General features: G+C 44.7%; 2 protein-coding genes and 1 pseudogene across 2 annotated transcripts; 1 reads left to right on the top strand and 2 right to left on the bottom strand.

Moving 5' to 3' along the window:
- The first annotated feature begins 45,326 nt into the window (after nucleotides 1–45,326).
- Nucleotides 45,327–46,036, top strand: LOC123450324 (uncharacterized protein ycf45-like). The gene is made up of 3 exons (XM_045127640.1): nucleotides 45,327–45,333; nucleotides 45,448–45,655; nucleotides 45,775–46,036. The coding sequence occupies exons 1-3, from the start codon at nucleotides 45,327–45,329 to the stop codon at nucleotides 46,034–46,036; spliced, it is 477 nt and encodes a 158-aa protein (XP_044983575.1).
- Nucleotides 46,037–81,327: 35,291 nt separating this feature from the next.
- LOC123450323 lies at nucleotides 81,328–125,508 on the bottom strand (annotated as a pseudogene).
- A 1,163-nt stretch (nucleotides 125,509–126,671) lies between these two features.
- LOC123450322 (DIBOA-glucoside dioxygenase BX6-like) lies at nucleotides 126,672–128,396 on the bottom strand. Its single transcript, XM_045127638.1, has 3 exons — nucleotides 128,258–128,396; nucleotides 127,531–127,682; nucleotides 126,672–127,271 (listed from the first exon to the last, which is right to left on the bottom strand). The coding sequence occupies exons 1-3, from the start codon at nucleotides 128,394–128,396 to the stop codon at nucleotides 126,672–126,674; spliced, it is 891 nt and encodes a 296-aa protein (XP_044983573.1).
- Nucleotides 128,397–144,179: the final 15,783 nt, after the last annotated feature.

The raw sequence follows: 144,179 nt of genomic DNA, 5'->3' as shown, positions 1-144,179 counted from the left end.
TAGTGTGGGAGCAATCGGAGTACTAATAAAATAATTATTATTAGTATTCGAGAAGTCACACAATTTGGTGTTTTCAGTCATGGTGACTCAGCAAGCAGACAAGCACACAAGCGAACATAAAGCAAGCGACAGAAAAGGGTGAACGAAAAAGGCAAATATTTTTGTAATTTTTGTTTTTCAGAAGTGGCGGAGAGGAAAACGAGAGGCGAAGGCAAAAAAAGTATATGCAAGAGATGAGTTTGCGACAGTTACTTGGATAAGATTCACTTAGAATAGTCCCCACGCGCCAAAAATTGACACGTTGAAGGGAGACTATTCTTGACTTGATACTCGCCGGCAACGGCGCCAGAAATTCTTCTTGCTACATATTGAGCTTGCGTTGGTTTTTCCCTTGAAGAGGAAAGGGTGATGCAGCATAGTAGCAGTAAGTATTTCCCTCAGTTTGAGAACCAAGGTATCAATCCAGTAGGAGTATCAAGACAAGTCTCCAAAGTACCTGCGCATAAACAAACAAACTAGCACCCAACGTTATAAAGGGGTTGTCAATCCATTCACGATTAATTGCAAGGTGAGATCTGAAGGTGGAAAGTGCAACAAAGTAAAAGTGTAAAGCTGAAAATATGATGTGAAGTAGACCCGGGGGCTATAGTGTTCACTAGAGGCTTCTCTCATGATAGCAAGTATTACGGTGGGTGAACGAATTAATGTCGAGCAATTGATAGAACCGCGCCTAGGGGGTTGTGGCCTCCCCTGGTGGCCTCTGCCTTGATTCTCACGCCTCCTGCGTATGTTCTGTTCCGGAAAAAATCTTTTCGGAGGTTTTATTCCGTTTGGACTCCGTTTAATATTCTCCTCTCAAAAGGGTCAAAAACACGGAAAAAACAGGAACCGGCACTTGGCACTGAGTTAATAAGTTAGTCCCAAAAAAGATACAAAAGGCATACAAAACATCCAAAGTTTGACAAGATGATAGCATGGAACCGTCAAAAATTATAGATACGTTGGAGACGTATCACTGACCTAGGCCTACTCCGAACCGTCAACCCAGCACAGTACCGGCCCATCAGCACCCACTCCATTACCAAGCTTGGCGTGGTAACAGTGGAGACGGCCATACCGGTGACCCATGACGAATCTCGCAAGACGAGCTGGACGTACTACACGTGTCCTGCGTCGGCCTTACGCGAGAGCTCCATTGGCTGGCCGGCGGGTCCCATTGCCAGATGGGTGTTGGGAAATGTTGCATGGGAAACAAAAAATTTCCTACGCACATGAAGACCTATCATGGTGATGTCCATCTACGAGAGGAGATTTGGATCTACTTGCCCTTGTAGATCGCACGGCAGGAAGCGTTAAGGAACGTGGTTGATGTAGTGGAACGTCTTCACGTCCCTCGATCAGCCCCACGTACCATCCCACGACACGTCCCGTGATCCGTCCCACGATCCGTTCCGATCTAGTGTCGAACGGACGGCACCTCTGTGTTCAGCACACGTACAACTCGACGATGATATCGGCCTTCTTGATCCAGCAAGCAAGACAGAGAAGTAGATGAGTTCTCTGGCGGCGTGACGGCGCTCCGGTGAAGATGAGGATCTATTCCTGCAGGGCTCCGCCCGAGCTCCACAAAAATACGATCTAGAGGTAAAACTATGGTGTCTAGATCTGAGTTGCACGTGGCAAAAGTAGTCTCAAATCAGCCCTAAATCACCACTATATATAGGAGGGAGGGGGAGGAGGCTTGCCTTGAGGGCCAAGCCCTCAAGGGTGCGCTAGCCAAGGGGGAGGAGGAGTCCTACTCCAATCCTACTCCAAGTAGGATTGGAAAGTGGAGTCCTTCTCTTCCTCCCCACCTCCCTTTTTTCTTTTTGTTTGGTTTTCTTTCCTTGGCACCAAGGACCTCTTGGGCTGTCCCACAATCCCACTAAGGGCTGGTGCACCACCCCTAGGGCCATTGGGCTTCCCCCGGGTGGGTTTCCCCCTCCCGGTGAACTTCCGGAACCCATTCGTCACTCCCGGTACATTCCCGGTAATGCCCGAAAACCTTCCGGTAACCAAATGAAGCCAAACTATATATCAATCTTCGTTTCCGGACAATTCCGTAAACCCTCGTGACGTCTGTGATCTCATCCGAGACTCCGAACAACATTCGGTAACCACACATATAACTCAACTATACTAAAACATCATCGAACCTTAAGTGTGCACACCCTGCGGGTTCGAGAACTATGTTGACATGCCCCGAGGCACTCCTTGGTGAATATCCAATAGCGGGACCTGGATGCCCATATTGGATCCTACATATTCTATGAAGATCTTATCGGTTGAACCTCAGTGTCAAGGATTCATATAATCCCGTATGTCATTCCTTTTGTCCTTCGGTATGTTACTTGCCCGAGATTTGATCGTCGGTATCCGCATACCTATTTCAATCTCATTACCGGCAAGGCTCTTTAATTGTTCCGTAATACAAGATCCCGTGACTTATACTTAGTCACATTGCTTTCACGGCTTGTGTGTGATGTTGTATTACCAAGTGGGCCCCGAGATACCTCTCCATCACACGGAGTGACAAATCCCAGTCTTGATCCATACTAACTCAACGGGCACCTTTGGAGGTACCTGTAGAGAACCTTTATAGTCACCCAGTTGCGTTGTGACATTTGATGCACACAAGGTATTCCTCCGGTGCCAGTGAGTTATATGATCTCATGGTCATAGGAACAAATACTTGACACGTAGAAAACAATAGCAATAAAATGACACGATCAATATGCTACATTCATAGTTTGGGTCTAGTCCATCACATGATTCTCCTAATGATGTGATCCAGTTATCAAGTGACAACACTTGCACATGGTCAGAAAACCTTGACTATCATTATTCAACTGGCTAGCCAACTAGAGGCTTGCTAGGGACATTGTTTTGTCTATGTATCCAAACATGTATCTATGTTTTTATTCAATACAATTATAGCATGGATAATAAACGATTATCTATAACAGGAAATATAATAACAACAATGGGACCTCGTAGCCGGCGAGCCCTGATACGTCCAAAACGTATCTATAATTTTTGATGGTTTCATGCTACTTTTATGCTTTAGATAATTTTTTTAATATTAAGTTTATGACTTATTTATTATAACCTACTAATAGTTGCAAAAGTGCACAATGTTTTTTTTTTACACTTTGATGTGTAGGAACTATCAAAAAAAGAAGAGGAAACCTTGTTGGAGTGGGACTCTCACTTTCCTGAAATCTGTCCCCCCTACTGATTTTAGAGATTGTCTATTTCCGCCAAGAAGATGACATCAGATGGAAGAATAATAGGTGCGAAAGTTGTGGGGAATTTTATGCTGATAAGTCTAGACATACAATTCGGCCCATTTGGAGTTCGGACGCTCCAGGAAAGCCCGTTTTAATGAAGGACAAATATCTGATTACAGGATTACAGGAATCGGTGACGTGATTGAGTCCAACTCTTACCATATTAGATGGATTCAGCGAAACCACGACTTGGGGACCTCATTAGGGCTGAGAGGGGTTCCTAGGAAGGTTCTAGAGGTGCCCAAGAGCCCTTGGATCAAAGGGCATCCATCGGAGGGCCAAGGATGATCGTCCCGACTCATATAAGGAGAGGAAAAACCTGATTTCTGGAGGGCACCAAAAACTATGAGATTTCCTCCTCCGAGGCAGCCACCTTGGGGTGGAGAACCACCTACATACCAGCACCATCTCAAAGGAAGAAGGGGGTCCAAGGGCCGTGGCCGCCGTCGGCCGCCGTCTCCTCTCCGGACTGCACCTCTCCATCAACCTCTTGCTCACCATGGCCATGTGTGAGTAGTCTACTTCAGGGCTAAGGTCTTCTACGTGTATCTAGGTGGTCATCTCTCTCTCCCATGATGTGATCTTGATTGTGATCATTGGCTATGTTAATCTAGGGTGACCTCATGATGTTTCCCCTTCTTCTATGTATTGGATTGATGTACTTACATGATCTTATCTAGTATAATCCCCGAGACCATGGTGATAGCGGTCTATTGGACATGGATTAGAAGAATATTTTCATGAGTGATTTCCTATTTTGTGAATTGATTGAAGATTGAGAGTCTTTTGGTGCTTGTCTTTGACTATCCTTGAGATATGTTGTTGTGATTGTGGTACTTTCTTTGGATGGCTGCGGTCACATTAGAAAATCCATAGCTGAGAACTACGAACTCTGAGGTGTGCTTTTGTAGTCCTACATAATTCTTGTCCTCTCTTGATCACAAAGGAATGACCTCCAAGTACGTCTCCATTGCATGTTTTAGTGGAAATATCATGTGATTAGATTATGTTAATGTAGTTGGGAGTTTCCACTAGTGAAAGTATGAAGCCTAGGCCCTATTTCTCACCATTCTTACAACGTTTGTGCTCACTTTTGTCACTTGCTATCTTGCTTCCATTTTTATTTCAGATTTATGTTACCTTGATTTGGCACAGCTATAACCCATATTTTACCATCTCTTCGCCGAACTAGTGCACCTATACAATTTACCATTGTATTAGGTGTGCTGGGGACACAAGAGACTTCCCGTTTCTTAATTGCAGGGTTGCTTGATAGACTATCTTCAATCTCTACTTCCCTGAGTTTGATAAACCTTAGGTCATCCACTTGAGGGAAATTGATGATGTCCTACAAACCTCTGCGCTTGGAGGCCTAACATAGTCCACAATAATAGAAGCATGCGTAGACATCAAGCTATTTCTGGAGCCGTTGCCGGGCAGGTGAGTGCTTGAAGGTATATCTTTAGATCTTGCAACTAAATATATTTTTTCTTGTTGTTATTTCATTAGTTAGGCTTAATGGAAAACAACTTAAATATGAGAGAGCTTTATAAACTTTATCTCGAACTAGGACATGAAGTGTTTGAGGAGAAAATTAAAAAACCTATGGAACTTCATTATTTGCATAACAATTATGATGGTGGCAATGTTATTAGTATGCTTCCTTTGAATACCAATATTGCTAATGACATGGAAAGCTCTAATATTGGGGATGACGGGTTTGATGAACAGGATATTTTTAGTCCCCCAACTTTTGAGGAGAAAATTTGCTATGATGATTATCATGATGATAATGATAGTCCTACTCCCACTATTACCATTGAGAAACATTATGCTTATGTGGAGAGTAAGAGTCCCTTTTTGCATGTGGATCATGGTAACAATGATTTATGTGATACTTATATTGTTGAGTTTATTCATGATCCCACTGAAAAATATTATGATAAGGGAACATATGCTTATAGATATTTCAATAATATCACGTTCCCTCTCTTTATGTCGAAGGTTTTGAAGTTGCACTTGTTTTGCCTTCATATGCTTATTGCTTTGTGCTTCAATGAATTATTTTATTACAATATCCCTATGCATAGGAAGCATGTTAGACTTAGATATGTTTGGTATTTTCTTCTTGATGCTCTCTTTTGTTCTACAACTCTTATTCCTACGAGAGCATCATTCAAATCTTAAGCCTATATTTATGGCCACAAAGAAAGAGCTCTAGGGATACAACCCTTGTTATCTTTACTTTGAGTTTTTTAATTGAAGTTTTTAGTGGTCTTGATGTGTGTTGCTACTGTAGCAACATCATTGTATCTTTATTTTTAAGCTTTGTGCCACGTTTTAGCCTCCGATTGCAATAAAGTTTTGTCTTTACTACCTGCTAGTCTGTTTTTCACACATTCTGCCACGTTTTGCATTTTCATCGTTTTGCAAATCTTAAGCTTGTTTTTTCTTTGCAAAAACTTTTTGGCAATCTTCAGAAACAGTAGCTCATCATGAAAATCTTTATTTCCAGTGGAGAAGAAATATTTTATTATGGGTACTAACCACTCTAATCAGCTTATGATGAGTTTCGTATGAAGGGAATTTTCAAATATGCGATGGAAGATGATGAAAGAAGATCCAGGAGTGTCAAGCGCTCAAGCTTGGGGATCCCTCCATGCACCCCCAAGAAATATTCAAGGAGACTCAAGCGTCTAAGCTTGGGGATGCCCCCGTGCATCCCCTTATCCATCAACAATCATCAGTTCGTCCTTCTCCATACAATATTTGTATCACTTCATATGTTATGTGTTATGCTTGGAGCGTCCTGCTCTTTACTTATTAGTTTGTTCTAGTTTTGCTTGCTGGTCATAGATAAGTTACATCCTATCATTCTTATTTGGGAGAGAGACACACTCTGTTTTAATTGCTCGGAACACTCTGGTTTTCACTCTTATTGTTCTGTGAGTGTTCACTTTTTGCTAGTACTGCGTTTAGCTCTTGTTTTCCACTCATATTTTGTTTAGAGCTTGTTAGTTTGCTTCAGTTATATATGATTATCTCTCTGTTATTTAATTAATATTATCTATGAGAGTTGTTTCAAAAAGTTGATTGGTGTTGAAGAAGAGTAAAATATTGCATGCTTATAGTGGTGCAATAGGAAGCTTGTTTAGACTGTGGCTTAGACTTTAACATGTCATGTTAGTATTATCTTAATTATATGCTTAGTAGTTATTGATGTAGCATGACTTCTCTCAAATAGCTAAGAGTGCTTAATGTGTCATTGAAAGAATCATGTTATGTTGTTATCATATCCAAGCATAATATTGTGGTATTCGCCTTAACTGCTTCATTTGGGTTGACTTGGCGCATGCTTACACCATGTTATGACTACAAACCAGTCACCTCTAGCCTCTATGATTGATATGTCTCAAACATATCTATAATTTTTGATGGTTTCATGATGTTATCTTGTCATCTTTGGATGTTTTATGTATCTTTTGTATCTTTTTTGGGACTAACTTATTAATTCTGTGCCAAGTGCCACTTCTTGTTTTTCTGTGTTTTTGGCTCTTTTCAGTTCTGATTTTGGAACGGAGTCCAAACGGAATAAAATCCCCGAAATGATTTTTTTTCGAACAGAAGAAGATCAGGGGCTCTGAGGGCCAAGCCAGGAGGGCTCCAGGGAGCCCACAAGCCCCCACTCTGCCACCAGGGGGAGGCGGCGGTGCCAGGGATTGTGGCTGCCCTGAGCGCCCCCTGACCTAGATCTTTGGCCTATATATTCCCTAAAATATAGAAAAAAATCAGGGGATCCACGAAAATACTTTTCCGCCGCTGCAAGCTTCCGTTTCCGCGAGATCTCATCTGGAGACCCTTCCCGGCGCCCTGCCGGAGGGGACTTTGGAGTTGGAGGGCTTCTTCTTCATCATCATCGCCCCTCCAATGACTCGTGAGTAGTTCACTTCAGACCTACGGGTCCGTAGTTAGTAGCTAGATGGCTTCTTCTCTCTCTTGGATCTTCAATACAAAGTTCTCCATGATCTTCATGGAGATCTATCCGATGTAATCTTCTTTGGCGGTGTGTTTGTCGAGATCCGATGAATTGTGGATTTGTGATAAGATTATCTATGATATATATTTGAGTCTTTGCTGATTTCTTATATGCATGATTTGATATCCTTGTAAGTCTCTCCGAGTCTTGGGTTTTGTTTGGCCAACTAGATCTATGATTCTTGCAATGGGAGAAGTACTTGGTTTTGGGTTCTTACCATGTGGTGACCTTTCCCAGTGATAGTAGGGGCAGCAAGGCACACATTAAGTAGTTGCCATTAAGGGTAACAAGATGGGATCTGTCGTTGATATGAGATTGTCCATCTACATCATGTCATCTTGCTTAAGGCGTTACTCTGTTCTTTTGGACTTAATACACCTTGACAAGCTTTATCTTGGGTTTGCATGTCTAATCTACGAACCCCTAATACGAGGAGGGACTGGCATGAGTGCGCCCAGCTCATAAAAGATAATAACAACAAACAAAACCTCCTTCATGCTTCGTTCATGAGAAATCAGAATATTGATAAACAAAGGAGACTAAGGGGATGTGATTGTCCCCACTTTGGGAGCCGTTCCTCAGAACTTGTGGGGACCCCGACTTACGAGTCGAGAATCGCCGTGCTCAGTGACCCCAGAGATCAATGCTCACCGAATACAGATAAAGAATAAAATAGTCTTACATCCATACATACCGTTTGATACAATAAATGACCACTTCGGTCGAGTCTTACATAAATAGGGCCTTAAAGTCCTACACTTGAAACTGAACCAATAGAGGAATTATTGGTTGAAAGTGTGAACCCATGCCATCAGCCTTCACCTACAGGCATTCTGACTGGGAAGGGTCCTAGCTCGCAAGAACGTCACCGAGTTAATCTTCACCATATCCTGTTCTTTCATACCTGGTCAATGAAATAACCAGTGGTAAGCCAATGAGTACTTTGAATGTACTCACAAACAGCCCATGATATGAACAATGAATGTGAAGGATGACAATATCATGCATCATTAGTGTAACTCATCTGGGTGGAATGATCATGAATATGCATCAAGTTAAAGAATTACTCTTGAAGAACAGGTTACAGATACCAATATATCTGTTGAGGGCTGAACCATCCGAGTTCACCCTTTATGCCAAGTCACCGGACTTGGTCATATCTCAATATATCAGTTGAGGGCTGAACCATGCGGGTTCACCCTATGTGCCAATTTACCGAACTTGGTCATATTATTATTATTATAACAACACCTTTTTAACACCACACACACACACTCACTCACACTTGGCTTGTGCGGAAACGCTGGACGTAGTTTAAGCAGGATTACCCAACTGTCCTTGAACGTGGACACAACTATTCAAATAGTTTGACACTCTGCAGAGGTAGTATGCTAGACCCATGAGATCCGGGAAACTTCCGCGTCATCCACTGTTGGAGATATGCCCTAGAGGCAATAATAATTAGTTATTATTATATTTATTTGTTCATGATAATCGTTTATTATCCATGCTATAATTATATTGATTGGAAACACAGTGCATGTGTGGATACATAGACAAAAACACTGTCCCTAGTAAGCCTCTAGTTGACTAGCTCATTGATCAAAGATGGTCAAGGTTTCCTGACCATAGGCAAGTGTTGTCACTTGATAACGGGATCACATCATTAGGAGAATCATGTGATGGACTAGACCCAAACTAATAAACGTAGCATGTTGATCGTTTCTTTTTGTTGCTACTGTTTTCTGCGTGTCAAGTATTTGTTCCTATGACCATGAGATCATATAACTCACTGACACCGGAGGAATGCTTTGTGTGTATCAAACGTCGCAACGTAACTGGGTGACTATAAATATGCTCTACAGGTATCTCCGAAGGTGTTCGTTGAGTTAGTATGGATCAAGATTGGGATTTGTCACTCCGTATGACGGAGAGGTATCTCGGGGCCCACTCGGTAATACAACATCACACACAAGCCTTGCAAGCAGTGTGACTTAGTGTAAGTTGCGGGATCTTGTATTACGGAACGAGTAAAGAGACTTGCCGGTAAACGAGATTGAAATAGGTATGCGGATACTGACGATCGAATCTCAGGCAAGTAACATACCGAAGGACAAAGGGAATGACATACGGGATTATATGAATCCTTGGCACTGAGGTTCAAACGATAAGATCTTCGTAGAATATGTAGGATCCAATATGGCCATCCAGGTCCGCTATTGGATTGACTGAGGAGTCTCTCGGGTCATGTCTACATAGTTCTCGAACCCGCCGGGTCTGCACACTTAAGGTTCGACGTTGTTTTATGCGTATTTGAGTTATATGGTTGGTTACCAAATGTTGATCGGAGTCCCGGATGAGACCACGGACGTCACGAGGGTTTTCGGAATGGTCCGGAAACGGAGATTGATATATAGGATGACCTCATTTGGTTACCGGAAGGTTTTCGTGCATTACCGGAAGAGTTTTGGGCTCATCGGTAGTGTACTGGGAGTGCCGGGAGGGGTGCCGGGGACCATCGGGAGGGGTGTCACGCCCCAAGGGGTCTCATGGGCTATGGGAAGAGATAAGCCAGCCCCTAGTGGGCTGGAATAAGTTCCCACTAAGGCCATAAGGTTTGAGAAGGAAAAAACACAAGGTGGAAAGAGTTTCCAAGTGGGAAGGTGGAATCCTACTCCAAGTAGGATTGGAGTAGGACTCCTCCACCTCCAATTTCGGCCAAACCTTTAGGTTTTGAGGCTGCCTCCTCCCGTCCCTCCCTCCTATATATAGTGGGGTTTTAGGGCTGATTTGAGACAACTTTTGCCACGGCAGCCCGACCACATACCTCCACGGTTTTACCTCTAGACCGCGTTTCTGCGGAGCTCGGGCGGAGCCCTGCTGAGATTAGATCACCACCAACCTCCGGAGCGCCGTCACGCTGCCGGAGAACTCATCTACCTCTCCGTCTCTCTTCCTGGATCAAGAAGGCCGAGATCATCGTTGAGCTGTACGTGTGCTGAACGCGGAGGTGCCGTCCGTTCGGCACTAGATCGTGGGACGGATCGCGGGACGGTTCGTGCGACGGTTCGCGGGGCGGATCGGGGGACGTGAGGACGTTCCACTACATCAACCGCGTTCACTAACAACTGTGCTGTACGATCTACAAGGGTGCGTAGATCGGAAATCCCCTCTCGTAGATGGACATCACCATGATAGGTGTTCGTGCGCGTAGGAAATTTTTTGTTTCCCATGCGACGTTCCCCAACATCCATGACTCGCGGTATATCACATATACCCGAGGTAAGTACCCGATCATCATCTTTCCCCTGACGATAAGAGACAAAGAGGTCCACTCAATTGGTACCCAACCCACATGTTGTACGTCTTACGAACACCAACTCTGGACAGTATCAACCATGCGGGGACCAACGGTGTGCCTGGAACTCATAATAATGGCATAGTCATCCTACCTGGCACGACCCCATCACGAGACTGACGACAATCACTCCCGCCACTAGTAATGTGGCTCTTTTCTAGCATCGACCAGAGTAATCAACAAAGCCCAGTCCCATAAAGGGGTATCGTGGTCGTACTGGTAAGGTTAGGACGATCGACACATCATAAATCTAATCCCATTTCCGAAACCATACTCACGCAAAACAATGGTGCATCACTTCACCAAAAGTGACCACCAACTCATCATCACCCTCGGGCATTAGTGGCACCCGACGGGGTTTTCATAATCTCTTATTTTAACTCATCATCATGCTCATGCAATGGTTCTCTAACTCTACTAGTCAACATGACAGTAGCATGATCCTCATAGATGGTAGGGTCAAGATCATCATGCTTGTGCTCCGAGGAGCCATATGTATAACATCACCATTATGGAAGTGCTTCGAAGAAGCCTTGGGTACCATCACACCAATGATGAACCGGCACTATGATCACATGCAATGGAGAAGTACTTGCTATTATAGCATGCATAAATTCATATGCTTAACTCATGGTCAAAGGGCTGCTTGCCTTGCTCATGTAAGTCCTCGGGGTCTTTGAGGTCTTCCGCTCCAACTCTGAATACTCCATCTACCATCGACTATCGTCGAAAACAACCATAGTAAGCCACACATCAAGCAGAATAAAAGTGTTCTATAAATAGAAGTTATATTTTTCTTGGACCTCTCTAGTCATAAGAATATACCTGAATCATTTCATAGGAGATTTGGATCCTCAAGGATTTTTGAATGGATGGAAAGAGCAATAGGTGATCATTGAAGAAGCTCACAGAAATAATTCTGATAAAAATGAGTGGAGGCACCCATTTAACAGAGAATGATTTTAGAAATTTTTAGGAAGTGGTTTCAATGGATTTGGAGTTGGTATGAATATTCTAGAGATTTTACAGTGTGGAAAAAATAGCAATAGGAGCTATTTATTTATTGCAACAGAATGAAGTTTGATAAAAATGTTGACCAAGGCTCTAAAATAGAGAATGATTTTAGTAGGTTCTGGAAGTTTGAATCACTCTATTTGGAGTTGAATTGGATCCTCTAGTAATTTGCAAAGATGGTGATTAAAATATCTAAATGGGCATTTAGATATTATTATCACAGGAAAATATTTTGGAAAAAGGTGCAATGCCCAGATCTGGATAGAACATGATTTTAGAAACCTGCAAAATTTTGAATCATCAATTTTGGACTCCAAATGAATATTCTACGGATTAATTAAGTTACAGAAAGAAAAACAATAAGGGAAAAGAAGCGACCAATGAGCCTTGGCCTCGCACTAAGCGCAGAGCTGCGGTGCACTGGGCCGGCCCGGTTGCACGGCTGCGGGAAAAAGAAGAGCCACAACGATGGCGCACTGACGGAAAGATGTTTTCGCCTTGGGGTGGCACAAAACGGCAGTGCGCCAAGAGGGACTTGGGGCTCGGCCTGCTGGGAGGCTGACGACTGGGCCCCGCCTGTCGGGTCTCTCGTCTACCTCCCATTGGAGCAGGAGACAGGGGAGGAGTGCCCCTTCGCTGGTGGCCCACACCTCTGGCCACCTCTCGCTGCGGCCCAGCCGCCGGAGGCACCGAGGCCGTGAGCCGCGCCCTGCACGGGGGCCCCGTTGGTCGGAGAGGGCCCAAGCGGCGCCGGCTTCCACGGCACTAGAGGCGGCCACGGCCTTCTTAGGGCTCAATTCCCTGGCGCCAGGGGAAGAGAGGGGACACAAGGGAGGGGATGCGCGGCAACGGCAGCTCACGAGAGAGCCCAGGGGCGAGGGGGAAACCCCCTGGGTTGGTTGGCTCTCGCGGAGACCGTCGGGAGTCGGCCATGGCTATGGAAGGAGGAGGAGAGAGAGGGGGAGGGAGCAGGGAGGAGAAGAGGGCTCCAAGGAGAGAGGGAGAGCTGCCCCCGGCTGGTAATGCTCAAGGGGAGGAGGAGATGATAGAGGGAAAGTAGGGAGAGAGCTCAGGGCTCTCTGGAGCTCTGAGAGCACGAGGTAGACAAGCATGCCAGGGAGATTTTGGAGGCAAGCTGGCATTGGGGAGATGTTGGACTGGTCAAAGGTGACGCTCTGGTGCTCTGGGACACGATGAAACGGCTAGGAACGCCCTAGAGGAAGAAGACAAGGTGCAGAGCACCGTTTCTGCACGCCAGGGAGGTTCTCACCACCCCACCTGGTGTCCTGGGCCACCCCTTGGCCAGGCCAAGGTGTCAAGCATGCAAGGCATGTGTGCCACGAAGCACTGGTGGAGTTTGGAGCCAAGTGAAGAAGGTTTGAATGGGGTTTGACTGCTGTAAACATTTCAGCAGGAAACTAGGGGCAGATACAAATGGTTTTCACAGGAAGAGAGGGGAGGTGAAACCATGTCGTGGAGCATGTGGTATGAAAGGACTACACACCTGCAAAAATTCAGCTCAAGAAAAGAAGTGTAGCTAGCACTTGCTGTAAAAAGCTACTTTTCAGCTAGAAATGAACTTGAAGAGGTGCTGCTCATTTTCTCCACATGAGAATGCCATATCTTTGCTTCAAATGAAGCATTTCCATACTAGAGAGGTTCTGGAAAGAATTGGGAGTGATAGCTTAAGCAGAAGAATGGAAGGAGAGGTAAAACAGTGTTGCCAAAGGTGAAAATGAGAGAAAGTTACAAAGGGACCTTCTCCTATAATTGACCAGTGGCCATGGGAAAGTTACTAGGGGTAAAATATGACTATGAGAGGTTGTGGTAGAAAGTTGAGCTCAAGGAATAAAGTGGAAGGGGCAAAAGAAACCAAATTAGTGAGTGCACACAAGGTGTTTGATCTGTGGTTGGGCTACCAGATGAATTCCAATGGCTATGAAACTTAACAGGATCAAATAGTATATGAAAATAGGTTTGCACAGCAAATTTGGGATTTGCTGGAGAAGTTTTCCAATGTAGACTTGAAAAACCCCAGAAATGGGCAGAAATGGGTTTCTTCTTCGAACCCTATTCAAGTAAATTCCCACAAATCCAATATTTGGTGTAGGCGCATTATTTGAGCATTAAGGCATGCACAAAAAGTTTGAGGATAATTGGAGAAACTTTATAATGTAAAGTTTACCAAAGTTTGAAATCAACAGAGAGGGTTTTGAGGGTCTTAGGACAAGTTCTTCTATTCTCCTTGGTGTACCACTTGGTGTGGATGTCTTATTGGAGTATTAGAACATGCCCACCAAATTTGAGCACAATTGGAGACACTTCACAATGTAGAGTTGCTCAAATTTAATTCTGGATAGATAGGGTTTTAGAGTGATTAGGGGAGCCAAATAAACTTGGATTAAAATGAAACTTGGCAAGATCATCAAGAATATCATCGATGACATGCTAGAATTTTACTCGAATTTATTGAGAATATTTCTAATACAAATATTCCAAAAGCTTGAAATAGGTAGGAATGGTCTTGGAGGGATTTGCCCAATATTTTGAACATGACCATGTGTTGAAACTCATAAATATGGAATAAATATATACACTGAGTTTCCCTAAATTTTCTTGGATATTTTAAAAGCAATAAAAATAACTTTCCTTCATAGGAGACCATTTCTGGCCTCATAGAAAGGCTTTTAAATAAAATAATAAAATAACTTTTAAAATAATAATATGATGGTTTTTGAAAGACATTTTGATAATAGGTTTTAAATAAAAGTATTGGTGCAAAATAAATTCCCTAATTTGAGGACTTGTAGTACAAATCTTATCTTAGGGGTTTGAAAGTTTATTCAAAGAAAAGCTTTTTGGTGAAAATAATATTTGGTAAAAATAGATATTTGTTCTAAACACATGGCATGATCATTAGGCAGGAGATCATGGAATGAGGAGGTGATTAAGAGGAGGGCAATAATTAATGGGGAGCAATCACATGCATTCAAACAAACAGGCAAACAATAGTCACTCCAAGCATCACAGGCATTCACAAAAAAAATTAATTGGTCCTAAATTATGAAATAAGTTAATTAGTCAGGGAAGCCAAAAACAGGGTGTGACAGACCTTACCCTCTTAAGAAAATCTCGTCCCCGAGATTTCTAGGCTAGGGGTTGGTGAGATACAGAATCTTGAGTCGGAGGTAGTCTTCATGTCTCCATGTTGCGGTGGTGGTCTTGAGGTGCTTGATGATACAACTTAGAATGTTTCGCACGTCCTTGCCTGATCGTGGCTGGGGTCTGGTAATAAGTTAGGGTTGACCGAGGTCAAGGGCTTGGTGAACTAAGTCCGTGCAAGGTTTTGGCTTGCAAGTGCATTCCAAGTCAAAATACGTGGCAAGATAGTGTGTCTGGGTTCTGGTTCTGGGCTTCGCATGCCAGTTAGTGACATCAAGATGTCTCGTGCTAGAACGCACTGCCAAAGTCTTTGCATGGCTTCCTGCTGACGGGGAAGTCCTTGACTACCTTTCGGCAGTCAAGCTATGGTCGCAATGGTCTTCGAAGGCTTCTCGTGAAAGGGTCCGGGTTGGGTCTCACCTACGAGTCTAAGCTCGGAGGCTCAGGTCCAGAATGGTCCTGCCATGTTGGGGGGGGGGGGTTGCGAGGGGTTCTGGATAAGCTGGCTACCCAAGAGTATAGACCAGTCATCCATTCCCAAGGTCCACGACTCAGCTGGTGGGTGGATTACCTTAGACAGGTCTTCACCATGACTTACTAGTACTCACGTCCTTGATTTGGACCAAGGAGAGGTCGTCTGATTCTTTTGCTGGCCCAAGACTTCTTCACCTTGAATCGTCGAGGCTTTTTGACGTCGTTGATGTAGTCGGTGCGCGGTTGGTGGTTGACTTCTGTTGCTTCATCGTCGTTGTCGTGGCTTCCTCGTCACGGCGGTTCTTCGTCTTGACTTGAGTAGGATAGACTTCCGTCATCTTGAGATTGCTTCAAGAAGTCCACCTTCCCGAGATATCACTGTACCCTAGAGAGGCATAACAATCGGCGTTCCTGGGCTCGTCCAAACAAGACTAAGGTGTGTTCTTCCTCTTACGGGGTGAATAAGTACATCACCAGTGAGGATGACAACATACCTTCCCCAAACATGCCATAAACACAGTGCTCGAGAGTCAGGTGAGGAGAACTGAACTTTCTATGGGCGGGTACTAGCCACATTTTCACCACTTAGAGTCGTCTTTTATGGTCGTAATCCGTCCATCTTGTGGCTCAGCGAAGCTCTAGGGTCTCAAGGAACTTAGGATGTGGCGAACAGTTATCATCTTATCTCTAAGCACATTCCTTAGATGCCAATAGTTCGATCTCTAACTCGGGACGATATCACCTCATCTCATCAAGGATACCATCCTACGGGGTCAAATGCACACCGCTCATGCTAGTCAACTCCGGGTTGAGGGAAAAACTAAAGCCAAACACTACAAGTATGGTGTAGCCCCAAATGCACATGCATAACTATGCAAGAACCTCGGGGGGGGGGGGTCTATAAGCTGCTAAGGTTGCACTGGAATGCTACAAATCCAATGTCCAGCTGGATCATATAATGAACAGGGTACTGCATTACTATATTATGGAAACACATAGTATACCAATCCAATATCTTGTTTCCTTCCTATGAATCCGATCAAGAAATCCATCAATCTGATCAATCATCACTGGACCTATCACTCCTACAAATCTAACATTGATGGGTTCTGCATAATCTCTTAGGGTCCTCATAATTCACATACTACCGCAAGAATTACGTCGTAGTATATCCACCAACTTCAATAATCATGGCCATCTAATCTCCAAGGCCAAACCACATAGGTTGTAAACCAATCTGACAACTCCAAGTATGCGCACTCTATATCCACCGAGAAACATGGTATCATGATCGAGATTATCATGCTACATCCAATTCACTCCGAACCATGTGGTTTTGTCATCCTTACTCTCTATTAAGATTATCTATTTAAATCCAAGACTCAATCCAATAAGAAGTCTACTTGATACTCCGAGTCATCCCGATAATTATCGCCAACCGATGCAACTACTTGCTAAAGACATGTATACCACCAAGAATAATGTTCGAGATCATAATCATCCTACTAAATGCAATCTTACTCCAGATTATGTAGATTATGCTAATATACCAATTTGTTCCACCAAGTTTACCTACCTTTATAAGGGTCTCACAATCCACCAAAATAGTCTAGCTATATCCTCAAGACAACTATTGTCATCACAACAATCTTAGTCTAATACTCTATATCAGAGAACGATCCTCTTATGGCATGAAGGGTACAGTGCTAGCTTAAGATTGAAGGATACTTGTTCGCTGTGATCACTCGTTCCATTAAGAACCTGGTGCTTAGCGGGGTTTATCGGGGACCAACACATGTTCTGGCAAGTCCGTGCACTAGACACGTGACCAGAAATTTTGAGCCGGAAAGGCTTGTGGAGGTTAGTCTGGTCTAGTGTGGTTTCCCAATCTTGAGGGGAAAGCACACTCCTACGGGTTGCGTGTGGTTAAGCACAGCGCAGTCAGTGTCTTCAGTGTCAGTCGTTCTTCGAAGTGGATCCTTGGTACATCTTGTCTTGTTGTCTTCAGTCGTCGAGAGAGGTGAGAGAAAGAGAGAGAGCACAAAGGGGAGGTGTCTAAGGGTCTCAGTGCAATCATACAAGCGTTGAAAAGTCAGCTTGAACAAGTGCCAAAAATTGTTTTGAACATTTAAAAATAAGACGAGTGATATAACCGCATGCTTGTTGCCAAAGCAAAAGTGCGACTTATATCAAAGCACAAACAACAAAAATAAGCAACGCACAACATGGTCCATCCGAACCATTTCACGAACTCGACTTCGCATAGGGAATTCACGACTCATCTTATCCTAGGTTCTCAGATTCGACAGTCGTGCTTCCTTCTTGTTCCGGAGAGGAGTCCGCTGAGTCTTTTGGACCTTCTCGTGGTGTTGTCACGCCTCTTGTTGTCGCTTGCCAAAGAAATTTTCTTGAGTTGTAGAGAACTCTTGTTGTCTTCTCGTCTCGGAAGTTGCTGATGAAGGTGGTTCTTCATTGTTGTCATTGACAGGATCTTCCTTGTCTTCATGATCTTGTCATCGTCTTCTTGTCTTCTGAGGCTTCGAGGGTCTCAAGGGGACATCTTCATGCACCGATATTTGCAAGACATGATAGAGTTTTGATCTGTTAATCATACTAATTGCTACACTGACACCTAGAGCGGGGGATGAAGAGAACCGTTTTCCTGCTCACTAAGGTGAGGCAGACCAAATGGCAAGGTTCTCATCCATCGGTGGTGGTCGACACAATTACTTATAAGTGACAAGGTCGCTCTATTAGTGATGCAGATCAAGGTTTGCATATATTATATCCATATTATCGTAGGTGAAAGTGGCATCACTGTGGAACAGTGCCCAGGGTTTCACCATTTCTAAGCCTCGATATCCTTGTCCCTCATGGAGGTACTTCTGTTGGTGTCATCTGGTCGTAGAGTTGTCCTTTATGTCCTCCAGCATAGGTGTTTGCCTGGAAAGGTTACTTCCTTCCGGGCTGCCCACGAGGATTTCAATTTATCCCGTGGTCAGAGGGCATAAGATACTAGCGACCTTTTGCAAGTTTTCAAAAAGTAGTCGAGGAGTGTCAAGAAAATAAGAGTGGAAGGCTAGAGCATAACCTTCAATTTCTTTGAAGATTTAGGAGAGTCGAGAAAATATATAGGTTTTGTAAGAATTTTGAAAAATATGGAAAGAACCTTTACCCTATCTAACGTCCGTGCTAACTAAGGGCTTCCTACAGTCAGGATAGCTGTGATACCAGCTCTGTGGGGACCCCGACTTACGAGTCGAGAATCGCCGGGCTTAGTGATCCCAGAGATCAATGTTCACCGAACACAGATACCGAATAAAAGATTCTTACATACATACATACCATTTGATACAATAAATGACCACTTCGGTCGAGTCTTACATAAATAGGGCCTTAAAGACCTACACTTGAAACTGAACCAATAGCGGAATTATTGGTTGAAAGCGTGGACCCATGCCATCAACCTTAACCTACAGGCATTCTAACTGGGAAGCATCCTAGCTCACAAGAACGTCACCGAGTTAATCTTCACCATATCATGTTCTTTCATACCTGGTCAATGAAATCACTAGTGGCAAGCCAATGAGTACTTTGAATGTACTCGCAAACAGCCCATGATATGAACAATGAAAGTGAAGGATGACAATATCATGCATCATTAGTGTAACTCATCTGGGTGGAATAATCATGAATATGCATCAAGTTAAAGAATTACTCTTGAAGAACAGGTTACAAATACCAATATATCTGTTGAGGGCTGAACCATCCGAGTTCACCCTATATGCCAAGTCACCAGACTTGGTCATATCCTCAATATATCAGTTGAAGGTTGAACCATCCGGGTTCACCCTATGTGCCAAGTCACCGAACTTGGTCATATTATTATTTTTATTATTATAACAACACATTTTTAACACCACACACACACTCACTCACACTTGGTTTGTGCGGAAACGCCGGACGTAGTTTAAGCAGGATTACCCAACTGTCCTTGACCGTGGACACGGCTATTCGAATAGATTGACACTCTGTAGAGGTAGTATGCTGGAGCCACAAGATCCGGGAAACTTCCGTGTCATCCACGACTCGCGGTATATCACATATACCCGAGGTAAGTACCTGATCATCATCTTTCCCCTGACGATACAAGACAAAGAGGTCCACTCGATTGGTACCCAGCCAACATGTTGTATGTCTTACAAGAACCGACTGTAGACAGTATCAACCATGCGGGGACCAACGGTGTGCCTGGAACTCATAATAATGGCATAGTCGTCCTACCTGGAACGACCCCATCACAAGAGTGACGACAATGACTCCCTCCACTAGTAATGTGGCTCTTTGCTAGCACCGACCAGAGTAATCAACAAAGCCCCGTCCCATAAAGGGGTATCGTGGTCGTACTGGTAAGGTTGGGACGGTCGACACATCATAAATCTAATCCCATTTCCGAAACCATACTCACGCAAAACACCGGTGCATCACTTCACCAAAAGTGACCACCAACTCATCATCACCCTCGGGCATTAGTGGCACCCTACGGGGTTTTCATAAGCTCTTATTTTAACTCATCATCATGCTCATGCAATGGTTCTCTAACTCTACTAGTCAAGATGACAGTAGCATGATCCTCATAGATGGTAGGGTCAAGCTCATCATGCTTGTGCTCCAAGGAGCCATATGTATAACATCACCATTATGCAAGTGCTTCGAAGAAGCCTTATGTACCATCACACCAATGATGAACCGGCACTATGATCACATGCAGCGGAGAAGTACTTGCTATTCTAGCATGCATCAATTCATATGCTTAAGTCATGGTCAAGGGGCTGCTTGCCTTGCTCACGTAAGTCCTCGGGGTCTTCGAGGTCTTCCATTCCAACTCCGAATACTCCGTCTACCGTCCACTATCGTCGGAAACAACCATAGTAAGCCACACATCAAGCAGAATAAAAGTGTTTTATAAATAGAAGTTATATTTTTCTTGGACCTCTCTGGTCATAAGAAAATACCTGAATCATATCATAGCAGATTTGGATGCTCAAGGATTTTTGAATGGATGGAAAGAGCAATAGGTGATCATTGAAGAAGCTCACAGAAATCATTCTGTTAAAAATGAGTCGAGGCACCCATTTAACAGAGAATGATTTTCGAAAATTTTACGAAGTGGTTTCAATGGATTTGGAGTTGGTATGAATATTCTAGAGATTTTACAGTGTGGAATAAATAGCAATAGGAGCTATTTATTTATTGCAACAAAATGAAGTTTGATAAAAATGTTGACCAAGGCTCTAAAAATAGAGAATGATTTTAGTAGGTTCTGGAAGTTTGAATCAGTCCATTTGGAGTTGAATTGGATCCTCTAGGAATTTGCAAAGATGGTGATTACCATATCTAAATGGGCATTTAGATATTATTATCACAGGAAATAATTTTGGAAAAAGGTGCAATGCCCAGATCTGGATAGAACATGATTTTAGAAACCTGCAAAATTTTGAATCATCAATTTTGGACTCCAAATGAATATTCTACGGATTAATTAACTTACAGAAAGAAAAACAATAAGGGAAAAGAAGCGCCCAACGGGCCTCGGCCTCGCACTAAGCGGAGAGGCGCCGAGGCCGTGACTGCGCCCTGCAGGGGGGTCCCGTTGGCCGGAGAGGCCCAAGCGGCACCGGCTTCCGCGACACTGGAGGCGGCCACGACCTTCTTAGGGCTCCATTGCTTGGCGCCAGGGGAAGAGAGGGGACACAAGGGAGGGGATGCGCGGCAACGGCAGCTCACCAGAGAGCCCAAGGGTGAGGGGGAAACCCCCTGGGTTGGTTGGCTCGCACAGAGACCGTCGGGAGTCGGCCATGGCTATGGCAGGAGGAGGAGAGCGAGGGGGAGGGAGCAGGGAGGAGATGAGGGCTCCAGGGAGAGAGGGAGAGCTGCCCCCGGCTGCTAATGCTCAAGGGGAGGGGGAGATGATAGAGGGAGAGGAGGGAGAGACCTCAGGGCTCTCTAGAGCTCTGAGAGCACGGGGTAGACAAGCGTGCCAGGGAGATTTTGGAGGCAAGCTCGCGTCGGGGAGAAGTTGGAGTGGTCAAAGGTGGCGCTCTCGTGCTCTAGGACACGATGAAACGGCTAGGCACGCCCTGGAGGAAGAAGACAAGGTGCAGAGCACCGTTTCTACACGCCAGGGAGGTGGTCACCACCCCACCTGATGTCCTGGGCCACCCCTTGGCCAGGACAAGGTGGAAGCATGCAAGGCATGCGTGCCACGAAGCACTTATGGAGTTTGGAGCCAAGTGAAGAACGTTTGAATGGGGTTTGACTGTTGTAAACATTTCAACAGGAAACTAGGGGCTGATACAAATGGTTTTCACTGCCAGAGAGGGGAGGCGAAACCATGTCCTGGAGCATGTAATATGAAAGGACTACACACGTGCAAAAATTCAGTTCAATAAAAGAAGTGTAGCTAGCACTTGCTGTACAAAGCTACTTTTCAGCCAGAAATGAACTTGAAGGGGTGCTGCTTATTTTCTCCACATGAGCATGCCATATCTTTGCTTGAAATGAAGCATTTACATACTAGAGAGGCTCTGGAAAGAATTGGGAGTGATAACTTAAGCAGAAGAATGGAAAGAGATGTGAAATTGTGTTGCCAAAGGTGAAAATGAGAGAAAGTTACAAAGGGACCTTCTCCAATAATTGACCAGTGGCCATGGGAAAGTTACTGGGGGTAAAATATGACTATGAGAGGCTGTGGTAGAAAGTTGAGCTCAAGGAATAAGGTGGAAGGGGCAAAAGAAACCAAATTAGTGAGTGCACACAAGGTGTTTGATCTGTGGTTGGGCTACTAGATGAATTCCAATGGCTATGAAACTTAACAGGATCAAATAGTATATGAAAATAGGCTTGCACACCAAATTTGGGATTTTCTCGAGACGTTTTCCAATGTAGACTTGAAAAACCCCAAAAATGGGCAAAAATGGGTTTTTGCTTGGAACCCTATTCAAATAAATTCCCACAAATTCAATATTTGGCGTAGGGGCATTATTTGAGCATTAACGCATGCACAAAAAGTTTGAGGATAATTGGAAAACTTTATAATGTAAAGTTTACCAAAGTCAGAAATCAACAGAGAGGGTTTTGAGGGTCTTAGGACAAGTTCTTCTATTCTCCTTGGTGTACCACTTGGTGTGGATGCCTTACTGGAGTATTCGAACATGCCCACCAAATTTGAGTACAATTAGAGACACTTCTCAATGTAGAGTTGCTCAAATTTGATTCTGGACACATAGGGTTTTAGAGTGATTAGGGGAAACAAATAAACTTGGATTAAAATGAAACTTGGCAAGATCATCAAGAATATCACAGATGACATGCTAGAATTTTACTCGAATTTATTGAGAATATTTCTAATAGAAATATTCCAAAAACTTGAAATAGGCAGGAATGGTCTTGGAGGGATTTGCCCAATATTTTGAACATGGCCATGTGTCGAAACTCATAAATATGGAATAAATATATCCCTTGAGTTTCCCTTAATTTTCTTAGATATTTTAAAAGCAATAAAAATAATTTTCCTTCATAGGAGACCATTTCTGGCCTCACAGAAAGGCTTTTAAATAAAATAATAAAATAACTTATAAAATAATAATATGATGGTTTTTGGAAGACATTTTTATAACAGGTTTAGAAAAAAGTATTGGTGCAAAATAAATTCCCTAATTTGAGGACTTGTAATACAAACCTTATCTCACGGGTTTGAAAGTTTAATTCAAACAAAAGCTTTTTGGTGAAAATAATATTTGGTAAAAATAGATATTTTTCTAAACACATGGCATGATCATTAGGCAGGAGATCATGGAATGAGAAGGTGATTAGGAGGAGGGCAAGAATTAATGGGGAGCAATCACATGCATTCAAACAAACAGGCAAACAATAGTCACTCCAAGCATCACAAGCATTCACAAAAAAATTTAATTGGTCCTAAATTTTGAAATTAGTTAATTAGTCAGGGAAGCCAAAAAGAGGGTGTGACAAAACTTGTCCAGCATGAGAAGTATTGGGCTATCTGCTAGCATTCGTTGACGAATTATGCACCTCCCAAAAGCTTGTTTTACAATCTTATTGATTTCAAAAATCTCTAAAAGCTCTAGGACATGAGTAATCCCTCCTTCCCTCTGCGAAGGGTCTTTCTTTTACTTTTATGTTGAGTCTTGATCTTCTAACTTCATGCACCAATTAAGAGAGCATAGTTTTCATTCTGAGTATAATGTGCATAGTCCCAAAATTTATTATTGTTATTTCTTGTTTTCAAATTATTTGTATCTAGTCACCACTTGAAATTCGAAGGTGTCCTGGCATTTATATTTTGCCCCACTCTTAAGGACAACCGAAATACCACTTTGCTATGTTTTCTTTATGGTCAAAACAAACGTATAACTTTCAAGTGCATTATTTGTCATGATCTTTTGTTTGTGTTACTTTTCATGTTGCAACATGGTTGCTAAGTTTCATTGTTAGAATTATATCTATCATGCCTATGTTTAGAGTGCTATGATCTCAGCTCACAAATGCTTTTACAAATATGATGGTCAAGATTATGTTGGTAGCATGTTACCTCAAAAATTATTTTCTTTTTATCGTGTCACCTACTGAAGAACGAGTAGGAACTAAGCTTGGGGATGTTGATGCGTCCAAAACGTATCTATAATTTTTGATGGTTTCATGCTACCTTTATGCTTTTGATAATTGTTTTTATATTAAGTTTATGATTTATTTGTACTAACCTACTAATAGTTGTAAAAGTGCACAATATTCTTGTTTTACACTTTGCTGTGTAGGAACTATCAAAAATAGAAGAGGAAACCTTGTTGGAATGGGACTCTCACTATCCTGAAATTTGCCCCCCCTATGATTTTAGAGATCATTTGTTTCAGCCTCGAATATGACGTCAAATGGAACAACAATAGATACAAAACTTGTGGGTAGATATATGCTGATAATTCAAGACGTAACATTCGGCCCATTCGTAGTTCGGACGCTCCAGGAAATCCCATTTTACTGGAGGACAAATATCTGATTATAGGATTACGGGAATCGGTGACGTGATTGGGTCCAACTCTTACCATATTAGATGGATTCGGCCAAGACAAGACTTGGGGACCTCATTAGGGTTTAGAGGGGTTCCTAGGAAGGTTCTAGAGGTGACCAAGAGCCCTTGGATCAAAGGGCCATCCATCGAAGGGCCAAGGATGATCGTCCCGACTCCTATAAGGGGAGGGAAAACCTTATTTCTGGAGAGCCACCAAGAGCTACGAGATTTCCTCCATACCAGCACCATCTCCAAGCAAGAAGGGGTGCCAAGGGCCGCCGCCCCAAGGGCCGTGGCCACCGTCGGCCGCCGTCTCCTCTCCGGAACGCACCTCTCCATCAACCTCTTGCTCAGCATGGCCATGTGTGAGTAGTCTACCTCGGGGCTGAGGTCTTCTACGTGTAGCTAGGTGGTCATCTGTCTCTCCCATGATGTGATCTTGAATGTGATCATAGGCTATGTTAATCTAGGGTGATCTCATGATGTTTCCCCTTCTTCTATGTATTGGATTGATGTACTTACTTGATCTTATCTAGTATGATCCCCGAGACCATGGTGACAGCGGTCTATTGGACATGGATTAGAAGAATATTTTCATGAGTGATTTCCTATTTTGTGGATTGATTGAAGATTGAGAGTCTATTGGTGCTTGTCTTTGACTATCCTTGAGATATGTTGTGGTGATTGTGGTACTCTTTTTGGATGGCCGAGGTGACATTGGGAAATCCATAGATGAGAACTACGAACTCTGAGGTATGCTTTTGTAGCCCTACATAATTCTCGTCCTCTCTTGATCACAAAGGAATGACCGCCAAGTACATCTCCATTGCATGTTTTAGTGGAAATATGATGTGATTAGATTATGTTAATGTTGTTGGGAGTTGCCACTAGTGAAAGTATGAAGCCTAGGCCCTATTTCTCACCATTGTTACACCGTTTATGCTCACTTTTGTCACTTGCTACCTTGCTGCCATTTTTATTTAAGATTTATATTACCTTGATTTGCCACACCTATCACCCATATTTTACCATCTCTTCGCCGAACTAGTGCACATATACAATTTATCATTGTATTAGGTGTGTTGGGGACGCAAGAGACTTCTCGTTTCTTAATTGCAGGGTTGCTTGAGAGAGACTATCTTCAACCACTACTTGTGTTAGTTCGATAAACCTTTTGTTCATCCACTTGAGGTAAATTGCTACTGTCCTACAAACCTCTGTGCTTGGAGGCCCAACATAGTCTACAAGATTAGAAGCGTGCGTAGACATCAGGCCCCTCCACCGATAAGACCAGACTAATGTGGGCCCCGTGGCCAGCCGGCGAGGCTGCCAGTCGGGTCCCTCTTTTGTACTTTTATCCATATTGTAGGTCGGTGGGTTCGTCTATAAAACCCCCTGATCCCCTCCATGCAGAGGGTCGGACAACTTAGCACACACACACACACACTCATATAGGAGAGGTAGACGCGACCTGGCCGCTCCTTCTTCTTTCTCCGTCGAACAGCTCAAGGGTTCCCACCACTCATGTTTAGCCTACCCATGGCTGATGTCGTGAGTAAGGACCGACAAAGCTACTACTGAACATCATACATCGACAAGGACACGTACTACCCCTGAGTGGTGCGGTAATCCTGTCTTGGAAGTCATGTTGTTAAACAACGGCGAGCCTACAAACTATGAGGAAGCGATGATGGGCCTTCCAAAAAATGCTAGAGGCCATGAAATCTGAGTAGGATCCATGTATGCGATAATCCATGACTTTGGAGGACTTACCCGAGGACCGAAAGGCCATTGAGAACAAATGGATCTTCAAGAAGAAGACAGACGCTGATGGTAATGTCACCGTCTATAAAGCTCGACTTGTCGCAAAAGGTTTTGGGCAAGTTCAAGGGGTTGACTACGATGAGACTTACTATCTCGTAATGATGTTGAAGTCTGTTAGGATTATGTTAGCAATTGCTGGATTTTTCGATTATGAAATCTGACAGATGGACGTCAAAACATCGTTCTTTAATGGTTTCCTGAAGGAAGAGTTGTATATGATGCAATTCGAAGGTTTTGACGATCCTAAGGATGCTAAGAAGATATATAAGCTCCAACGATCCATTTACGGACTCGTGCGAGCATCTCGGCGTTGGAATCTTCGTTGTGGTCACTACTAGGAAAAGGGCAATAGATGATATAGACAATAATGGCGCACGAGACAAGTAGTGCGCCACTACTATATAGCAGTGGCGCACCATGTGCAGGTGTGCCATTAGTGTGATGGACACTAATGGCGCACCACACACTCGGTGCGCCACTACTATAATTTCTTTTTTTTTGCAAAAGTAATAATGGTGCACCAGGGCAGAGTGCGCCATTACTAGTTTAACTAGTAATGGCGCACCACTCACCAAGCGCGCCACTACTATAATTTTTATTTTTTTGCAAAACTACTAATGGCGCACCACCAGCTGGTCCGCCATTAGTAACAAGGGTTAATAATGGCGCATTTGTAGGTGGTGCGCCACTACTATAATTTTTTTTTGCAAAACTACTAATGGCGCACCACCAGCTGGTGTGCCATTAGTAACTAGGGTTACTAATGGCGCATTTGTAGGTGGTGCGCCACTACTATAAATTTTTTTTTGCAAAACTACTAATGGCGCACCACCAGCTGGTGGGCCATTAGTAACCAGGGTTACTAATGGCGCATTTGTAGGTGGTGCGCCATTAGTAGTCTTGCAAAAAAAAGTATCTACAATTTCTCGCATTGAAACCCAACACATGCAATAAATGTCTCAAATATTACTGGCGAACCCGAAAAATGTCATGTCCTGGCACGTGTCATGCAATGCTCCTCTTTGAGAGTAGAGAAGTTTCACGGTCAGTGGAGCAACGGGTAGGCCACTTCCTTCACAAACCACACACGTCATGCGTCAATAGCTAGAGGCTGCCTCGGAGATGATCCATTTTACAAGCGGCCTTCGTCCAAGGTTCTATGAAACATGCTCAAACTCTTACCACACCGTACATGGGCTATATGAAGACACCGTGTGAGGTCCCGAGAATTTCCGACATCATATGATTTTTCATCGATTTTAACAACATGCCACTTTCGATGGTCCGAGACACCTCGAGTGCCATGGAGGTCATGTCCCCTTTTGTTGGATACCAAGTACAAAAGCATGGGAAGGAGCGAGCCATTTAGAATGATTCCCTTCTCCATTGTTGTTACATGTTTAGCTGAAATATAAGAAAGAATTAAAATAGTAGGAGCTTAATTCTTATTCGTGAAACCTATTGTGCCATGGATTGATAACATGGCTCACATCCATCCATCCATCTTATCTCTCAATGCCACATCCATCCATCTAAAGAGAAGGAGGAAAAAAAGAAACAGAAAAACGAATCAGAAACCCACCGCACACCCTCCCTCTCTCTATCTCGTGCGTCTCTCCCTCCCCACCCCACGAAACCCTCACCACCGCTGCCTACGCCGCTCGATTCCAGCGTGTTCCGGTGGACCTCATCAGCGCAATGAACAGATCCGAGCTCCCGTGCCGCCGCTCCCCCCCGTCCAGATCCGCCTCTCGTGGCCTGGAGAGCTCGCCCACGACTCCGGCGTGGCGCTGGCGACTTTGTTCCGCTCTCTCCAACGCACACCGAAAGTCCCACGGGCAGCTCTGCCTCGTTGACGGTGCTGTTGCATGTGGCGGCTGTGTGGCGGACACACGTAGCAGGTAAACTCCGAAGAAGCGGCAGATGCCTCCGCGGCGGTTGTGTGATGGTTGTGATTGCTAGGATTTTCTGAAATGCTTCTACACCCTTGTTTAGTAGGGTTTCGTTTTCCCTTCTGCTATGCAATTTGTTCTGTCACATGCTTAAGAGAAATGCAATATTTTCCTTTCTTTGTGGTCTAACACCAGTTGCAGTTTCTCAGATTTCCAATCAGCTAGTCCTTATTAGTACAAATTGTGTACTATGTTGTTTCACTATTGAAACAAGGGAATGTTCTCTAAGGTCGCATAACCCAGCTGCTTTTTTTGAAACCTAGTGAAACGATGCTAGATAGGAATCAATTCTGGATATCTCCTATTCCCACTTGCACTCTCCTTTCTCTCCGTTCTGCCATTGTCTACACCTATTTGATCTACCAGGATGATGGTAAAATGAGATAGAATGACCAAGCTAGCTTGTATTATATATTGTGGTGAAGATGTGGTGGTATATACGGAGACAAAACATTATTCGAATAACCAAAGGTGGGTGTGGTGTATGTCAGCTAAATTTATGGAGACATGGAGATGTTTAGTGAAGTACTCCCTCCGTCCCAAATAAGTGTCGTTGCTTTTAAAGCAGCGACACTTACTTTGGGACGGAGGGAGTATTTATTTTGTTCATGCTGCCTACCTAATTGTTCGCATTTGAAAAATTATGGAAATTCAATGCTTTTTTATTTGCAAGAAATGCAAGTTCAATGCCTTGACATGTAGACCCAAATAACTCTATTGTCCCACCATTACACATACGAAGGGAGTTCTTTTCAGTAAGCCTAATAAGTGATGTTAAGGAAGTCCAAGTTGTGGTCATCGTGGCATCAAGGTTATTGATATTTTCCGCCATACAAAAAGGTTATGGATTTAATAAAGCACTTTGGAAATGGTCTTTACTAAGTTGAAGCAATCTGAAAAGGAGTCGGCCCTACCGCGGCACTCCCGCAAGCATCCAGGGCTAACCCTAGCCGTCGCTACCCTCTTTCCTGCTCCGGTCCCTCACCCACCCACCCCCCCTAACCGTGAAATATTGATCACGCAGGTGGGCCTACTTTATTTTCCATGTAATACAGTAAATTTGCATTTGTTCATTTGTTGTCAATAATCTTACCTTTTTTTCCTATGGCAGCATTATTCGACAAGGCAAAAGAATGGATGGTTATATACCTGCTCATTTTACAGGTTAAACTATACTCTGCTCTGCATGTTTTCATTTGCTTATATACCTCCTCATTTATAAAAGAACTGATGATATATAGAGTCCTTCAATTTTTTCTCCATCTAAGTTAAGATCAACTAAGATAGTTACTAGGAACCTGCATGCTATTGAAGACAGATCTATCTTTGACGCATGTGACATTCGTTCTGTTCATCATATATTGGTAGTTTAAATGTGGGGTTCAAGTGTACAACTGGACTGTAGCCTCGAAGAAAGCAAAGGATGGGTAGTTCTGGACATATACTTTTATTCCGAGTTCATCAGAAATTTCACAAAGTACCGAATTGTTAGCTGCTACTGATTCTTTGGCTTAGCACTTTCAAAATACATTCGGATTTATGTTCTTCAAACCTGTTCTGATGCTCATAATACCTTTCATTACACAGCCATCGCCTATGCTCTCCCGCCCTCTTCGATGAGGCGACGTCTCCCTGCTCCTTCCACGGCATGACGGCAGTGCACTGCATAGTCTATAGCACCCCCATGGTGAGCCATCTCCACTCCTCTATTCCCCCGGCTGCTGCCATGCACATCGTCTAAAGCACCCCCATGTTCATGACAGTTGTTACTACAAAAGTAATGCACGACCGGCAACAAAGCATGTATCCACCATTATTAACAGAAAATGGCGTAGACTAATATAATTAATGCTCACAAATGGGAATATTGAACCGCCAATAAAATTAAAGCAGTACTCACTTGCTTTGGCCTCTCCAATTCTTCGAAAAATATGTCACTTGCTTTGGCCCAAATCACATATTCAATAAAATGTGCACATCACATTTATTTGTATAAGTGTACACTAGAACCAAATTCCACACCACCAGCCCCTCCTCTCTCTTCCCTAGTGACCTCCATAGTTGAGTTGGACAAAGGTCCCTCCCCTTGTATGGTTGTTGTTTTAGTTAGGGTCAATAAATTGGATCTAGTTTGAGCTTGCCCTTGTACCTCTCCTTCTAGATCTGGTGCAGGCTGTCGGAGACAGAGAAGACAGATGCAAAGATGTATATTAGATTCTCGCAATTGTGTGACTGAATTGGTCGTCGATCTGCAAAGTACCTCGTGAAGTGCAGATTTAGTGTTCGTGAATTTTACTGAACTCCACCCTCTCGAGTAGTTACTAGATCAGCTACTATTCAATGTCCAGACTGTTTTTTCCATTGTGATGTGTTTCAGATTTTGTACTTGGGGGTTTGGTGCGAGGAAAATAGATTAGCATGATTTATTGATGTTGTGTTGTACAGTGATGTAGGTAGTAGTTTATTTGAGTCCAAACTGTGGTAGATAGAATTTATGTTGTCAAGCTTTGCCTTGAGAAAATTTATATGCTAGGATGATTATGCTCATAATCCATTCACATGGTACTGCTGCAGGCACAGTTCATGGACGAGGAGGACCACCCACGACGATGAACATGTGTGACCTCACCCCCGAGCCTGACGAGCTCAACAACGACAACATCGTCAACCTCGATCTCGATGACAAGGTTGATCCCTAGCTTAGTGCCCCACTCAAGATGGTCTTCCCCTATCTTTGTGATGCTGTTTTGCTGTGGCTGAAAGTCCTCCTCTACTTCCTTGGTGCAACTGATAATAATTGACAAACGTTTCTAGCTTTCACAAATCCTTCTCGCTGTGCTCTGCGTGCATCAATGGGATAACTACTCTAAACCGCGCATAAGTTATCTTGTTCTGTTTTTTATAGAAATGGATCTTGTGAGATATGATACCCTTTTCACCCATTGCAAAGCAGGTTAATTCTGGATTGCCTATTGTTTAGGGATGAATATATGAGCTACTGTCTGTGCTGATTTGGTCATTTTGTGTCATTTACTTGCACTTAGCAAATAAAATTAGACCAGGAAATGAAATACACCAACTGTCTGTGCCGTGTACAATCATTCAGTGTGCTTTGTTTTGCAAATATACTACTTAATCTGATCTACAGTTAGAATGAAGAAAAGATTGTGCCATCAAATTTGTGACAAGAAAACTGAAATTTTCTTCCTTCACACAAGAGAGGAGAGGAGTGGTCAGGTCCTTCTACGTTTCTTGTTTGACACATTCATTAAGCTAGCTCGTTGTTGACGTGCTTGTTAATAACTAGACTAGTAACTTGTTTGGTTGTCTGCTCTTGTTGTTGCCACTTGCCAAACTGAAAACTTTTAAAAACTGGGTGTACTGTTGTCATGTTGAGTAGCTTTGTTTTTGCAATCTGGCTCGAGCAAGCAGTGCCCCGATGAAGAAAAGATTGCAGTGCCATATATTAATGCCCCAATTACTTTTATCTTCAAGCCATTCTCTTCTTTATATTTCTTTAAAAGTACGTGCGAGTTTAATCGCCCTGCTTCTACAGTTGAAGGCTCCTGCTTGATTGAGATTTATAGCTCTTAATAATGTTTGTTGAATCACATTGCTCCTAAGATTTATTTTATTCTCCTCTCTGTGCAGCTGCCCCTGGTTCGATTCCTCCCAAGAGTGGATCTGCGCCAAAGGGCAACTTTTCTTGCTCATGCGGATAACGGCCACTGGCTGCTCCACAACAATGACAAGCACGAGGGCCTTGACGAAGTGGTCTGCCGCCGACACCAAAGAGCAAGCCCGCCTTCTCCAGACTTGCATGACGGGAGGGGAGGGGGCGGCCACTGCCTCCTTCACACACCAAGCCGCCGACACCGAAGAGCAAGGCCGCCTTCTCCAGAGTTTGCAAAGGAGCTTTACTTTCAGGGCATGGTTGTTTGCAGAGAGTGGCGGACACTACTTTGATCCTTTGACAGATAGTTCTTCATAATGTGATAGTGTATAGGTCTTCTTCCTGGGGACCTACTGCTCAACTACTGCACTCCTTGGCTGCTACCGACCAAAAATTTTACAAATCTGTCTACATGTTTTGTTTCTATATATTTACAAATATCCTATCAATCCATTTTTAAAATGGATGGGCGTGGCAATGCGCGCCTTTCATGATCTAGTATGTTTTGTAACCTGTGCAAATATCATAAAAAAATAATACCTAATATTCATACTAGTGGCGCACCACTCAGCACATCAGTGGCGCACTGCAAAAAGCACACTAGTGGCCCATCGTCAACTAGTGTGCCATTAGTAAGCCAGAGCACATGGGTAAATATGGCCCTGGGAGGCATACTAATGGCGCACCATGATCTATACTAATGGCGCACTACCTGGTGCGCCATTAGTATACCAGATACTAATGGCGCACCATGAGCTATACTAATGGCGCACTACCTAGTGCATGATACGTCTCAAACGTATCTATAATTTTTGATGATTTCACGCTGTTATCTTGCCTTCTTTGTATGTTTTATGTACCTTTTTATATCTTTTTGGGACTAACTTATTAATTCAGTGCCAAGTGCGAGTTCCTGTTTTTTCCGTGTTTTTGACTATTTTTAGATCTGATTTTGGAACGGAGTCCAAATGGAAGAACAACCCCAAAATGATTTTTTCCCGAACGGAAGAAGTCCAGGGGGCTTTTGGGCCAAGCCAGGTGGGCTCCAGGGAGCCCACAAGACCCCACGCCGCCACCAGGGGGAGGCGGTGGTGGGCAGGCTTGTGGCCTCGCTGGCCGCCCCCTGACCTAGGTCTTTGGCCTATAAATTCCCAAATATTCTGCAAAAAATCAGGGGAGCCTCGAAAATACTTTTCCGCCGCTGCAAGCTTCCGTTTCCGCGAGATCTCATCTGGAGACCCTTCCCGGTGCCCTGCCAGAGGGGACTTTGGAGTTGGAGGGCTTCTTCATCATCATCAACGCCCCTCCAATGACTGCTGAGTAGTTCACTTCAGACCTACGGGTCCGTAGTTAGTACCTAGATGGCTTCTTCTCTCTCTTGGATCTTCAATACAAAGTTCTCCATGATCTTCATGGAGATCTATCCGATGTAATCTTCTTTGGCGATGTGTTTGTCGAGATCCGATGAATTGTGGACTTATGATCAGATTATCTATGATATATATTTGAGTCTTTGCTGATTTCTTATATGCATGATTTGATATCCTTGTAAGTCTCTCCGAGTCTTGAGTTTTGTTTGGCCAACTAGATCTATGATTCTTGCAATGGGAGAAGTGCTTGGTTTTGGGTTCTGCCATGTGGTGACCTTTCCAAGTGACAGTAGGTGCAGTTTCCATCAAGGGTAAAAAGATGGGGTTTTTATCATTGGTTTGAGATTATCCCTCTACATCATGTCATCTTTCTGAAGGAGTTACTCTATTCCTATGGACTTAATACACTAGATGCATGCTGGATAGAGGTTGACGTGTGGAGTAATACTAGTAGATGCAGAAAGTATCGGTCTACTTGTTTCGGACGTGATGCCTATAGAAATAATCATTGCATAGATATCGTCACGACTCTGCACAGTTCTATCAATTGCTCGACAGTAATTTGTTCACCCACCGTCTACTTGCTTTCATGAGAGAAGCCACTAGTAAACACTACGCCCCCCGGGTCTATTCACATCCATCGTTTACAACTTTGCTTTTACTTTGCTTTGTTACTTTGTTGCTTTCAGTTCTCACTTGGCAAACAATCTATAAGGGATTGACAACCCCTTCATAGCGTTGGATGCAAGCTTTTGTGTTTGTGCAGGATCTTGAGATACTCCTCCGCCAGATTGATACCTTGGTACTCAAACTGAGGGAAATACTTACCTCTGCTGTGCTACATCATCCTCTCCGCTTCGAGGGAACACCAATGCAGAAGGATTCCTGGTGTCGTCAACGTGCCCATTTCTGGCGCCACTGGAAGGTCTTTTGTGCCGTAGCATAATGGACATCAGAAGCGTTTCTGGCACCATTGCTGGGGATACACAGCAAACATTAGTGCGCCATTAGTATACCAGATACTAATGGGGCACCATGAGCTATACCAATGGCGCACTGCCTGGTGTGCCATTAGTATACCAGATACTAATGGTGCACCTGTGGTGCGCCATTAATAAAAAAATTATACTGGCGTGATGCTAGTGGCGCACCTGTAGTGCGCCATTAGTAGCCAAAACAGGTGCGCCACTAGCAGGCCTTTTCCTAGTAGTGGGTGATCAAAGCTTTTGGATTTATAAAAGTTTATGGAGAAGATTCTATTTACAAGCAAGTGAGTGAGAGCTCTATAGCATTTCTAATACTATATGTGGATGGCATATTATTGATTCGAAATGATATAGTACTTCTAGAAAGCATGAAGGGATACTTGAACCAAGGTTTTGAAATGAAAGACCACGGAGAAGCAGCTTACATATTAGGCATCATGATCTATAGAGATAGAGCAAGATGCTTAATAGGACTTTCATAAAGTACATACCTTCACAAGTTTTTTTAAGAAGTTTAAAATGGATCAGTCAAAGAATGGGTTCTTCCCTGTGTTGCAAGGTGTGAAGTTGACTAATACTCAATGCCCAACAACGACAGAAGATAGATAAAAGATGAGAGTCATCCCCTATACCTTAGCCATAGGCTCTACAATGTATGCCATGTTATGCACCAGACCTGATGTGTGCCTTGCTATAAGTATGACTAGGAGGTTCCAGAGTGATCCAAGAGTGAAACATTGGACAGCGGACAAAAATATCCTTAATTACCTAAAGAGGACTAAGGAAATATTTTTCATTTATAGAGGTGATGAAGAGCTCGTCATAAAGGGTTATGTCGATGCTAGCTTCGACACAGATACGGATGACTCAAAGTCTCAAACCGGATATGTATTTAATTTGAATGGTCGAGCAATCAGCTGGCGTAGCTCCAAGCAGAGCATTGTAGAAACATCATCGTGTGAGGTGGAATACATAGCTAGTTTAGAAGCGGGGCATTAAGTAGTCTGGATGAAGGAGTTCTTGTCCGATCTAGGTGTGGAAGCTAGCGCATCAGGTCTAATGACTATCCTTTGTGACAACACTGGAGCCATTGCCATGGCAAAGGAGCCCACGTTTCACAAGAAGACAAAGCATATAAAATGCCACTTTAACTCCATCCGTGATTACATCAAGGAGGGAGGCATAGATATTTGCAAAGTACATATTGTTGGAAATACGCCCTAGAGGCAATAATAAAGTGGTTATTATTATATTTCCTTATTCATGATAATTCTCTATTATTCATGCTATAATTGTACTAATTGGAAACAATAATACATGTGTTAATATATAGATCCCAATGTGTCCCTAGTGAGCCTCTAGTTGGCTAGCTCGTTGATCAATGGATGTTGATGGTTTCCTGATCATGGACATTGGATGTCATTAATAACGGGATCACATCATTAGGAGAATGATGTGATGGACAAGACCCAATCCTAAGCATAGCACTAGATCATGTTGTTCGTCTGCTAAAGCTTTTCTAATGTCAAGTATCATTTCCTTTGACCATGAGATTGTGCAACTCCCGGATACCGTAGGAATGCTTTCGGTGCATCAAACTTCACAACGTAATTGGGTGGCTATAAAGATGTACTACGGGTATCTCCGAAAGTGTCTGTTGGGATGGCACAAATCGAGACTGGGATTTGTCACTCCGCATGACGGAAAGGTATCTCAGGGCCCACTCGGTTGAACATCATCATAATGAGCTCAATGTGAGCAAGGAGTTAGTCACGGGATGATGTGATACGGAACGAGTAAAGAGACTTGCCGATAATGAGATTGAACAAGGTATGAGGATACCGACGATCGAATCTCGGGCAAGTTATATACCAGTAGACAAAGGGAATTGCATATGGGATTGAGTGAATCCTTGACATAGTGGTTCATTCGATGAGATCATCGTGGAACATGTGGGAGCCAACATGGATATCTAGACCCCGCTTTTGGTTATTGACCGGAAAGATGGCTTGGTCATGTCTGCATGTCTCCCGAACCCGTAGGGTCTACACATTTAAGGTACGATGACGCTAGAGTTGTAAAGAGAAAGGTATGTGGTCACCGAAGCGTGTTCATAGTCCCGGATGAGATCCCGGACGTCACGAGGAGCTCCTGAATAGTCCATAGGTAAAGATTGATATATCGGAAGTCTTGTTTTGGTCACTAGAAAAGTTTCGGGCTCATGGTAGTGTACCGGGAGTGCTGGGAGAGTGACGGTGTTGGAAATATGCCCTAGAGGCAATAATAAAGTAGTTATTATTATATTTCTTTGTTCACGATAATTGTCTATTGTTCATGCTATAATTGTATTAACCGGAAACAATAATGCATGTGTGAATATATAGATCACAATGTGTCCCTAGTAAGCCTCTAGTTGGCTAGCTCATTGATCAATAGATGATCATGGTTTCTGGATCATGGACATCGGATGTCGTTGATAACGGGATGAAATCATTGGGAGAATGATGTGATCGACTAGACCCAATCCTAAGCATAGCACTCGATCGTGTTGTTCGTCTGCTAAAGCTTTTCTACTGTCAAGTATCATTTCCTTGGACCGTGAGATTGTGCAACTCCCGGATACCGTAGAAGTTCTTTGGGTGAATCAAACGTCACAACGTAACTGGGTGACTATAAATATGCACTACGAGTATCTCTAAAAGTGTGTGTTGAATTGGTACGAATCGAGACCGGGATTTGTCACTCCGCGTGACGGAGAGGTATATCTGGGCCCACTCGGTAGAACATCATTATAATTAGCTCAATGTAACTAACGAGTTAGTCACAGGATGGTGTGCTATGGAACGATTAAAGGAGACTTGCCGGGAAATTGAACAAAGTATAGGGATACCGACGATTGAATCTCGGGCAAGTATCATACCGATAGACAAAGGGAATTGCATACGGGATTGATTGGATCCTTGACATCGTGGTTCATTCGATGAGATCATCGTGGAACGTGTGGGAACCAACATGGATATCCAGACCCCGCTGTTGGTTATTGGCCGGAGAGATGTCTCGGTCATGTCTGCACGTCTCCCGAACCCATTGGGTCTACACACTTAAGGTTCAATGAGGCTAGGGTTATAGGGAAATAGTGTACGTGGTTACCGAAGGTTGTTCGGAGTCCCGGATGAGATCCCAGACATCATGAGGAGCTCCGGAATGGTCCGGAGGAAAAGATTTATATATAGGAAGTGAGAATTTGGACACCGGAAATGTTTCGGGCATCACTGGTAACGTACTGGGAGGGTTCCGGGGGTCCACCGAGAGGGGCCACCAGCCCGGGGAGGCTACATGGGCCAAGTGTGGGAGGGAACCAGCCCCTTGGTTGGCTAGTGCGCAGGAGGGGCCCAGGCCCACCTGGCGCGCCACCCCTCCCTCTCCCTGCCATGGCCGCCACCTCCTGGCGCCAGATGGGGCTGCCGCCACCCCTAGGGTGGGAACCCTAGAGGTTGCGCACCCTCCTCCCTCTCCTCCTATATATACCCATGAGTTGGGGCTGTTTTGAGACGACAAACTCTATCTCTCTCTCGTCGCAGCCCTACCTCTCTTCTTCCTCGTCCTCCGCGGTGCTTGGCGAAGCCCTTTCGGAGTCCCACGTAGCTCCACCGCCACCACGCCGTCGTGCTGTCGGAGCTCTCCCTAAACCTCTCCTTCCTCCTTGCTAGTTCAAGGTGTTGGAGACGTCATCGGGCTGCACGTGTGTTGAACGCAGAGGTGCCGTGATTCAGCACGTAGATGCAATCACACCGCAATCTGAATCGCTGCGAGTCCGACTCCATCAACGGCGTTCTAGTAACGCTTTCGCTTAGAGATCTTCAAAGGTATGAAGATACTCTTCCCTCTTGCTCGTTGCTGGTCTCTCCATAGATAGATCCTTGTATGGCATAGGAAAATTTTGAATTTACTATGTTTCCCAATAGTGGCATCCGAGCCAAGGTTCTATGCGTAGATTCTATGCATGAGTAGAACACAAAAGTTGTGGGCGCTGATTTTGTCATTTGCTTGCCGTTACTTGTCTTATCTTTTCCGTCGGTATTGTGGGATGAAGCGGCCCGGACCAAATTTACACGCACGCTTACGTGAGACTGGTTCCACCGCGAGACATGCACATGGTGCATAAGGTGGCTAGTGGGTGTATGTCTATCCCACTCTAGTCAGATTGGATTCGATGAAAAGGGTCCCTATGAAGAGTAAATAGCTTTGGCATATCAACATTGTGGTTGTCACGTAGGTAAGAAGGCGTTCTTGCTAGAAACCCAAATCAGCCACGTAAAACTTGGAACAACAATTAGAGGACGTCTAACTTGTTTTTGCAGGGTTTGCTATGTGAGGTGATATGGCCAAAGGATGTGATGTTACATGTGTGATGTATGAGATTGATCATGTTCTTGTAATAGGATTCACGACTTGCATGTCGATGAGTACGACAACCGGCACCATAGGAGTTGTCTTAATTTATTGTATGAGATGCAACGCCATGTGTTTATTACCTTCCTTCATTGCTAACGGTTAGCTATAGTAGTAGAAGTAATAATTGGCGTGACAACTTCACGGAGACACAATGATGGAGATCATGATGATGGAGATCATGGTGTCACGCTGATGACAATGATGATCATGCGATGCCCCAAAGATGGAGATCAAAGGAGAAAAGATGATCCCTCATAAAATTTCGAGAAAGTATTTCCCTAAGTGTGCACCGTTGCGAAGGATCATTGTCTCGAAGCACCATGTGATGATCGGGTGTGATAGATTCTAACGTTCGCATACAGCAGGTGCAAGCCAGTTTAGACACGCAAAACAGTTAGGTGGACTCGACGAGCCTAGCATGTACAGACATGGCCTCGAATACGGGAGACCGAAAGGTCGAACATGAGTCGTATGGTTGATACGATCAGCATGGAGATGCTCACCATTGATGACTAGTCCGTCTGACGTGATGATCGGACACGGGCTAGTCGACATGGATCATGTAACACTTAGATGACTAGTGGGATGTCAATTTAAGTGGGAGTTCATTACATAATTTGATTAGATGAACTTGGTTATCATGAACTTAATCTAAAAGTTGTCTTTACAAATATTGTAGATCCAATGGGCAACGCACCTGTCAACTTGAATTTCAACGCATTCCTAGAGAAAACAAAGCTGAAAGATGATGGCAGCAACTATGCGGATTGGGTCCATAACTTAAAGCTCATCCTTATTGCGGCCAAGAAGGCTTATGTCCTTGATGCGGCGCTAGGTGATCCTCCCGCTGCCCCAGTAGCCTAGGACGTTCAGAACGACTGGCAGTCGCGGAGTGATGACTACTCTCTGGTTCAGTGCGACATGCTATACAGTTTAGAACCGGGGCTCCAAAGGATTTTTGAGAAACACGGAGCATATGAGATGTTCCAGGAGCTGAAACTAGTTTTTCAGCGTCATGCCCGGGTCAAGAGATATGAAGTCTCCGACAAGTTCTTTAGCTGTAAGACGGAGGAAAACAGTTCTGTCAGTGAGCATATACTCAGAATGTCTAGGTTGCATGGTCGTCTGACTCACCTTGGAGTCGAACTTCCAGATGATCCTGTCATTGACAGAATCCTCCAGTCGCTTCCACCTAGCTATAAAAGCTTTGTGATGAACTACAACATGCAAGGGATGGAGAAGACCATTCCCGAGTTGTACTCGATGCTGAAATCTGCAGAGGTAGAAATCAAGAAAGAGCATCAAGTGTTGATGGTCAATAAGACCACCAGTTTCAAGAAAGGCAAGGGTAAGAAGAACTTCAAGAAAGACAACAAATCTGTTGCCGCGCCTGGTAAGCTAGTTGCCGGGAAGAAAAAAAAAGAATGGGCCCAAGCCTGAGGCTGAGTGTTACTATTGCAAGGGAACCGATCACTGGAAGCGGAACTATCCCAAATACTTAGCGGATAAGAAGGCCGGCAACGTCAAAGGTATATATGATATACATGTTATTGATGTGTACCTTACTAGCACTCGTAGTAGCTCCTGGGTATTTGATACCGGTGTTGTTGCTCACATTTGCAACTCAAAGCAGGAACTGCAGAATAAATGAAGGCTGGCTAAGGACGAGGTGACGATGCACGTCAGGAATGGTTCCAAGGTCGATGTGATCGCCGTCGGCACGCTACCTCTACATCTACCTTCGGGATTAGCTTTAAACCTTAATAATTGTTATTTAGTACCAGATTTGAGTATGAACATTGTATCGGGATCTTGCTTAATGCGAGATGGCTACTCATTTAAATCAGAGAATAATGGTAGTTCTATTTATATGAGTGATATGTTCTATAGTCATGCCCCGCTGGTCAATGGTTTAATCTTGATGAATCTCGATCATGATGTTACACATATTCATAGTGTGAGTACCAAAAGATGTAAGGTTGATAATGATAGTCCCACATACTTGTGGCACTACCACCTTGGTCATATCGGTGTCAAGCGCATGAAGAAACTCCATATTGATGGACTTTTGGAGTCTCTTGATTTCTGAATCATTTGACACATGCGAACCGTGCCTCATGGGCAAGATGACCAAGACTCCATTCTCTGGAATAATGGAGCGAGCAACCAACTTATTGGAAATAATACATCCGATGTATGCGGTCCAATGAACGTTGAAGCTCGCGGTGGCTATCATTATGTTCTCACTCTCACCGATGATTTAAGTAGATATGGATATATCTACATGATGAAGCACAATTCTGAAACATTTGAAAAATTCAAGAAATTTCAGAGTGAGGTTGAGAATCAACGTGACAAGAAAATAAAGTGTCTACGATATAATCATGGAGGGGAATATTTGATTCACGAGTTTGGCACACACCTGAGGAAATGTGGAATTGTTTCACAACTTACGCCATCTAGCACACCACAACGTAACAGAGTGTCTGAACATTGTAATCACACTTTTATTAGATATGGTGCGATCTATGATGCCTCTTACCGACTTACCGCTACCATTTTGGGGATATGCATCGGAAACCACATCATTCAATTTAAATAGGGCACCGTCTAAATCCGTTGAGACGACACCGTATGAATTATGGTTTGGCAAGAAACCTAAGCTGTCGTTTCTAAAAGTTTGGGGCTGCGAAACTTATGTGAAGAAACTTCAACCAGAAAAGCTCGAACCCAAAGCGGAGAAATGCGTCTTCATAGGATACCCTAAGGAAACTATTGGGTATACCTTCTACCTTAGATCCGAAGGCAAATTCTTTGTTGCAAAGAACGGATCCTTTCTTGAGAATGTTTCTCTCAAAAGAACTAAGTGAGAGGAAAGTAGAACTTGATGAGGTAATTGTACCTCCTCTTGAACCGGAGAGTAGCACAACATGGGAAAATGTTCCCGTGGCGCCTACACCAACTGCGGAGGAAGTTGATGATGGTGATCATAAAACTTCAAATCAAGTTTCTATTGAACCTCGAAGGTCCACGAGGGTACGTTTCGCACCAGAGTGGTACGGCAACCCTGTGATGGAGATCATATTGTTAGACAACGGTGAACCTTCGAACTATGAAGAAGCAATGGCAGGCCCAGATTCCAACAAATGGCTTGTGGCCATGAAATCTGAGATAGGATCAATGTATGAGAACAAAGTATGGACTTTGGTGGACTTGGCCGATGATCGGCGAGCCATAGAAAATAAATGGATCTTTCAGAAGAAGACTAACGCGGACGGTAATGTGACTGTCTATAAAGCTCGACCTTTCGCAAAGGGTTTTCGACAAATTGAAGGAATTGACTACAATGACAGTTTCTCTCCCGTAGCGAAGATGAAGTCAGTCTGAATCATGTTAGCAATTGCCGCATTTCATAATAATGAAATTTGGCAAATGGACGTCAAAACAGCATTCCTTAATGGATATCTTAAGGAAGAGTTGTATATGATGCAACCAGAAGGTTTTGTCGATCCTAAGAGTGCTGACAAAGTATGCAAGCTCCAGTGCTCCAGCTATGGGCTGGTGCAAGCATCTCGGAGTTGGAACCTTCGCTTTAATGAGGTGATTAAATCATTTGGGTTTATACAGGTTTATGGAGAAGCTTGTATTTTCAAGAAAGTGAGTGGGAGCTGTGTAGCGTTTCCGTACTATATGTGGATGACATATTATTGATGGGAAATGATATAGAGTTATTGGAAAGCATAAAGGCCTACTTGAACAAAAGTTTTTCAATGAAGGACCTTGGAGAAGCTGCTTACATATTAGGCATCAAGATCTATAGAGATAGATCAAGACGCCTCATAGGTCTTTCACAAAGTACATACCTTGACAAGATATTGAAGAAGTTCAATATGGATAAGTCAAAGAAGGGGTTCTTGCATGTATTGCAAGGTATGAGATTGAGTAACACTCAGACTACTAGGAAAAGGGCTATAGATGATATAGATACTAATGGCGCACCACACAAGCAGTGCGCCACTACTATATAGTAGAGGCGTACCATGTGCAGGTGTGCCATTAGTGTGATGGACACTAATGGCGCACCACACACTCGGTGCGCCACTACTATATTTTTTTTATTTTTTTTATTTTTTTAGCAAAACTACTAATGGCGCACCAGCAGCTGATGCGCCATTAGTAACCAGGGTTACTAATGGCGCATCTGTTGGTAGTGCGCCACTACTATAATTTTTTTTGGTTTTTTTTTTGCAAACTACTAATGGCGCACCACACCTAGTGCGCCATTAGTAACTAGTGTTACTAATGGCGCATCTGTTGGTGCTGCGCCACTACTTTTTTTGCAGAACTACTAATGGCGCACCACAAGAGGTGCGCCATTAGTAACCAGGGTTACTAATGGCACATATGGTGGTGCACCATTAGCTGTTTTCCACCGCGACCACGAACCAGCCCCTCCTCTCGCTTCCCCTTTCCTCCATCTCCCTCTCCGTAGCCTCCTCGCGCAGCCGCAGCTAGGGTTCCTTGCGCCGCGCCGCCGGCCAGAAGAAGCAGGAGATGCAGCCGCCCGCTAGGGTGCCTGCAGTTGACTTTCTTTTCTCCTGCTACTTTCCTTTATGCCTTTGCACTTGTGTGTGTGGGGTGGGGTGGTGCCGTCCGTGGTAGACTTCACTACCGTCCGTCTGTCTGCGCATCTGGTCCCTCCCTTCCTTCCATCCTTCCCCTTTCAGCGCCGCTTCCTCCTCGCCATGCCTTCCTTCCCCGCCGACCAACCTTCCAGCAGCTCCGGGCGTCGAGCCGCCGGCAGAGGTACCGGCCCGCCCCCGCTCTCCTCCCCGCTCCGCCAAGCCGGGCAGATCTGGTTTTTTATTTTCTTTGGTCGAGTCACCGGGGCTTGTCTGTGCTCAAGGGTTGAGGTGAAGGAGTTGATTATTGTGGGGAGGAGCGAACGGCCAGACTCCCCGAGCGCGTCAGTAGGGTTCCTAGCCGCCGCAGGCCAAAGCCTCCGCTACCCTGCCGCCGGCAGAGGAGCCCAGAAGCGCCTCCATCGCTCCGTCGAGCAGCTGCTCCCGCCCAGAGCTACGCCGTAGGCAGGTAGCCACCAACTCCTTCGCCCTTCCTCCCTCTTCTCCCGTCTCTCCTCCCTCCTTCCTCTTGCATGCTCTCCCTATTCTAATTTGTTTCCTGATTTTTGTGTTGGATGACTACCAGCTGTAGATTTGATACTGTAATAAGAATATAATGATGATTATTTCTGGATGAGTACCAGCTACCATGATTTTTCTTTTTCCAGTGCATGTTCAAGTTTACATGTGGAAGGATTTGGATTTTGCTTGATAGGTGTTTGTCATAATGCTTGTAGGGGCAAATGTGTAGTTTGATTTCCTTTTTCAGATGACCAAATGTTTTGGTTTAAACGTGTTAGCACTGAAACGTGCAATGCTTGACGATATAATATGAAGAGGAAAATATTAACTTGTTTTATCTGCACAGTCTTGGCCTAAAATCAAATCTTTAGCGCGGTAACATGCAATTTGAGAGAGCAGTAGGTTTGTCTTGGTTATACTGGCCCAAATTGGTTAACTCATTACTACTACTAGTGCTATTGTTGGCACGATACATGTCCCAAATCTTGTTTATGATTGGGAATATAGTGGTACTGATACGCTGTGTTGTTGATTATGTACCATCTCTCGCTCTATATGATCCATTGCTGTCTTTTCTCCATGTTCAGGTTAGGGCTTCTGCACAGGTATGAGAAGGACCTACGATCCACTGCTCGGGGCGCGGGTTGTGCAAGGAACTGTCTTCTATCGGCTGGAGGCTTTGTTAATGCAATCACAGAGTCGTATGTCTTCCATTTGGCGACGGGTAGTACCTTTCGTCTTCCTTGGAACAGCTGTTAGTTTGGTTGGGCGTTATGGAACTACTATGATCGTAAATCAGCTCTGCGCACCTATGGACGACTCATGACCGGCAAGACAGTCGGACTGGTTGTCGGCCGTGATGATGAGATTGACTGCGTTATTTCCATCCTTTGCCGCAAGACCAAGAACTGCGCTGCGCTGCGCTGGTTGGTCCCTCCGTGCGAGGGGGGAGGGCCAGCACCTTCCCGTCGCTGTCGTGGGGCGTTCTTGGCTCCGATCGTTTGCCGGCTCCGGGCGGGTAGTCGATAGTGTCGTGCCGTGCTGCTGGCCTGCTGCGGGCTGATGGCAAGTGGGGGAAGGGGAAGCGGCTTGGAGTGACAGTGACACGTGGCACTGAAATGTGGACGCGAGTGCTGAAATTCTGAAAACCTTGCTTCGAAATTTAGAGACGCCAGTTGAAGGCAAGCGTGATCATGAGTTAAAGAACCACTTGGAGATGTCTGTTTGCCTCTTGTTGTGTGTTTCAGCGCTCTACTCCCATGCTATATGTGCCGTGTTCACGAACTTTCAGTTCTATTTTTAGCATTTATGTTATCATTCATTACATAGTTCCTGTTATTTAAAAGTGATATGAACCTCCTGTTGTGTTGTTGGATTCCTAACTAACAGTCAGATCCACATGCTCGGTTTAGGCTAATTGCCTGACCATTCAACAGATGCCTGGTTTATAAGTGATTGCTGATGGATTGTGAGTTATTTTTAGGCAGTGAAATATCTGTTCATATATCATTCTCTACGTGATTTGTGTAGTGTAGCTTGGGTGACTCTGCTTAGAAATCTAAATCTTGTTAGTTCTTTTTAGATTTTGGAGGGGACAATCGCGCCAGGATTAGCCGGACGCTGCACCGGATCAGCGCGATTAGGAACAGGCAGGGAGACATTGTAGGACTGACCTGCCGCGTCGGGAGGGTCGTGCCCGGAAGTGCTAATTTGCTTCAGGATTTGGTGAAGGCTGGTGGGTCGTTGCTGCTCATCGGACCACCAGGGGTGGGGAAGACAACTGTCATAAGGTATGCTTACAGTGTACTAGTGAATAGTGACGGATACTTACGTATGGCAACTCTAATTAGGAGAGTTTCTATGGCAGTATGTACCAATTTTAGCATCAGATTGTTGCCTTGCCTTGCAGAGACATTGCACGAATGCTAGCAGATGACTACGATAAGCGAGTGATGATTGTTGATACATCCAATGAGATAGCTGGAAATGGCGACATTCCTCACCCAGGAATAGGCAATGCCCGTAGGTTGCAAGTGCCTATCCAAGAAATGCAGCATAAGGTTTGCTCTATTGAGTTTAATACCTTGCTGCCTTGTGAAGTGTGCACAATCGTATATGTTTGTATTGTACTGCTCACAAGACTATTGCTCGGCATTGACACACATGCTTAAAACATATGTACTTGTTTATCAAGTATGTCAGAATTATACAGTAGTGAACATCAATATCCCATCTAACACTTACCATGTATGTTAAATCTGTCCCTTTAATGCCGATCAGGTGTTGACAGAAGCTGTGGAAAATCACATTCCTCAGGCAATCGTCATTGATGAAATTGGAACTAAGCTAGAGGCTATGGCTGCTAGCACCATTGAACAGCGGGGGATACAACTTGTGTTGGGGAACGTCGCAAGGGAAAAAAATTTCCTACGCGCACGAAGACCTATCATGGTGATGTCCATCTACGAGAGGGGATGAGTGATCTACGTACCCTTGTAGATCGTACAGCAGAAGCGTTAGTGAACGCGGTTGATGTAGTGGAACGTCCTCACGTCCCTCGATCCGCCCCGCGAATAATCCCGCGATCAGTCCCATGATCTAGTACCGAACGGACGGCACCTCCGCGTTCAGCACACGTACAGCTCGACGATGATCTCGGCCTTCTTGATCCAGCAAGAGAGACAGAGAGGTAGAAGAGTTCTCCGGCAGCGTGACGGCGCTCCGGAGGTTGGTGATGATTTTGTCTCAGCAGGGCTCCGCCCGAGCTCCGCAGAAACGCGATCTAGAGGAAAAACTATGGAGGTATGTGGTCGGGCAGCCGTGAGAAAGTCGTCTCAAATCAGCCCTAAAACCTCCGTATATATAGGTGGGAGGGAGGGGAGGAGTCAGCCTCAAAACCTAAAGGTTTGGCCGAAATTGGAGGTGGAGGAGTCCTACTCCAATCCTACTTGGAGTAGGATTCCACCTTCCCACTTGGAAACTCTTTCCACCTTGTGTTTTTTCCTTCTCAAACCTTATGGGCCTTAGTGGGAACTTATTCCAGCCCACTAGGGGCTGGTTTATCTCTTCCCATAGCCCATGAGACCCCTTGGGGCGTGACACCCCTCCCGATGGTCCCCGGCACCCCTCCCGGCACTCCCGGTACACTACCGATGAGCCCGAAACTTTTCCGGTAATGCACGAAAACCTTCCGGTAACCAAATGAGGTCATCCTATATATCAATCTTCGTTTCCGGACCATTCCGGAAACCCTCGTGACGTCCGTGATCTCATCCGGGACTCCGAACAACATTCGGAAACCAACAATATAACTCAAATACGCATAAAACAACGTCGAACCTTAAGTGTGCAGACCCTGCGGGTTCGAGAACTATGTAGACATGACCCGAGAGACTCCTCGGTCAATATCCAATAGCGGGACCTGGATGCCCATATTGGATCCTACATATTCTACGAAGATCTTATCGTTTGAACCTCAGTGCCAAGGATTCATATAATCCCGTATGTCATTCCCTTTGTCCTTCGGTATGTTACTTGCCCGAGATTCGATCGTTAGTATCCGTATACCTATTTCAATCTCGTTTACTGGCAAGTCTCTTTACTCGTTCCGTAATACAAGATCCCGCAACTTACACTAAGTTACATTGCTTGCAAGGCTTGTGTGTGATGTTGTATTACCGAGTGGGCCCCGAGATACCTCTCCGTTCACACGGAGTGACAAATCCCACTCTTGATCCATACTAACTCAACTAACACCTTCGGAGATACCTGTAGAGCATCTTTATAGTCACCCAGTTACGTTGCGACATTTGATACACACAAAGCATTCCTCCGGTGTCAGTGAGTTATATGATCTCATGGTCATAGGAATAAATACTTGACACGCAGAAAACAGTAGCAACAAAATGACACGATCAACATGCTACGTCTATTAGTTTGGGTCTAGTCCATCACATGATTCTCCTAATGATGTGATCCCGTTATCAAGTGACAACACTTGCCTATGGCCAGGAAACCTTGACCATCTTTGATTAACGAGCTAGTCAACTAGAGGCTTACTAGGGACAGTGTTTTGTCTATGTATCCACACAAGTATTGTGTTTCCAATCAATACAATTATAGCATGGATAATAAACGATTATCATGAACTAAGAAATATAATAATAACTAATTTATTATTGCCTCTAGGGCATATTTCCAACAGTCTCCCACTTGCACTAGAGTCAATAATCTAGTTCACATCACCATGTGATTCCAACGAATCCAACACCCATATAGTTATGGGGTCTGATCATGTCTTGCTTGTGAGAGAGGTTTTAGTCAACGGTTCTGAAACTTTCAGATCCGTGCGTTCTTTACAAATCTTTATGTCATCTTATAGATGCTGCTACTACGTGCTATTCGGAAATGCTCCAAATATCCACTCTACTATATGAATCCGTTTCACTACTCATAGTTATTCAGATTAGTGTCAAAGCTTGCATCGACGTTACCCTTTACGACGAACTCTTTAACCACCTCCATAATCGAGAAAAATTCCTTAGTCCATTTGTTAATAAGGATAAATTTTGACCGCTGCTAGTGATTCAAACATGGATCACTCTCTGTACCTCTCAACATACTTTGAGTCAAGGCACACTTCAGGTGCGGTACACAGCATGGCATACTTTAGATTCTACGGCTAAGGCATAGAAGACGACCTTCATCTATTCTCTTTATTCTGCCGTGGTCGGGTTTTGAGTCTTACTCAAATTCACACCTCACAACGCAACCAAGAACTCCTTCTTTGCTGGTCTATTTTGAACTCTTTCAAAAACTTGTCAAGGCATGTATCTTGTTGAAACTTCTATTAAGCGCTTTCGATCTATCTCCATAGATCTTTGATGCTCAACCTTCAAGTAGCATAATCCAGGTACTCCTTTGAAAACTTCTTTCAAACAACCTTGTATGCTTTACAGAAATTCTACATTACTTCTGATCCACAATATGTCAACCACATATACCTATCAGAAATTCTATAGTGCTCCCACTCACTTCTTTGGAAATACAAGTTTCTCATAAACCTTGTACACACCCAAAATCTTTGATCATCTCATCAAAGTGCTTATTCCAACTCCGAGATGCTTGCACCAGTCCATTGAAGGATCACTGGAGCTTGCATACTTGCTAGTATCTTTAGGATCGACAAAACCTTCTGGTTGTATCACATACAATGTTTGCTCAAGGAAACCGTCGAGGAAACAATGTTTTGACATCCTACGTGCAATATTTCATAAATAATGCAGCAACTACTAACATAATTCTAACAGACCTTTAGCATCGCTACGAGTGAGAAAGACTCATCATAGTCAACTGTTTGATCTTGTCGAAAACATCTTTGCGACAAGTCGAGCTTTTCTTAATAGTGACTTATCACCATCATCGTCTGTCTTCTTTTAAAGATCCATTTTACCCAATAGTCCCATGACCATCAAGTAGTTCTACCAAAGTCTACACTTTGTTTTCACACATGGATCCTCTCTCGGATTTTATGGCTTCCAGCCATTTGTCGGAATCTGGGCCCACCATCGCTTTCTCCATAACTCGTAGGTTCACTGTTGCTCAACAACATGACCTCCAAGACAGGGTTACCGTACTACTCTGCAGCAGTACGCGACCTTGTCGACCTACGAGGTTTGTAGTAACTTGATTCGAAGCTTAATGATCACCATCATCAGCTTCCACTTCAATTGGTGTAGGCGCCACAGGAACAACTTCCTACGCCCTGCTACACAATGGTTGAAGTGATGGTTCAATAACCTCATCAAGTTCTACTACCCTCCCACTCAATTCTTTCGAGAGAAACCTTTTCTCGAGAAAGGATCCGTTTCTAGAAACAAACACTTTGCTTTCGGATCTGAGATAGGAGATGTACCCAACTGTTTTGGATATCCTGTGAAGATGCATTTATCCGCTTTGGGTTCGAGCTTATCAGACTGAAACTTTTTCACATAAGTTTCGAAGCCCCAAACTTTCAAGAAACGACAGTTTAGATTTCTCTAAACCTCAGTCTATACTGTGTCATCTCAACGGAAATACGCGGTGCCCCATTTAAAGTGAATGTGGTTGTCTCTAATGCATAACCCATAAACGATAGTGGTAATTCGATAAGAGACATCCCAGCATGCACCATACTAAATAGTGCGTGGCTATGACGTTCAGACACATCATCACACCATGATGTTCCAGGTGGCATGAACTGTGAAACAATTTCCACATTGTCTTAACTGTGTACCAAAAATTCGTAACTCAGATATTCATTTCTATGATCATATCGTAGACAGTTCATCCTCTTGTTACGACGAACTTCACTCTGAAACAGAATTGAACTTTTCAATATTTCAGACTTGTGATTCATTAAGTAAATACTCCTGTATCTACTCAAGTCGTCAGTGAAGTAAGAACATAATGATATCCACTGCGTGCCTCAACACTCATTGGACTGCATACATCAAAATGTATCACTTCCAACAAGTTACTATCTTGTTTCATCTCAATGAAAACAAGGCCTTGCTCATGTGGTATGATTTGCATGTCACTAGTGATTCGAAATCAGGTGAGTAAAGATCCATCAGCATGGAGCCTCTTCATGCAATTTATACTAACATGACTCAAGCGGCAGTGCCACAAGTAAGTGGTACTATCATCATTTAACTCGTATCTTTTGGCACCAATGTGTAACACTACAATCGAGATTCAATAAACCATTGAAGGTGATTATTCAAGCAAATAGAGTAACCATTATTCCTTTTGAATGAATAATCGTATTGCAATAAACACGATCCAATCATGTTCATGCTTAACGCAAGCACCAAATAACAATTATTTAGGTTCAACACCAATCCCGATGGTAAAGGGGGCGTGTGACGTTTGATCATATCAACCTTGGAAACACTTCCAACACGTATCGTCACCTCGCCTTTAGCTAGTCTCCGTTTATGCCGTAGCTTTCATTTCGCGTTACTAATCACTTAGCAACCGAACCAGTATCCAATACCCTCGTGCTACTAGGAGTACTAGTAAAGTACACATCAACATTATGTATATCAAATATACTTCTCTCGACTTTTGCCAGCCTTCTTATCTACCAAGTATCTAGAGTTGCTCCGCCTCAGTGACTGTTCCCCTTATTACAGAAGCACTTAGTCTCGGGTTTGGGTTTAATCTTGGGTCTCTTCATTAGTGCAGCAACTATTTTGCCGTTTCACGAAGTATCCCTTCTAGCCCTCGCCTTTCTTGAAACTTAGTGGTTTTTCAAACCATCAACTATTGATGCTCCTTCTTGATTTCTACTTTCGCAGTGTCAAACGTCGCGAATCTCTCAAAGATCATTGTATCTATCCTTGATATGTTATAGTTCATCACGAAGCTCTCAAAGCTTGGTGGCAGTGACTTTTGGAGAACCATCACTATCTCATCTGGAAGATTAGCTCCCACTTGATTCAAGTGATTGTCGTACTCAGACAATCTGAGCACACGCTCAACGATTGAGCTTTTCTCCTTTACTTTGTGGTCAAAGAATTTTTTGGGGGTCTCGTACCTCTTAACAAGGGCACAAGCATGAAATCACAATTTCATCTCTTTAGAACATCACTTATGTTCCGTGACGTTTAAAACGTTTTCGGTGCCTTGCTTCTAAGCCATTAAGTACTTTGCACTGAACTATCGTGTAGTCATCAGAAACGTGTATGTCGGATGTTCACAGCATCCACAGACGACGCTCGAGGTGCAGCACACCGAGTGGTGCATTAAGGACATAAGCCTTCTGCGCAGCAACGAGGACAATCCTCGGTTTTACAGACTCAGTCTGCAAAGTTTGCTACTATCAATTTTCAACTAAATTTTCTCTAGGAACATAAAAAAACAGTAGAGCTATAGCGCAAGCTACATCGTAATTCGCAAAGACCATTAGACTATGTTCATGACAATTAGTTCAATTAATCATATTACTTAAGAACTCCCACTCAAAAAGTACATCTCTCTAGTCATTTGAGTGGTACATGATCCAAATCCACTATCTCAAGTCCGATCATCACGTGAGTCGAGAATAGTTTCAGTGGTAAGCATCCCTATGCTAATCATATCAACTATACGATTCATGCTCGACCTTTCGGTCTCATGTGTTCCGAGGCCATGTCTGCACATGCTAGGCTCGTCAAGCTTAACCCGAGTGTTCTGCGTGTGCAACTGTTTTGCACCCGTTGTATGTGAACGTTGAGTCTATCACACCCGATCATCACGTGGTGTCTCGAAACGAAGAACTGTCGCAACGGTGCACAGTCGGGGAGAACACAACTTCGTCTTGAAATTTTAGTGAGAGATCACCTCATAATGCTACCGTCGTTCTCAGCAAAATAAGGTGCATAAAAGGATTAACATCACATGCAATTCATAAGTGACATGATATGGCCATCATCACGTGCTTCTTGATCTCCATCACCAAAGCACCGGCACGATCTTCTTGTCACCGGCGCCACACCATGATCATCCATCAACGTGTTGCCATCGGGGTTGTCGTGCTACTTATGCTATTACTACTAAAGCTACATCCTAGCAAAATAGTAAACGCATCTGCAAGCACAAACGTTAGTATAAAGACAACCCTATGGCTCCTGCCGGTTGCCGTACCATCGACGTGCAAGTCGATATTTCTATTACAACATGATCATCTCATACATCCAATATATCACATCACATCGTTGGCCATATCACATCACAATCATACCCTGCAAAAACAAGTTAGACGTCCTCTAATTTTGTTGTTGCATGTTTTACGTGGTGACCGAGGGTATCTAGTAGGATCGCATCTTACTTACGCAAACACCACAACGGAGATATATGAGTTGCTATTTAACCTCATCCAAGGACCTCCTCGGTCAAATCCGATTCAACTAAAGTTGGAGAAACAGTCACTTGCCAGTCATCTTTGAGCAAAGGGGGTTACTCGTAACGATGAAACCAGTCTCTCGTAAGCATACGAGTAATGTCGGTCCAAGCCGCTTCAATCCAACAATACCGCGGAATCAAGAAAAGACTAAGGAGGGCAGCAAAACGCACATCACCGCCCACAAAAACTTTTGTGTTCTACTCGAGAAGACATCTACGCATGAACCTAGCTCATGATGCCACTGTTGGGGAACGTCGCAAGGGAAAAAATTTTCCTACGCGCACGAAGACCTATCATGGTGATGTCCATCTACGAGAGGGGATGAGTGATCTACGTACCCTTGTAGATCGTACAGCAGAAGCGTTAGTGAACGCGGTTGATGTAGTGGAACGTCCTCACGTCCCTCGATCCGCCCCGCGAATAATCCCGCGATCAGTCCCATGATCTAGTACCGAACGGACGGCACCTCCGCGTTCAGCACACGTACAGCTCGACGATGATCTCGGCCTTCTTGATCCAGCAAGAGAGACAGAGAGGTAGAAGAGTTCTCCGGCAGCGTGATGGCGCTCCGGAGGTTGGTGATGATTTTGTCTCAGCAGGGCTCCGCCCGAGCTCCGCAGAAACGCGATCTAGAGGAAAAACTATGGAGGTATGTGGTCGGGCAGCCGTGAGAAAGTCGTCTCAAATCAGCCCTAAAACCTCCGTATATATAGGTGGGAGGGAGGGGAGGAGTCAGCCTCAAAACCTAAAGGTTTGGCCGAAACTGGAGGTGGAGGAGTCCTACTCCAATCCTACTTGGAGTAGGATTCCACCTTCCCACTTGGAAACTCTTTCCACCTTGTGTTTTTTCCTTCTCAAACCTTATGGGCCTTAGTGGGAACTTATTCCAGCCCACTAGGGGCTGGTTTATCTCTTCCCATAGCCCATGAGACCCCTTGGGGCGTGACACCCCTCCCGATGGTCCCCGGCACCCCTCCCGGCACTCCCGGTACACTACCGATGAGCCCGAAACTTTTCCGGTAATGCACGAAAACCTTCCGGTAACCAAATGAGGTCATCCTATATATCAATCTTCGTTTCCGGACCATTCCGGAAACCCTCGTGACGTCCGTGATCTCATCCGGGACTCCGAACAACATTCGGTAACCAACAATATAACTCAAATACGCATAAAACAACGTCGAACCTTAAGTGTGCAGACCCTGCGGGTTCGAGAACTATGTAGACATGACCCGAGAGACTCCTCGGTCAATATCCAATAGCGGGACCTGGATGCCCATATTGGATCCTACATATTCTACGAAGATCTTATCGTTTGAACCTCAGTGCCAAGGATTCATATAATCCCGTATGTCATTCCCTTTGTCCTTCGGTATGTTACTTGCCCGAGATTCGATCGTCAGTATCCGTATACCTATTTCAATCTCGTTTACTGGCAAGTCTCTTTACTCGTTCCGTAATACAAGATCCCGCAACTTACACTAAGTTACATTGCTTGCAAGGCTTGTGTGTGATGTTGTATTACCGAGTGGGCCCCGAGATACCTCTCCGTTCACACGGAGTGACAAATCCCAGTCTTGATCCATACTAACTCAACTAACACCTTCGGAGATACCTGTAGAGCATCTTTATAGTCACCCAGTTACGTTGCGACATTTGATACACACAAAGCATTCCTCCGGTGTCAGTGAGTTATATGATCTCATGGTCATAGGAATAAATACTTGACACGCAGAAAACAGTAGCAACAAAATGACACGATCAACATGCTACGTCTATTAGTTTGGGTCTAGTCCATCACATGATTCTCCTAATGATGTGATCCCGTTATCAAGTGACAACACTTGCCTATGGCCAGGAAACCTTGACCATCTTTGATTAACGAGCTAGTCAACTAGAGGCTTACTAGGGACAGTGTTTTGTCTATGTATCCACACAAGTATTGTGTTTCCAATCAATACAATTATAGCATGGATAATAAACGATTATCATGAACTAAGAAATATAATAATAACTAATTTATTATTGCCTCTAGGGCATATTTCCAACAACTTGTTGCCCCCGCTCATGGTGTAACAATAGAGAACCTGACCATGAATCCTTCAGTAGATATGCTTGTCGGAGGAATACAGGTAATGACATGCTCACTTGATTCTATTTACTGTTACGAAACAATTGTATTTTCACACTGCAGCAAGATGAACTGTGTCGTTCCAGTTCAAGTTTAGGAACGGAGCAAGGACGGTACATGCTAGTGCAATCTGTATCATGGATGCCCGCAAGCAGATTGAGCGCGAGATGGAACGATTTAAGGTCTGCGAGAAGGAAACTAAAACCAAGGCCTTCTCGAAAGAAGGCTTAGGACAACAACCGAAAACTGTATGCACTCGGTCTCTTTTCTGTGTTTGATTAACCCCTTTTTCTTCACTTGTCATGAATCTCATCATCATTTCTTATTTCCCGTAGGATCCTAGAGAGAAGGCTAAAGCTGAAACAAGAGATTAGCTTAACATTGTGGTATTATGGATGTAGCACCTGTATGCTTAGTTTGTGTGTGCTCATGTCTACATGTCAGCTGTTGGCTTTCAGTAAACATGAGTAAACAAAGAAACTACTTGCAACATGTACGTCTTGTATTGTTGTTTCTCTTTGGACTAGAGTTTGTTCCGAAAGACTCGGGTCTCGCAGATTCTGCCTTGTGACAACTGGTAAAGACTACTTACAGTTTTGATGACTATTTTTTTTCTATGCTGATTGTTTTGAAAGTATCACTTGCATGCACACCCGATTCTGCTGATCTTTACTGATATTTTGACTATACCGGTGGTTACTTATCCTTGCAAAAAATGTCATTACTTTGTGATTTTCTGGTGTTGCTATTTATTTACATTGCAGTAGGACGACGACGGGAGGACGAGGACGTCGACGGTGATTACAACCAGGAGGATGAATCCACCCATTGCCACGCGGATGCTCTTTGGACTACGATATGGACATGAATGCATTTGTTTTAGTGCCAAATATTACTTACTAATGCCCGCAAAGTATCGTTGTGTATTATATGTTCTATGGAGCTATGTATGTATGGATGCTATGGAACTATATTTATATATGGATGCTATGGAATTTTGGATGTATGGATGCTATGGAGTTTTGATATATGGATCCTGAAATTTGTTATGCAACTTTGCATATATGTTATGTGTTGTGGATCAGTAAAACTATTGGGCACATATTATGTATTATATATTTGATATATATGTTATGTGCTATTGAATTTGTGGTTTTGAAACAAAACATATATATGCTAGAATACCAGATACTAATGGAGCACCATGGGCTATACTAATGGCACACCTGGGAGGCATACTAATGGCGCACCTGGGAGGCATACTAATGGACCACCTCGGAGGCATACTAATGGCGCACCTGGGAGGCATACTAATGGCGCACCTGGGAGGCATACTAATGGCGCACCTGAGAGGCATACTAATGGCGCACCTGGGAGGCATACTAATGGCGCACCTGAGAGTCATACTAATGGTGCACCTGGGAGGCATACTAATGGCGCACCGTGAGTAATACTAATGGCGCACTTCCTGGTGCGCCAATAGTATACCAGATACTAATGGCGCACTTGTGGTGCGCCATTAGTAAAAAAATCTAATGGCGTGATGCTAGTGGCGCACCTATAGTGCACCATTAGTAGCCAAAATAGGTGCGCCATTAGCAAGCCTTTTCCTAGTAGTGTCAATGCCTGACCATGACATAAGATAAAGAGAAGATGAGTACCATCCCCTACGCTTCAGCCGTAGGTTCTCTTATGTACGCCATGTTGTGTACCAGACCTGATGTGAACCTTGCCATAAGTTTGGTAGGGAGGTACCAAAGTGATCCCGGTATGGATCACTGGACAGCGGTCAAGAATGTCTTTAAGTACCTGAAGAGGGCTAAGGAGATGTTTCTTGTTTATGGAGGTGACGAAGAGCTCGTCGTAAAGGGTTACGTCGATGCTAGCTTCGACACAGATCCCGATGACTCCAAGTTACAAACCGGATACGTGTATGTTTTGAATGGTGGGGAAGTCAGCTGGTGCAGCTGCAAGCAAGACGTCATGGCAGCATCTACATGTGAAGCGGAGTACATAGCTGCTTCGAAAGCAGCTCAAGAGGGGATCTGGATGAAGGAGTTCATCACCAACCTTGGAGTAATTCCAAGTGCATCAGGCCCGATGTCACTCTTCTGTGACAACACTAGAGCTATTGCCATAGCCAAGGAGTCCAGATTTCACAGGAAGACCAAGCACATCAAACGCCGCTACAATTCCATCCAGGACTACGTCCAGAAAGGAGAAATAGATATTTGTAAAGTACATACAGATCTGAATATTGCAGGCTCGTTGACTAAACCTCTTCCACAAGCAAAACATGATCAACACCAGAATGCTATGGGCGTTCGATTCATCACAATGTAACTAGATTATTGACTCTAGTGCAAGTGGGATACTGTTGGAAATATGCCCTAGAGGCAATAATGAAGTATTTATTATTATATTTCCTTGTTCATGATAATTGTCTATTGTTCATGCTATAACTGTATTGACCAGAAACAGTAATACATGTGTGAATATATAGATCACAATGTGTCCCTAGTAAGCCTCTAGTTGGCTAGCTCGTTGATCAACAGATGATCATGGTTTCCTGATCATGGACATTTGATGCCGTTGATAACGGGATGACATCATTGGGAGAATGATGTGATGGACAAGACCCAATCCAAAGCATAGCACTAGATCATGTTGTTTGTCTGCTAAAGCTTTTCTAATGTCAAGTATCATTTCCTTGGACCGTGAGATTGTGCAACTCCCGGATACCGTAGAAGTGCTTTGGGTGTATCAAATGTCACAACGTAACTGGGTGACTATAAAGATGCACTACAGGTATCTCCGGAAGAGTGTGTTGAGTTGGTACGAATCGAGACCGGGATTTGTCACTCCGTGTGATGGAAAGGTATATCTGGGCCCACTCTGTAGAACATCATCATAATGAGCTCAATGTGACTAAGGAGTTAGTCACGGGATGATGTGCTACGAAACGAGTAAAGATACTTGCCGGTAACGAGGTTGAACAAAGTATAGGGATACCGACAATCGAATCTCGGGCAAGTATCATACCGATAGACAAAGGGAATTGCATACGGGATTGATTGAATCTTTGACATCCTGGTTCATCCGATGAGATCACTGTGGAACGTGTGGGAACCAACATGGATATCCAGACCCCGCTGTTGGTTATTGGCCGGAGAGATGTCACGGTCATGTCTACACGTCTCCCGAACCCATAGAGTCTACACACTTAAGGTTCGATGACGCTAGGGTTATAGGGAAATAGTGTACATGGTTACCGAACGTTGTTCGGAGTCTCGGATGAGATCCCGGACGTCCCGAGGAGCTCCGGAATGGTCCGAAGGAAATGATTTATATATAGGAAGTGAGATTTTGGACACCGGAAATGTTTCGGGCATCACCAGTAACTTACCCAGAAGGGTTTCGGGAGTCCATCGGGAGGGGCCTCCCACCTAGCCCAAGGCGTGGCAAAGGAGGGAAGGTATAAAGGTGTACTACGGGTATCTCTGAAAGTGTCTGTTGGGTTGGCACGAATTGAGACTCGGATTTGTCACTCCGTATGACGGAAAGGTATCTCAGGGCCCACTCGGTAGAACATCATCATAATGAGCTGAATGTGACTATGGAGTTAGTCACGGGATGATGTGATACGGAACGAGTAAAGAGACTTGACGGTAACGAGATTGAACAAGGTATGGGGATTCTGACGATCGAATCTCCGGCAAGTTATATACCGGTAGACATAGGGAATTGCATACGGGATTGAGTGAATCCTTGACATCGTGGTTCATCCAATGAGATCATCATCGAACATATGGGAGCCAACATGGGTTGTTAGAGGAGGTGGAGCAACCCTTATTGGGATGTCCAAGGCCTTCCCTAAAGGCATATGTGCATAGGGATAAAAGAAATAAGGCAAGGAAGCTTAAAAGGAAAGGAGAAAGAGTCCTACCAAGGGAGTCGACCTCCCTTGTGCGAGGAGGACTCCTCCCTAGCTTGGAAAAAAGCTCCTTCTCCTTGGAGGAGGGGCCAAGGCAGCCTCCCTCACCCTCCTCCAATATATAGTAGAGGGTTTTGGCCTTTGGGGGACACATAATTCATCTCTCCATGGCGTAGCCCTACTCCTCCTCCTCGTCATCCTCCGCAGCGCTTGGCGAAGCCCTGCCGGAGAACCACATAGCTCCACCACCACCACGTTGTCGTGTTGCTGGAGATCTCCCTCAACTTCTCCTCTCTCCTCGCTTATCAAGAAGGAGGAGACGTATCCGGGCTGTACATGTGTTGACCGCGGAGGTGCCGTGATTCGGCACATAGATCAAAATCCACTGCGATCTGAATTGCTGCGAGTATGACTCCATCAACCACGTTCATAGTAACGCTTCTGCTTAGCGATCTTCAAAGGTATGAAGATGATCTACCCCATCACTCGTTGTTGGGTTCTCCATAGATAGATCCTTGTATGGCGTAGGAAATTTATTGAAATTACTACATTCCCCAACACATATGGATCTCAATGGTGTAGACCCGTTGACAAAACCTCTCTCACGAGCAAAACATGATCAACACTAGAACTCTATGGGTGTTAGGTTCATTACTATGTAAACTAGATTGTTGATTCTAGTGCAAGTGGGACACTGTTGGAAATATGCCCTAGATAAATGTTTATTATCCATGCTAGAATTGTATTAATTGACCTTAAACTAAATACATGTGTGGATATATAAACGAATAGCGTGTCCCTAGTGGGCCTCGACTAGACTAGCTCATTGATCAAAGACGGTTAAGGTTTCCTAACCATAGACATGAGTTGTCATTTGATAAGAGGATCACATGATTAGGAGAATGATGTGATGGAAAGACCCAACTGTAAGCTTAGCATATGAGCGTGTAACTAAAGCTTCCTTTATGTCAAGTATTTGTTCCTTAGACCATGAGATCATGCAACTCCCTGACATTGTAAGAATGCTTTGTGTGTTTCCAAACGTCACTTCGTAACTGGCTGATCATGAAGGTGCTCTACAGGTATCTGAGAAAGTGCTTCTTGGGTTGCATAGATCAAGACTGGAATTTGTCACTCCGTAAGATGGAGAGATATCTCTGGGTCCTCTCAGTAACACGATATCCAAAGTAGCTTGCATGCGTGTGACTAGCTAATGAGTTTAGTCATGGGGGTGTTGTACTACGGAATGAGTAAAGAGACTTGTCGATAAAGAGATTAAACTTGGTAAGGTGATACCGACGATCGAATCTCGGGCAAGTAACATATCGCTGGACAAAGGGAACTTCATAAGGGATTAACTGAATCCTCAACACAGTGGTTCGAACCGATAAAGCTCTTCATGGAATATGTAAGAATCAATATGGACAACCTGGTCCCGCTATTGGTTATTGATCACAGACGAGTCTCGGTCATGTTTGCATGATTCTCGAACATGTAGGGTCACACACTTAACGTTCGGTAACGCTGGGGTACTATTGAGAAAATGATGCCACAAACCGAATATTGTTAGGAGTCTCGGATGAGATCCCGGAAGTCACGAGGACTTCTGGAATGGTCCGAAGGTAAAGATTTATATATGGAGAGTTCTTTTCGGGGTTCCGAAAAAAGTTCTATTTTTTCCGCTATTGTACCGGAAAGCCTCAAAAAGGTTCTGGAGGATTCCAGAGGAGTCCGGAAGTCCACCAAGAGTTCCACCATGTCCCTTAGGCTAGCATGGGTTGTAGGAGGGGCACCCTGGACTTTTTGGGCTAGGGGCACTAGCCCCTACATGGCCCATGCACTAGCGGGTGGGAAACCCTAATGGCTAGGGTGGGTGCCCCCTCCCACTTACCCCCATATATAGTGGAGGCAAAGGAGGGCAGCCCCATCCCTTCACACAGCGGCTGCCCCACTCTCTCCCTCCACCACCATGTTTCGTTAGTGCTTTGCGAAGCCCTGCCGGTGTTCCGCTGCTATTACCACCACCACGCCATCATGCTTGTTCCGATCTAATCTACCTCTCCTCTCCCGCTTGCTGGATCAAGAAGGAGGAGACGTCACCGAGTCGGACGTGTGCTAAACTCGGAGGTGCCGCTCGTGCGGTGCTTGAATCGGATTGGAACACGACGCGAGTACGACGATGCCAACCACGATCTATAGATTATTAACACTTTCGGCCTATAAGGGTATCTACACACCTCTCCCTCTCGTTGCTAGCATCTCCCACTACTAGGAAAAACCTTATAGGCAGGACCTCAGTAGTAGCGCTGGAATAAAAAAACATTCCTGATAATTAGCAGTAGCGCTGATCCAGTAAAGCGCTGCTAATAACACATTAGCAGTAGCGCTGCTAATTGAAAAGGCGCTACTACTATGTGGAACCAGATGATGCCACCGACGGTAGCTGTAGTAGCAGCGTCGCCCAAAATCCAGCACTACTGCTAAGTGTTTAGCGGTAGCGCGTTGTTTTGCAGCATCGCTGCTGCTAGTTGGCCCCACATAGTAGTAGCGCTCGCTGGTATGCAACACTACTACTAATAGAATAGCAGCAGTGCTCCCTGTTATACAACGCTACTGCCAGTTGCGGCTGCCACCTTTTTACCCCCCACCCCTCCCCTCCCCACTTTCACCTCTCTCCCCCTCCTCTCCCCTCTCCACACTCTCCACACCATTGTTGCTCTTCTTCTCTCTTCCTCCTACCTCTCTTCTCTCCTCATTAATGTACCCCCTCCACCATAACTCTCCTTCATAAATGACTGCTCTCACATCTCTCTTTGCCCCACCTCTCTTCCTCTCCCCACTATATTAATTCCCCCCTCCACCATAACTCCCACTCCATTAGTTAGATGGCTAGGTTCACCTCTCCTCCCCAACAAATAGATCTAGCTAGCTATTTAGCCATCCACGCGTGCTCTTTCGATCGGTCTCTCTCATCATCTCACTCGATCGGTCTCTCTCAGGACATATATAGGTGAGTACAAAGTTGTTCACATAAAGAATGGCAATATGTGTGTGAATGAGAATATGTGTGTTTGGGATATATATATATATATATATATATATACATATATATATATGGAGAGATTTGTGCGAGTGCGACATGCCCTCCGATCGAGTTGCTTATGTTTTGCCGAAATGTCGATTTATTTCCGTTTCCGTGAATTTCGGGCAAACTCAATATGTCCTATTTTTAGGCAAGGTCATGCCAAAATTTTATATGACTTTTAAGCATGCATGCATTATTTGTTTTATAACCCTTTTGCCTGTTATACCATGCAGTCGGCCATGAAGGTGAGTGGATGGAAGGTGGAGCGGTACATGCAATCCGCGGTGATGGACATGCATGCAAATAATCGGACTAGGATTAGATGTCCGTGTGCAAGATGCAAGGAAGGAGTCCTTTTTGACCCGTTTGATCATGGCACTTTGAAGGCGCATCTGCTGATGAATGGTTTCATGGATGGCTATACTAGGTGGATAAGTGAAGAAGATGATGATGATGAGGACGTCCAAATGGCAGGGAATAACGACATGGGGCTAGACGAAGAGATGATCAATCGACACGAAGACGATGGTGCCGGACATGGCGGTGGGGAAGATTCCGGAAATGATGGCAGCGGAGAAAATTCCAGACACGGCGAAGAAGAGTCCGGACATGGTGGAGAAGAGGCGGTGGTCACGTCGCAGTATTCAACGCTACTAAGTGCAGTCGTGCAAGACCCTCATGTTCAAGACCTCCTTCGCAAGAGTACGACTAGCGAGAGAGCTGCTTCTAGAGAGGAGGCCAAGCTGGCTCAACTTGAAGTGGACTCAAGGACTCCATTGTATGACGATTGCGATCCCGAGGTGACCCGCTTGAGTTTCACGCTCGAACTTCTAAAGACAAAGGCCAAAAACAAATGGACAGACAAAAGCCTCAATGAGCAAGTATCTACATAATAAAGTTCTTCCCGCGGGAACCTGTGTCCTAGTAGTGTCGAGGTTGCCAAGAAAATCGTTTGCCCTTTTGATTTGCCGCACATTAAGTAACACACATGCATCAACAATTGCATCATTTATCAGGGGGAGCACGCGGAAAAAACCAACTGTCCAGTGTGCAATGCTTCTCGATAAAAGAAGGCAGGAAAGAAAGCTCCTGAGAAAGTTGTATGGTACTTTCCGATCACTCCCCGTCTGCAGCGGTATTTCGTAGATCCTATGGAAGCAAAGCTCATGCGCTGGCACGCGGAGAGGAAGAAGCCCGACGAAGGAGATGATCCGAGGCTGAGACACCTCGTAGATGGTAGCCAGTGGAGAGCATTCAACATCGTATATGGATTTGCTAAAGAAGATCCAAGGAACATCGTGCTTGGTGCTAGTACCGATGGCATGAATTCGTTTGGAAACCAGAACACCAACCACATTACATATCCCGTGTTTGTATGGATGTACAACCTCCCCATGGAAGTGCATGAAGACAAAGTACATACACATGTGCATGCTAATTCAAGGGCCGAAACAACCGGGAAATAGTATTAACCTGTATATGGGGCTTCTTCAAGGGGAGCTAGACACGTTATGGAAATCACCGACATGGACATGGGACGCCAGCAAAGGAGAGTATTTCCATATGAGAGCCGCACTGATGACGACGGTGCACGACTATCTCGATTACGGGTACACCTCAGGCCACGTGTGCCACGGATACTGCGGATGCACGAGGTGCATGGATGATACAACGTCTCAGTAGCTTACGTCAACGAGAGATGGCGGGTCTGGGAAAATCATGTACATGGGGCATCCTAGATGGCTCGAGAAGGATGACCCATGGAGAAAGCGTGGATATCTATTCAATGGGTTGGCTGAGCTTCGAGGACCTCCACGTAAGAGGAGCGGCACCGAAATCGATGAGCTGTTGAGAAACTGGGAACAATGCCCCGCGCCGGGAAAGATCAAAAAGGCACGAGAGCCGCTTCTGAAGGTATGGAAAACGAGGTCTGTTTTCTGGGACTTGGAGTACTGGCCCAATCACGACACGCCTCATAGCCTTGATCAAATGCATATCACGAAGAATGTCCTCGAGAGCTTGCTTGGCACACTGATGAACATGCCGGAGAAGACCAAGGATGGGCCGAAGGCAAGGAAAGACTTGGAAGATTTGAAGATTTGGAAATACATCCACCGTAAAAATTTGATGGAGGAGACGGAGACCGAGGCAGAGGAGGGGGAAAGGGGCAGAAAAGTCAACAAGAAGGAGGAGAATTATTGCACTTCTTGCTTCACCTTAAGTCTGAAGGAGATCGATCAATTCATCAAGTGCCTTATGGGAATCAAATTCAGTTCCGGTTACTCTGGGAAGATAAGCAGATTTCTAGACCCCAAGAAGAAAAGGTTCAGTGGTATGAAGTCTCATGACTGTCACGTGATGATGACGCAGATACTCCCGGTTGCCATTAGAGGGATAATGGACAAGCACGTCCGTGACACGCTTATTGGTCTCTGCAACTTCTTCGACGTTATCTCTCGAAAGTCCATAAGTGTGAAGCAGCTCTGAAGGCTACAGGAAGAGATCGTTGTCATACTATGTGAGCTTGAGATGTACTTCCCGCCCGCGTTCTTTGACGTGATGGTGCATCTGTGTGTCCACATCGTGGAAGACATCATCGACCTCGGGCCTGAAAAGGACGTGGATGTCGCCTAGAGGGGGGGGGGTGAATAGGCGCTTTAAAATAGTTAAGGTTTAGGCTTGAACAAATGCGGAATAAAACTAACGTTTAATATGTCAAGCACAAAACCTACAAACAACTAGGCTCACCTATGTGCACCAACAACTTATGCTAAGCAAGATAAACAACTAAGTGATAGCAAGATATATTACAATAAACAATATGTCTATCACAAAGTAAAGTGCATAAGTAAAGGGTTCGGGTAAGAGATAACCGAGGCATGGGGAGACGATGATGTATCCCGAAGTTCACACCCTTGCGGATGCTAATCTCCGTTAGAGCGGTGTGGAGGCACAATGCTCCCCAAGATGCCACTAAGGCCACCGTAATCTCCTCACGCCCTCGCACAATGCAAGATGCCGTGATTCCACTAAGGGACCCTTGAGGGCGGTCACCGAACCCGTACAAATGGCAACCCTTGGGGGCTGTCACCGAACCCGTACAAATGGCAACCCTTGGGGGCGGTCACCGAACCCGTACACGTGGCAACCCTGGGGGGCGGTTACCGGTACCCGTACAAATTGCTCGGGGCAATCTCCACAACCTTATTGGAGACCCCGACGCTTCCCGGAGCTTCACACCACAATGATTGAGCTCCGAGACACCACCAAGCTTCTAGGACGCCAAAGCATCCACGAAGAACAATATCAAGGGTACTAAGTACCAAAGGTAGTAAGCTTCTCAACTTCTCACTTCCACGTATCACCGTGGAGAACTCAAACCGATGCAACTAATGCAATGGCAAGAACACACGAAGTGGTCAAGTCCCTCACACTCAAATCCCTCCACAACAAAAAAAGCTATGGAGAAATATGAGAGGAAGAACAAGGAGCTCACAAAGAACTCCAAGATCAAGATCCAAGGGGTTCCCCTCACATAGAGGAGAAAGTGATTGGTGGAGATGTGGATCTAGATCTCCTCTCTCTTTTCCCTCAAGAACAAGCAAGAATCATTGGAGGGATAGAGAGTAATCAAGCTCTAAGAATGTCAACAATGGAGATAGAACAAGAGCTCAACGGATGGATAAGGCCAAGGGGGAAGAAGACCCCCTTTATATAGTGGGGGGAAGAATCAGACCGTTACCCCCACTCTCTGCCCGAGCTCCAGCGGTACTACCGCTGGCACTCCAGCGGTACTACCTCTGTCACTCCAGCGGTACTACCGCCAGCTAGCGGTACTACCGCTAGCTGCAGCGGTACTACCGCTGGCACTCCAGCGGTACTACCGCTGGCACTCCAGCGGTACTACCGCTGGGCCCCTGGTAGTGCAAAGGCACTACCACCGCCAAGAAAGTCTTCGCAAAAAGGTCCGTCCACGAACAACCGCTAGGCAGGCGGTACTAAGCTCCTGGAGCGGTACTACCGCTGACCAGGGGCGGCACTACCGCGATCCAGCGGTACTACCGCTAGGGCCAGCGGTACTACCGCCAACTCTAGCGGTACTACCGCTAGGTCCAGTGGTACTACCGCTCGCCACTGAAACAGCCATAACTTTCGCATACGAGCTCCGAATCGAGCAAACCCAAGCTTGTTGGATTCAGGACGACAAGGGCTATCCAAAAAGCGGTTATGAACATGCCAAAGATATAGAGATGTGAGATCTCTATGAATGAAGAACCGGCAAAAACTCCAACATCGAATACATCATAGTAGATGCATATGGACTCCGTTTTCGATGAACTCGAGCTTGTCACGAAGATGACCATAAGCTCTAAAACTCACAAAGAGAAACACCAAACAAGAACCAAGAAGTATGATGCAAGGATGCAAATGGTTTGAGCTCTCAACGAACGATACGATCAAGCTAATCACTTGAGAGCCCCCCTTGATAGAACAACAATCTATCCTAACCAGAAAACCTATCAAGGGCAAACCTATACCTTGCACCTCGTCCTCTTGAGCTAGATGATGATGATCTTGGCTTCCTCAAGATGGACCACCTTTCTTGATTGTGTTGGCTTGATGAAGACTAGTTGATTGCTCCCCCATACTCACTACGGGTGAGCCACTCTTCAGCATATCTTCACAAGTCCATTGCCACCACAATGGACGGCAAGCTTCAAGCATGCTATCTTCGTGCTGATCCACTTGAACTTGCACATCGCAATCTTGATGACGATCACAACTTGACGTCATACTCCATGGGTTGTATGAGATCTTCCTTTTGACGCAAGCCCATGGAAACACACCTAACCCCCACATAGAACTCTCACGAAGACCATGGGTTAGTACACAAACACGTAATGGACAATGCTTACCATACCATGGGATCACTTGATCCCTCTCGGTACATCTTGTACGCTTTGTGTGTTGATCATCTTGATTTACTCTTTGTCTGAGATCTTGATCAACCATTGATGATGATCACAACTTGACGTCATACTCCATGGGTTGTATGAGATCTTCCCTTTGACGCAAGCCCATGGAAACACACCTAACCCCCACATAGAACTCTCACGAAGACCATGGGTTAGTACACAAACACGTAATGGACAATGCTTACCATACCATGGGATCACTTGATCCCTCTCGATACATCTTGTACGCTTTGTGTGTTGATCATCTTGATTTACTCTTTGTCTGAGATCTTGATCAACCATGTGTCTCTATGACCATTCTTTGGATAATACCTTGAATACCATCTTGGTCATCATATAAACTCCTTGAACCCAACTGATGGACTTCAAGAAGTGCCTATGGACAAATCCATACCATGGGATCACTTGATCCCTCCCGGCACATCTTGTACGCTTTGTGTGTTGATCATCTTGATTTACTCTTTGTCTGAGATCTTGATCAACCATGTGTCTCTATGACCATTCTTTGGATAATACCTTGGATACCATCTTGGTCATCATATAAACTCCTTGAACCCAACAGATGGACTTCAAGAAGTGCCTATGGACAAATCCTATAAATGTAACTTAAGGAAACCATTAGTCCATAGGAATTGTCATCAAGTACCAAAACCACATATGGAGATATATGCTCCAACAGGGCCGACATTCCTTCACGGCATGATGTTGTTCGAGAGGATGAATGGGGTCTGATACGTCTCCAACGTATCTACTTTTCCAAACTCTTTTGCCCTTGTTTTGGACTATAATTTGCATGATTTGAATGGAACTAACCTGAACTGACGTTGTTTTCAGCAGAATTGCCTTGGTGTTATTTTTGTGCAGAAATCAAAGTTCTCCAAACGTCCTAAAAATTTACGGGGAGCACTTTTGGAAAATATCAAAAATATCTGCGCCAAGTTCCACCTCAGGGGGTGGGCCAGTGGGCCACAAGCCCCTGCTCCGCCACCACCCACCTGGTGGCGGTGGGCAGGCTTGTGGAGCGCACAGGCACCTTCCGCCCCCAACTCCATCTCCATAAGTTGTTTTTCATCCCAGAAAAATAAAAAGAGAAGTTTTCGTCGCGTTTTTGATACGGAGGCGCCGCCACCTCCTGTTCTTCATCTGGAGGGCAGATCTGGAGTCCGTCTTGGCCTCCGGAGAGGGGAAATCGTCGCCAGCGTCATCATCAACCTTCTTCCCTCTCTAATTCCATTAAGCTCTTCGTCGTACGTGAGTAATCTATTTGTAGGCTCGCTGGGCGGTGATGAGTAGGATGAGATCTATCATGTAATCGAGTTAGTTTTGATGGGGATTGATCCCTAGTATCCACTATGTTCTGAGATTTGATGTTGCTACTACTTTGCCATGCTTAATGCTTGTCACTAGGGCCCGAGTGCCATGATTTCAGATCTGAAATTATTATGTTGTCACCAATATTTGTGTGTTTTAGATCTGATCCTTCAAGTTGTAGTTACCTACTATGTGTTATGATCCGGCAACCCCGGAGTGACAATAACCGGAACCACTCCCGGTGATGATCATAGTCTGAGGAGTTCATGTGTTCACCAAGTGCTAATGCGTTGGTCCGGTTCTTTATTAAAAGGAGAACCTTAATATTCCGTAGTTTCCTTTTGGACCCCGCTGCCATGGGAGGGATGGACAATAGATGTCATGCAGGTTCTTTTCCCTAAGCACGTATGACGACACACGGAATGCATGCCTACATCACATTGACGAATGGGAGCTAGCCACATATCTGTCCGTGTTATAGCTATTGCATGATAAATATCATCCAAACAAATCACCGACCCATTGCCTACGAGTTTGTACTACTGTTGCCACTGCTATTACTTGTGTTTCTCTGCTGCTACTACTGTTGCCACTGTTGTTACTTGTCTTGCTCTGCTGCTACTACTGTTCCTACTGCTGTTACTTGTCTTGCTCTGCTGCTACTACTGTTGCTACTGCTGTTACTTGTCTTGCTCTGCTGCTGCTGCTACTGTTGCTACTACTGTCGCTTGCTACTGTTGCTACTTGCTACTGCTGTCACTACTGTTGTTCCTTGCCACTGCTATTTCTCGTTACACTGCCGTTACTCGTTACTTTGTTGTTACCATTGTGCTTGCATATACTAATCTTTCAGGTGTGGTTGAATCTGACAAATTCAGCTGCTAATACTTGAGTGTATACTCTCACCTCCTGACTGGCTTACCTACAAATTTGGGTCGAATACTCTACCCTCGAAAACTGTTGCGAACCCACACGCTGGTGGGCCATCAACAACATTCTTCCAGTTTCATTGCCGGGGAGTGCTATCAGCATTCTTCTGGTGCTGTTGCAGGAGAAGGTTTGTTGTTATAATCATTCGTCTAGCTAACGCCAGAGATTGCAGGATCAGCCCTTTTCTGGAGCCATTGCCAGGGAAGCACAACTGACGTCAGGGTCATCAAAGGATTCGTTCGTAACAAGTCCCGTCCCTAAGGGAGCATCGTCCAGGGGTATCTGACGGATGAGTGTGTCTCCTTTTGCGAGAATTAGATAAGCATCGGAGACCCTATTGTTGGTTTGCCTGTCAAGACGCACGATGGGAATCTCGAAGGAGATGGTCACAACAACGGCCGGAGGGAATTGCACGTGGACTACTCGGATCGACGAAACGACTTTGAGAGGGCTAACTTAGTAGTGCTACAACACCTAGATGTGTTAGATGATTATGTGGCACGACACAAAGAAAGCATCACAAAGAAGTACCGTGATAAGGACATGCTCAAGACGGACGACGAAGTTACTGTAGAGCACAATGCTACTTTCTTGTGTTGGTTCAAAGATCAAGTTCTTGGAAATCCCCCGGAAGAGGGCAGTTCGGACGGAGTGCTCATACACGCCTTAGCACATGGCCCTGCGCCCAAGGTCGCGACCTATTAGTCCTACGATATCAATGGGTACACGTTCTACATGGAGGCCAAAGACATGGACAGTGACTACCAGAACTCCGGGGTGACAATTCAATGCATGACTGACACCAACGGCACAACTGAAAGATTCTACGGAAGGGTCGAAGAGATCTGGGAGCTTGACTATGCTGGAATGCACGATGCGACAATGTTGCGTGTCAGATGGGCTAAGGACATCGTAAGAGAAAACAAGTATTTCACCACCATGTCTATACCCGATGCGAAGAGCACTCCCGTGAATGTTAACATCGTCACCAACAATGAGCCATGGGTGCACGCTAAGCACGTGATACAAAGCTTCTTCATAACCGACCCCGCCAATCCCAGCCGTGTTGTCGTGAGGAGATCCAAAAGGAGCATCGTCAGAATGGATGGAGTCGCTAAAGAGGAAGACTATGACCAATACATCAACCCGATGAGGGAAGATTACGAAGACGATGAAGCATACGTGAAAAGAAGAATCAAGACTACATGGCAGCGGAAAGATCATACTCCATAGCTCCGGAAAAGTCACAAGGAGGGGCTCAATCACTCGGCAATGAACAAGAAAGGGAAGAAGCTCAATGTGAAACATCGTCGACGCAGCTGATCCGAAACCTACATTTATATATTTGTATCTATATTGTGTACGCACGTAAGTAACCGTTATCGGTCAACTGATATGTTACCACATGCATGGTTCCGGTGATATTCGCGCATTGGGGGAGAGGGAGACGCCGTCGTCGTCGGGAGAAAAACAAATAATAAAAAAGAAAAGAAAAGTAAACAGAAAAGGAAAGAAAAATAATAAAAATAAAATAAAATTAATAAAAAGAAAGTAATAAAGAAAATAAAGGAAACTGCTATAGCAGTAGCATTGGAACGAAACCAGCACTACGGCTAACTGCTATAGCAGTAGCGCTGGAACTAAACCAGCGCTATGGCTAACTGCTATAACACTAGCGTTGGAACTAAAAAAGTGCTACTGCTAGTTTGAGTTAACCGCCGCGCGCGCTAAGTCCCCAATTCCTCCCTGCCGCCCATGTTTCTTCCCCAATTCCCCCCCCCCCCCGCCGCCCGTGTCCACCCACCGTCGCGGTCACCCCAGCGCCGCCCTGACTCCTCCCCGTGCCGCCCCTGACTCCACCCAGCGTCGCCGTCGCCGCCCCTCCCTGTCGGTAGGGTTGAGGTGAGGCCCCGGCAGGTACCCGACCCCCCCCCCGCCTTTCTCTATCTCTCTCTCTCTCTCTCTCTCTGATAGTGCTGTTCGGCAGCAGGTACCCGAAACCCCCGGCAAGGTGCTCTTCGGCAGCAGGCTTTGGTATGCATTTTGATAAGATCCGTAGTTTGATACACTAATTTTGAACTAGTTGCTAGAAAGTTTGATGTTTTGAACTGGTGGGCAGAAAATGTGGCAAGAAAATATTTTTCCCTAGTGAAACAATTTGCCTTTCTCAGATTCGACGTAGGTCATTGCATCCCTTTGCTAGTACTTGTGATGGTGTCAAGAGAATTCCATTTATTGTTTTCTGTTTATATTTGTATTATTAATCTTGTGATGGTGTCAAGATAATTCCGTTTATTATCCTCATGGTATCCAAGTGGCCTATGTTTTGTCGGAATGTTGATGCATTTCCGTTCCGGCAAATTTCAGGCGCTCCATATGTCCACTTTTTAGCAAAGGTCATGCCGAAATTTTCGGCATGACTTGTGCTAGAAAATAGGACATTTGGAATACCCAGGATTTGCCAGAAGGGGAATGAATCAACATTCCGACCAAATATAGGCCCCTTTTCTCTCTTCATTATATCTTTTATTTACAATTGTTGCATAGGAAACATGTCTACCGACGCTGAAGTCGTGGCTGGTTCTCCTCACTCCGCAGACCCCATGGAGCCAGCAAATCACTATTTCGATTACATGGAAGAACACCAGATGGGGTTGCATGGTGGAGGCAGTGGTCCCAACCCCGACCCCGGCGCCGACACCGCCACCAGCACCGACACCGCCCCCGAGACCGGCAACGATGATGTCGTAGCCGGTAAAGCACCGAAGAAGAAGAGGCCACGAAAACCAAACAAGCTTGGCATCGGACAAATTGTGGTCACGGAGATTCACCCCTTGAAGTTAGAGCCAACGGCGCCAGAGGAAGCGCGCAAATGGTGGGGCAATCAAATTGGATGCATCCTCAGGGAAACCGCCAACATCAACGACGAGAAGTTGAAGCAGATACCACATATGGAGCACATGCTCCTAAAGAAGTTGTACAATAGGTTCATGTTCCCCGGCTGGAATGAAAAGGAATATAAAGAGCCGTGGGACGACCCCTTCATGACAAAGATAAACGAGAAGGTGATGGTGACGTTCACCAATGACTTGTCCTCCTAGAAATTCGAGTGAAAAAAGCGGTTGGGAAGGGTGAACTGTGGTCCATGATTCATGCTGATAATCCGACATTAAAGGAAGAGGATTTTGCAAAATTCCTTTTGAATTGCGAAAAAGAAGAGGTCAAGGCAAAGTCGGAGAAAATGAAGGCGCTCCAGGCTAGTAACACGCCTCCCCACCGCCTCGGAAGCCGTGGTTACGAGGGGAAGAGGCACATATGGGCCAAGGAGGACGCCGAACGTGAAAGTCTCGGGATCCCAGACCCCTTGGCGGAGTTCACCGACCCACTGGAGGATGACTGGATCAGGGCCCAGTACAAGTTGGACAAAGTCAAAAAGATCTTTTACACTGACCCGAACACGAGGGAGTTCATGAGACTTCTGGTAATTCTTATATTACCACATTAGCATATTAGCTTCCAATCAATTTGAGTGCAAGTTTTGTCACATTAGTAAACCATCCAAGTTCCTTTTGTAGAAAGAGCAGCACCAAAAGGCAGCCGAAAGCGACGAGTCGTCACAGTCATCGGCGAGGCCCAAGTGGGATACCCCATTCAACCGGGCCCTGAACATACTGAAAAATTTCCCGGTGGACAAGCCGCCGTCCTATGGACGTGTGCACGGCGTCGGAGATGGCGCCTCGTGGAAGACGTGCTACCCCGAGGGGCCAGAGGATAGAAGGAAGAGACGGTTGGTCGTCACTCAGGAGAGCATCGACGAGAAGGTCGCGATTGCGGTAAATAATACCAAAGCTGAGACCAAAGAAGAGTTGGTCGGCGTAGTAAGTGGGTTTGTCACTGACGCGGTGGACAGGTTGATTCTGGCAATTTTTAATTGGTCAAAGAGCAATCCAAATGCACGACCGGAGGACTATCCAATTCCCAGCTTTGGCGCGAGCAACTCGGCAAACACCACAACACCAACACCTTCTCAAGCAACTTCAAAAGGTCCCGTTCCTGTTCATAGCAGCCCGACCTCTGTCTGTGGCATGCTCGGCGGGCCTTCCTCGCTGGCTGAGCTCGATGCCGTCACGGTAATTACGCGTCATACCCTTTTCACCAGCATGTATATAGTCTTCTGTTTCAGTTGCCTTTCAGATGTTTGATGTCGAAGACATGTCTCCTTCGTAGGCTGACGACACCTCGTGCATCCTACTCTACAACATCAAGGGCCAGAAGGTGGTTGTGGCAAAGGCAACCATCGTGAAGCCGCAGGACCGCATGTTCCACAACCGACAGATGCCCGATGACGTCTTCAAGGTTAACGTGGCCAGTGTCTTAGCAGGCTTCGAGAATTTGCCTCCTCTGATACCAGCCGGTGACCACGAGACCCCTTCGCTTATTGGCGGATGGAAGAACTGGTTCTTGACTTGTCCGAAGTCTCTTATTTGTCTCGAGGAACCCAATATCACGCCAACGCCAAGTTCTCAAGAAGGTATGAACACCACCCCACCTACCAAATTACCTGCACCTGTCGTGGCATTTGATGGTAGTGTACGACGCGAGGGAGTGCCTCCATTAGTGCCAGATCATGTTGCCCCGCTGTCCAAGAAGCAAAAGTTGATGATGACACGAAGGATGATGATGAGGACCCGAACCGGTATTTCAATACCGCCTATGATGGATTGATGGCTCAGGACGCCGAAGACTCGGGCTATGACCGTGGAGATGATGACTTGATGCTGCCTGATTTTCCGGAGCCGGAACGTCCTAAGGCGGAATGCAAAAAGTCTCTCTTCAAGCCATCCTCGCAGGAGACACCTCTAGATGCCGCCTCTACCTAGCAACCCCCTGAGGCCCGTCCACTGTTTAGCCCGAGGACACTTGGGGTGGTGGTTAGGGAAGGTATGGTGGGATCACTACCGCCACCCCCCAAGAAGAAAAGGAAGAGACCGACCAAGAGACCTCAAGGCGCCATAGGTGCTTCAAGCAGCCAGCCGCCTCTGAAACCCCCGGTGGAAGGCAGAATACCTATCGAAGGTAAGCCGCGTGTCCACATCGCCTGCGAGCCGATCCTACCTGCCAAATCGCTACATCACATACTAAACAATTATATAAAGAGACTCCATGAAGATGTGCTGGCTAGAGAGAAAAACTTTCTCGCCACAAAACATCCAGGATACCCGCTTTACGCAGCTCATGTGTCGGGTGGGAAGATGTACGTCGATACCTGGCCCGCAAATCAGTTCCTCCTCCGATTTGACTACATCTACAACATGTTCACATGATCAAGTTGGATTTCCACTTCATCCGCATGTATGCGTTGTATCTCAACTCCATCATCAATATGGAGAGCATAAAATATACCTGCGTCACGGACCCACACTATATGCACGAGGACTTCTTGGGAGTTTGCAAAGAGCATCGTGACTATGCGAGCAAGTACCTCGGTGATTTCATGATCACTAATAAGGACAAGGAAAGGATTCTTCTGCCTTATCATCCCTCGTAAGTCATCCGCGCATATCCTTTCGTACATGTTTCATTCCTTTGCAAGCATGGAGGCTAATTTGAGGTGTACTTAATTTGCGCAGCGGGGGCAGCACCGTCCTCATCATTTTGTACCCGGAATAATCCCATGCTATCTACTTGGACTTGTCGAAGAACCTCAAGAAAAAGGATTACACACACGTAAAGAGTGTTCTCGACTCTGCCCTGTGGACCTTCAGCCTGACTTGTGGATATATAAAGGTGAAAAGGACCAGGAATAAAGCTCTGGCTTTCGGCCATAAGACCGACTTCTGCTGCATCGAGCAACCGAACAACAGTACGGCTGATGGATTCTACCTCATGCATCACCTGATGGAGTTCACAAGAGATAATCAACGCCTTCGCATGTCAGCTACTATCGAAGATGCCAATATTGTCAGCTGGGCCACAAGCATAGGAACGACACCGGATCATCGAATCCAAGCTGAACTAGCCCAAGTGATCATGAAGCAAGTCCTCAAACCAACGGGGATGTTCTACAATGCGCAATCACACGGGTTGATGTCCTAGCACTGCTAGTCGCTCAGTGTCTAGACATGAAACCTTTTCACGAAGCTCGCGTGCGTCCTCGCTAACTATGAAGATTGGGACGAGGACCTGAACGACTGATTTTCAATGACAACGTGATGTAACTAAACCGTGGTACTGAACTAGCGTGCCTTATCACTACTGTCTTTGTATGGAAAAACTTTGAAATTATGCACGGCGAAACTATGTGATGTAACTAAATCGTGGTCCTGTACTAGCGTAGATCGTTCTAGGTAATTAGTTTGGGTATGAGGAACTTCGTCATTTATGTTTACTATTGGTTGCTTTTATTTTTCTAATCATGCCTCTTTGTTTTCTTAAGTACATTATGTTGCATAGTATCGTTCAAATCAACAACTCACGATGCAGGTACCTAGATCAGAGATGACGAAGCACTACTACGTCGTGTACGTTGGGAGGGTTCCAGGAGTCTACGACCATTGGCCAGCCGCTCAGGCCTAGGTGCACAGGTACCCGGGTGCTACCACAGAGGGTTCGACACCAAAGCTGAAGCGGAAAGTAGTTACTTCATGTGGACACTCCAGCATGAGGAGGGGCGGGACCGTCTGTACTACATAGTCGCGCTCTTCCTCATGTTGATCGCTCTTCTCTTGTACATCATGTTGTAGATAGAGATGATGAAACTTGTGGGTGTGCCATGACCATGCAGTTGCACTTATTCGAGACATGACATGATCACACTTATGTATCGGCTGTGAGCTGCTCCTTATATAGCAGTTGTGAACCGACCTAACCATAAATATCAGCTGGACCTTAGCTAAGCACTTACGTCACCTACTAGCTGCACTAGTAAACTACGTTTCTATTAGTACTGCCTTAGGCTGGTCATAGTGATGGTATGTTAACCGGTATCATGTACTCGAAAATGCACTCTGGAATAGCAAACACTATGGTCCGGTGAGGGAGAGGCGGCGCCGGGAGGCTGCCCGACGAGGGACGAGCGTTGCCGGGAGGGAGGGGCGGCGCCGAGAGGCTGCCCGGCGAAGAACGAGCGGTGCTGGGAGGGAGGGGCGGCTCTAGGAGGATACAATGGAGGCGGGCCCTCTGCTTAGGGGTCTTTCTTTTTGTTAGTTGAAGAAGGGAGGGAGTTTTTCATAAAAAATATATATCTGTAATGATGTCCAACATGAATAGTTATGCAACATCATCATTTGCGGGCCATATCTGTCATAATCGTCATCAAATGGGCCAAAGCCACCAACTAGCGTTTTTTCCAAAAAAATAGCCTGGAAATTAGTGTTTTTTGACACAATTTCGTAGACTTGGTTTCTGCAACCCTAGCCTTCAATGTCGATGTTTTCTGCAATTCACTCCTTACGGTATACTTCAGATAAACCCCACGAGGATTAGATCGGTATAGCACAACACTTATTAGGGTTTCTATATTTTCCACATGGTATTAGAGTGGTTAGATTAACGTTGTCATTCTTAGATTCATCTACCACTTCCACGGCGCACTTCCCCAAGAGATTAATCCTCTCTCCCCGGGATGCAATACCCGGTCAATTGAAGATCAGATCAGTTTCGCGGGCTAGATCAATTTCGATTTCCAAATTTCTAATTAGGCTGATTTAAGTTTAGCTAAAAAATGCACATATATTAGACCCATAGCGAGTGTGAAAATCCAGCAGAAAGCATATTGCCATCCGTGGTGCAACAACTTCGACATCGGCGGACAACTTTACCTAGCACAATCGAGACGACACACAACAGCGAACAACTCATATCATGAATAGCCCCATTTGCACCCGAAGTAGATCTATGGAGGTTCTTTTCTTCACAAGTGTGCTCTGTTCTACTCACTCTATCCTCCCCCAAAAAACACAAGTCCTTGTCTGCTTTGACTGATTCTGATGAGTACAAGCTCTACTTCTTCTTAGGACAACTTAAACTAAGTACCGTCAACACTAGATCATCAAAGGCGCGCGTTGCTGCGCCCATCCATTGCTACACTAGAGTGGTCGAAAATTGTGACGCGAAAATAAAATTTACATGAAGTGTCTTCAAAGAAGCACATGTTGATTTTTCTTCTAAATATTAACTAACATATGGAAAAGGGCTATTCAATTTGCATAATATAATAACACTAATGAAAATGAATAATTTAATCAGTTTTTCAAAAAAGATGAAAGCTAATTTAATTGGTATTATTACTACAAGAAAAGGAAGACATGCATGATGCACTCTGTCAAATGATTCTCCTTTTCTTTTTTATTTCTATCACATAATCAGTGGATAAGAAGATTTTTTTAGAGAAAATTGTCGTTTGGTTAATTTATCCTTTCTCATGCCCAAATCTTGGATAATAGCATAATGATGGCCACAACTATAGTTGCGGAGGAAATAATACACATGAGGAAGAATTACAAGAAAGATCCACATGAATATATAGCAGGATTCGTCTATGCACAAGAAGAAAGCTTCTATATCCTTCAAATGGCTAATGCAAATTATAGTTGTCATATATTAAAATCAAATTGCGACTACTATTTTGAAATAAGTAGTTTCCTTATCACATTCATGATTAGATGCAAAAAACATAGAGGGGGAAATAGTGCAATATAGGAGTATATCTTCTAACAAATAGCATCTTCCACTCCTTCACAAAATTCAACTCTAATAGAAAGTTCATGTTCCCAAGGATTCCACCCCTGCATTGTTGAGCACTAATGCAAATTATTTTAATGGGTCAACACAACGTGCAACACTAAAACTGCACATGTCAAGAGTCGGGCACACTCCATCATCTCAAAAACATGCAAGAACTGGGAACCATAAGCTGAGAAGTAGCAATATATAATTCCTTGTTATTATACACATCATTGATAGTATCTAGTATCCATAGATCTAGCTTGTTTGTACAACAGAAATATAATGGATGGTATGTTGGCATATCAACAAAAGTAGTTGTATAAAATCAAACAAAAGCTATTAAACTGTGTTGGCATATCGAGCTAATATAATATAAGCTCACTCTATTGATTTTTGATTTATCTATGAGTTCACATTCGTAGATTTATTATCTTGGCACATTGTAGGAGAGAAAATCCCATATGCAACTTAAATAGCAGGTAAATTTACAATCAGGTTAGCATGAAAAGAACACACACTAGAAGTTTTATAATCTGAAACTTCTTACAAAAGCAAGTGCATCCAAGCGAATATGGCAAACCAGTCACCTAAAATCTTTAGCTACACTTGTTGTCTGAGAGATGGAATGCCACTGTCATGCTGGGCGCATATTATTGTTTCTGAATAAATGGCTTTATTCAGTAAAGAAATAGTAGATAAGCTTCCAATGGAGAATGAACAAGTAATAAACTGAAAAAATGAAATGAATACTCAACGTGAAAAGAAGATATCATCTGATGGGAGGGACATGTCAGGCCGCTAGCTGAACCAAACTTGTATTTATGTAATATGAAATAATTTAAAATATATGCCGGAGAGAAAGAACCTGCCAAGGATCGAGTAAAGAAAGCTAATGTAACCCAAAATTTCTCTTTTACTCATATTTCACAACTCTAAACCTTTTACCGACCCATCCAAGCACTGACTCCTGACGAACCAATGATTAGCCAAGTCAGACCACCATGCATAAGGGAATTAAGTGCAAAAGGAATTCAGTTGTGTTTATTTCCATAATAAGCAGAGCTTGAATGACAGTGAACTATGCACCTGACCATTGCAATAGAAAAATGAGGGCATTAATTGTCGGTCTATTCATGAGATTATTTCAGTGCACCCAAAGTAAAATTTGATAAGAGAGATATTAGCACGACCAGTGTAAAATTTACAGAAATGAGTCGATGTGGATGATTTGAGACAACTATCAGTAAATTTGGAAGTTGCAGGAGAATGCTCTAATGTTCCATGATAGGCCAGTTATCTCAGCTTGTTGTATCCTAACAAAGAACTGAATTCTACTCGTGGTACATTTTTGGTTATTTTGTTGTAGGTGAATACTGAATACTATCATGCTCCATGATAAGACAGGGAACTGTAGGACTACAATTTTGTACATAACGAAGGAGAAAGAACAAAAATTTAAACCACACAGCTAAAGCAGTTCACCTTTCTATTGAAGTGGGTATGCTAGGTGGATGGCCACGGGTGGTCGGATTGCAGCAAGCAGCACTGCAGCAGTCGCATACACCATCTCTTCATCAGCGCCAGCGGATCCTCGCCCTAAACGTTGTAAACGTGCGACTCACAAGATGGGCGGTAGAAAGACGAATTACAAAGGGCATCAGGGCTAAGAGATGAAGTAAGTTGAAGAGCTAGACTTAAACACTAATACTGCTGCCGCCGCCGCATCCTCTTCCGCCGGTGAGCCACATACGTAACCCCTTTCTTGTCCTCCTCTGCATCGCCGAGCCAGTGACACCGCTGCCTCATCCTTCTCATCGGTTGTCGTGCTGTCACCATGGCTGTATCGGCCGTCGTGGCGCCTGCATCACACAAGAACAACATGAATTAGAATTAGCACATATGCGGTCCATGAAAACGGGACGGGAAAGAAATTAAATATAAGGAAAGATGCAAAGAACAGAGAATAAATAGCATGAAGTATATGAGCCGAAGAGGTGAGGTGGACGGATCAGTTTATGTACGCCATTACCCGTTATGAATGCTTGCTTAGAAACTAAGTGGAGCAGTTTCTTGTAGGTAGATGAAGCGTCGGCCATTATCGCCAACACCCATACATTTTTTTCGTCGCAGGCGGATCGCCCAGACTAGCTAGGTCGACCGGATTTTGATCCACCCGCATCCCGGCTTAGGCTGTCCTTGAGCGTTGGATCCCTCGCACAGGCTCGCGTCGGCTGGATTCCCTGAACCACCCGCTCATGCGTGCCTCAGGACGGCTCGCTAGTTTGCTGGACGGATGCAGACAATAAATGGGCCAGCGAAGGACCGATCGCTCTGTAGGTTTGTAAGTTAGACATGGCCAATAAAGCCCACTCAACGCCAGGCCTTCAAAAAAGTCCTCAGAGTAGCGGCCCATTAGGACAGGTAGCCCAGTCGCGGTAAATTTGTGCTGAAACAAAGATCTGATGGCCAGAAACGGTTCAAATGCGAAATCCAATGGCCAAAATTGCTAGAGGCGTGAGAGAGCTCGGTTTAGATTCAGTTTTATGAAGCGGCGGCCATTATCGCCAACACCCATACCTTTGTTCGTCGCAGGCGGATCGCCCAGACTGGCTAGGTCGACCAGCTTTCGATCCACCCGCATCCTGGCTTAGGCTGTCCTTGAGCGTTGGATCCCTCGCGGAGGCTCGCGTCGGCTGGATTCCCTAAACCACCCGCTCATGCGTGCGTCGAGACGGCTCGCTAGTTTGCTGGATGGATGTAGACGATAAATGGGCCAGCGAAGGACCGACCGCTCTGTAGGTTTGTAAGTGAGACATGGCCAATAAAGCCCACTCAACGCCAGGCCTTCAAAAAAGTCCTCAGAGTAGCGGCCCATTAGGACAGGTAGCCCAGTCGCGGTAAATTTGTGCTGAAACAAAGATCTGATGGCCAGAAACGGTTCAAACGCGAAATCCAACGACCAAAATTGCTAGAGGCGTGCGAGAGCTCGGTTTAGGTTCAGTTTTACAGTCCTAAATAAATATGGATACAGGTCCTTTGGAAATCCCAGAAAGCACACTTATGTAGTCTCCTTCCTAGAGCAGCAAACCTTTAGGAGAATACAAACAATATACAACCAAGTTGGAATGGTAAGTTACACAGTTGTACATCCCACTTGTAGTACGGTCCCACCTGCACGGGTGGTATGATGCTCACTCCATTCCAATGAATAAGGCACGCACATATTTCAAAATTGAGTTTTGACCAAAAATTAAACCAACCAAATGTGGATTATATGTGATAGAAAATATATCGTTGAACTTCTATTCAAAAGAAGTTTTCAATGATATAATCTTTAAGTCATAAAAATATATATTGTTGATTTAATTAAGAGTCAAAGTTCATTTTTGAACTGCCTGCACGCTTTATTCATTGAAATGGAGGGAGTAAATACTCCGATGCCCTATGTTTCACTCGGTGTGGTTCTCTTCTTGCACGGCCCCAGGTGCCCGCAATCGTACCACATGATATGGGCGAGCCTAGGGAAGACGAACCGGAAAACGATACGGTCCCGAAACAGCCTGACCACCCAGCCGACCAAACCATGGACGTTGGTCCTGTTAAGAATAAACGAGAGAGAGGAAGCGACTGTCTGGATGAACAGTCTTCTCATTGATGAATATTGGGGTATTTATACCCAGTACAAGGCGGTAACTGCATAGGCAGTAACTAGGCGGTTGCTAACTACACAACCGACATAAAGCATGGATTATTAAGATTTTAATTAATCCTTAACACTCCCCCTAATCTATGCTTGACTAGGTTAATGTACATCATTTTGATAGACTCGTCCTAATATATAGCCGCCCTTGAAAATGTTCATCATCTTCATCTTGAGAAATCCTTGTATAATCTTTATAGTTTCCTCCAAAAACCGTATGGGAAAAATATGAGGAGTATAGTATAGATATGTTGCTAAAACTCCTTTAAACCCCGTGGAAAAAATAAGGAGAAAATGATACAACATATGATGATTATTGTCTCGTGATAACTCATTTGAGAAAACCTTTATAGAAGGAGAAAACTCATTGGTGAGTTTAGAGAACAATTGATATGTCTTGAGTACTTCCTTTAAAAACCCCTGTAGGAAAAATAGAAAGTATAACATATGATGTTTGATAACATATTGCCTCATTAAAAACCGTTATGAGAAACTTTGAGAGAAAACTCATAGGGGAAAAGAGTGCAATCATACATGCCATTGAAAACTCCTTTATAACCCAGTGGGAAAAATATAAGGAGAAAATGATATGGCTTATATAGATACTTGTGTTTACATTATCTCGTTAAAAACCTTTTATGATAAACCGTTAGGGAAAACTCATTGAGGAAAAAAAGAGTACAATATATGCAATCTGATGATTGTTAATAGGTTATAGTTTGGGAGATTACTCCCCGTGAACTTTGCAAATATGGAGGATATCTCATACCAATTTGATTGACATGAACATAAGATTGTGTATAATCTGTTGGATTTTCACATGATTTTGTTTGCAAATTATGTCCTCACTTTTCTATAATCCATGAGGATAAGTAGTTTCCGAGCAATTTAATTTATGATATTGCTCTTCATATAACCTGTAGGTATTGAGTAACACAAGTGGAAGTATCTTGATAAATCAAGTTATGTGATTCTCATGAATCTCAACCACATGATTTTGAGTGTGGTTAATCATTCTGCCAAGCCATGCATATTTTGCAATGCTTCTAGATAAACCAATTATGTGAGAATGATAAGTGGGAATAACCATTAAAGTCCATTTAGATGACTTCCATATGGATGCTATTCCAACAAATTCAGCCATTGATATGGCGTCATTGGGATCAAATAAAGAGCCAATATCATCATATCACATCATGGTCATATATTGTATTTCCTGATGGAATTGTCCAATATTTATTGTGAGCTTAAGATATAAGATGATATTCCATATATCAAGCATGTAACTTTTGTTGGGGGTTGCACTCTGAACAAACATAGCAAATATAGTGTCATGCCTGACGTAGTTTGCAAGTATACGAATGCTTTGACATTAGTGAGATATAGAACTTCAGGTCCTAGTATCACTTCATTATCACCCTTAAGTATGAATGGATTTGTACCTTATCAAAGGTAGTATGACCATACATGTCTTTTGTTGATATGATATATCCAAATTGAACTTCTCGTATATGTTTGGATATATGTAGACTGATATGTATTCTTGAGAGAATGATCAAGCTGTAAACTTAAGCTAAATTTGGTTGAATCCAAATTTTTCGTCTTGAGATGATTTTATGTATGTTTAGGTCTTGCAGAGACATTGATGACGAAATCATCGATATACACAAAGGTGATGTAAGGAAATCAAATTTTGGGATCCCTTTATTAACACATAAACAATTATCATCCTTTGAGTAATCCTTTGAAGAAGGAACTCATTAAGTCGGTAGTACCATATGATTTCCGACTATTTCAAGCCATAGAGTGACTTATGAAATTTTAACAAATATGTTGCGATTTATTTTGGATTCGGAATTGTGAGCCCTTCAGGGGCTTCGTTATAAATTTTCGAAAACGAGTGACCCATATGATTATGTAGTCACTTCATCCATTAACTGCATGGATAATATTATTTGTACTGCCAATGATATTTATTATCGAAACTTAATTCCACTCATACCAACAGGGTATGTTACATCATAACTTGATGTCGGGTCTCTGCGTGAACCCTTTTGCTACAAGCCTCGCTTTCGCACCACCTCATTGACTTTGTCTATGAATGAGAAGTTTTTAGTATTTCATATGGAAGATACTTATGAGGAGTAGGTATTACTGTGGTAAATACCACTCGTTTGTAGAGCGAGTGCTATTCTTCATTACTTGCTTCCTTTTATGTGAACCAATATGAGTACAAGAGGCACTCTATAATGGATTTTGGTTCAGGGCCCAAAAGGTTTTAGCAATTTTCAGAAGAAATACATGTCGACAAATGTAGACTTATGTTATATGATTCTGGAGGAATCAATGAAATTTGTGCAAATGTATTTATTCCTTTTAACTCCTTGTGATTTCCTACAACAATGGAGTCAAGGTGTTTCGATGTCCCGACACCAAAACATTTGTGCACATTTATGTCAGGCTTTGGATGATGAGTATCCACTAAGGTGTCTTTCAACTTCATGTTGAATTACATTTACTAGTTGAGGAATTGATTTCCTCTATTTCCGCCGCAGCATATGCGAGATTATATCTCGTGTGGTCATATTTCTCCCCCTCTTGCTCTCATTTCGGAAGAAGAGTGGTTTATCAGGTACCTCCACTCTTTCTGACACTTTACTGCAGGAATATAATTGAGTAACACCTTTGTCATCAGTAAATGTATGTGGCAGATTTGCAATGTGTTGCAAATATGTGATTCTAAACTTCTTGTTCATATTCTTTGAGTACGTGGATATAAGGACTGAATGTGAATAACATTTCTAATTTATTTCTTGGCATTCTTTGTGGTACTGATCTCCCCCTAATGCCAAAAATGTCCTTATTGCGGATGCAATCAGCATACGGGCTATGAATAATTTTGATTGATGAACAAATTGTTATTCCTCACATAGATCCCGAATTTTCTACGAGAGCCCATTGATGTATGCTGGAGTAGTGATATAGGTATGTAACCAAATTATCGCAGATAGGTAATACTTTGTTGATTTCCATGTAATTACTACAAGGGGAAAGCAGTATGCTATGCAGTTGGTATGATTTATATCATACTTACGGTGTGTAATGTCGTATTTGTGTAGTATGAGGCTTGTAAATTACAATTCGATAAGTTTGGTCATATTATTAATTTCACTATCTTTGATAAGACAATGAACTAAACCATTCTGGGTATGTACATAAAGTATTATGTATAATCAGACATTGCTTGTGAAATGAGTTCAATGAAGTTGTCCATTCGAATGGATTTATCCCTTGTTTAGGATAACTTGCTCTTACTTTGAGAATTTGAGCAATTAATTTAGTTATATCATTCATGGTTTTGTGTGATATGAGACACACTTGAAATCATTTTATAAATGTTTCCATGAGTGCCATGAAGTATCTACATAATACCACATAATGGTTGAGTAATCCACATATCTTCTGAATGTGTTCAAGAAAGAATGAGTTGGCTCATTAAGAATTGTAAGGTGAGAGTTCCTTAAATTAATTTCCCTTATGCACATGTGGTGCACATAAAATCTGATGATTTGGGAAATTTTGCAACTTTAAGTTGTGACCAATAGAATTGTCAATAATTTTCTAATCAACCCCAAACCAGGATTGTAAGGCTTAAAGCCAAATATTTTGTAAGATTTAGATTTATTTTTTACGCAACAAAACTGAGTATGTATCGATTCATATATTCAAAATTTATCAAATATAATGTCCAAGAAATAGGATATTGGACATTTATACTATATGTAGTAGTACAACTATAGGCAAACAATATTTTGGGAATAATCGGGATATTACATGAGGTCTCCCATATTACTAAAAAATGAATTACGTAAACATATCATAGGCACAAAAGAATTGATCATTCTTTTATTGCACTATAATTTTGGTTCTCCTTCTGATCAAGATTTGAGAACATCATTTATGAGAATATATTCTGGTTATATGTTTGCAAATTTTCAAATATCCCAATGAACTTATTTGCCTTTTAATAAATTTGTGGTGTGGTTTGACCATATGTTTGAGGGGTTTGGTAATCATAGGTACGATGTTTAAATAACCACACATTTGACAAACTTGAGAGTTTTCATTGATCGTTTGAAAATGATATATTCCCTATTAAGAAATAATTCCATATTTGGTTGTATTTTAGCCTTCACTTTACTTTGAATACATCATGGTTCTATTTTGTGACCAATGACTTTATTAGTATTCACAATACTAGCAAGAATTTCAAATAATGGAATAGCACCCGTTGGGTGAATCTGATGATTTTATGAAATTCCATGTTTCTTCATCATGAAAATGGTAGGACTATCATAAGAAGATGTAAAGTGTATTGAGGGATTTTCAACTGGATCTTCGGATGAAAATATTTGATCATGAGATCTCAACTTAAAATTGATTGAGTGACAAAAATGTGAGTTGCGATAGACTTGAAGTCTTGAGAAATGAATGGGTGATCATTCCAAAGGTGTTCATGACGGCATGTTTCTCTTAAGGGAAATATTCAAGGTGAATAAATATTCGTCCATTATGTACTTAGTTTGAGAACTAAGTGAAGTTGGTGACACATGAAATACATATGAACATACTTAGCTATTAAGAGAATAGCCATGACACATATTTCAAAGGTGGAGTTATAGTGGCCACAAATGCCGCATGTGGATATAATGACTCATGTCATGAATCATCTTACAATAAATACTCCCAGCTAACATGAATTTAAAGCATTTGGAAATATCATCCATGTGTTACTTGAAAATGCTAATGCATTTATTTAATTTACTACTAGCAGTAAGTGACATCAATGAATAAATGATTTGTTTGGGAACAATCATGGCCAAGGTGATCATTGGTGAACCTGGGTGTATCCTTCAATACACCACATGCGATGAAATTATTGCTAATGTTTTAGAATTCATTCTTAAGGAAGTGTATGACTTGAGAGTCACTGCCAAAACGTATAGACTTTGTGTATTTCACATTGGTTAGTCGCTATGAAAGTATAATGACAATGTGATGTGGACCTTGTAAAAGTGTTGTGACACTTAATCATTGTCATAAATTATGCGATCCATCTTGATGGATGAATGACACTATAATTAGAAATAGTGTCATAGGTTTCATTGCCATGTATTTTACCAATGTAATAGAAGGTAATCAGACGTATATGCTAATATTTTCATAGTTTCCTATGATATATTCAATAAAGCGTGCAAGTATAATATTTACTATGAGAGTAAAATATTTTAAAGAACAACAACAATAAATACTTCGGAGGAGCAAATTCTAGTACGGCTGATGCCATATAGCAATATGTGTAGACCTCAATTTATATAGGATAACACTTTGAAGATAATCACCAATATGGTGTAGATCTCGCAGTAATAGAAAACATAGTCTGACTTTTGTCAGTAGATGTCCATATATCTATTACCTTATCTTATACTATATTTAAGAAAATCACTTTGAAGGTAGTCATATGTCAGGATGACATGATGTAGACCTCACAGTAATAGTGGATAATCCGCAAAATTTTGCAGTAGATGCCAATATTACCTTATGATATCTTGAGGTAGTCACATCTAATATTAATATTTGGAAGAGCACTTTGAAGGTAATCATCTTGTAAAACTAATAAGATGTAGACCTCACAGTAGTGATGAATAATCTGTAAATTATGCAGTAGATGTCACCAATACCTTGTGATTCACAAATAAAAGTTTAGGCTACGTACACAATAATATTTGGAAGAGCATGTTAAAGATAGTCATCTTGTCAAAATGACAACACGTAGATCTCACAGTAGTGTTGGATAATCTGTCAAATATGCAGTAGATGCCATAAAATACCTTGTGATTCACAAATATATTTTAAGGTAATCCCACACTATAATTTCATGTGAGTTTACATCAACATTTGCAAGAAAATATATATTTAAATTGCAAAATAAAGTTGTTGTACAGAGTAACATGTTATAGGAATTGCATGAGGCAAACAGAACGAACATGTTACATTGTTTTCTTCTTCTTAGACACATTGCAACAAGTACATAGACTAAACTGGAGAACAAACCAAGTCTGATGACTTAAATATCAACTTGAGATCTGGAATACACCTTGGTACCCAAAAGAGAAACAATATTAAAATACTGAGAATAACAGAGTCTAAAATAGTTTATGTACTATTTGAAGATCAATGTGCAAAACCGAGTAATAACAGGGTATTGGTACACAATCGAACTGGACCACTGTTCGGTCTGTTTTGCAAATTCATGCAACAACAAGGACCTTAATGCACAATATCGAAGGGGTAAGGTTCCTTATCCACTTGTTCTCCTATGCGGTTACTGCAACTTTCGTTCCCCTCGGGCTTGCCGGCCACGGGCGGCTGGGCAGAGAGTAGCGCAGAGGCCTGGCACATGGCACATGTCAGGCGACACAGAGGCCGTGTCGTGGGGCGCGGCGCGCGGCCAGGGGCGGCCACGACCCTGGCGGGCGCGGCCAGGGGTGGCCACGACATGGCGCGGCGGCGGGCGTTGTCGACATAGATGGAGCCGGTGCACGGGGGATCCGGCGGCGGGCGTGGATGGGCGGTGAGTTGTGCGCCGCGTGCCATCCCGCATGTAGCCGGGACGAGATTGGACGGTGCATGTCGTTCTTGTTAAAGATTAATTAAAATCCTAATAATCCATGCTTTATGTCGGTTGTGTAGTTAGCAACCGCCTAGTTACTGCCTATGCAGTTACCGCCTTGTACTGGTTATAAATACCCCAATATTCATCAATGCGAAGACTGTTCATTCCAGACATTCGCTTCCTCTCTCACGTTTATTCTTAACACGTTATCAGCCACGCTAGCCTCTACCGGATGCCACTCCGGCGATCTGCAATTTCCCCTGAAGATGGCGGCAGAAGTTGGTTGCTGGAGTTTCGGCCACCACGCGATTCAGCGAAGACGAGGTGTTCCTCGTACAAAAGGAAAGAAACTAATCAGTAGAATGACTGCCAATTTGATCTTGTCTTCTTGCATTCAGTTAATAATCTAACAATGAATGGTTTTCTTTCCTGTATGTATTCTCACATGAATCTCAAGAAGAATTGATCAATCGTGAACTACAAACAAAAAGAACAGAAGAAGAAAAGGCTCGGTCTCGAAGGATAGTACCTTCGTCATCCTCATTAATATAATGCACGCGCGCGGATGCGAACTCCGGAACAGTCAGCGATGAATCTCGCCTCGGCCCCGTCCCGTTGAACGACGACACGCACCGTCCAATCTCGTCCCGGCTCCATGAGGGATGGCACGCGGCGCACAGCTCACCGCCCATCCACGCCCGCCGCCGGATCCCCCGCGCACCGGCTCCATCTATGTCGACAACGCCCGCCGCCGTGCCATGTCGTGGCCACCCTGGCCGCGCCCGCCCGGGTGGTGGCCGCCCCTGGCCGCGCGCCGCGCCCCAGGCCACGGCCTCTGTGTCGCCTGACCTGTGCCCTGTGCCAGGCCTCTGCGCTACTCTCTGCCCAGCCGCCCGTGGCCGGCGAGCCCGAGGGGAACGAAAGTTGCAGTAACCGCACAGGAGAACAAGTGGATAAGGAACCTTATCCCTTCGATATTGTGCATTAAGGTCCTTGTTGTTGCATGAATTTGCAAAACAGACCAAACAGTGGTCCAGTTCGATTGTGTACCAATACCCTATTATTACTGGGTTTTGCACATTGATCTTTTAATAGTACATAAACTATTTTAGACTCTGTTATTCTCAGTATTTTAATATTGTTTCTCTTTTGAGTACCAAGGTGTAGTCCAGATCTCAAGTTGATATTTAAGTCATCAGACTTGGTTTGTTCTCCAGTTTAGTCTATGTATGTCACGCCCAAGATGCGACCCTATCCTCAATTTGGCACGAGGGCCTCGTCAAGGATAGAAGCGCATCTCGTCATGTCGCAAGAATGGATATCGTCAAAAGTACATGTACTGAACAGAAGAGATATATATAGAGTTGGCTTACACTCGCCACAAGCTACATCAGAGTCACATCAGTACATTACATAATCATCAAGAGTAAGAGCAGGGTCCGACTACGGACGAAAACAAACGACAAAAGAAGAACGACGTCCATCCTTGCTATCCCAGGCTACCGGCCTGGAACCCATCCTAGATCGATGAAGAAGAAGAAGAAGAAGAAGCAACTCCAAATGAGCAATCAACGCGCTCGCGTCAAGTAACCTTTACCTGAACCTGCAACTAGTGTTGTAGTAATCTGTGGGCCACAGGGGACTCAGCAATCTCATTTCCAAAGGTATCAAGACTAGCAAAGCTTAATGGGTGAGGCATGGTTAAGTGGTGAGGTTGCAGCAGCGGCTAAGCATATATTTGGTGGCTAAACTTACGAGTACAAGAATAAGAGGGGGAAGATCTACGCATAACGGACGTGAACTACTGATGATCAAATGAATGATCCTGAACACCTACCTACGTCAGACATAACCCCACCATGTCCTCGATTGGAGAAGGAACTCACAAAAGTGACAGTCACGGTTACGCACACAGTTGGCAAGTTTTATTTAAGTTAACTTCAAGTTATCTAGAACCAGTGTTAAACAAAGTTTCCACGTTGCCACATAACCGCGGGCACGGCTTTCCGAAAGATTTAACCCTGTAGGGGTGCTCCAACTAGTCCATCACAAATTACCACAAGCCGCATAGAAATCCTCAATCACGAAGCTCGCGATCTCGTCGGATTCCCTAGTGGAAAACCTCAACTCTGAGATTACCCAAAGCATCACCGGAATCCCGATGCACAAGATATCTCGTCAAAGGTAAAACTAATCCATCAAGGCCGCCCGGCGTGTCGACGATCCCGATAGGAGCCGCGTATCTCGTTCTCAGGACACGACGGATAAGCACAACGTACGGTGGCCTGATAGAAATCTCCCGAGTTGCCCCGGGTTGGCCCCGCAAACGGCTCTAGTTTTGGACCAGCACCAACAGCACTGGCCCCCTGTATTATGTAGAATTACTCCTCGGGTAGCGCTAACTCCCTTTGCATTTCAAATTATCAAATTATTATGTTGGGAAAATAGTACCAATGTTGGGCCTTGCCAGACCAGCTTTAATCTAAAACGAATTATCAAGGGGGTCCCCATAACAACCCCGATCGTGTTAGAACATAACACCGGTAGCCGAAAACTAAGGGGCAAAGGTGGAACAAAACACCAGGCTAGAAAGGCCGAGCCTTCCACCTTTTACCAAGTATATAGGTGCATTAAATTAAATAGCATTTAAATATGGTGATATAACAAGGAACCCATGTTATCACATGGAAACATCTGCACCTGCAACTAGCAACGCTATCAACGGGGTTAAGCAAGCAGTAACATAGCCAATCAGTGGTTTGCTAGGTCGAACAGGTTGAAAGTTTCATGGCATTGTTGAGAGGCTGATATTTAACATGTGGTAGGCAACGAGACATAACGATACAGACGGTAAAACGAGCATGGCAATGATAGTAATGGTATCTGGGGAAATGATCATCTTGCCTGAGATCCCGCTCGGAAGAAGAATGCCTCCGTGAAGCAGACGAACCGACATAGTCGAACGGGTCCTCACATCCGACACGCTTGCGGAACTCTATCGAGACGAAGCAAACCGAAAACACAATCATCACACGGAATTCACCACACGATGCACAACACAAATGATGCATGAGAAGCTGAAAACATGCAAGGCACGGCATGACAATTCACGACAAACAAACACTACACATTAAGTGAAGTTCAATATGCAACGAGTTGCATATTGACGAAACTCCACATATGAATTATTTAGTTAACTCCCGGTTATTTACACGGCAATATTAATGTTTTCAAACATGAAAGAGGTGAAGCGGAAATTAAACTACCTATCTAGACATTTTAAATGAGGTCGGAAATGACATATAGCACCTCCAAAACGACCTCACATGGTAATTTTTAATTCTGTCCAGATCTGATTTAAAACCTTTAATTAGTTGTTAAACAGCAAAACAAATAGTTTCACGTGGTTCTACGCGTCATGGCAAGCAATCTAGACATAAAGAACATCTCCAACGGAGCTACGGATCAAAAGTTACAAGCACCGCAAGATATAATGGCATGAATGCAATATGTGTGCAACGACGGTCACGAGCACTTCTAATCATACAAACAGCAAGATAAAATGAATTTACACGAGATTCTAAGCAAGTTTCATATAGGACACGATCAAATCGGAGCTACGTTTCAACAAGTACGAGCAAAAGAAGAAATGACTACAATCTGCCAAAAACAGCCACATAACACTTTCTACGCCCCACAACTACGGCTACACAACTCCGATAAACTCAAGCAAGGCATGGAATGAAAGAGGGCAAGACGCACTACTACAAACAACTAAGAACAACTAACATGACAGCAAGGAGCACTAGGAAAAGAAGACACAAAATGGCATCTCACACACTATTTCAGACTTAGTGAAAATTACACCTCATGAAAGCGCAGTTTTTGATCTGAAGCTATGTTGACAGCAGCAAAACCTGTAGCTACAGGACTCCAAATGGCATGAAAATTTACAGCATGCTAGAGAAACACAAGGGGTACAACTAAATCCATTGAACCAACCTCAAAAGAGCTACAGATCTAAAGGTAGAAGCAAGACAAGACAGCAACAAAATAATAACAGATTCCAGACTTAGAAATATTTCAGCTACTCTAAAACAGCACTATTTCTAGCAACTTGAGAGCAAGCAAACAACACCTAAACATGCATTTCTATTGCAACCAAAAATACCAGGGTCTAAACAAAACATCCAAGATCAACTCTCTAGTTGACAACTCCGTCAAACGACGCACGAAATAAATCCTACGAAAATGCCAAGAGGGCAACATAGCAAAATATCGCGCGAACTAACTTACTCTAATGCTAAAACTAATTGCACAGAAAAATCCATGGGATTTTTCTACCCCGGAAACATATAAAATATGTGGGGTTTGCAACACAAAATAATGCCGCACATTAATGCGAGATAAACACCTAGATACGGGAAAAATAAACTACGGGCAAATTCCTACACGCAAAAATACAAATGACCGATCTAAAATACACGGAAAAATAGTCCCTAAAACATGGACATTTAATCTACGGGATACGGGCAGTCCGGACTTGCACGAAAATTAAATACGGGGCGTATCCTATTGAAACAGCACGCAAAACTAGGCGTTTGGCACGTTAAACTTCGTCCAATGATTATGCAAGTTGTAAATTCGGATTCTACGCGAAAGCCTACACGTAATACATATCTAATACATCGCGATCCAACATACGGATAATAATCTACGGGCATTCTAATATCTAGCAAAACCTGGAATTAAATAAATATCTGGGAAAAATCCTAAATCTAAACAGGTCGAATCTCTTATGGCCCGAAACTGTACAGAGGCGCAGCTTAGCTAAACGGCGCCGGCGGCAGGGAATAGGACTCGGGGGGTAAGGCTCACCTCGGGCCTTGGCTCGGCTGGAGGAGCAGGCCGAGGGGGCGCGCTCGGCCTGGCTCGGGCTCTAGCCAGGCGCTAGCTGGGCCGCGGTGCCCCTGGGCCTGGGGCGTCGCTGGTGGAGGAGCCGGCCTGGGCTGGGAGGCGCTGGCGAGCGAAGACCGACGATGGGAGGTTGCGCCCTCGCTGCCGACTGCGGGCGCTGGGACGAGCGGGCGCAGGGTCAACGGGATCCAGATCTCCCTGGATCGGCTTGGGGCCGAGCGGGCGCACCCGACGGCGGCTGGCGACGAGGCCCCCGCGGCACCCGAGGCGGGCACCGGCGGGATCTATGGCTGTGAGGGGGGACCGGGGCTCCGGCGGCCGAGCTGCTCGATCCGGCGTGTTCCTCCGGTGGGCTCCGGCCAGCGAGGGGTGGAGGCATGAGGGGGCGAAGGTTACCGGCGGCGACACAACACGGCGGCGGGGCGAGGCCACGGAATCTTCAGCGGACTGCTACCTCCGGGCGAGCTCGGGAGGAGCGGCGGCGCGATCCGGGGACGAACCGGGCTTCGCGGGCCCGGCGGCGCCGGTGGGGAGAGAGGCTGCGGCAGGATTAGGGTTAGGGGTAGGTTTGGCACGGATTTTGAGGAGAGATGAGAGGGGGTTGTCTAATTAATGGCATGGGGCCTATATATAGGCAAACGGGGGCTCGGTTAACCGGAATCGTGTTCCGGATCCAACCGCGGGGTCGGATTCGGACGATTCCGAACGCGGGTATGGGTACGCGGCCGTGTAGAGGGAATATCCGGAGACGAGAGGGAGAACGGGTGGCGCGGCAACGCGGTTTAAAACACTGACACACGTCCGACGGTAGACCGAATACGGTGCCGCTACGGTCGACCGTTCGGGTACGAGACGGAGTCCGATCGCGACGAAAATTCGACACGCGGTCTAGCGATAACTAATTAGGACCGCACGTCAAATCTCAACCCGATCAGAGAAAGTTTTCCGCACACTTAAAAAAACAGGGTTCGACGATGCCGCGGACACGTGTGTGTGCAGTCGGACTCAGAACGGACAACGACGAGAACCTGCAACTACTAACGGATGCAAGTTTTGAATACGGGCGGCAACGGGATGCCGATGCAATGTTGATGATGCGCAGGATGCGATGATGACACGACAAATAAAAATAAGCCACACGACGAAAACGGAAAGAGAGGGGAATCTTCTGGAACGTCGGCATCGGGCTGTCACAATGTACTTGTTGCAATGTGTCTAAGAAGAAGAAAACAATGTAACATGTTCATACTGTTTGCCTCATGCAATTCCTATAACATGTTATTGTGTACAACAACTTTATTTTGCAATTGAAATATATATTTTCTTGCAAATGTTGAGGAAAACTCACATGAAATTATAGTGTGGGATTACCTTAAAATATATTTGTGAATCACAAGGTATTTGATGGCATCTACTGCATATTTGACAGATTATCCATCACTACTGTGAGATCTACGTGTTGTCATTTTGACAAGATGACTATATTTAACATGCTCTTCCAAATATTATTGTGTACGTAGCCTAAACTTTTATTTGTGAATCACAAGGTATTGGTGACATCTACTGCATAATTTGCAGATTATTCATCACTACTGTGAGGTCTACATCTTATTAGTTTTACAAGATGATTACCTTCAAAGTGCTCTTCCAAATATTAATATTAGATGTGACTACCTCAAGATATCATAAGGTAATATTGGCATCTACCGCAAAATTTTGCGGATTATCCACTATTACTGTGAGGTCTACATCATGTCATCCTGACATATGACTACCTTCAAAGTGATTTTCATAAATATAGTATAAGATAAGGTAATAGATATATGGACATCTACTGACAAAAGTCAGACTATGTTTTCTATTACTGCGATATCTACACCATATTGGTGATTATCTTCAAAGTGTTCTCCTATATAAATTGAGGTCTACACATATTGCTATATGGCATCAGCCGTACTAGAATTTGCTCCTCCGAAGTATTTATTGTTGTTGTTCTTTAAAATATTTTACTCTCATAGTAAATATTATACTTGCACGCTTTCTTGAATATATCATAGGAAACTATGAAAATATTAGCATATACGTCTGATTACCTTCTATGACATTGGTAAAATACATGGCAATGAAACCTACGACACTATTTCTAATTATAGTGTCGTTCATCCATCAAGATGGATTGCATAATTTATGGCAATGATTAAGTGTCACAACAATTTTACAAGGTCCACATCACATTGTCATTATACTTTCATAGCGACTAACCAATGTGAAATACACAAAGTCTATACGTTTTGGCAGTGACTCTCAAGTCACACACTTCCTATGAGGCATTACATCCACATGCGGCATTTGTGGCCACTATAACTCCACCTTCGAAATATGTGTCATGGCTATTCTCTTAATAGCTAAGTATGTTCATATGTATTTCATGTGTCATCAACTTCACTTAGTTCTCAAACTAAGTACATAATGGACGAATATTTATTCACCTTGAATATTTCCCTTAAGAGAAACATGCCGTCATGAACACCTTTGGAATGATCACCCATTCATTTCTCAAGACTTCAAGTCTATCACAACTCACATTTTTGTCAATCAATCAACTTTAAGTTGAGATCTCATGATCAAATATTTTCATCCGAAGATCCAGTTGAAAATCCCTCAATACACTTTACATCTTCTTATGATAGTCCTACCATTTTCATGATGAAGAAACATGGAATTTCATAAAATCATCAGATTCACCCAACGGGTGCTATTCCATTATTTGAAATTCTTGCTAGGATTGTGAATACTAATCAAGTCATTGGTCACAAAATAGAACCATGATGTATTCAAAGTAAAGTGAAGGCTAAAATACAACCAAATATGGAATTATTTCTTAATAGGGAATATATCATTTTCAAACGATCAATGACAAGTCTCAAGTTTGTCAAATGTGTGGTTATTTAAACATCGTACCTATGATTACCAAACCCCTCAAACATATGGTCAAACCACACCACAAATTTATTAAAAGGCAAATAAGTTCATTGGGATATTTGAAAATTTGCAAACATATAACCAGAATATATTCTCGTAAATGATGTTCTCAAATCTTGATCAGAAGGAGAACCAAAATTATAGTGCAATAAAAGAATGATCAATTCTTTTGTGCCTATGATATGTTTACGTAATTCATTTTTCAGTAATATGGGAGACCACATGTAATATCTCGATTATTCCCAAAATATTGTTTGCCTATAGTTGTACTACTACATGTAGTATAAATGTCCAATATCCTATTTCTTGGACATTATATTTGATAAATTTTGAATGTATGAATCGATTCATACTCAGTTTTGTTGCGTAAAAAATAAATGTAAATCTTACAAAATATTTGGCTTTAAGCCTTACAATCCTGGTTTGGGGTTGATTAGAAAATTATTGACAATTCTATTGGTCACAACTTAAAGTTGCAAAATTTCCCAAATCATCAGATTTTATGTGCACCACATGTGCATAAGGGAAATTAATTTAAGGAACTCTCACCTTACAATTCTTAATGAACCAACTCATTCTTTCTTGAACACATTCAGAAGATATGTGGATTACTCAACTGTTATGTGGTATTATGTAGATACTTCATGGTACTCATGGAAACATTTATAAAATGATTTCAAGTGTGTCTCATATCACACAAAACCATGAATGATATAACTAAATTAATTGCTCAAATTCTCAAAGTAAGAGCAAGTTATCCTAAACAAGGGATAAATCTATTCGAATGGACAACTTCATTGAACTCATTTCACAAGCAATGTCTGATTATACATAATACTTTATGTACATACCCAGAATGGTTTAGTTCATTGTCTTATCAAAGATAGTGAAATTAATAATATGACCAAACTTATAGAATTGTAATTTACAAGCCTCATACTACACAAATACGACATTACACACCGTAAGTATGATATAAATCATACCAACTGCATAGCATACTACTTTCCCCTTGTAGTAATTACGTGGAAATCAACAAAGTATTTCCTATCCGCGATAATTCGGTTACATACCTATATCACCACTCCAGCATACATCAATGGGCTCTCATAGACAATTAGGGATCTATGTGAGGAATAACAATTTGTTCATCAATCAAAATTATTCATAGCCTGTATGCTGATTGCATCAGCAATAAGGACATTTTTGGCATTAGGGGGGAGATAAGTACCACAAAGAATGCCAAGAAATAAATTAGAAATATTATTCACATTCACTCCTTATATCCACGTACTCGAAGAATATGAACAAGAAGTTTAGAATCACATATTTGCAACACATTGCAAATCTGCCACATACATATACTGATGACAAAGGTGTTACTCAATTATATTCCTGCAGTAAAGTGTCAGAAAGAGTGGAGGTACCTCATAAACCACTCTTCTCCCGAAATGAGAGCAAGAGGGGGAGAAATCTGACCACACGAGATATAATCTCGCATATGCTTCCGCGGAAATAGAGGAAATCAATTCCTCAACTAGTAAATGTAATTCAACATCAAGTTGAAAGACACCTTAGTGGATAATCATCATCCAAAGCCCGACATAAATGTGCACAAATGTTTTGGTATTTACATAAAAGGAAGCAAGTAATGAAGAATAGCACTCGCTCTACAAACGAGTGGTATTTACCACAGTAATACCTACTCCTCATAAGTATCTTCCATATGAAATACTAAAAACTTCTCATTCATAGACAAAGTCAATGAGGTGGTGAGAAAGCGAGGCTTGTAGCAAAAGGGTTCACGCAGAGACCCGACATCAAGTTATGATGTAACATACCCTGTTGGTATGAGTGGAATTAAGTTTCGATAATAAATATCATTGGCAGTACAAATAATATTATCCATGCAGTTAATGGATGAAGTGACTACATAATCATATGGGTCACTCGTTTTCGGAAATTTATAACGAAGCCCCTGAAGGGCTCACAATTCCGAATCCAAAATAAATCGCAACATATTTGTGTAAAATTTCATAAGTCACTCTATGGCTTGAAATAGTCGGAAATCATATGGTACTACCGACTAAATGAGTTCCTTCTTCAAAGGATTACTCAAAGGATGATAATTGTTTATGTGTTAATAAAGGAATCCCAAAATTTGATTTCCTTACATCACCTATGTGTATATCGATGATTTCGTCATCAATGTCTCTACAAGACCTAAACATACATAAAATCATCTCAAGACGAAAAATTTGGATTCAACCAAATTTAGCTTAAGTTTACAGCTTGATCATTCTCTCAAGAATACATATCAGTCTACATATATCCAAACATATACGAGAAGTTCAATTTGGATATATCATATCAACAAAAGACATGTATGGTCATACTACCTTTGATAAGGTACAAATCCATTCATACTTAGGGGTGATAATGAAGTGATACTAGGACCTGAAGTTCTATATCTCACTAATGTCAAAGCATTCGTATACTTGCAAACTACGTCAGGCCTGACACTATATTTGCTATGTTTGTTCAGAATGCAACCCCCAACAAAAGTTACATGCTTGATATATGGAATATCATCTTATATCTTAAGCTCACAATAAATATTGGACAATTCCATCAGGAAATACAAGATATGACCATGATGTGATATGATGATATTGGCTCTTTATTTGATCCCAATGACGCCATATCAATGACTGAATTTGTTGGAATAGCCTCCATATGGAAGTCATCTAAATGGACTTTAATGGTTATTCCCAATTATCGTTCTAACATAACTGCTTTATCTAGAAGCATTGCAAAATATGCATGGCTTGGCAGAATGATTAACCACGCTCAAAATCATGTGGTTGAGATTCATCAGAATCACATAACTTGATTTATCAAGATAATTCCACTTGTGTTACTCAATACCTACAGGTTATACGAAGAGCAATATCATAAATCACATTACTCGGAAACTACTTATCCTCGTGGATTATAGAAAAGTGAGGACATAATTTGCAAACAAAATCATGTGAAAATCCAACAGGTTATACACAATCTTATGTTCATGTCAATCAAATTGGTATGAGATATCCTCCATATTTGCAAAGTCCAGGGGGAGTAATCTCCCAAACTATAACCTATTAACAATCATCAGATTGCATATATTGTACTCTTTTTTTTTCCTTAATGAGTGTTTCCAAACGGTTTCTCATAAAAGGTTTTGAACGAGATAATATAAACACAAGTATCTATATATGCCATATCATTTTCTCCTTATATTTTTTTTCCCACTGGGTTATAGAGGAGTTTTCAATGGCATGTATGATTCCACTCTTTTCCCCTATGAGTTTTCTCTCAAAGTTTCTCATAATGGTTTTTAATGAGGCAATATGTTATCAAACATCATATGTTATACTTTCTATTTTCCCTACCGGGGTTTTTAAAGGAAGTACTCAAGACATATCAATTGTTCTCTAAACTCACCAATGAGTTTTCTCCTTCTATAAAGGTTTTCTCAAATGAGTTATCACGAGAGAATAATCATTATATGTTGTATCATTTTCTCCTTATTTTTCCCATGGGGTTTAAAGGAGTTTTAGCAACATATCTATACTATACTCCTCATATTTTTCCCATAGGGTTTTTGGAGGAGACTAAAGATTATACAAGGATTTCTCAAGATGAAGATGATGAACATTTTCAAGGGCGGCTATATATTAGGACGAGTCTACCAAAATGATGTACATTAACCTAGTCAAGCATAGATTAGGGGGAGTGTTAAGGATTAATTAAAATCCTAATAATGCATGCTTTATGTCGGTTGTGTAGTTAGCAACCGCCTAGTTACTGCCTATGGAGTTACCGCCTTGTACTGGGTATAAATACCCCAATATTCATCAATGAGAAGACTGTTCATTCCAGACATTCGCTTCCTCTCTCTTGTTTATTCTTAATAGTCGTTCACCGCGACGGGGCCGAGGCGAGATTCATCGCTGACTGTTCCGGAGTTCGCGTCCGCGCATGTGCATTATATTAATGAGGATGACGAAGGTACTATCCTTCGAGACCGAGCCTTTTCTTCTTCTGTTCTTTTTGTTTGTAGTTCACGATTGATCGATTCTTCTTGAGATTCGCGTGAGAATACATACAGGAAAGAAAACCATTCATTGTTAGATTATTAATTGAAGGCAAGAAGACAAGATCAAATTGACAATCATTCTACTGATTAGTTTCTTTCCTTTTGTACGAGGAACACCCCGTCTTCGGTGAATCGCGTGGTGGCCGAAACTCCAGCAACCAACTTCTGCCGCCATCTTCGGGGGCAATTGCAGATCGCCGGAGTGGCATCCGGTAGAAGCTAGCGTGGCTGATAACGTGTTAAGAATAAACGAAAGAGAGGAAGCGAATGTCTGGAATGAACAGTCTTCTTATTGATGAATATTGGGGTATTTATACCCAGTACAAGGCGGTAACTCCATAGACAGTAACTAGGCGGTTGCTAACTACACAACCGACATAAAGCATGGATTATTAGGATTTTAATTAATCCTTATCAGGTCCCTCCCTGCTGGACCCAGCCCGACACGTAGGCCACAGCGACCAGCCACGCGGCCCGGACACGCCGCTTGGCCACGTAGGCGGCCAGGCCCTCGGAGGGTGTGGTGGCCCGCGACAAAGCACGCGCGAGCACCACCGCGTCCTCGAGTGCGGAGCACCCACCTTGCGCCATCTCAGGTGTCATGGGGTGGAACGCGTCGCCTGCCACTGTTACCGGCCCACGGTCTGCCTTGCTCGTGAGCACGGCCCATGGGTTCCTGTACGGCAGTGGGGCCTATGAGAGGTTGTCCAGGTCAGTGTTACGGACGACGTCCAGGTACTCGGCGGGCGGTGTGCGCCCAGGTTTTCAGTCACCTCCCGCAAGGGTCCGCACCGGCTTCCCTCTCTGCAACACTAGTGTTGTTGGCGTCAAACAGTATTTCCATGGTGCTTGGTGGTGCTATGGTGGAGCATATAGATAAACAAATGGACTATCATTCGAATATATTATTGTGCGAAAAGTGTAACAATCATTTTGTGTAACTTGCCTTGAGGGATGGTCTTGTTGACGAGGTACCAATAGATGCCGGTTTTGCTGATGGGCAGCAAACCGGCTCGGATACCGTCCGACAGGTACTGCCGGATCTCTTGCTTCAAGTCGTGCCCGCCAGGGTACACGGAGAGGCCGCGAACGGTGGACCGTCCCGAGCACAGTTGATCAGACAGGTCCACCACCGCGCCACCACGGAGTGCACGCCGTCGCAACCGATCAGAAGCTGACGATGTACAAGCTGCTTCATCAATCATGCATGCTTCCGTTCGTTCTTGTGCATGCATCAATTAAGTACTATTGTACTACTTACCTTTGCTCGGATCACTGCGCCGTCTTCCAGTCTTAGGACGGTGGCCTCCGACGAGCCGCCGGCTGCGGGTACGGTATCGATGGAGACGAGCTTGGATGAGAAGCGGACGGTGCCTGGGGGCAGCTCCTCCGCTAGCGCCTCCAGCAGCGCCTTTCGGCCCACCGCTCTCATTCTCACTTCATCACTTTTCTCCCGCCCCATTTTAATTTCAGTTCAGATCGAGAGATAATCAGACCAACGGCCATGACTGTACCCAGCAATATGCAACTCCATCCCTTTCTAAATACTTATAGGAAAACTCTTAGAATCAACCGACTGATTTCTCGAAAGAAAACAGCCGGCTCGTTCTGCTGCCACGTATCTTAGCGTGTCTCTTCCGTCTTCCTTTTGCTCCGGTCCACACCTTTGTCTTTCTTGAACGCGTCTTTGCCATATCGTCTCATCTCTCTTTCCTTTCTCTCCCAGCGCGGCCTTCATCTCGTCTCATTTCTCCTCGCCTCTCTGCACGCGTTTATTCTGTTGCAGCAAGTTGTTGTCTCCACTATATCCTTTGGATCACTGTCGCAACGACCCATGGCCATCGCTGTCGGACACACATAACCGCCTCACAGCGAGTCGGGTGCTGCAATTGAGCTTCGCTGAGCCGTCGGAGCATCGTCGGAGCTGCCGCTACTATCCGCCACCGTCGTTTGGCACGAATGACCACTACGTAGCGAACCGAGGTGCTGAAATGAAGCTACGCCAGGCCGCCGGAGCTGCCACTACGTCCCATAGCCACCGCCGCATGACCACCGCGCAACGAGCCGAGGTGTTGCCATGGAGATTCGTCGGGCCGTCGGAGCTGCCACTACGACTCATGACCGCCGCCGCCACGCATGACCACCACGCAACGAGCCAGGGTCCTGCGATGGTGCTTCGTTGGGTCGCCGGAGCTGCAATGGATCATCATCAAGGCTGCGATGGAGTATCATCGGGCTGCCGAAACATCATCGGTGTTGCAATGGAGCATCGTCGGGCTGCCGGAGCTGCCTCTACGGCCCATGGCCACCACCGCTCGGCATGCATGACCACCACCTAGCGAGCCGGGGTGCTGCAATGGTGCTTCGCCGGGCCGCCAAAGCATCGTCGGACCTGCAATGGAGCATCATCGGTGCTGCGATGGAGTATCGTCGGGCCGCCGGAACAGGTGCTGCAATGGAGCATCGCCGACTGCCGGAACCTTGCGTGTGTTGCAACGCTGCATCCCGAGAGTGTTTTTATGGAGCATTGTGGGGACGCCGGTGCATCGTCGGTGCTACAATGGAGCACTGCTGGTACTTCAAAGGATAGTGGCAGCAGCATCGTTGCTGCAACCCGGCGCTGCAGTCATGGCTAGTGTGTGGTGATCTCGTCGGTGTTTTGCTGTACATGAACAACGATGCTCCATGGTGCAAGCAGAAGCTGATGCTGCATGTCGCCCAACTGTGGATGCCACATTGCACACTTAAACTCGTACAAGAGCTGATGGTTGTCTAGAGTCAGCTTGCGGGGAGAGAGATGGCGTCTTGGGATGAAAAGCGATGGCGTGGTTCAGAAATCGTGCGGCCAATATCATCGCTAATCAACGGCTGGCTAGGCGGCTGATCTTTTCCAAAGATCAGACGGCTGATACCTAGCAGCCGCCATACTTAAAAGATTTCACTAGAGGTCCCGTCTACATATATACGGAACGAAATGAATGAATCTACGCTTTAAAATATGTCTATATACATCCGTATGTAGTTACTAATGAAACCTTTAAAAAAATTATATTTAGGAACGGAGGGAGTAATGATCAATATAGTGATACTAACCTGACTTTGTTCCCGGCAAAGCGAAACACCTGTGTCGTTCCAGTCTCAAGGTTGGTCACCCGGGATCTGCACGTACGCATGCAGCGGCAGCATCCAGCAGGCAGCAGCAGATCAGTCGAGAAAGCTAACCGATCGATCGAGCTACATACATGCATGCTTCGATCGGTACTACTGTAGTACAGTATTAGATACACACGACACGTACGTACGTTTCGATGACGTCGTAGCGGGAGGTGAGCTTTGTTAAACATTGTATAGTTAGGATACGGTGATGTATAAACCGTGTCCAGCCCTTTGTAAACCGGTAGGTCTAGAGGTAAGATCCCATGGTTGTTAGATTACTTGGAGATCAATCCTAGACCTAACCAACTTGTGTAATCTCGGCATTGTGCCTCTATATAACACGAACGCGTCCCTGCAGCTAAGGCATACGCTTAACCTATCGCTTTTCACATGGTATCAGAGCTAGTCTCTTCCAATACATCTAGCCGCCGCACTGTCCACCTCCTCCTCTGCGATCACCATGGCCTCTCCCTCCATTGCCTCCCTCGGCCACACCATCACAGAGAAGCTAACAAGAGAGAACTTTCTTGTATGTAGAGCCCAAGTCCTGCCGCACGTCCGTGCCGCCGGTATGATGGGGTTCCTTGATGGATCAAACAAGGAACCCAGCGCCGAGCTTCTTCTGGAAAAAGAAGCTGCTGGCAAGAAGGAGATCGTCGCTACTCCAAACCCCGAACATGCCGTTTGGGTGACCTAGGACCAGCAGGTACTAACTTTTCTGCTGGCATCCCTCTCTCGCGACGTACTGATGCAGGTCAGTAACTGCGAGACTGCTGCCGAGGCGTGGAAGGAGCTTCTTCAGAGCTTCTCATCGCAGTCGAGGGCGCGCATCATCCAACTCCGCTCACAGATCGCCTTCACTCGCAAAGTGATCTCTCCGCCGCTGCTTACTTCACCAAGATGAAGGGGCTCGCTGATGAACTTGCTACTGCTGGAAAACCCCTTGATGAGGACGACGTGGTGTCGCACATCCTCCAAGGGCTGATGCATGAATCTAAGTACAACGGGTTCGTTTGTGCTATCTCAACCCGCACCATTACTGATCGGTCTTGGAGAGCTGTACTCCCTGCTGCTTGTTGCAGAGGGATGGATCACTACCCAGACTGCCTCCTACACGGCTAATATGGCTGCTAAGGGAGGTGGTCGGGGTGGCTACGGTCGTTCTGGGAACGGCAATGGTGGTCCCGGTGGCTTCAACAACAACAACACGGGTGGCCGCTTCTTCGACAACCCGGGCAATGGTGGCGGGCGTGGCGACCGTGGTGGTAACCGCGGCAACAACAACCGGGAGAATTGCCAGATCTGCAAAGAAAGCGGGCACGGTGCATGGCGCTGCAACAAGCGCTTCGATCGCAGCTTCAACAACAATGTGCGTCACCTGGCTGGCAGTGGAGGTGGGGGTGGCAACAAATCTGCCAATGCTGCCCAAACCTCGGGATCCTATGGAGTGGATACCAACTGGTATCTGGATACTGGCGCAACAGACCATGTCACCGGTGAGCTTAAGAAGCTAGCTGTTCGGGATCGCTACACCGGGACGGATCAAATCTACACTGCAAGCGGTCAAGGTATGGACATTGCTCATATTGGTCAGTCTGTTTTGTCTACTCCCCATGGATCCCTACACTTAAACAATATCCTCCATGCACCTCTAGCTGACAAAAGTCTTCTCTCTGCTCACAAACTTATCAATGATAATTATGCCTTTCTTGAAGTTTACCCTGAAATTGTTTTTGTCAAGGATGAGGACCCTCGGAGAACAATCCTTCAAAGCAAGAGTAAAAAACGCCTGTTTCCAATTTCTGGTCGCCATGATCCTCCACATCGACAAGCACTTGGTGTCACCAAACCCTCCACTTCAAGATGGCATAAGCGTCTAGGACATCCGACTTTGCCTGTTGTCGAGAAAATTCTTAGAGATTTTTGTCTTCCTGTGTCCAATAAAAAGGATCACCTGTTAGTTTGTGATTCATGTCAAATGGCCAAGAGCCATCAACTCCCTTATGCTCGTTCCACTAGTGAGTCCAAAGCTCCTTTAGAGCTTGTTTTTTCTGATGTGTGGGGGCCTGGACCCCTTTCTGTAGGAAAGCAAAAGTACTATGTTAGCTTCATTGATGATTTCAGCAAGTTTACCTGGATTTATTTACTCAAGCATAAATCTGATGTGTTTGCTAAGTTTCATCTTTTTCAGCAACACGTTGAGCGTCTCTTTGATCGAAAGATCCTTGCTATGCAAACAGATTGGGGTGGTGAATACCAAAAACTCAATGTGTTCTTTGAAAATATTGGCATCACCCACCATGTCTCCTGCCCCCATGCTCATCAGCAGAATGGCTCTGCTAAAAGAAAACCTCGCCACATTGTCGAGGTTGGGTTATCCCTCCTTGCCCATGCTTTTATGCCCCTCAAGTTTTGGGATGAAGCTTTCCTTACCGCCGTCTACCTTATTAATTGCACATCTAGTAGGGTCATCCACAATCAATCCCCTCTTGAGCGTCTTTTTCATACAAAACCCAACTACACATTTTTACGCATTTTTGGGTGTGCTGTCTGGCCCAACTTACGTCCCTTCAACAAACACAAGCTTGAGTTTCGCTCCAAACAATGTGTCTTCCTAGGGTACAGCACCATGCACAAAGGGTATAAGTGCCTTGATATTACTTCTGGTCGCGTTTACATCTCTCGTGACGTAGTATTTGATGAGCAAGTTTTCCCTTTTGCTACACTCCATCCTAATGCCGATGCACAACTTCGTAAAGAGCTCGTTTTACTTCCCTCCCACCTCCTCCCATCGCCACAATTCCTTGCTAGGGGGGTAAATACTACTGATGATCACATGACAATGTCCCATACTACTAACCCTGATGATTCAACCGATTCTAGTGTGCAGGATGATTTTGCAGGAAACAGTGCAACGGGGCAAGATTTTATGCTCTCAGCAGATCCTGGTGCCCCCGCAGAAGATCCCGCCTCGGATTCAGTTCCAGATCCGGGCCAGCCTGCGCCTGATCTCCTGCCAGCCTCGGGGGCCGCAACTGTAATGCCCCAAGTGTAGGACTTTCCCTTTTTGTAACCTTCCATGTGGGACCACCTTGACTTTGTCATGAGAGTTTCTATGCATGTATGATTTCATGTATCACCTTCTATCTCGCATTAGCATGCATGCATCCATGCCATCTCATTCCTTGCCATACCTTATGATTGCATGCCATGATCATGTTGGCATATGTTCTTACTAGGAGTTGGTATTGTGGTGTTATGATTGCATGTGATCTTGATGGGGTTATGTTGTGGTATTGCACTATCTTGTGATGCATGTGATGTTGGTGTGTGATGGGTAGGAGTGAGTGCTAAGTATGTTCAAAGCTCTTGCTATTTAAAATCCTTTTCCCTCCTATTATCTCATGTCAAAATTCCTTCTTCCCAAAAGTTATTCTAAAATGTCTGGTGGTTATAGTAAATTGTGGTTATGAGGAGGTGCAATTTTGCTGACTTGTTCTTTGATTTTTAAGGTGCAAATAAACCCAAAACAGTAAATAAATTACTGTTTTGCATTTATTTCAATTGGCTCCAAATATTGTTTTCCTATTTTATTCTAATGGGCCATAATTCCTTATGACCAGGAGGTTTTTCCTTTTGATTTTATCCCAGTAGTTTATCTTGTGTAGTATTTTTCCTCTGTGTGTTTTTAAACTAAATAGAAATCCCTCCCCAGTGTTTCCTTTTTCCCTGGCACAACATGGGCCTCCTCCCATCGGTGGCCCATGCTCCCCCTCCAGCGAGAGCCCACGCGGGCGAGCCCCCTCCTCCTCGTGACGCCGTCACTTCTCCTCCCCCCGCTTTTCTCCTTTCCGTCAGTACGTGAGAGAGAGAGGGAGGAGTTGACAGTGCCGTGGCACAAACGTCGAGGGCCCTATATAGCTGGGCGTCCGAGCCTCCCCTCGGCTAGGGTTCCCTCCTACCGCCGCCATCTCCTTCCTCCCCCTCCATCTCTTCCTTTCTTCTCCAGGTAGACTTCCTGTAGGGTTAGCACAGAGTGCAGAGAAGAGAGAGATCGCCGGCGTCTACCCCGCGTGCTTCGTCGGGCGGCACGGCCACCATGTCCGGGAGCTAGGGGAGAGTGCCCGCGCTCCGTTCCCGCCGCTGTTGAGGTCGGGGAGAGACCACAGCAACGAGGAGGAGCTTGTCTTCGGCGCGCACCCGACGAACTGCTTCCTCTACTTCGGTCTACGGCAGAACTTCTTCGGCTCGCCTTCTTCCCTCCGGTCCGGCTTCCTCTCCGTCAGATCGGCGCCCCCTCTTCACCCCAAGGTGAGGCCGCACCTCCTCCTTCCTTCCCCTCCGTAGGTCGGCCGAACCTGGTAGCGCTAGCATCTTCTGTACGTGGCTCAGATGCAGACGTGGTGCAGCGCGTGCAGCGTAGTTGTAGGTGTGCTGCGCAGGGGGAGACTCCCTCTCCCCTCGTAGTGACAGCACCGGGGCTATTCGGTCCCCTCGCCGACGTAGAGCCGAGGTAGGCCAGCTTCACCTCGTCACCATGACGTCGTGACCCTCCTTGGACCTTGTTGTTCGCAGTAGCCAGCAGCAGAGGTAGACGTGCTCGTGGGTTGACGCAGTGGATGAGCCGGCTGTGCGTGTGTGTTGGGTAACGGAGGTGCCTTCCCCCTCGTGGTGCAGCGCATTAGCGTGTAGACGGCTCACTTCTTGGGCAGCAGCAGCAGCGTTCTGCTCGGAGTTTTTCTCTGTCGCCGGCGAGCAGAGTAACCTGTCGGGGGAGATAGCATACTTGTTTAAGTTTCCCCCTCCTGTCAGTAATCACATCGTAGCCCAGTGGTTGTTCCATGTTTGCGCCTGATGAGAGGTTGTGGGTTCGATTCCCCCCCTCGGCGCTGTGTGTTTTGTCAGTTTTTCTGTTATTCCTGTGCAAGAGCGGCACGGACATGATTCCCTGTTCTCTTCCCCCATTCTGTCGACATAGTGGTGCTGGTGCAGTGGCTAGGTGGTGCTTTGTGTAACAGGAGGTACTGGGTTCGATTCCCAGGACCCTGATGTATGTTGTTGCTATTTTTTTGCTGTCTTTAATTTGTTCTTCCTCTTCCTTGTGCTTGGGCAGCAAGAAGGCATTAAAATCCTTTTCCCTGCTAGTGTAGTTAGGAGCAGATCCCTTTGTGTGTGTGTGTTTTGCACACTTGCAAGATGATAGATGTTGTTTTGTTAGCCTTGTGAACCTATGAGGAGTGCATCTTGTGGTGTGAAGTTACACTTGGTAGAGGTGTGTGAATGTGATGTGTTTTCTTGTGAGTGATGTTCTTAAGGGGTGATAGAAGCACTAGCTATTCATGTTTGGTCACATCTTTTGAGCTTTAGTGGGTCTAAGTTGATCTTGTAGTTTCTTTTGCTTGCATGGATTTAGTGGGGTGTGGATGCCTCCCCCTCACCACATGGTTTTGATGTGATGAGATGCACTAGGTGGCTATCTATGATAGCATGTGAAGGTGTGGATTCCTAGTTAAGCTAGGGTAGATTGTTGTGGGGGTTGCACTTTGAGGATGACATGATTACTAGGGTGATCCTAGTAATGCATGTGAGAGTGTGTACCATCACATGCCCATATGTGGGGGGTGCATACTCTCTTGTTAGCATAGAGTCATTGTTGTGAGGTACTTGATGCTAGTGATATTGTGATATGGGTGTGGGTGTTGTTGATGTGCATGACACAAACATGGGGTTCAATACCCCATGTAACTTTGCCATTGTGCACATAAAACTCACCTATGTATTGACATCTTAGAAGCATACCTTATGGAGTGGCGTTTACATTTTGTTGAAAGTTTGGACCTTGATTCCATGGCATAGGAGGAGCCCAAGGGCATGTATTTTTTGTGTGTTAGTAGTAGGGGTTTGTGCTCAACACCATAGTGGTGTCAACTACCTCTTGGTGACATGTGTGAGCAAACTATGCCTAGACAAAGTGGGCATGTGGCTGGAAAATTCCAGATTTTTGAACTCTGAAAATTTCACTAAGTCTGGGATACTGGAAACATTTTCTTCCCCTGTAGATGAGGATGTGCTGGTCATTCTGTGGAGAACTGGCCTTAGTTCAGTGCTAGTATTTTGAACCTGGTATGGTTGTGAAGCTTCCTGTCAATTTTCAAGTCATTTGGAGTCCCGTAGCTTGTGTTTTGATTGCTGTCAAAAAGCTTCAGAACAGAAACAGAAACTCAGGTGCAGGAATTTTCACTAAGTCCCTGAGATCTGATGGTTTTGGGAAAGTTTGTGGCCTTGTATCTTCTAGAGTTTAATTCCTTTTTCTGTGATTCTTGCTGGGGCTTGTAGTGTTCTTGGTTGGCAACAGCCACATATATTATTTGTCACATTTGAAGACCTGTAGCTATGTTGCATGTTGCTCACAAACAGCTAAGATGCAGAAACTGGCAGATTATGTAGTTTTGCCATTTTGTTCAAAGTTTGTGCTTAATTGTTGTTGTGGTGTTCTACCTTGCTCCATTTCATTCATGTTGGGTTAATATATGTCTTGGCAACCTGGGAATACCAGATTTGTGCCAATTGTGTGTGTGGTGTTGAATCTTTCACGTAGAGCTTCATATCTTGTATCGTTGATTCCCGTTGATCCGTAGCTCCGTTTGCAATGTACTTTATATGGTTGTGCACCGTTTTTACGAGCTGCATCTGTTCATGTCATTCCCATGCATGTCCAAATAGTTAGTGCAAAGTTCTGTCCAGAAACTTGTTGTAGTTTATTTTGATTGTGCTAGTGATAGAAATAGTGATGCATGCTCAACTTTCATCTCATGCATCATGTGATTGTTGCATTTTGTGGTGCTGCTATTCATTGGTTTTATATTCTTATGTTGGGTAGCACCGGGAGCGGAGAACGAATACGTGGAGTCAGGAGAGTACGTGCAGGACGATCCAGAACCATTCCAAGCTGAGGATATCACAGGCAAGATGATATGACCTTGATTCCATCTCTAGACTTGTTATGTTAGTTTCGATTCCATGTCATATTGCTCGCTGCCTACCACTGAAATTATATTGCCTCTTCACATGCCAAGAGCCTAAACGCCGTACTCTTTCATAGCAAACTTGTATGGCTAGGTAGGCTTGCTCAGCTACTAATGTTAGCATTGTTAGTTGCAGGCGTGTTAAACTCATTGGTGACATGAGCTTGATATCATTATATTAAATTCTGTTGTTTATTTAATGCACCTATATACTTGGTAAATGATGGGAGGCCTAGCCTTTTGTCGGGTGTCTTGTTCCGTTATTGCCGCCTTAGTTACCGGTTACCGATGTTTGATTCCATAATGATCGCTCCTAACACATTCGGGGTTGTTATGGGGACCCCCTTGATAAATCGCGTAGTGTTAAGGCTTGTCCAGCAGGACCCAACTTTGGTGTTAATTTGCTAATCATTAATAATAATCTGCATAGGGAGTAGCTACCCCGAGGGTTCTTAATCAACAACCCGGGCCAGTGCTCCTCATGAGTGTTGGTCCAAACTGGTCTGCCTGCGGGGCCACCACAAGGAAACTTGAGGTTTGGTACCTGTAGCTAGTTCCATCCGGCGTGTCCTGAGACTGCGATACGCGGCTCTTATCGGGGTCGTCGACACGTCGGGAGGTCCTGCTAGCCTTGTCTTACCTTAGCGGTATATCTTGCGTATAGGAATCCCAGTGAAGCTTTGGTTTCACCCAGAGTTGAGCTTTTCCTCTAAGGAATCCGACGAGATCACGAGATTCGTGATAGAGGATGCCTTTGCGGCCTGTGTTCGTTTGTGATGGACTAGTTGGAGCACCCCTGCAGGGTTTAATCTTTCGGAAAGCCGTGCCCGCGGTTATGTGGCAACTTGGAATATTTTGTTAGCATCCGGTATTAGAGAACTTAAACATAAACTAATAAAAATGCCAACTGTGTGTGTAACCGTGACTGTCCCTTCGAAGATCTCTCTTCGATCGGGAACACGGTGGGGTTATGAATGCCGTAGGTAGGTGTTCAGGATCACTTTCTGATCAAGTATTCCCGATCGTTAGCATAGACCACCTTCACTTCTCTTTTGCGTAAGTTAGCGACTTATACAATCATAGGATGCAGCAGCCTGAAACACTTCATTCCTTCCTTACCCAAATAACGTGACTAGATTTGGCACCAAGGTCCTAGATTGCTGAGTCCCCGTGGCTGACGGATTCCTCCGAAACTCCCAGCAGGTACAATTACCCCAGAGACAGATGATCCCGACGGCACCCAGCTGGCATGGCAGTACGACGAGGAGACAGATCGCCTTTAACTATCCAGAGGACTGAGCCGTGGTCGTGATCGTGGGCCTGTAGCGGGTAGCATAGCATTTTCCTTGTTTCGTAGTCTGTACCGGAACTACCTTGTTTGTATCTGCGTTGTACTCTGTATTATTAATAAGAAGACAGTTGAATCCTAGATTGTCTACTGTAATTATTATTATGTGCTATGTTTACTTGCTTGCGAAACGCTTAGATGCGCTTCCTTCCTATTCGGGGGCCTCGACCCCCAGATCGGAAAGGACCGCATCTGGGTCGTTACAAGTTGGTAATCAGAGCCTTACGACCATAGGAGCCTTTGTGTGATCGTATTTGGCCGAGTCAAGTCTAGTAAATGTTTTGAGTCTTAGTTATATCGGAGAGTAGGTTTCATTTTTCTCCTCTTCTTTGCTCTGGTGAGGCTTCCGTCTTAGGAAATATTTAACTCTACGCCTTTTCTGGCTCAAATTTTTTTTTTAGGATCACGCGGGTATTTGCGAAATCTATATGATTTCGATGTGACGGAATCATGTCCTGGTGCCTCCTATCTGCTCTAAGTATCAGGGGAGTTGAGCTCCAGGGATTATCGCGCACATCGCCATCATTCAGATTTCTGAGTATCTAAGAACGGAGGGTGTTCGTTATTGCTTCAATACGGGTAGTGGTGAGATAACCCCGACGTCCCCAGTACTGGTGTAGATTGTTCGGGGGTACTACCACACTTTGTATCGTTGTGATCACGAGGATCTGTTGTAGACGAAGGTCCGAGATGCTGGTTGTGTGTTGAAGGATGTGATACACGTGATGGCTTAGTTTAGGAGTTGTGTGAAATACTCCTTGTATCCGGGTGCCTGATTGCATGACCAGTTATTTCGGGAATTCAGAGGTGGGATATCTGGTAGTATCTTATAGGACTATCTTCCTACAGACGCTTGATTGAGGTTTGGGAAATCTCGATCATATGTTTGTTCCGAGCAGTTCTAGCTCACACTTGTTTGATGTGGCCCTTATCGGAATTTTGTCGTCTGTTACTTTGAGAATGCACTCTTGCTAGGTTGTTCGAGTGCAAAGCTAAATTCTATTCAGATATTCTGTCTTTTGATTCAGCAATATCTTCAATTATTCTGTGGTCTAATATGTTGTCCGTCTTCAGGATGGCTCCACCAACTCGTCAGACCCCAGCACGTGAGGATATGCCGCCTCCACCTCCTCCTCCGCCACCGCCGCTGCCTCCTCCTGCAGAGGCCTGGCAAGTGATGATGGCAGCTACCAATGCAAGCACTCAGATGTTGTTGCAGTTGATCCAGGAGAGAGCCAATCATCACCAGGGCAATTTCTAGCAGGGTGGCAATCACTTCGCCAGTCTGAGTCAGTTCCTGTCAAACCAGCCTAAGACGTTCACTTCTTGCGACCAGCCGTTTGATGCGGAAGATTGGATCTGTGATATGAACAAGCATTTTGAGTGTAGCAATGTGCGTCTAGAGGATTATGTCAAGTTTGCAACATTCCAGTTGAAGGGGCAGGCTTCTATTTGGTGGCAGCAGCTTAAGGACTCCAGAGGTGGCAGGGTGATGACTTGGGACGAGTTTTGTCGTGACCTCAGGTCCCACTACATCCCTTCCAGTTTTGTTGAGGAGATGTGTGAGAAGCTCAGGCGTTTGAAGGAGGGCAGCAATTCTGTGTACAAGTACAATGTCGAGTTTCACGAGCTGGCCCGTTACGCGTTGCAGGATGTTCCGGATCAGAAGAGCAAGATATACCAGTTCAGGGGTGGCTTGAAGGAGGATTTGCAGTTAGCACTCGCTTTGCACGATCCTGAGGAGTTTGACAAATTCTATAACTTAGCTCTCAGAGCAGAGGCAGCCTTGCTCAGGGTGGAGAACTCCAAGAAACGTTTCAAAGATTCCAGCTCTTCCTCGACTTAGGTGGTTCAGAAGCAACACAGGTTTTGGGTTTCTCCTCCTCCTCCTCGGCACTCTCAGCAGCCGAAGCACTCAGGTGGACGTGGTTCTTCCCACCAACCCAACCCTGGCTTCCAGCAGAGATATCAGCATCAGAAGCAGGGGCCTCCTCAGATTCAGTTCCGGCAGCCAGCAGATGTCACTTGTCACAAATGTGGGTAGAAGGGTCACTATGCCAACAAATGCACTTCTCAGCTCCGTCTACCTCCTCCTCCTCCAGGCAAACCTCCTAGTAACGCTCTTGTGAAGTTCAACCCCAGATCAGCTCGAGTCAACATGGTGAATGCAGCTGAGGCAGAAAATTCATCGGATGTGATCATGGGTAATCTCTTAGTCAATGGTATTCCTGCTAAAGTCTTGTTTGATTCTGGTCCTTCGCATTCCTTCATGTCTTACCCCTTTGCATTTGATAATAATTTTGCGACCGAGTTCCTTCCCAAGCCATTGCAAGTTGTGTCTCCTGGTATGCGGATGAGCTCTCAGTTGTTCGTCCCACACGTTTCTGTCAAGATGGACAATTATGCTTTTCTGGCGTCTCCTATTGTCTTGGGCAAGTCCGACATTGATTTGATCCTTGGTATGGACTGGTTGGCCATGAACAAAGCATCAATTGATTGTGCAGCTAAAGAAGTGAAACTGACCCACTCTTCGGAGGATGTGATTATATTCGCGGCGCGCGATGACACAATCCGCTTGTTCTCTTTGAATGAAAAGGGTGAGATCAATCCCATTGAGCAAGTTCCAGTAGTCTGCGAATATCAAGACGTGTTTCCTGAAGAGCTGCCAGGCATGCCTCCGCACCGTGAAGTGGAGTTCGTCATTGAGCTTGAGCCAGGCACAGAGCCAGTGTGCAAACGGCCGTACAAGATGGGTCCAGAAGAGTTGAAGGAACTCAAGAAGCAACTCGATGAGCAGGAGCATTTGGGTTTGATCAGACCAAGCTCGTCTCCGTGGGGATGTGGTGTTCTGTTTGTCAAGAAGAAGGATGGAACGGAACGGTTGTGTGTCGATTACCGCCCATTGAACAAGAAGACAATCAAGAACAAATATCCACTTCCGAACATAAATGAGTTGTTCGAGCAGCTGAAAGGTGCTAAAGTATTCTCCGAACTTGATCTCAGAATGGGCTATCATCAGATTCGCATTCGCGAGGAAGACATTCCGAAGACGGCATTCGGGACCAGTTTTGGCTCGTATGAGTATACGATCATGTCTTTCGGTCTGGCTAATGCTCCTCTGACTTTTTGCCGATTGATGAACTATATTTTCTCGCCATTCAAGAATGAGTTTGTCTTGCTCTATCTCGATGACATTTTGGTCTTTTCTGAGGATGAGGAAGAACATGAGAAACATCTCAGGTTGGTGCTTGATAAACTGAGAGAATACAAGCTGTATGCCAAGTTTTCCAAGTGCGAGTTCTAGCTGAAAGAAATGGTTTATCTTGGGCATATTATCTCTGCCGAGGGCATTAAGGTTGACCCGTCCAAGGTTCAAGCCATTGTTGAATGGGAACCTCCACAGAATGTGAAGCAGCTTCGAAGCTTTCTCGGTCTTGCCGGATATTGCGGAAGATTCGTTGAGAACTTCTCCAAAATCGCCAAGCCTCTCTCTAGTCTTCTTCAGAAGGGTGTCAAGTATGTGTGGTCTCCAGAGTGTCAACTCGCTTTCGATACACTCAAAGAGAAGCTTACCTCCACTCCGCTATTGGCTCCTCCGGATGATTCCAAGCCGTACCAGGTCTTTTGTGATGCTTCTCTCTAGGGTTTCGGTGCAGTCTTGATGCAAGATAGGAAGGTGGTTGCTTATACCTCCAGGCAGCTGAAGCCTGCGGAGAAGAACTATCTTGTGCACGATCTCGAGCTAGCAGCTGTTGTGCACGCCTTGATGACTTGGAGACATCTCTTGTTGGAACGTAAGGTTGAAGTTTTCACCGATCACAAGAGCCTCAAGTATATCTTCACTCAGCCTAACTTGAATCTTCGGCAAACACGTTGGGTGGAAATGCTCCAGGGTTTTAATCCGAGTGTTGAGTACACGCCAGGCAAGGCAAATGTTGTGGCAGATGCATTGAGCAGGAAAGCATATTGCAACAGTCTGATTCTGCAACCTCTCCAGCCGGGTCTTTCTGAGTCTTTCAGGAAGCTCAATCTTCAGCTGGTTCCTCAGGGTTTTCTTGCGAACCTTCAGATCTCTCCTACCTTGGAAGATCAGGTCAGAGCAGCTCAGCTACTTGATACTATGGTGAAGAAGGTTAAGATTGGTGTGGGAAAGAGTCTTCCCAAGTATAAGTGTTTCACTGTTGATGCCAGGGACACTTTGTTTTTCGAGGACCGTCTTGTCGTCCCGAAAGGTGATCTCAGGAAGGTGATCATGGAAGAAGCTCATAATTCTTTGCTTTCTATTCATCCGGGAAGTTCCAAGATGTACCATGACTTGAAGCAGACTTTCTGGTGGACCCGTATGAAGCGTGAAAATGCACAATTCGTTAATGAGTGTGATGTATGTCGAAGGGTGAAAGCAGAACATCAAAGACCAGCGGGCCTCTTGCAGCCTTTGCCGATTCCCGAGTGGAAGTTCGATCACATTGAGATGGTCTTCGTCACAGGGTTTCCGAAGTCCAAGAAGGGCAATGACGCTATCTTCGTCGTCATCGACAAATTGAGTAAAGTGGCACATTTCCTTCCAGTCAAGGAGTCCATTTCAGCAGCTCAGCTGGCAGAGTTGTACACCTCGAGGATTGTCTCGTTGCACGGTGTACCTATGATGATCTCATCAGATCGTGGGAGTATCTTCACTTCCAAGTTCTGGGACTCTTTTCAGTCTGCTATGGGCACGAAGACCGCTTCAGCACAGCGTTCCATCCTCAGACTAGTGGTCAAGTGGAGAGGGTGAATCAAGTTCTTGAGGACATGCTGAGAGCCTGTGTTATCTCGTTTGGCATGAAGTGGGAAGATTGTCTTCCTTTCGCTGAGTTCTCGTATAACAACAGTTATCAAGCTAGTTCTGGCAAGGCTCCGTTTGAAATTCTTTATGGCAGGAAGTGCCGTACTCCGCTCAACTGGTCCCAGACAGGCGAGCGTCAGATCCTTGGCAATGATATGATAGAAGAAGCTGAGGAGATGTGTCGTATCATTCGCGACAACCTCAGAGCAGCGTAGTCCCGTCAGAAGAGCTATTATGATAGCAAGCACCGTGACATGTCGTATGAGCTTGATGATTTTGTCTATCTCAAGGTGTCGCCTATGAAGGGTATGCAGCGTTTTGGCATCAAAGGCAAGCTTGCGCCTCGTTTCGTCTGTCCGTTCAGAGTGGTTGGCAAGAGGGGCGACCTCGCGTACCAGCTCGAGCTTCCGTCATCCTTTGCAAATGTCCATGATGTGTTCCATGTTTCTCAGCTTCGGAGGTGTTTCAAGAACCCCGAGCGCACTGTGCATCTTCAGGATATCGATCTTCAGCCTGACCTTTCTTATCGCGAGCATCCAGTTGCGGTTCTCGAGGCGACTGAGCGCAAGACCCGTAACAAGTCTATCAAGTTTCTCAAAGTGCAGTGGTCACACCATTCCGATAAAGAGGCTACGTGGGAACGCGAGGATCACCTCTGTTCCGAATTTCCCGATTTCTTTCAGTCTTAGATCTCGAGGTCGAGATCTTCTTTGTAGTGTGGGAGAGTTTGTAATGCCCCAAGTGTAGGACTTTCCCTTTTTGTAACCTTCCATGTGGGACCACCTTGACTTTGTCATGAGAGTTTCTATGCATGTATGATTTCATGTGTCACCTTCTATCTTGCATTAGCATGCATGCATCCATGCCATCTCATTCCTTGCCATACCTTATGATTGCATGCCATGATCATGTTGGCATATGTTCTTACTAGGAGTTGGTATTGTGGTGTTATGATTGCATGTGATCTTGATGGGGTTATGTTGTGGTATTGCACTATCTTGTGATGCATGTGATGTTGGTGTGTGATGGGTAGGAGTGAGTGCTAAGTATGTTCAAAGCTCTTGCTATTTAAAATCCTTTTCCCTCCTATTATCTCATGTCAAAATTCCTTCTTCCCAAAAGTTATTCTAAAATGTGTGGTGGTTATAGTAAATTGTGGTTATGAGGAGGTGCAATTTTGCTGACTTGTTCTTTGATTTTTAAGGTGCAAATAAACCCAAAACAGTAAATTAATTACTGTTTTGCATTTATTTCAATTGGCTCCAAATATTGTTTTCCTATTTTATTCTAATGGGCCATAATTCCTTATGACCAGGAGGTTTTTCCTTTTGATTTTATCCGATTAGTTTATCTTGTGTAGTATTATTCCTCTGTGTGTTTTTAAACTAAATAGAAATCCCTCCCCAGCATTTCCTTTTTCCCTGGCACAACATGGGCCTCCTCCCTTCGGTGGCCCATCCTCCCCCTCCAGCGAGAGCCCACGCGGGCGAGCCCCCTCCTCCTCCTGACACCGTCACTTCTCCTCCCCCCGCTTTTCTCCTTTCCGTCAGTACGTGAGAGAGAGAGGGAGGAGTTGACGGTGCCGTGGCACAAACGTCGAGGGCCCTATATAGCTGGGCGTCCGAGCCTCCCCTCGGCTAGGGTTCCCTCCTACCGCCGCCATCTCCTTCCTCCCCCTCCATCTCTTCCTTTCTTCTCCAGGTAGACTTCCTGTAGGGTTAGCACAGAGTGCAGAGAAGAGAGAGATCGCCGGCGTCTACCCCGCGTGCTTCGTCGGGCGGCACGGCCACCATGTCCGGGAGCTTGGGGAGAGTGCCCGCGCTCCGTTCCCGCCGCTGTTGAGGTCGGGGAGAGACCACAGCAACGAGCAGGAGCTTGTCTTCGGCGCGCACCCGACGAACTGCTTCCTCTACTTCGGTCTACGGCAGAACTTCTTTGGCTCGCCTTCTTCCCTCCGGTCCGGCTTCCTCTCCGTCAGATCGGCACCCCCTCTTCTCCCCAAGGTGAGGCCGCACCTCCTCCTTCCTTCCCCTCCGTAGGTCGGCCGAACCTGGTAGCGCTAGCATCTTCTGTACGTGGCTCAGATGCAGACGTGGTGCAGCGCGTGCAGCATAGTTGTAGGTGTGCTGCGCAGGGGGAGACTCCCTCTCCCCTCGTAGTGACAGCACCGGGGCTATTCGGTCCCCTCGCCGACGTAGAGCCGAGGTAGGCCAGCTCCACCTCGTCACCATGACGTCGTGACCCTCCTTGGACCTTGCTGTTCGTAGTAGCCAGCAGCAGAGGTAGACGTGCTCATGGGTTGACGCAGTGGATGAGCCGGCTGTGCGTGTGTGTTGGGTAACGGAGGTGCCTTCCCCCTCGTGGTGCAGCGCATTAGCTGGTAGACGGCTCATTTCTTGGGCAGCAGCAGCAGCGTTCTGCTCGGAGTTTTCTCTGTCGCCGGCGAGCAGAGTAACCTCTCGGGGGAGATAGCATACCTGTTTGAGTTTCCCCCTCCTATCAGTAATCACATCGTAGCCCAGTGGTTGTTCCATGTTTGCGCCTGATGAGAGGTTGTGGGTTCGATTCCCCCCCCCCTCGGCGCTGTGTGTTTTGTCAGTTTTTCTGTTATTCGTCTGCAAGAGCAGCAGGGACATGATTCCCTGTTCTCTTCCCCCATTCTGTCGACATAGTGGTGCTGGTGCAGTGGCTAGGTGGTGCTTTGTGTACCAGGAAGTACTGGGTTCGATTCCCAGGACCCTGATGTATGTTGTTGCTATTTTTTTGCTGTCTTTAATTTGTTCTTCCTCTTCCTTGTGCTTGGGCAGCAAGAAGGCATTAAAATCCTTTTCCCTGCTAGTGTAGTTAGGAGCAGATCCCTTTGTGTGTGTGTTTTGCACACTTGCAAGATGATAGATGTTGTTTTGTTAGCCTTGTGAACCTATGAGGAGTGCATCTTGTGGTGTGAAGTTACACTTGGTAGAGGTGTGTGCATGTGATGTGTTTTCTTGTGAGTGATGTTCTTAAGGGGTGATAGAAGCACTAGCTATTCATGTTTGGTCACATCTTTTGAGCTTTAGTGGGTCTAAGTTGATCTTGTAGTTTCTTTTGCTTGCATGGATTTAGTGGGGTGTGGATGCCTCCCCCTCACCACATGGTTTTGATGTGATGAGATGCACTAGGTGGATATCTATGATAGCATGTGAAGGTGTGGATTCCTAGTTAAGCTAGGGTAGATTGTTGTGGGGGTTGCACTTTGAGGATGACATGATTACTAGGGTGATCCTATTAATGCATGTGAGAGTGTGTACCATCACATGCCCATATGTGGGGGGTGCATACTCTCTTGTTAGCATAGAGTCATTGTTGTGAGGTACTTGATGCTAGTGATATTGTGATATGGGTGTGGGTGTTGTTGATGTGCATGACACAAACATGGGGTTCAAACCCCCATGTCACTTTGCCATTGTGCACATAAAACTCACCTATGTATTGACATCTTAGAAGCATACCTTATGGAGTGGCGTTTACATTTTGTTGAAATTTGGACCTTGATTCCATGGCATAGGAGGAGCCCAAGGGCATGGATTTTTTGTGTGTTAGTAGTAGGGGTTTGTGCTCAACACCATAGTGGTGTCAACTACCTCTTGGTGACATGTGTGAGCAACCTATGCCTAGACAAAGTGGGCATGTGGCTGGAAAATTCCAGATTTTTGAACTCTGAAAATTTCACTAAGTCTGGGATACTGGAAACATTTTATTCCCCTGTAGATGAGGATGTGCTGGTCATTCTGTTGAGAACTGGCCTTAGTTCAGTGCTAGTATTTTGAACCTGGTATGGTTTTGAAGCTTCCTATCAATTTTCAAGTCATTTGGAGTCCCGTAGCTTGTGTTTTGATTGCTGTCAAAAAGCTTCAGAACAGAAACAGAAACTCAGGTGCAGGAATTTTCACTAAGTCTCTGAGATCTGATGGTTTTGGGAAAGTTTGTGGCCTTGTATCTTCTAGAGTTTAATTCCTTTTTCTGTGATTCTTGCTGGGGCTTGTAGTGTTCTTGGTTGGCAACAGCCAAATATATTATTTGTCACATTTGAAGACCTGTAGCTATGTTGCATGTTGCTCACAAACAGCTAAGATGCAGAAACTGGCAGATTATGTAGTTTTGCCATTTTGTTCAAAGTTTGTGCTTAATTGTTGTTGTGGTGTTCTACCTTGCTCCATTTCATTCATGTTGGGTTAATATATGTCTTGGCAACCTGGGAATACCAGATTTGTGCCAATTGTGTGTGTGGTGTTGAATCTTTCACGTAGAGCTTCATATCTTGTATCGTTGATTCCCGTTGATCCGTAGCTCCGTTTGCAATGTACTTTATATGGTTGTGCACCGTTTTTACGAGCTGCATCTGTTCATGTCATTCCCATGCATTTCCAAATATTTTGTGCAAAGTTCTGTCCAGAAACTTGTTGTAGTTTATTTTGATTGTGCTAGTGATAGAAATAGTGATGCATGCTCAACTTTCATCTCATGCATCATGTGATTGTTGCATTTTGTGGTGCTGCTGTTCATTGGCTGTTATTCTTATGTTGGGTAGCACCGGGAGCGGAGAACGAATACGTGGAGTCAGGAGAGTACGTGCAGGACGATCCAGAACCATTCCAAGCTGAGGATATCACAGGCAAGATGATATGACCTTGATTCCATCTCTAGACTTGTTATGTTAGTTTCGATTCCATGTCATATTGCTCGCTGCCTACCACTGAAATTATATTGCCTCCTCACGTGCCAAGGGCCTAAACACCGTACTCTTTCCTAGCAAACTTGTATGGCTAGGTAGGCTTGCTCAGCTACTAATGTTAGCATTGTTAGTTGCAGGCGTGTTAAACTCATTGGTGACATGAGCTTGATATCATTATCTTAAATTCTGTTGTTTATTTAATGCACCTATATACTTGGTAAATGACGGGAGGCCTAGCCTTTTGCCGGGTGTCTTGTTCCGTTATTGCCGCCTTAGTTACCGGTTACCGGTGTTTGATTCCATAATGATCGCTCCTAACACGTTCGGGGTTGTTATGGGGACCCCCTTGATAAATCGCGTAGTGTTAAGGCTTGTCTGGCAGGACCCAACTTTGGTGTTAATTTGCTAATCACTTAATAATAATTTGCATAGGGAGTAGCTACCCCGAGGGTTCTTAATCAACAACCCGGGCCAATGCTCCTCATGAGTGTTGGTCCAAACTGGTCTGCCTGCGGGGCCACCACAAGGAAACTTGAGGTTTGGTACCTGTAGCTAGTTCCATCCGGCGTGTCCTGAGACTGAGATACGCGGCTCTTATCGGGGTCGTCGACACGTCGGGAGGTCCTGCTAGCCTTGTCTTACCTTAGCGGTATATCTTGCGTATAGGAATCCCAGTGAAGCTTTGGTTTCACTCAGAGTTGAGGTTTTCCTCTAAGGAATCCGACGAGATCACGAGATTCGTGATAGAGGATGCCTTTGCGGCCTGTGTTCGTTTGTGATGGACTAGTTGGAGCACCCCTGCAGGGTTTAATCTTTCGGAAAGCCGTGCCCGCGGTTATGTGGCAACTTGGAATATTTTGTTAACATCCGGTATTAGAGAACTTAAACATAATCTAATAAAAATGCCAACTGTGTGTGTAACCGTGACTGTCCCTTCGAAGATCTCTCTTCGATCGGGAACACGGTGGGGTTATGAGTGCCGTAGGTAGGTGTTCAGGATCACTTTCTGATCAAGTATTCCCGATCGTTAGCGTAGACCACCTTCACTTCTCTTTTGCGTAAGTTAGCCACTTATCAATCATAGGATGCAGCAGCCTAAAACACTTCATTCTTTCCTTACCCAAATAACGTGACTAGATTTGGCACCAAGGTCCTAGATTGCTGAGTCCCCGTGGCTCACGGATTCCTCCGAAACTCCCAGCAGATACAGGTACCCAGAGAAAGATGATCCCGACGGCACCCAGCTGGCGTGGCAGTACGACGAGGAGACAGATCGCCTTTACGTGAACTATCCAGAGGACTGAGCCGTGGTCATCATCGTGGGCCTGCAGCGGGTAGCATAGCATTTTCCTTGTTTCGTAGTCCGTACCGGAACTACCTTGTTTGTATCTGCGTTGTACTCTGTATTATTAATAAGAAGACAGTTGAATCCCAGATTGTCTACTGTAATTATTATTATGTGCTATGTTTACTTGCTTGTGAAACGCTTAGATGCGCTTCCTTCCTATTCGGGGGCCTCGACCCCCAGATCGGAAAGGACCGCATCTGGGTCGTTACAGCAACTCCTGGCGCTGACGCGGCCAGCAGATTCTCCCACGGTCGGGGGACTCCACACGAGGCAGGGCCAGGCGGGCCCCCTCCCGGTCGGCGGAACGTGGCGCCTGGTTCGGCGGTTCCCGCGTCGGTTTCCGTGTCGCCCCCGCCCCCGCGTGGCTCGGGCGCTCCAGCACCGGTTTCCACGTCGGCTACGCCCCCACGTGGCTCGGCCGCTCCCGCGTCACCAGCCGTCTCTGCATGTGCGCCTCGGGATCGCCTCCTGTCTGCTGCACCCCTGGCCACGCCTGTCGGGTCGTCTGATACGCATGGAGCCGACGATCCCGCCGGCTGGGATGCGTCACGCTCGCTCCAGGACTCCCTCGACGAATCCCCTGTCTCGACTACAGTACCGCGTCTTCCGCTACAGCTTGCTCGTCCTACACCTCCTCCACCTGCTCGAGCGCACACACGTGCCCAGGGAGGTATTCTCAAACCTAAGGTATATACTGATGGTTGTGTACGTTGGGGCTCGTTCTGTTCCACAGGTGAACCATAAAGCCTTGCTGAAGCTCTTGGTGACACCCGATGGAAAGCTGCTATGGATGAGGAATTTGCTGCTCTCATCAAAAACCAGACATGGCGTCTTGTTCCTCCTGCCGCAGGCCGGAATATCATTGACTGTAAGTGGGTCTATAAAGTTAAACGCAAATCTGATGGCACCATAGACAGGTATAAGGCACGTCTTGTTGCTAAGGGTTTTAAGCAACGCTATGGCTTGGATTACGAGGATACATTTAGCCCTGTTGTCAAGGCTGCCACTATCAGGTTAATTCTGTCAATAGCTGTATCTTGTAATTGGTGCATGCGACAGCTAGATGTGAAGAATGCGTTCTTGCATGGCGTTCTGGAAGAGGAAGTATTTATGCGGCAACCTCCTGGGTATGAGCATCCTCACTCACCTCGCTATGTTTGCAAACTTGATAAAGCATTGTATGGTCTGAAACAAGCACCTAGAGCCTGGTATTCTCGTTTGTCCTTCAAATTGCAATCTCTAGGGTTTGTTCCATCCAAGGGGGATACATCACTCTTCTTTTATCATAAGCATGGAGTAACTATTTTTATGCTGATCTATGTTGACGATATAGTTGTAAATAGCTCATCAAGTCAAGCAGTTGAAGCTCTTCTTAAGGACTTGAGAAAATATTTTGCTCTCAAAGACCTAGGTGATCTACACTTCTTCCTTGGCATTGAGGTTAAAAAGGTACCCAGTGGGAACATGCTATCACAAGGAAAGTATGTGCAGGAAATACTCCAGAGAATAGGTATGAAAGGGTGCAAACCTTCTTCTACACCTTTATCCACATCTGAAAAATTGTCTGTCCATGATGGGGAAGTACTTAGGGCAGAAGACTCCACCAAATATAGAAGTATTGTAGGAGCATTGCAGTATTTGACGTTAACTAGACCAGATATCTCTTACTCAGTAAATAAGGTGTGTCAGTTCTTGCATGCTCCTAGTACTACACACTGGACATCAGTAAAGAGGATACTGAGGTATTTGCAAGGGATAAGGAGTCATGGACTCAAGATCAGTAGGTTAGATTCAATGCTTGTAAGTGCTTTTTCTGATGCAGATTGGGCAGGATGCCCAGATGATAGAAGGTCTACAGGAGGCTTTGCCGTATTTCTTGGAGGAAATCTAGTATCATAGAGTGCTCGTAAACAACCCACGATCTCTAGATCGAGCACCGAAGCAGAATATAAAGCTCTAGCCAATGCCACTGCTGAAGTTCTTTGGGTCCAGAACATGTTGAATGAACTTGGGATACATCACCCAAAGGCAGCCTCCCTTTGGTGTGATAATCTTGGTGCTACATACTTAGCTGCTAATCCAGTTTTTCATGCCAGGACTAAGTATATTGAGATTGACAATCACTTTGTTCGAGAACGTGTTGCTGATAAGCTGCTGAATATTAGGTTTGTACCTACAGGTGATCAAGTTGTTGATGGCTTTACTAAACCGCTTACTCTTAGGCAGCTAGAAGCATTTCGACACAATCTCAACCTAGATAGTTGTGATTGAGGGGGAGTGTTAAACATTGTATAGTTAGGATACGGTGATGTATAAACCGTGTCCAGCCCTTTGTAAACCGGTAGGTCTAGAGATAATATCCCATGGTTGTTAGATTACTTGGAGATCAATCCTAGACCTAACCAACTTGTATAATCTCGACATTGTGCCTTTATATAACACGAACGCGTCCCTGCAGCTAAGGCATACGCTTAACCTATCGGTTTTCACAAGCTTGTCCGCGACGCCGAATGCGCGGAGCGCGAACCAGCCGTTGGGGAAGACGGTCATGGCCGTTCCCGTGGCACGCAGTTCGGGGTGCCGCTCCAGCACCACGATGCCGCTGCCCCCGGGCGCCACGCCAGCCCGCTGGAGCGCCACGGCCGTTGCAAGCCCCGCGATGCCACCACCCACGATCACCACCTCCGCGTCCAGGCTGCCATCGGCCATCGCTCTTTGCCTCTTGGAGGAGGCAGGCCAGGCCAGTTATGCAGTTATGCTCCTATTGGTAGGTAGGTAGGCAGGCACACTAGGTAGTGTGCATACTGATACTGATGATCTTGGCGCACCGCAGCAAGTATACTAATAATGGGAGGAAAACAGAATATTAATGATGAGAGTTTTTTAAGGTGGGTCGGCGATCAGATAGCATAAACAAAAGACGAATGGCCTTTAGTTTTTGGAGGGTATCGTACCATGCATCAACCAGACTGTGACCCTGTCGCTTCACCGTTTTGGAGCGGCAGTGGCCACGAGTGATTTTATCGTACCATCAACCATTCGGGCACCTGGCATGGCCCTGAAAAGCAGCACCAACGACTTCAGGCACATGCAAGTTGCTTGCCAGCATGCCTATTAGATGGCAATAGACGCACAAGGTGTGAGAGGGTGCTTTGATACGTTTTAGTTTCATGACTAAAAATAATAAAACTAAAATTTGGTAGCCTCATCCATGCTTGGATCCAAATACTAAAAAGACTAAAATTAAGTTAATGAGCATTTATTATCCTTCAAACCCTTCAATCTAGAACTTGTCTGAAGAGTTAAATGAGAAGAGAGAGGACTAATGCACATTTTAGTAGAGGTACCCCTGACTAAAAGATTTTAGCCTCAAGACTAGTTTTAGCCTCTCTTTAGTCAGAGGTGCTTGGAACTTTAGCCTCTTAAAAAGACTAGTTTTAATCAGACTAGTTTTAGTTCCTTGGATCCAAGCACCCTCTCAAAGCTAGCGTATATACTGGTTCGACATTTATTAATACCGCAGTAGGTAAAGAGCTAGCGTATATACTGGTTCGACATTTATTAATACCGCAGTAGGTTTACCTTCAGAAGCAAAGGGGTGCGTGAGACATTTCTTCTTACTCCACATACAAGCTTTGTTTTAAGCCAAATTTTATAGAGTTTGATCAAGATTATAAGAATACTCCCTCCATTCTTAAATATAAGTCTTTTAAGATATTTCACTAAAGGTCTATATACAAAGTAAAATGAACGAATATATACTCTAAAGTATGTCTATATACATCCGTATATAGTTTACTAGTGAAACCTCTAGAAAGACTTGTATTTAGGAACGGAGGGAGTATATATCAACATTCACAATATTAAATCATTATCACTAAATGCATCATGAAATCATTTTTTATATTGTACTCCTGGTAACTACAATATTAATTTTTTAATGTATAAATTTGGTCAAACTTTAATATTAATTTTCACTTTTGAGCCCCTCAGACACGCGGCGTCCTGTTCTAGGTAACCGCGGCGAAGGCTCAGTGCCTCCGAGAGCAGCCCGAGCAGCGTGCGGCCCAGCCTTGGCACGAGCCCCGCGTACTCCGGCGTGATGCGTCTGCACTCCGGCGGGATCTCCTCAGCCACTGGCGGCTCCGATGCAATTTCCAGGAGCAGGGTGTCACGCCAGTTGGCCGCCGGCGACTGGAACAGGTCGAAGTTGCACTTGTACCTCACAGGCCGGCCGAGGTCCCGGCTGTAGTAGTAGTACGTGGCCCTGGCCTCCGCCGGTTCTTCGTTGAAGCGCCGCACCGCCGCGAGCATCTTGGGCATGGCCTCCTCTGGCACGGCGTGGTTCACCACCTGGAAGAAGCCCACCGTCTCCGCGGCCACCCTAACCGCACCGACCACCGAGGCCCGCCCGGATGATGTCGTGAGGCCGGTGAGGTCGATAACCGGGATGGTGACGAAGGAGGAGGAAGAAGTGGAGTGGAAGATGACAGGGACAATGGTGATGCCGGCGTCGCCGAGGCCCTTGACGCCGGCCTTGGTGTCGTCAAACGCCTGATGCTCTCACCGGCGGCCGTAGCCGTCCGTGCCTGCAGTGGTCCTGGACATGGCGCTGACCGGACTCTGTGATGGGATTGTGATGGGATTGTCTCGAATGATTTGAGATTTTTGGTGTTAGGATTTGGGAAAATTCTGTCCATCGCTTTCTCTCCGTTGCTTTTCTTATCTTTGCTACATTTTACATGTTGTACCTATGGATATTATATTTACATATCACTACACACTAAGAGCATATCCAACAGCCGCGCTTCACCCGCCGTCCAAAAATCTGATTCATAGCGCGTCCATCGTCAGGTTTGACGCGGCGCGCGGCGCTGGCTCTAGCAGCCCCGTTAAAATGCAGCTCGCCCCGCAGAAATGCAGCGCGAGCGCGCAGCTCCAGCAGCGCGCGCGAGCAGCTGACGCCTCACATTTTTGACAATTTGGACACAAAATAAATTTCACACATTCTCGCAAAACAAAGACATGGCATATAACAAATAATTCAACAATACAACAATACAACAAATAGTACAACAATACAATAAATAGTTCAACAATACAACAAATAGTTTGACAATACAACAATACAACAAATAGTTTGACAAATAGTACAACGCACAAATCATGATGCTCTTTGACTGCCATTCCAAACCCACCACTCCTCAATGAGATCATTCGTGAGTTCATTGTGCGTTGCTGGACGTCGAATGGCATGATAGGAGTCAACAAAATGTGTCACCCTTTCAGCCCTCCGCCGCACTCGCACGGGATGTACCAAGAGCTTATAGTTATAGTAGTCTACATCTTAGCCACGCTCATTCTCGATGATCATGTTGTGCATGATACACAAGCGTGCATAATGTACCAAAGCATTTTTTGATCCCAAAATCTAGCCGGTCCTCTCACAATAGCAAAATGGGCTTGCAAAATCCCAAAAGCTCTTTGCACATCTTTTCTAGCCGCCGCCTGAGCATTGTGGAAATCAAGATTTTTCTTACCTTCCGGTTTTTTCAACGGGTTCACAAATGTTTGCCACTTTGGGTAGATTTCATCTGCAAGATAGTAGTCATAATTGTATGTACAGCCATTAGCTACAAACTGCACCGGTGGCAGTTCATCATTTGCAATCTTATTCATCAGTGGTGACCGGTTGACAATGTTGATGTCATTCAAAGATTCAGGCATTCCAGAAAAAGCATTCCAAATCCAAGTCTCTTGATCGGTCACCGCTTCAAGGATTATAGTGCAACCCTTTTTTTGTCCGTGGAATTGGCCATGCCATGCCTTTGGGCAATTCTTCCAACTCCAATGAATGCAATCTATTGAGCCAAGCATACCTGGGACGGCACGAGCTTTGTTCATCGTCAATAGCCTTGCGACGTCTTCAACATTGGGAGATCTCACGTACTCCGGGCCAAACACTTGCACAATTCCGACTTTGAAGCGCTTGACACACATGATGGCTTGGCTCTCACCCATGGCCATGTGATCATCAACTAGATCAGCGGGAATACCGTATGCTAACATACGCAAAGCGGCTGTAACCTTCCGAAAGGTGCTATGTATGACATCCTCGACTTTTGCTATAGGAAATATTGTAATTAAACTACAATGATCACCCGCAAATGATGCCACATCATCGAGAATTACCGTCGTTGACCCGCATTGAATTTCTAACTGGACTCAGAAATTGAAAACAAAAGATAATTACATTTATAAATTCATATTAACTATTAAAGAAAGAAAGTATTAAAAATAATAATGACAAAAGAAAGAAAAGAAATTAAAAAAAAGAAATTAGAAAGAAGAAATAATAGAAAAGGGAAAACAAAGCAAAACAAAACAAAACAAAACAAAGCAAAAAAAAACAACCCCCCCACCCCTGGCCGAGCTGGGCCAAGAGGCCCAACTGGCCAGCCCACCCCGCACCCCCCTCAAACCCTAGGGCGAGGCAACCCTCCCCTGCCTCGCTCCCTCCCCCCCTTGCGCCGCCGCCAGGGGCTCCTTCCCCTCGTGGGGGGCCCCACCCCCACCCACAGCCCCCCATCTCTCGTACCCCCTCCCCACGAGAGACTCCTCTCTCTCTCGGTTCCCTCCCGCACGACCCCATCTAGCCCCCACGACAGAGCCCCCTCCCCCACAACTCTCCCTCCCCTGCCCGATCCACCTCCTCCCCACCGGCCCTCCTCTCCACCTCCTCCCCTCCCGCCGGCGGCCCCCCCTGCCCCTCCTCCACTCGGCTCCTCTCACCTCGAGCCGAGAGGAACCCCCCGTCGGCCGGACCTCCAGCACCCTCCGGCGGCCGAAGCCCTCCCGGTTCCTCCCTGGTCGACCGACCCAGGCCAGGGGCCTTTCCCCCCGTCGCGCCGCCCCTTCCTCCCGCTCGGTCCAGGAGGGACCGGGCAGGGAGACAGGCCCCCTCGGCCCCTCCACCCCGCCAGCGAGCCCCTCCCCCACCGGGTCTCCCCTACACCTCTTCCTCGCCGGAACGACCGTCACCGTCCTCACCGGAACCGCGCCGTCACCGTCACCGCCTCGTCACCGTCCTCACCGGAACCGCGCCGTCACCGTCACTGCCTCGTCCTCCTCCTCGCCGTCACCTCCGCTTCCCGCGAACTCCGGCTTCATCGGGCCGTCTCATCAACGTTGGTGAGCCCCTCCTCGGGCTCCTCCCACCGTCGCGTTCCCCTCACTGTCCCGGTTCCGTTCCGGCAAACGGGACCCCGATCCGTCGACAGTAGTGACCGGTAGGAGGATTTGAAGAAGGTGTTCTCCTATGTTGAGTTAGCACAGAGTTCTATGTCTCTGTGTTAACACAGAGAGAGATGGGAGTGTTAAGAGTTAGAAAAAAATGATATATGTACAAAGCATGTACGTATGTATGTATTAATATGTATGAATGCATGTACGTAAGAAAATACATTATGTATGATTCGGTGTATGTGTGTTTAGTATGTATGTGGCCTATGTCACTTACCGGTGGGGCCATACCTCCACACCCACTTACAGGGAGGCCCCACACCCGCTTTGAAGAAAATGGAAATTAAAATATAAATAATAAAAATATATGTTTTTATTAAGTAAATAAATAAATAGATATAATAATTAATTAATGAGTTAATGAATTAGTTAAATAGATATATAAGTTAATTTGTTAATTAGAATAATTAAGTAACCTAATGAGAGAATGACACGTGGGTCCCCCACTAAATTAATCTGATTAATTAATATTTAATCTTAATTAAAACTTGTGCCTATGACGTTCGGGACCCGCTGGTTAGTTGACCAGTCAAATGTTGATGTCAGCATGACATCATGCTGATGTCATAATAGATTTTTATTAAATTATTCAAATCTGTTTTTAATTCCTAATTATTGAATAAAACTTTAAAAATTATTATTAAATAATCCGTAAGTCAGATCAAAATATTTTCAACATGAAAGTTGATCAGGAGAACGAGACGAACCCGGATACACGGTCCATTCGTCTGTCACGCGTCCCTAGCATAGCAAACTTGGAACATTTCCATCATTTCCAGTATAACCGGTAGTAGCCCGAGACCCGGAAAATATCGTCAGATATTCTTCCGACCCGTCTATGACGGATGTTGTTGCGTTAGCTCATGTCTAGCCTGCATCTTGCCATGTCATGCTTTGTGTTGCACCGTTGCTATTATTTATTGTTTCTTCCCCCTCTTCTTACCGGTAGACCTCGAGACTGACGCTGCTGCCGGGTACATCTACGACCCTGCCGATCAGTCCTTTGCCGCAAAGCAGCAAGGCAAGCAAACCCCCCCTTGATCATCCCTATATCGCCTATGTCTTTCTTCCTACTGCTTGCATTATTATTTTGCTACTGTTGTAGTTAGCTCCTATATCTGATGCATAGCCTATTTTTGATGAACTGCTACTTTCAGTCCTATACCTTTAATATGCCTAGTATAGGTGGAGCAGTCATCCCCTCTCACCCCGTAGTCCAGTTGCCCCGCTTGTTTTCAATCTCGATCTCTGATCGACGAGCCAGACCCGACACAGCACATACACCCCCCTTCGTTGTACGACACTATAGGGATACTATCGGGTACCGAGGGTGACACCTCGCTAAGTACTCCTGATGATATCTCTGTAGTATAGCTAGTCGGTATTGGTTATCGAGGGTGATTCCTCTTTCACCATTCCCGATGACGCCTCTGTCGTGCAACCCCGCAAGTGTGGGACCCCCGAGGGTGATTCCTCTAAGCCCACCTTGACGGGTACATCGTTCGGAATCCAACGAGGGTGATACCTCGGATCCCCCCCCCCCCCCGATGTTACAACCACACAGTTACTCGACCATGTTACTGGGATCTTTGGTGATTAGTTGTAAGACGGGTGGATTCCCGTGAGACTATGTTGTTGGCCTAATTAAAATGTTAATGGATTTGGGTATTTGATCTGGGTTGGTGGGAGACCTTTTCGCACTAACCGGCTACGCGGGAAGAATTATGGGTACTCGGCATCGCGGTATCAACCGAAGCTTTTCAGATGCCAGCAATGTTGCGGCGCGCGCCCGAGTGGTCCCGAGATGCATCGCTCTTGTGATTAAGGGATGCTAGGACTGACGTCGGCCGCCCACGCCACGTGAAGGAGCGCGAAGGGGAACTGGGCCCACGAACCCTTTGTGCTTAGGAGTTAGACCAGCGGGCTGGCCTCTCTGATTAGTCTTAGGTGGGGCTGCGACGTGTCGATATTCCGAGGCCGGGCAGGATCCAGAAAAGTATGTCCGGCCAGAGTGTTATCGAGCGTGACGGGACATGTGGTGCACCCCTGCAGGGATGAAAATTAACTATTCGGATAGTCGTGTCCACGGTTACAGGACGACTTGGAGTTATGCCCCGATCTTATACAACTACAATTGTTACTTAACTGGAATTAGTTTGCCTCGGGATTGCTTCCTCGCAGGGAGTCGAGGGAGGATCTTTAGGCATGACCTCACTTTAATTTTTGCTGCAACAATATGACTATTAATGTGTTACCCCCTGTTCTACTCTCGTCTGTTGCTGCAAGACCCTGAAGATGCTAGTCTTCGATAGGACTAGGCCTTCTCTCTCTATTCTCGCATTGCTGCAGTCAGTCCACATATAAAACCCCTTCTTTGATACTGGTGCATTTAGCATAGTTCTGATGTAAGTCTTGCGAGTACTTTGGATGAGTACTCACCGCTGCTTTGCTCCCCCTCTTGTCCCCTCGATCCGTTGCTGCGACCAGATGATGGAGCCCAGGAGATGGAGGTCCCCGCCGCCGACGACTGCTACCCCGACGGTGCCTACTACTACGTGGAGGCCGCTGATGATCAGGAGTAGTTAGGAGGTTCCTAGGCAAGAGGCCTCGCCTCGTTCGATCGTTGTATCTTTTGTGCTAGCCTTCTCTAAGGCACCCCATGTTTTATGTCTGTACTCAGATATTTGTTGCTTCCGCTGACTCGTGTGCTTATCGAGCTTTAGTATCCTAGCGCTCGAGGCCCCTGGCTTGTAATATGAAGCTGATTTATTTTATTTGTGTCTTGAGTTGTGTTGTGATATCTTCCCGTGAGTCCTTGGGTTTGATCGTACGCATTTGCGTGTATGGTTAGCGTACGATTAAATCGAGGGCGTCACACTATGCACGAGCTCTCCGGCAGCATTCCTCCTCTGCTGAAAAAACTGGTCATGGCTCGCTAGTTTCTCTGCAATGTGCCTGAACAACTCTGTGCTCATCCTAAACCGGCGATGAAAGTATGACTCGGGGTATGTGGGATTCTCCACAAAATAGTGCCTCATCAATCTATTGTGGGCATCAATCCCATCCCTCCAAAAAAAATGCCGACCCATAACCGAACCACCGTGCTTCAGTTTTTTATTGATGTGCAAAGCTAGGATCATTGCAAGATCCTTCTCCTCTTCCATATCAAATTCTTCTTCAGAAGAATCATATGCCGAACTCATCTAAAATGTTCAAAACTAGGCTATAAACAACACGCACCAAAATTCATGTAAAAATATGAAGTTGGAAGCAATACATACCTTGCGGGCCTTTTGTCGAACACCTTGCGGGCGCCAAGCGGCAGTGGGTGCCCAACGCTGCTCGTCGGAGGACTGCCGCGCGCGACAGGCGGCGCTGACGAGAGAGAGCGGGAGGAAGTCGCGGTCGTGCGGAGAGAGACCGGGGAAGCGCCGAAATGGTCGCTGGAAAAACGGGGGTGGCGAGGGCGGCGACGGCGCCGCGGCTGGATGGGTAGGTGGAGTTTCGGGCGAGCGCTCGACAGGTCAGCGTGCGGGAGCAGGCGCAACAAATAAGCGGCGCGCGATGGCGTTTCCTCCCGCGCGCTGAATTACATATGCCGTGTGCGCCTTTTTTGCGCGTCCGCTCGAGCGTCCGGAACAGTAGCGTGCGCGCTAAAATGACTACTTTTTCAGCGCGACACCTATATAGCATGGCTGTAGGAGATGCTCTAACAAATTGCAAGACCAGTGTTTTTTCTGTGACCAAAGTTGTTAGGTTGTTTAATTTACTGATGTGCAAGGAAACAATGTCACCAAACCCACACTACTCGAACTAAACCCTACGCCGAATGCTAGAAACACTCGGCAAAGGGCCAAAAACACTCGGCAAAGCTTTTGCTGATAATTGCTCTCGGCAAAGACCACCCGACGTACACCTCTTAGGCATACAGAATTTTGTCGAGAGCCAACCATCGGGCATGATGACCCACAAGTGTAGGGGATCTATCGTAGTCCTTTCTATAAGTAAGAGTGTCGAACCCAATGAGGAGCAGAAGGATCTGACAAGTGGTTTTCAGCAAGGTATTCTCTGCAAGCACTGAAATTATCGGTAACAGATAATTGTGTGATAAGATGATTCGTAGCAAGTAGCAAGTAACAATAGTAACAACGGTGCAGCAAAGTGGCCAAATCCCTTTTGTAGCGAGGGGCAAGCCTGGACAAACTCTTATAGGAGGTAAAGCGCTCCCGAGGACACATGGGAATTTATGTCAAGCTAGTTTTCATCATGTTCATATTATTCGCGTTCGCTACTTCGATAGTTTGATATGTGGGTGGACCGGTGCTTGGGTGCTGCCCTTACTTGTACAAACATCCCACTTATGATTAACCCCTCTCGCAAGCATCCACAACTACGAAAGAAGAATTAAGACAAAGTCTAACCATAGCATTAAACTAGTGGATCCAAATCAGCCCCTTACGAAGCAACGCATAAACTAGGGTTTAAGCTTCTGTCACTCTAGCAACCCATCATCTACTTACTACTTCCCAATGCCTTCCTATAGGCCCAAATAATGGTGAATTCTTATGTAGTCGACGTTCACATAACACCACTAGAGGAAAAACAACCTACAACGCATCAAAATATCGAACGAATACCAAATTCACATAACTACTTATAGCAAGACTTATCCCATGTCCTCAGGAACAAAAGTAACTACCCACAAAGCATAATCATGTTCATGACCAGAGAGGTATTGAATAGCATCAAGGATCTGAACATATAATCTTCCACCGAGTAATCCAACTAGCATCAACTACAAAGAGTAATTAACACTACTAGCAACCTTACAAGTACCAATCGGAGTCGCGAGACGGAGATTGGTTACAAGAGATAAACTAGGGTTTGGAGATGAGATGGTCCTGATGAATATGTTGATGGTGATGAGTCCCCTCCGATGAGAGGAGTGTTGGTGATGACGATGGCGACGATTTTCCCCTCCGGGAGGGAAGTTTCTCCGGCAGGACGACCCTGCCGGAGCTCTAGATTGGTTCTGCTCAAGTTCTGCCTCGTGGCGGCGGCGATTCCTCCCGAAATCCTCCTCTTGATTTTTTCTGGAATGAAACCCTCCTTATAGCAAAAGAGGGGGCCAGAGGGCCAACTGCGAGCCCACAAGCCCCCTAGGTGCCGCCAGGGGGTAGGCCGCGCCTAGCAGGCTTGTGGCCTCCTGGTGGCTCCCCTCTGGTACTTCTTTCGCCCAGTATTTTTTATAAAATCCAAAATAAATCCTCGTTGATTTTCAAGGCTTTTGGAGTTGCGCATAATAGGTATCTCAAACTTGCTCCTTTATCAGGCCAGAATTCCAGCTGCCGGCATTCTCCCTCTTCATGTAAACCTTGCAAAATAAGAGAGAAAAGGCATAAGTATTGTACCGTGAAGTGTAATAACAGCCCATAAAGAGATAAATATCAACATAAAAGCATGATGCCAAATGGACGTATCAACTCCCCCAAGCTTAGACTTCACTTGTCCTCAAGCGGAAACCTAGATCAAAAAATATGCCCACATGTTTAGAGGGAGAGGTGTCGACAAAACAAGATATGGACATGCAGGCATCATGATCATAATTAGAACAAAAATATCATCATATCATCTCTTATGCTAAAGTGATAATTAATTCACAAATTAAAGTATGGATCAAGAACCTTATTGAGAATTAACAACCAACAGCCTTTAGTCATTGAAGCAATTGCAATTTATCATAACATCGGAAAGAGTCAAATAAGAGCTTGTAAAGAAAATCCACATACTCAATCATCCTTTTGTATTCTACAATTTCTACAACTCACGTGGTACTCATGAGATCAAAGTTTCAGTCGGACACAGAGAAAGATAGGGGCTTATAGTTTCGCCTCCCAACTGCTTACCTCAAGGGTAATGTCAACAATGATAATTCATGAATACTTACTTCCAAGTTGACATATGAATATAGATCTTTCCGTAGCATATGACGTTAGCCAAGATAAAGGCGAAATAAGGAATTGGTGTAGATCACCATGACTCTTTCAAGGACAAAAAGTAAAGATACAAGATAGGCCCTTCGTATAGGGAAGCAGAGGTTGTCATGCGCTTTTGAGGTTTGGATGTGCGTCCTCTTAGTGTGAAGGAACGTCACTTTACATTGCCTCATGTGATAAAGAACTTTATTATGCAGTCCGTCGCTTTTATGTCTTCCTCATCACAGGTTCGTACAAAGCTTATTTTACACACACTAATAGATCATACATATTTAGGGAGCAATTTTTTATTCCTTGCACCAATGACAACTTCTTGAGGGATCTTATTCAATACATAGGTAGGTATGGTGGACTCTCATGGCAAAACTGGGTTGAAGGTTTATGGATGCACAAGTAGTATCTCTACTTAGTGCGGAAGTTTTGGCTGATATGAGGTGGAAGCAAGCGTCACATGCTAAGGGATCTCTAATCATATAACATTGTTCAGAACCAAGCAAGCATAATTCATTATGTTGTCTTCCTTGTCCAACATCTACTTCTAAGCATGTAATAGTTTAGTGACTGTTCACAATCATAGATGGTGCCCAAGATGATATATTTATATGTGAACCTCTCCTTCTTTGTCACTTCCTATTAATTGCAACAATGACCAAGGTCTACGTTTGTCCACCCTCAACAAGTTTCAATCAACATTCTTTTTATATGTGAAGCCATCACTTCCCATAAGATCATTACATGATCTTTCATGATTTTGTTCTTTTATCATTCTTTTGATCATGGCATGAAGCAAGGCCCTAAACTAAAACACTCTTTATTATATGACTCACGAGCTCGAATACAACGGGGGTGAAAAAAGCAAAACTCAAGCCTAAAACACTAAGAACTTTATTCTACTAGAGAAAGATAATACCAAAAAGGATTGAACTAAGAAAAGGTAAAGGCAAAATATGTGATGGTGATACGATACCGGGGCAACTCCCCCAAGCTTGGCACAAGCCATGGGGATTGCCCATACCCATGCTTAGTTGTCTTCCTTTGGAGGTGATGGTAGTGGAGTTGTTGCAACCTGGGTTTGATCCTCCGTCTTCCAAGGCATAGGTGCTCCATCATGGAAAGATGACCGAGTCTCCGGAATCCTCAAATCTGGAGCCAACCGTATTGATTTAAATCTATACTCATACTCACAGTTTTGGTTCTGCATGTCATAGATCTGGACTTGGAGGTGATCAATTCTTTCATAGAGCCTGGAGAGGTGCTTCCCGATGTCATTGGCATCGATCTTGTGCTTGTTGGTGAACTCCGTGATCATCATGTGGTTGGCGTTGAGCCCATGCTCCACCATCCCTTGGCACTTGAAGACTTGTTGCTCCATTGCTTCGAGCCTCGCCTCCACGCTTCCGGTCTTCTTGGGCCCCTCAACATCACGAATGTGCAGCACCCCCTCACGCATCTCGATAGATTGAGGGTGTTGCAGCACTCCCGCGAGGTAGGGATTGATGACCTTCTCGAAGACCTTGTCCTTCGGAGCTTTTGGGGATGCCATGCGATCTAGATATGCAGCAGAAACATGCTCGAAACGAAAACAGAGGAAAATTGCGTGATACGAGGGCCAGACCTTTTGGGAGAATATATAATGATTTTTTCCTAACCAGAAGGAGTACTCCGCAAGAAAACGGAGTCTGGGAGGCACACGAGGTGGTCACAAGCCCCCAGGCGCGACCATGAGGGTGGCCCGCGCCTGGCAGGCTTGTCGCCTCGTCGTGCGCTTTCCGGACTACTTTAATTTTTTCTAATTTTCTAAAAATTCCAAAACGGAGAAAAATTCCTACCGGATAAGTTTTGGAGTCTATTTACTTACCGAATCACATACCTCTTCATTTTTGAAGTCTGAAACAGGCTGATAAATATCCCTTATGTACTCCTCCGGAGTTATGGTATTGATAATATTGCTTTCAACATTTATGGGAGTACCTGAGATATAATGCTTGATTCTTTGCCCATTTACCACTCTCAGAAAATTACCTTACATGTTGTTGATCTTGATGGCACCGGAACGATATACTTCCTCAACAATGTAGGCAACTTCCCATTTAGAGAGAAGCTTGCCTGCAAAAAATCTTAAACGAGAATTATATAGCAAGACATAATGACCTACATTGAACTCACGCTTTTGTATCCTTTTATCATGCCACCTCTTAACCTTTTCTTTGAACAACTTGGCATTTTCATATGCCTTAGCTCTCCATTCGTCAATTGAGCTAATATCAAATAACCTCTTCTCACCAACAAGTTTGAAATCAAAGTTGAGCTCTTTGATTGCCCAATAAGCCTTATGCTCTAGCTCAAGAGGTAAATGACATGCTTTACCGTAAACCATTTTGTACGGAGACATGCCCATGGGATTCTTATAAGCAGTTCTATAAGCAGACAGTGCATCGTCAAGCTTCTTAGACCAATTCTTTCTAGACCTATTGACAGTCTTTTGCAGAATTAGTTTAATCTCTCTATTGCTTAGCTCTACTTGACCACTGGACTGAGTATGATAGGGAGATCCAACTCTATGGTTGACATCATACTTAGCAAGCATTTTATGAAAAGTGTCATGAATGAAATGTGAACCACCATCAGTCATTAGATATCTAGGGACTCCAAATCTAGGGAAAATAACTTCTTTAAGCATCCTAATAGAGGTGTTGTGATCAGCACTACTAGTTGGGATAGCTTCTACCCACTTCGTAACGTAATCAACAGCAACTAGCATATGAGTATACCCATTGGACTTTGGAAAAGGTCCCATATAATCAAAACCCCAAACATCAAATGGTTCAATGACAAGTGAATAATTCATAGGCATTTCCTCACGTTTACTGATATTACCTATTCTTTGACATTCGTCACAAGACAAGACAAACTTACGGGCATCCTTCAAGAGAGTGGGCCAATAGAAACCTGATTGCAATACCTTGTGTGCAGTTCTGTCTCCCGCATGGTGTCCTCCGTAAGCCTCAGAGTGACACTTCTGTAGGATCTGTCCCTGTTCATGTTCAGGTACACAACGTCTAATAACACCATCTACTCCTTCCTTATAAAGGGGAGGATCATCCCAAAAGTAATGTCTCAAATCAAGGAAGAATTTCTTCTTTTGCTGATATGTGAAACTAGGTGGTATATATTTGGCAACGATATAATTTGCGCATACCACGGTGCACTACGTGAAGTATTGATGACATTCAGTTGCTCATTAGGAAAGCTATCATCAATAGGTTGTGGGTCATCAAGAACATTCTCCAACCTAGACAAGTTATCTGCTACGGGGTTCTCAGCACCCTTCCTATCGACAACATGCAAATCAAATTATTGTAGAAAGAGAACCCATTTGATAAGTCTAGGTTTAGCGTCTTTCTTTTCTATGAGGTGCTTGATAGCACCGTGATCAGTGTGAATAGTGACTTTGGAATCAAGTATGTAAGATCTGAAATTTTCACATGCAAACACGACTGCTAAAAATTCTTTTTCAGTAGTAGCATAGTTTCTTTGGGCATTGTCTATAGTTTTACTAGCATATTGAATAACATTCAACTTCTTATCAACTCTTTGTCCTAGAACAGCGCCAACAACATAATCAATAGCATCACACATGATTTCAAAAGGTAAGTTCCAATCAGGTGGTTGAAAAATAGGCGCAGTTATCAAAGCCTTCTTAAGTATTTCAAAGGCTTCCTCACAATCATCGTCAAAAACAAAAGGAATATCCTTTTGCAAGAGATTGGTAAGAGGCCTAGAAATCTTAGAGAAGTCTTTAATGAACCTTCTAAAAAAACCAGCATGACCAAGGAAACTTCTTATACCTTTGATATCTGTGGGGCATGGCATTTTCTCGATCGCATCAACTTTAGCCTTATCGACTTCAATACCTCTTTCAGAAATTTTATGTCCTAAGACGATGCCTTCATTAACCATAAAGTGGCACTTCTCCCAATGCAAGACTCGATCAAGGTTGCTAAGGCAATCATCAAAAGAAGACCCGTAAACGGAGAAGTCATCCATGAAAACCTCAACAATCTTTTCAAAAAAGTCAGAGAATATAGCCATCATACATCTTTGAAAGGTGGCAGGTGCATTACATAAGCCAAAAGGCATACGTCTGTAAGCTAAGGTACCGAAAGGGCAGGTGAAAGTGGTTTTCTCCTGATCAGATTGTGAAACAGGTATTTGGGAGAAACCAGAATAACCATCTAGAAAGCAGAAGTGTGTGTGTTTAGACAGTCTTTCTAGCATTTGGTCGATGAAAGGCAAAGGGTATTGATCTTTCCTAGTGGCTTTATTCAATTTCCTAAAATCGATCACCATCCTATAGCCAATAATAATCCTCTATGGGATCAATTCATCCTTATCATTAGGGACAACGGTAATACCTCCCTTCTTAGGGACGCAATGCACCTGACTCACCCAATCACTATGAGCAACATGATAGATAATACCTGCTTCCAGGAGCTTTAGTATTTCTTTTCTTACTACCTCTTTCATCTTAGGATTTAATCTCCGTTGATGATCGGCAACTGGTTTGGAATCAGGATCGGTTTTAATCTTGTGCGGGCATAGAGTGGGACTAATGCCCTTAAGATCATCAAGAGTATATCCAATAGCACCACGGTGCTTCCTCAGAGTTTGTAGTAACTTCTTTTCTTCATGCTCTGAGAGGCTAGCACTAATAATAACAGGATATATCTCTTTTTCATCAAGATAAGCATACTTAAGAGTATCAGGCAACTGTTTAAGCTCGAACACAGGATCACCCTTTGGTGGGGGTGGATATCCAAGCAGTTCAACAGGCAAATTGTTCTTAAGGATAGGATGTTGTTCAAAGATAACTCTATCTATCTCATTCCTGTCATCCATATGCATATCATTTTCATGCTCAAGCAAGTATTGCTCTAAGGGATCAGTAGGAGGCACAACAATAGAAGCTAGAGAAATAATTTCATCCTTACTAGACAACTCTTTTTCATGAGGTTGTCTACCAAACTTGGAGAAATTGAACTCATGTGACAAACCTTCAAAGCCAACAGTGACAGTTTGCTTCTCATAGTCAATATGAGCATTGACAGTATTGAGGAAAGGTCTGCCAAATATGATGGGGCAAAATCTATCTTGTGTGGTAGCAAGAACGAGAAAATCAGTAGGATACTTCGTTTTACCACACAAGACTTCAACATCCCTAACAATTCCCAAAGGGCAGATAGTATCTCTATTGGCAAGCTGAATAGTGACATCAATAGGTTCCATCTCAACAGGTGCAATATCGACTTTATTTCATCATATAAGGATTGAGGTATTGCACTAACACTAGCACCCACGTCACATAAACCATGATAACAATGATCTCCTATCTTAACAGAAACAACAGGCGTGCCAACAACATGCCTATGGTTGTCTCTAGCATGAGGTTTAGCAATTCTAGCAGCATCTTCACAGAAGTGAATATGATGGCCATCAACATTGTCGGACAAGAGATCTTTGATAATAGCAATGCTAGGTTCAACTCTAATTTGCTCAGGGGGGTGTAGGTGTTCTAATGTAGCCCCTACGTATCAAAGTTGAAACTTTAGAATGATCCTTTATCCTAACAGGGAAAGGTGGTTTCTCAATGTAAGCACTGGGAACAATAGGATCATTATAAGCAATGACTTTCTCTTCAACTCGATTGGGTTTAACTACATTGACTTCTAAGGGAGGATGATATTTAAACCACTTCTCTTTCGGGAGATCAATATGAGCAGCAAAAGATTCACACAATGATGCTACTATCTCAGAGTCAAGTCCATATTTAGCGCTAAAATCACAAAAAGTATTTGTTTCAACAAAGGATTTAACGCAATCAAACTTGAAATTCATACCTCACTCCTTACCTTCATCAAACTCCCAATCTTCAGAGTTGCGTTTAATTCTTTCCAATAAATTCCATTTAAAGTCAATATCTCTCTTCATAAAAGAACCAGTACAAGGAGTGTCAATCATGGTGCGATCGTCATGAGAAAGCCGAGCATAGAAGTTCTGAATGACAATTTCTCTTGAGAGCTCATGGTTGGGGCATGAATATAACATTGATTTAAGCCTCCCCCAAGCTTGAGCGATCCTTTCTCTGTCACGAGGCCAAAAATTATAAATATAATTCCGATCACGATGTACCAGATGCATAGGATAAAACTTTTGATGAAATTCTAATTTCAATCGGTTGTAGTTCCATGATCCAGTATCATCACATAGCCTATACCATGTCAATGCTTTCTCCCCCAAAGATAAGGGAAATACCTTCTTCTTGACCTCATCCTCGGGCAAACCTGCAAGCTTAAATAAACCACAAACTTCATCTACATAGATTAGATGCAAGTCAGGATGTGATGTTCCATCTCCTTTAAAAGGATTAGCCAACAGTTTCTCTAGCATACCCGAAGGAATTTCATAACAAGTATTTTCAGTAGGTGCAGCAGGTTGAGGAGCAACTCCTTTTGTTTCCGTTCGAGGTGAAGATACCCCGAACAAGCTCCTCAAAGGATTAGTTTCCATAGTTACGAGTGACAATAAATTTCAGCACACTATATAAATGTTTCCTTACCAAATTCCACTTACCAAAGGCGCTTCACTCCCCGGAAACGGCGCCAGAAAAGAGTCTTGATGACCCACAAGTGTAGGGGATCTATCGTATTCCTTTTGATAAGTAAGAGTGTCGAACCCAACGAGGAGCAGAAGGATCTGGCAAGTGGTTTTCAGCAAGGTATTCTCTGCAAGCACTGAAATTATCGGTAACAGATAGTTATGTGATAAGATGATTCGTAGCAAGTAGCAAGTAACAATAGTAACAATGGTGCAGCAAAGTGGCCCAATCCCTTTTGTAGCAAGGGACAAGCCTGGACAAACTCTTATAGGAGGTAAAGCGCTCCCGAGGACACATGGGAATTTCTGTCAAGCTAGTTTTCATCATGTTCATATGATTCGCGTTCGCTACTTTGATAGTTTGATATGTGGGTGGACCGGTGCTTGGGTGCTGCCCTTACTTGGACAAACATCCCACTTATGATTAACCCCTCTCGCAAGCATCCGCAACTACGAAAGAAGAATTAAGACAAAGTCTAACCATAGCATTAAACTAGTGGATCCAAATCAACCCCTTACGAAGCAACGCATAAACTAGGGTTTAAGATTCTGTCACTCTAGCAACCCATCATCTACTTACTACTTCCCAATGCCTTCCTCTAGGCCCAAATAATGGTGAAGTGTTATGTACTCGATGTTCACATAACACCACTAGAGGAAAAAAAATAACATACAACGCATCAAAATATCGAACGAATACCAAATTCACATGACAACTTATAGCAAGACTTATCCCATGTCCTCAGGAACAAAAGTAACTACTCACAAAGCATAATCATGTTCATGACCAGAGAGGTATTGAATAACATCAAGGATCTGAACATATAATCTTCCACCGAGTAATCCAACTAGCATCAACTACAAAGAGTAATTAACACTACTAGCAACCTTACAAGTACCAATCGGAGTCGCGAGACGGAGATTGGTTACAAGAGATGAACTAGGGTTTGGAGATGAGATGGTGCTGATGAAGATGTTGATGGTGATGAGTCCCCTCCGATGAGAGGAGTGTTGGTGATGACGATGGCGACGATTTCTCCCTCTCGGAGGGAAGTTTCTCCGGCAGGACGACCCTGTCGGAGCTCTAGATTGGTTCTGCTCAAGTTCCACCTCGTGGCGGCGGCGATTCCTCCCGAAAGCATCCTCTTGATTTTTTCTAGAACGAAAACGTCCTTATTGCAAAAGAGGGGGGCAGAGGGCCAACTCGGAGCCCACAAGCCCCCTAGGCGTGGCGAGGGGGTAGGCCTCGCCTACCAGGCTTGTTGCCTCCTGCTGGCTCCCCTCTGGTACTTCTTCCACCCAGTATTTTTATAAAATCCAAAATAAATCCTCGTTGATTTTCACGGCTTTTGGAGTTGCGCAGAATAGGTATCTCAAACTTGCTCCTTTTTCAGGCCAGAATTCCAGCTACCGGCATTCTCCCTCTTCATGGAAACCTTGCAAAATAAGAGAGAAAAGGCATAAGTATTGTACCGTGAAGTGTAATAACAACCCATAAAGCGATAAATAT

Source organism: Hordeum vulgare, chromosome 4H (assembly GCF_904849725.1).
Source record: "Hordeum vulgare subsp. vulgare chromosome 4H, MorexV3_pseudomolecules_assembly, whole genome shotgun sequence".
In the NCBI taxonomy this organism is placed as follows: domain Eukaryota; kingdom Viridiplantae; phylum Streptophyta; class Magnoliopsida; order Poales; family Poaceae; genus Hordeum; species Hordeum vulgare.
Note: the sequence above shows the minus strand (reverse complement) of the source record. Positions and strands in the feature narration are given on the sequence as shown.

Bases quoted from the DNA above. Each gene is read 5' to 3' on its own strand.
- LOC123450322 (XM_045127638.1), bottom strand. From the start codon at position 128,396: ATGAATAAGATTGCAAATGATGAACTGCCACCGGTGCAGTTTGTAGCT. The intron at 127,683-128,257 runs GTAAGAAAAATC...CAAAAATGTGAG, and splicing joins CCCGTTGAAAAAACCGGAAG to GCGTCAGCTGCTCGCGCGCG. The intron at 127,272-127,530 runs GTGAAGCGCGGC...TGAGAGCATCAG, and splicing joins ATCAGATTTTTGGACGGCGG to GCGTTTGACGACACCAAGGC.
- LOC123450324 (XM_045127640.1), top strand. The intron at 45,656-45,774 runs GTATGCTTACAG...CTTGCCTTGCAG, and splicing joins GGGAAGACAACTGTCATAAG to AGACATTGCACGAATGCTAG.